The sequence below is a fragment of the Aphelocoma coerulescens genome, chromosome 13 (assembly GCF_041296385.1).
Source record: "Aphelocoma coerulescens isolate FSJ_1873_10779 chromosome 13, UR_Acoe_1.0, whole genome shotgun sequence".
NCBI lineage: Eukaryota > Metazoa > Chordata > Aves > Passeriformes > Corvidae > Aphelocoma > Aphelocoma coerulescens.
The window spans coordinates 5,737,501-5,840,000 of record NC_091027.1 but is presented as its reverse complement, the minus strand read 5'-3'; the positions used below and the strand labels follow the sequence as shown (position 1 = coordinate 5,840,000).

The window sequence follows — 102,500 nt, the reverse complement described above, 5'->3', positions numbered from 1 at the left end:
CACTGCATGTAGCTAGAAACCATCCACCGATTTCTGGTCCTGTCTCCCAGCTTGTCTGAGTCCCCTCTACATGCCACAGCAGAAGAGAGACAGACACTGGAATAGGCACTTCCTAGAAGGATCTTATTTTGCAAACAAGCACAGGATGAAGTGCCCTTTTTGCAGGCTATGAAAAGGGTTTGCCAGGGATGCCTTGGGCTGTTGAAATGTAATGACAAGGTTGACTCTAAATGTTGTGGCAGACGGATGTGATTCCTGGGGCTTTTGCAAGACACTGGGAGAAAGGAAGGTTTTTCCTAGACCAGGATGGCAAGGTGCAAGCTGCTTTCAGGGACACCCAGGCCACTTCATGCAATTAAAAGACTTTTATCAAAGACACACATTTCCCAGTCCTCTTCTCCAGAGCAGGGATTTTGTTTTTGTTAAAAAAATAAAAAAGAAAAGGAACAAATGCTGAAGTGCCTTGCCCTGGTTTTGCAGGGAATTGGCAGGTTCTCAAATCAAAGGTGTCTTATGCTGAGCAGCCTCCTCCCCAGCTATCCATGTGCTCCTGCACATCCCCTGGCAGCACTCTGAGACAATGGGCAGTGCTAGTCCTTCACTGCTGAGCTTCAGGCCGTACCCCACTAAATTCTGCCCAGCTTTTAGGGTAAAAGCTCAACCCCTGGAGCTGCCACGTGCTCTAAGGACAGTTCATCTTCTGGAGACTGCAACTACTTGAGGTGCCATCGCCCTGTGCTGCCAGTGGGCTCTGCTCATGCAGGGTGACAGAAGGGACCAGCCCTGCTGGGCAACTGGGAAAATTTGGCCCTAATTCCTGTCAGCCAACAAGGATTAAATAATGATAAAGAGGATGATGGACACGGTGCCATGTTTGAGAGTAACAGACGGGAAGGTGCCGGGTTGCTGCAGCAACAAGGCTGGGAAGATGGGTTTTTCTCTTGGGAAGATGGGTTTTTCTTTCTCTTTTCACCTGCCAATCTTCCCCCCACGTCAGGGCTCTGCTGCTGAGGGAGATGAGCAGTGACATTTACACTCCCACTAACAAGCTGGTTCAGTGATGGGCAGCTCTGCAGGAGAGTGTCTGGTGTCACAGAGCCTGAGCAGAGAGGAGGGGAATGTCCTTTCAAGCAGATAGAATAATTTAGGACTTTTTGTTATTATGAGCATTACTAGGGCAGGATCACGCATGGAAACAGCAGGCAGAGCCTCAGTGGGGCACTCAGGGCCTGGTCCTGCAGCTGATGGGAGAAAAGAGATGTCACTTCTGCCCAGAGAACATCTCTGCACATCCTGTGGGGAGAGGGAAGGAAGAAAAACAATATTAAAGGGAGGATGAGCAAGAAGTCAAGCATCACCACAGGAGCAGTTTCACTTCTCAGCCTGCTCATGGTAGCAGGCTGTGCCATCAGCCGTGCTCCTGCAGTTCAGCATTCCTCAGTGCCCCAGGAAGCTGCCTTTGGCTCCTTGGGAGAAACCTTACTAGGGAAGCAGAAGTGAAACTCAGGCTGCTTTCTCCCTCCCTGCAGCTTTGCTCAGCACTGTGCCTCCCAATGCTCTCCTTTGCCTTCTGGATAAGACAACTTTCAGTTCACCCAAACTGTCACAGTAATAACAGGAATAGCAGCAATAAGAGTAATAACATTAACAATAATAATGCTACTTCAAAGTAAATGGAAAAAACATAACAGCCCCGAAATGAATTGTAGTGGTGAGGCAGAAAACTGCTTTGGGTCATCTCCTCTCTCTTACTGGTTGTTTTGCTGCTGGTATGAGGAGGAAAGTGGGAATTAAGCACCAGCAGCCTTTCCTGGTTGCCAGACTGCTCTGCCACTGCAGTCAGCTGATGAGGTGCCTCATTGGACCATGAACCTCAAACTGAGGGTGGAAATAAATATCATGGCAAATAAACCCTGAAATTTGTGTATTCCCATGCCCAACAGAGCCAAGGAAGCCAGATTTCCTAAGGATCTATAGATGCAAGTCAAAGACCTATGTACGGATTGCACTGATCCATTTAGTTGAGGGAGAGCATCAATAGGTTTTCTCTTGTCTGCAGTGTCATCCTTTTGCACAAAGCTTTGGGGTTTCTGAAATTGTGGAGATTTCCACCCTTCTGTTAAATCAAGGTGAAAGTGCAGGCTGACAATTATTAGTAATACACAGACAAACAGGCTGCTCCATCTGCATCCCTGTCCCATTCTTCCCTCTGAGCAGAGAGTGTGTGCTAATCAGCCACATTGCTTTAAGGAGCCAGGCTAAAAGATCAGGATGCTGAGGAGGGCAGCCCCTTTTTAGTGTCTTTATTCCTCCCTGAAGCTGGGGCAGCTCCTTCAGACTGAATTTAAAAAAGCAAAGTACCTGATATGTTGCAACACAATTTCCTCAGAGTAATTGCTCTGCTTTTCTATATCTCCACTAAAAATCTCCCAGCATTTCCCAATTGGTGCTTAAAAGTGCACCCAACAATCTGCAGAGAAGAGATGGCTGAACAAATACACAGTCAAGCCTGGGGGAAAAACTGCGTGAAGGCAGATTCGAAAAGACCAGATAAATAATCTTTCAAATATTGAAACTGCAGAAATTAAGAGGATATTTGCAGAAATCTCTCATTCCATAGAGCACACAGGAAGCATCAAGATTACAGCCTGACCAGTGCATGAAGGTGATACAAGGGAGAATCCCAACCTTCCCACCAGCACACGGTGACAGCGGCGAGTCCCTTGCCAAAGTGATCAATCTGCAAAGCACAGAAAAGGAGGTCACTTGTGGAGTTTTTTCCAGCAATGGAAACTCAGCAGAGATGGCCCCATAACAACCTCTGCCTCCTTCAGCAGAGGGTTCAGGATGGAAAGTTGCTCCCTATGGCACTGGAGCCCATGGCGGGAGCTCCAGCTGGGAAGAAGCTTGGCAGCTTACACTGGCAGTGGGTCAGGTGAAGGAGAAATAGAAGAAAAAATATCTTTTTAGCATTCTTGACTGGAACCCACTTTTCTGCTAATCAAAAAAAAAAAAAAAAAAAAAAAAAAAAAAAGATTACATTCTCTTCTGTTACAGGAGGTTTTCTTAATTGTGAAAATTGAGATGTTTTCACACCTGAGGGTTGACTTTTTTTGCCATCAAACCCTAATACAGAAAAAGACAGGATCCTTTGCAAAATGTACTTGCCTGAAAGACTGTACCAGTGTCAGGCAGACCGCCCTGTACTGAAACCTTCCGTGCTCATGTTGGCATTCCAGTTTGGAGCCTTTCGACATCACTCCAATATCCTTTTCTGTGTCCTGAATCCCCGCCCTTCCCAAAAACTGTGGGTTGCTTCTTGTAAAACCTGCCAAGCTGAGCAAGTGAATCAACTGTCCTACAGGGGCAAGGAACAGGCTGTGCCACCCACCAGTCCACGTGTCCATGGAGTAGCAGAGAAGAACAGCAAGAACTGTGCAGAGGCTTCATTACCAGCTGCAAATGCTTCTACAGGCATCGATGTTATCCTTTAACTGTGTGGCTACATCTCCAACGAGCCACATGTGATTTTCCTCCCACGTCCACAGAGCAGGGCTGTCAATGCTGCTCAGACTCTGGTCGCCCCAACAGATTTGCACTGAGCTGTTGGGCTGGCCCCAGGGAATCTCTACTGGTAAATAGGTACCGAGTCGATATTGCAGAGCAGCAGCAAGCATGGAGCAGGGGACTCTCTGGTTCACTCTAGAGAAAGCCTGTCCTAGAAACAGGAGCCTTGCACATGGAGCTGAGCCAAGTTTGGGATCCTGTTGCTGCCCAGATTATCCTCACACCCCAGCTCATCCTGGTCACCATGGAGGAGAAGGTTTTGAAAGCTGCATGGGGTGACATCAGGGTTAGGTGTGGGAACCTGGTTTCTTCTGCAGTAAAATGAGTCTTTCTGAGCCTTGTCTCTTCCCCAGAGAGCCGTGACGATTCATTAGGCAATTGTAAAATCAGAATGTAGCTGCTGACTGAAAGTTGCAGCTCATTAATAGCCCTATTTATTGCCAACCAAATAATTAGCTTAGACATGCATCAGCAGGTCTTGATTGCATATGAAATAACTGCCTTATTACATAGAAATCAAATGAGTTTCTGAGGACAGCTCAGGTGTCACCTCAACCCCAGAATCGAAAAGGAAAAGGAAAAAAAAAAGAAAAAATCCCATCCACTTCGATGTGTTGCTCAGCAACAGAATTTGCGGGGGAAACAATCTAGGAATGAAGGAACGAGCATTTCCAAGAGAACAGGTTATTTCAGGCGAGACATCAGGGACAAGCAAATGTCACAGAGGAGGAAAACTTCCAATTTTTTTCCTCCTTTAATCAATAATTCAAACTAGGCATTTTGGGTAAAACAGGCATTTAAGTTAGCTGATTGAAAAACAGAGATCCCAAACCTTTACCAAGAGTCACATTGCTGAGAAAATGTTTATTTGTTTGTGTGAGGGAAACGTTAGATTTACTAGACACTGAATTAAAAATTTAAAAATGCTCTTAGGAATGTCACTTGTTCATTTAAAGAGGAAGATGATGTAATGCCAGTACTGCTATATTGTGGATGTCATTCCCAGAGCAATTCCATATTAATTTTGTTCTTCTCCTTCCCATGTGCCTTCCTTTCCCTCCCTTCTCCTTTTTCTTCCAGGACAAGACGAGCGCGCTGAGTCTCAACAATGTGGCGGGGGTTTTCTATATCCTCATCGGTGGGCTCGGACTTGCCATGCTGGTTGCCTTAATCGAGTTTTGTTACAAGTCCAGAAGTGAATCAAAGCGGATGAAGGTGGCAACCCATTCCACGGCCTTTCACACCTTCTCTCTGATCCTCCCCCGGCTCCAAAGCTGCCTTCAGAGACCTTCTGCAGCCCAGGCCATGGGTGGAAAGCCAGGACATAGGGATAATGAAGTGACTGTGTCACTCAACCTGCTAGAAAGGAACAGGAGCATCTGAGGAAGCTGAAAGAGGGTCAAGTGGGCTGTCATGGGGAGCTGATGCAAGATCAGACATGTGGCAGAATGCTGATTCAAAATCTAGATATAGAGCAAAGCCATAGCACAAGTGGCAACAGAAACACATTGAAATTCCTTAAAATTAATGAAGGCAGACTATGGCAGTGTGTGTGCAGCATGGATGAAGTGTGCTGGGGCTGGTGTGATACAGCCGTTGCTGCAATATGGAAAAATCCCCAAACCCAGGCTCTTAACAGAAGATAAAACTGGGGGAGCGCAGTAATGATTCACATCCTGTTGTTCCCTTTGCTGGCACCCTGCTGGCACCATTTCCAGGCTGACAACACCAATATATGCTCAAAGCATTGTTGCCCTGGAATGGGTGATGTGGGCCTCCAAATTCCAGAATTATGGGTCCTCTTTGAGAGAAATTGGCCTCCAATATCTCCTGTAAAGGTTTTTATAGCTCCACCCTGTCATGGTCTTGCAGAAGCATATTTCCTACAGCCCAGGAGATCTGTTTCAGGCCTAAATTCTGGTGTGCCTGAATTTCAGAGGGTTGTGTCAAGAGTGGATTAGATTTGAGAGCCTTGGGGATAGACATTTATGCAGCATCTGTGGAGCAAGTATAGCTTGTCAATCCCTTATGCAGATATTGTGGTGTACAAGGAGGCAGTGGGACATGTAACACATCCCTTGTCTTCCTCATCTTGACCTCTCCCATGAGCATGGAATTTGTGATGAGCCTATGAAGCATGCAGTGAGTTTCAAAAAATCCAGATAGGTTTTTATTTCACTGAAACTCACCCAGAATCAAAAGGAAAATAAGCAACTGCTTCTTTGGGTTTTATGTCATCATTTCACAGCATGCTCGATGTTTTGTCAGCAATAATAACATTTCTAGTGCACTGAAAATATGCTACAGCTCTTTTCCCATTGAAGTTCAGGAAATTCCACAGGCAATGAGAGGTACCTTGAGCACAGGGGTAAAATAATAGGAGCAAATAGTGTCCATGGAATTACAAAGATTAGATTATAATTTCTGCTCACTGAAAAGCTAGGTATGGCACAAATGCACTGCAAAAAAGTGTGAGAATGCAATAGCTCCATAGTTCTAGTCTTAAGGAGACTCTGCCCTGGTGCTGGTTCCTTTGTGTTCTTTGAAATGACCATCTAACTCACATTAGTAGCAGCTTGTGGTGTTCTTGCCAGGTTAAAACCAATCTCATGGGAACAAATCAACGCTCCCAATGTTAACACCAGCTCTAAGTTTGTCCCTGACTGTCCCATCAGTGGCTGCCACGCAAAGCCAGTCAGCAGAGTCCAGGCTCTCTCTGGGATGTAGCTCAGGTGTTCCTCTGATCCCAGTCTCTGCTGAGCCAGTTCTTACAGATTCCCTGGGTGAGCTGCACATCCCAGCAGCCCAGGAGGCTGTTCCAGGCCTGGCAAGGTGCTAAGTTGACTGGCTTTGAGTAGCTGTTCCAGATTTATCTGTTATGGATCATTCTTCACCTGACTATCCCAGTCCAGAAAAAATGATGGTGCCCTTGGAGATAGCTTGAATGCAAAGAAACCAAATTAGCTTTATCTTTTAGTTGAATTGTTCTAAGCAGGTAGTTTCCCTAGACCTCTGAAAGCGAACATTCCGGATGTATCTGGAACAGGAAGATGAAATTTTGTTTCCTGAATTAGGCTTGCACTTCCTGGTTACCTCAGTCATCACTGTAGACAAAAACATAGGCACATGCTCAAGTTCTCACATGAGGAAAGTTAAACATATGTTTGCAGTGAGTCAGAGTCCACCGTGCATAACAGCCCTGGAGTAGCAATAGCATCTCTATGGGGGAAGTGTGTAAAATACCTCTGCTCAGATCCAGGATGACTGTTCTTATGTTGTAGAGTTCGAATAGATTTTTGGCATATGGCACTGATGCTTTATACCCCAAAATACTGCTGAAACATTTAATTTTGCATGTAGAAGAGGTGTGAATGAACAGAGCGGATGCAGTGGGGACATGCAGAAAGTGAGAGCCTGAATGGAGACAAGGAAGGGGAGAACAGTGACAGAAAGACAATACTGGTTAATATTGTAATTTCTCCAACATTGCAAAGGACAGGGGGAGACCCCCCCCGTCTTTCCTAAAAAGGGTTTTTGTTTAATCCCACAGCAATCAATCAATGAAGCCATACGGACATCAACCCTTCCCAGGCCGGCTGCAGCAGGAGGCAGTGGAGAAAATGGACGTGTGGTCAGCCACGATTTCCCCAAATCCATGCAGACGATCCCATGCATGAGCCACAGCACTGGCATGTCCCTGGGAGCTACGGGATTATAATCGGCCTTTTGACCCATTGCCTGGGTGAGAGCAGGGGCAGCCCAACTCCACCCCTCCAGAGCCAAAAAACATACCCAACACCAACAAGACAAACGATGATGACAGAAGGGACAATTGGATGGATCTTCTCAAGGAAATCAAATCAATTTCCCTTTTTATTTGCAAACAGATCCACTGGCAGGAGAACAGAAACAGGTCTGTACTGCAATAAGGAGAGTGTAATGGGATTTTACAGACTCGTGAACCATCCCTGATCAAAGAACCACTGGAACACTAATGAGGACTATGCCATTTTGTTTTAACTTGGTTGTTAATAAGTCTTAGTGTGTGCAATATATATATTTTTTCTTACTAATTCCTGTGGTGTCAGGGTAACATCAGCCCTTTCCCCCTTCCCTGCTCAGTCCTTCAATCTGGTTTAGTTTGGGATGCAAACCACAGTGTCTGAGCTACTAACAGCAAAAAAAGAAAAACTGATACGTGGCAAGTTGAACTCAGTGCAGGCTGTCAGCATTGACCTCTTATGTCCATCGTGATCCTGCCTTTGTTGTTCTGTGGTGAACTCGGGCTGTGGAGTTATCGCAGCGAGGCAGATGGAGCTGCCCCCGGCTCTCCCTGCAGCAGGAAGGACTCGATGCAGGAGGAAACCTGAACAAAAACATGAGGTTGTTTTACAGGGGGCAAAGTCATGGGTGAGTTTGGAAACCCCAGGTAGCGTGAGGACAAAGCAGTAATTCTTCCAGAGAGGATGAGTGGGCATTCAAGAGGAGAATCACGTGCCTGGAGTGGAGAGTGGCAGACTGGAGCAGAGGGTTGGTCTAAGATCACGGTCGGCTGCTGAAGAGGGAAAGTAAATGTGGTATTCCCCTCACGTGTGACTCTCCTGCCCAGGTTATCGGGGGCTAATAAGCAATTGTGAACCATTTCTTCATTGCTTAGCTTCTGTGTGTGCTCCCTTTCTGGTGGTCACATAAGGAACCACCTCAAGCCAGGAATAGACCGTCTCCAGACATCCAGCTGTAGACAGCTGCCAATTAACCAGCGCAACGTGCCACAAGTCATGGGGCTGCAACGGGAACACCCCTGCCCTTCTGCTCTGAAATCCCTTTACGGCCATTCTTTTCTAACTAAGAGGGACATTTTGTAGATAGTTGGCCAGAATGGATTCCTGGAAGGAACTGCTGAAGCAAACCAAGGAAGAGATCCTACAAGAGCTTAATTCAAGCCACCATGACATTCAGCAGCATCAGTGCTGGTCACACTCAGTCTCCCCATCAAGCTGTGGCCTGTCTGGGTACAAAGCCAGCCGTAGCAGATTCCCACTTGTATCCTTAGAGAGTGGGAAGCATCCACAAGCCAGGAAAGCAGGTTGCTGACCCCAGACTTGGTCAGCAAGAAACCCACAGTGCCAGACAGCCAGCTGGGGGTCCAAGCACAGGCCTGGAGATCAAGGGGGCAGGAATGGTTTTCCAGAACTGCACAAAAGGTTCATTCTGTGAATCTCTGGCATGGACAGACAAATGCTTCCCACCCTGGTGGGCCTGAGACACCTCAGGAGTGTGACATCCTCAAATGAAGGATTCCCAAGGGAACATCTGGTGAGGGAGAAGATCTGTGGGGCAGGGGCTACAGTGAGCCCACAGCCTGGTCCCATCTCACTGATGGCAAATAAAGTTCAAAGTTCTCACGGAGTCCAACAAACATCTGTCCGGGGACTGAGCTGCTACTGGAGCCTTTCTGAGCTGCTTTTTCTCATTTTCTTTTCTCTTTTCTGTTTTTTTGCAACGTAGCAAGAGAGGAGCCGTGAAAGAAGGGAGGCAGGTGAAGAGAAAATGATGCAGGCAAATGACTGGCCCAGGCCTATGAGGAGAATCTGGAAGTAAGACTGGAAGCTGTGTGAATACCAGTTTCCATTAGTGTGTGACTGTGCAGAGCAATACATCTACCACCTTTAACACCAGCCTGGTCTGAAGCATCTGCTCCACTTACCCACTTGTCATGCAACAATTTGGAGACCAGCAAGTCAGAGTCAAGGTCCTAAGCCTTGGAACAGCATGTCTTGTGCCAATGTTTTCCTTTCCACAACTGGGAGCCATTGTGATCTTCACCTCTCATCACTGAACATGAACTCTGTTATCAACCACTCCAAACACCACTTCAGGGTGGTGTTTCTGTTGTTCATCATTATTTTTAACCTGATTTTCTTACTTTAACTTCAGTTCTGTGTAACTCTAGCACAGTGGAGGAATTCTTATCATCACAAGCTCCTGTTTCCATGCCCAGAGCCCTCAGATGAGTCTCCTGACCCAGCCTTGTCATGTCCCAGGCCAGTGTGGTGGGAACAGGCTGCTGATACCCACCAGTGCCCCATCCTTCTCCAGGAACAGGACCCCGTGGCAGCAGGTCACAGCAGCTGGACAGTCTCGTGAGCAGAAGAGCAGTGCTAGAACTGGCCACCTGTGACATGAAGATATGAGATGCAGCTGTCAAAGACTTTTGATCAGTGGAGGGGTTACAAAAAAAAAAAAAAAAAAAAAAAAAGATGAATAGGACAAAAGCGTGGAAAATGTAAACTTGTAATATGTATTTTTACTACACTTTTCTTAAAAATAGAGTAATGGTAAAACTCTTAAAGACATTGACATTTTTTCTCTACAGGATTCCATATTTAACAGTTTTGGCTTTCATTAAATTTTGCTCTTTGGTACCTGGATCTTTTATTTAACAGCTGTATTTGTTTTAACTCTCTTTTGGTTTTTCTTTCTTTCTTTTATTTTTTTTTTCTTTTGGCAGTACTGCAAAGGATTTTGCTTTATCAAATGCAATGGTGTTTTTCTTTTCACATTCTCTTTTTTTCAAGCAACATTTTTATTGGTAATTATTATTTACACACAAAAAAAGGAAACTATCAGCTGGAATTTTAGAACCAAGGATCCATGATCCATTTCTCATACCTGTCCATGCCGTTTTGTGCCAGTGCTGGATGTGTGGAAATGAAAATTATGTTACCCCTCAGGCAATATTACCCAACCTGAATCAAAAGAGATTTCTTTGATTATTGCTGTGTCTGACTTGTGAACAGCAGCTGAATAAACTGCTTCAGGTTGAAATTGGGAATCTATCTAATATTTACCCAAGAGTCAGGAAACTAAATATTCATTGGGTTCAAAATTAATGATTTTGCTTTGTTTGGAGTCTTGTGGGGTTATTTTTTGAGGCAGGCTATTAGACAATTTTAGCTTGTTTTTGCAGAGAGAGAAGACATGGCCAGCTCAGAGAAAACTCAGAACCAGCACTGGTCCAAAAATCCCTACCAGGATCAGCTTTCCTAGGAGCTCCCATGCTGTTTCAGAGGCTTGGACATTTAGGATGCTTCTCACTCAGTTTTCACACAATTGACATTAACTTCCTCATCTAAAAGCCTGCTGAAGGGGGAAGGAGAGGAGGAATTAAAGGGTGTAGGACACTTATCCAAATACTGACAGCTACTGAGGTAAACTGCACCCATTAATGTCATGCTCTTGTGGAGCACTTGGTGTCACAGAGGTGAAAGGACGTCCCTTCCCATATCCTCATTCCCAGTTATCATTTGGGAAAGCTGAGACACAGAAGTGCCTTTTGACCAGGCATCCCACAGGGCCAAGGTTAGAGAACCAAGATCTCCAGCATCCACAAGCGGTGTTTTACCCACTGGTAAGTTTTAAATATAGAATCAGCAAGGGACAGAATTAATACGTTTTGAAAGGGGCAGTGAACCCTGAAGCTTCGAAGAACAAGAGATTCCCAAGCACTGGGGCCTGAAGGAGAGGTTTCCCAAGGGCAGGCTATGCTGGATCAGCCCAGTTTGGTCTTCCACAATTCCCTGGGTATCCAGTACTGTGCTATGGGCTTGGATTCTGTCACAAAATGCCCTTCTTGCTCCGTGATTCACTCTTGGTTCTAAGGGAGATTGCAAAAATGCACAAGAAACATTCCTTTATATCTTAGCATAAACAGGACAAAATTTCCTCCTAGTGGCAAAAGCAAATATTCCTTGTAATAATCTCCAGCAAGAATCCTTCAGCAGTTGGTGGAGCGAAAAAACCTCCCTGAGCCCTGAAGTGCAGCAGGAGAGCAACAGATGCATTGCCCAGTCCATTCCTTTGCTATGGGGTCAGGACCCAGAGCTGGGATGATCCAAAAAGATTTGGCTGGGCTTGTTTGTCCTACCTGCCACCAAGAGCAAGGACAACTTAAATCATCTAAGTTCAGGGAAGGGACAGGGGGTGCCTCAAAATGTTCTGTAAACCAGTGGGTGCCATTGGCCTGTTCAGCTCCAGCAAGTCAGTGCCGTGTGTCCGTCAAAAGTTTTGGGAGACATGGGGAAGTTTTCACTGTGAACACAGGCTCCTGCTCAGTTTCTCACAACGTGGTCGGTCACCTAGGGCTCACACGTGGCTCTGGGTCCCAGGGGAACATTTCTGTGCACGTTTCTAATGTGCCCACCACAGAGGCACATGTCAGAGCTTAGGCATCACCTTGAGGATGGGAACACATGGGTTCCTACCAGCAAAGGTACCAGCTTAACCCCAAATACCTTTTGGAGATCTGTGTGGTCTGTTCCCTGATGGCTTTTGTGGCTGCTGGCCCCTCCTGAACACAGATACCCCAGTTACCTTCATGTTACCCATGAGTATAAATCAGATTGTCATCCACCAGTGCTGGTTTTGTGTCTCGGTACCCCACTGCTGACTGAAGCCCCTGTGCTCTCATCTCTGATACCCAGTTAATTAATTAAATAACAGAAACATCAGGATATCATGGTGCCATGCACACCTGTCCAGCAGCCTGCAGGAGGGCAGGGCTTTTGGGGCAAAATCCACATGGAAGCCCCAACTCCATGTTGCTCCAGCTTCATTACAAAGATGACACCCCTCCAACCTTCCTTCTTACAAAGAGCTGCTCTGGTTTTTGCAGATACTTGGTCATGATGGTTTGACTGTACAAGAGGGATGAATTTAGGGTGCAAGAACCTGGATTTGGTTCTCCTAGGCATAGATCACTCCATCAGAATCCTGACTATTCCCACCCTGGGATTCTACACTCAGCATCACTTTCCATTTCCCTTCTGTCCATCTCTCCTCCATCTGTACATCAATACCACCCTCAGCACTGCCAGTTTCTCCTCTCCAGGACCTGGGATAGGCTCTGGGGTTCTCTTAGGGGTGGATAAGTCTCTATCACCATATACCTTTAGAAAGCAAATCAACTTTGGGATGGGGCAGAGGTGTGAATCCAGCTCCGCCCTGGGCAGAAGTGATCCCATAACCCCTCACACTGTCCTTGGGCAGCAAGGAGCCCTTCTGCAAATGGGCTGTTCTGTGGAGCCACAACCCTGCAAAGTGCTGGGTTACCTGGCTGTTCCCAGAGCTCTTGGACTAATCTCCCTTTTCCTGGTGTGCACTTCTCCCAGGGAGGCATTTCTGTCTGGCTGCCAGGAGAAAATCTGGCTTGGGGATGGAGAGGGGCAGGGTGCTGGGAATCACCTCCATCGAGTGAACTCACCTGCTGAACCTGTGCAAAGGAGAGCTGTCTCTAGAGCAGTGCAACTGCAACCCTCACCCCCAGAAGGGTAATCACACCCCTTTCTCGTGCACTAGCATGCATACACAAATATTGAGATGTCTTTGAGAGCCCAAATTAGCTGTCAAGGTACCTTCCTATTCCTAAGGATCAATAGGGTATAAAGTAACAGCCACAAAGTGTGTTCATTACTCTGCAGGGCTGGTTTAACACGCTCTCTGGATCCCTTCGGCAGTAATTCCTTCCCCGTTTGAGCTGGCATCAAAATTAATGGCATGTCGTGTTCTATAAGTCCTGACTTTTCAGATGAAAGGTACATGGTGTTGTTCACATCAGTGCTACAGTGTAATAAATCAACGCTTTCCCATTGGAAGGATTTCAGACGATTCCACAGCTTGCTCTCAGGAACTCAAAAGGCAACGTCTTCCAGGCCACTGGACCATAATAAGAGGAGTTTACATACACACAGGAAAAAGAGGGGAAACCCCAACATTTCATTGCAGTATTGTTGCCTGCTTTACATAGGACGCTGGGGCCAGGGCAGCAATGCCAAAGTTTCCTCAGGCCCCGTCTCAACAGGTGGTGCACAGCCAAGGGAGCACATTCCCTGTGCCAAGGAGGCCAGCAGAGGCTGGGAGGGTCTCACTGGATCAAATAAGAGCAGAGACAAAATCAGAGTTTGCCTTCTTACTGCCTGACCCTAGAAAAAACCTCTCCAAATGTCCAGAAAAGCAGCAGGAAAAGGGAAGAGGAGCGAAGCCAGGACAGAGCACCCAGCAAGCCCCCAAAAGGTGCCCACACAGCTGCTGTCCCAGCTTTTGTGGAAGCTGCTGCCCACAGAAAAGTTCACTTACCTAACCTCATCTTTACCAAGTAAAACTTAAATTCCTCTGCTCCCAGGAGCACGTGTAAGACGGGAAGAGGCTGAACTTGAAAGGGGAGCCGTTTTGTTGCTTCAAATTAGCTCAAACTGCGTGACGAGCTTTCCTCACTTCAAAACCAATGTTGTTAACCTTGAAATCTGCATTATTAATATTTCAACATGAGTCCCATCAGGAGCTGCCGCAAGAGCTCTCCTGGACTCGTGACAGCTCGTCCTGTTTGATTCTAATCATATATGAATGCATGAGTTAAGAAGATATCATTAAAAGTACATTAAGTTTAATTATGCTAGCAGCCACAGACAGTGGGAGCATCGGCTTAATGCAGAATGCATAATTAGATCAGACCTAATCCATTAGATCCATATTTGTTAAAGAAAATGCTCCTCATCTATAAGTGTCACTGCAAAGTGATCCACAGGCTTTGGAGGAACAGCACCATTTTCTGGGGGCTACTGCCCTCCCACCCCTCTGCCCTCCTCCCTGCCCATCACCCCTGTGCACGCAGCTGAGCCCTCACTCAGCTCCTTGCACGTCCAGTTTAACAAAAGCACACAAAAAACCAAAGCAAGGAGATCCTCTGCCTGGGCAGCCAAGCCCTGGAGAGGTGCTGCGGTGATTTAAGGGGGTGTGGACCCAGATCTCCTTTGCAAGGACCTGGCCACATCAGAGGGACTGTAGATGCAGGGATGCACCTAATCCCAGGTGGGTGTGTGGCCTCAAAACCTAGTTTCACCAGTGCAGCCAAGCTCAGGGATGGAAAAACATGATGCCTTTACACAGACTCCAGGGATATTGGCTGCAGAGTGGCTTAGGACAGCCATCCAAACAGAACAAAAAAAGACAAAAATAAACCAAAATAAGGAAAGCAAAAATGTTTCATCTCCTTCTTGGGATGATCCAGCTCTCTCCACTAACACCAGGAGGGTGCTGGCACGGGTCTGCAGCTGTGACAGCAGGAAAGGTGACACATCCCTTTTCCCAGCAGCACAGCCCTTCAAACCACCCACTGCATTGCTCTGCAAAGCCACAGCATTCACAGGAAACAACCATCACCAGTGGGAGCCATAGGTTGTCACCCCACAGCAGGGATAACTGGCACCAGCAACCCCACACACCCCCAAGCAGCCTCACCACAGCAGGGACACCAAATCTGCCAATGCCTGAGCCCGCAGGTAATCAGGCTGCTGTGGTCTGGTGATTCTCAGCTGGAGTATGGTGGATCCTGCAGCCATGTGCTTGTCCCATGGAGTGATTTCAGCAGCATCTCCAGCCCAGACCCCATGGCAGTGGCCAGTGTCTGGGCAGGGCATTGCCCAGCTCCTGGGGGCAGTCCCAGAGGTGATGCACCTCATTGAGCTGCTGTGAAATCACAGGGTGCCCACTGCCACCCTGCTCACTGCAGAGGGGTGAATTTACCACGAGTCTTCACCTGCCGCAGGTTGCTCGCACTCATTGTCCACAGACTGACTCAGCTCAGCTCTGGATGTGGGGAGGTTCTGTGAAAGCTGAGGTCCCAGTCCCACTGGTGGGGGATCTCAGCTCGTGTCCCCTCCAGCCTGGAGACAGAGCAAAGGGGAAGAGGTCAAGGCCACCATGTGACATGGGAGTGAGCGCAGGAGCAGTTGTGGTTCAGGAGGGAAGCCCAGAGCTCTGTGCTCGCTGGCACTCATCACAGGCAGGGGACACTCAACAGCTCAAGTGAGCCCTCTAACACCTGCCTAAGTGCTGAATATTATTGCTATTAAAATATAATGGCCTCTCACTGCCTCTCCTCTGTGTAGCTGGATAGCAGCTGTGGTTGGGAAGCCACAGCACAGAGCACAACCCCACAGGCAGGGCAGAGGGATGGGATTTAAAGCTTTCTGAAGGCACCTTTCACAGCCAAGGGCCAGCTCCAAACGGACCACAATTACTGGTTAGACAACAACTGAGATTTCCATAAAGAGTTCTGAATAAATCAACCACTGACTTAGGTTTGGAAAGGGCTTTTTGATTTGTTTATTTTCTTTTATTTTGGGAGAGACAAAGTCCCTTCCAGCCCACTGTATCCATATTTCATTTCCATCCTTGCCACTTTCATCCCATCTCCAGCCTGTGTATGCAGACAAGGGTGACACGAGGAGGTTGGTCTGTGCCATGGGGTCCAGCAGTGGATGGGATGGGGTCAGCAGTCCAGGCATCCCCTTTTGCCCCCCTTTTGCAATGCTGTGGCCACACCAGTGCTGTCCTGCCCACAGGGTCTCCTTCTCAAAGGGGGTTTGAGGAACCCCATGGCTCTTTCCTTGCCACAGAGGTGGTTTCCATGCTGTCTGTTTTTTAGGGCTTTTAATTGACAGCGCTCATCAGCATCTCTAATGCCAGTCTAATAAACATGAGGAAAGACTGGCTAAAGGCTGCTGGGATTTTCTTTCCCATCTGTGTGCTGAAGTCCTGGCTCAGCCGAATAGGAAGAGATGGTGAAGAGTTGGGAAAACTTTTTTTCCTCTAAGGAAGCAGTTGAATTGTAGTGAGTTGTGTATACTCCTAGCTCCTGATGGACTTTTTGAGTGGAGGATATTTGGGGAAATATTGGAAGCAATCTAACCTCACAAGGTCTTTTAGAGGAAGCATTGATCTCCCTAAATGGGCAGCAATTGATATGTTCAAAGAGAGCATTGTGTGCATTCCTGTTTGCACTGTGTGCACCTGCGTGCTATTTGAAAGTAAAGAAGAAACCCCTCAAAAAAAATCAAATATGAGCACAAAGATCAGCTCTTTGCAGAAAGAAATTCGAGGACCTTTGTGTCCTCATCAATGCCCTTTGGTGTGATAATCCACATGGCAAGATGAAAGGATAACCCCTGGTGCTGTTAATTGTTCTTTCCAAAGGAAAGCAATTAAACTACTGCATTCACTGAGCAATCAAAGGGAAATCTAAGTTAACCCCTCTGTGGCCACTTTGCCCCAGCCCAAGTTCTGACATCCCTGATGGGAGATGGGTTATAGTTGCCACCGGGGCAGTCACAAGCCACACACTTTCAGAGACTTGTAAGCAAATTTTAGGCTCTAACAACCCGCTCTGAGATCCCACCAGACATCTGGCAGAATTCAGCAAGATGTCACATATCTCCATCTCTGCTGCAATATCTTTTGACTGGATCCTGACACAGCCACATGACCACAGTGTGATCAGCTTTTAGGTTTCATTTGAAGAAGTGTTTTCACTCTGGTGTAAGAGAAATCTCCCCACCCCTCACAGACCATATGCCACATTTTTAGTACATTTGCTGATTAACCAGAAAGCAGTAAGAGTTTGAACACTGCTCCAGTGACTCTGGGATCCTCTTACAGAACAATTGGCACAGAAAGGGTTGCATCCCCTGTTCCTTTCTGAAAAAAAACCACGAACAAACAAAAAGATCCTCATGGGATCAGTGGTGCTCCATGAGAAGTCCAGGTGGAAGGACAGGTCACTTCCCAGCATCCTGGCTCCCAGGGGGCTCCCCTCTTCTACAATCAGCAGGTCACCCCACACCCCCTCTGTGTTTCTTGAAAGGGCCAGAAAGATAATTCAGAAAGACATTTTCAAGCTTAAGAAATGCAAAGCCCAGGTGTATGGCTTTGCAGCAAATGCTCTGAGTCCAACCTGCTAGGTCCTGTAATTAGCTGGGGCTTCAGGACATCAGCACTGCCTCTCTCCACAGGGCACAGGGATGGCTTTCCAAGACAGGCACCTCATCCCTGTTGTTCCCAGAGTTGCCTGTTGCCACACAGAGGGCCACACGTGGGCACGGTGGGGTGTAAAGGTCTGTGTCTGGAGCTTGGTGGAGAGAGGATTAACACCCCAACTATGAGCTGCAGAGCTGGGCTGGACTGGGAGGAACTGGGAGATTGCCAGGAGCTAGAAAGGCGTGCTGGGAGAGTAGGGAGGGCTTTGCTGGGAGAGCTGGGGCAGGAGGCACGGCTGGGATTTCGGAATCTGTCACTGCCTGCATCCCATCACTGCCTGCATCCTCTCCTGGAACTCTGGGGAAGATGGGAAAAAAGGCACTCGATTGCTTTTAATACCACGGGTAGGAGGGGAAACACTCAGTGCCTTCCTCCTTCTGGCTCCTGAGCTGTGCTCCAAGCAGGCGTGTAGGCAGGAAAGCTTCCTTATCCCAGCCTGTGGGACTGGTGCTTAATCCCTTCAACAGCACAGAGTTCTTCAGCTGCTGGCAGAGACAGCAGGCTGCTGTGCAGGAATAATGGGAGGGAGATTAAAAGGGGTCAAAAGAGAGCCTAAAAACTGCTGAATTATGTGTCTGGGGCTTCATAAGAGACCGGTGCAAAAGGGAGGGGGATGACATTAACGTTAACAGGAATTAGGACACTGCAAAGGGAGACTTTCTATCACTGAGCAGAGACAAAACTCCAAAATGCATGTCCTGAAATGAGCAAAACAAATTACTTTGCAGGCCAGGAAATACTTTTTGGTTACTGTAGTGCATCAGGTAGTGCTCTGTGCCAGCAAGAGAAGATACAGCTTAATTCCAGGCCAGGAAGAAACAACCAAACTCCTGCAAGCAGTCTGCAAACCAGAGAAAAACCCAAAAGAGAGATCTTGACAGACTGCTGTGATGTGTTTTGTTGGTCTGTTTTCCTTCTGAAGCTGCTTGTGTTTCTAAGGGAGGGAGGTGTGGTAGGTTTCATGTAAATGAGCTTCACAAAAACATTTGATTTTGTGGGGCAGCTCATTAGCTAAAATGACTATAAAAGAAAAGTTGTCAAAGTGAGACATCTAAAGAGAAGATAATGAGTTGTACTGCAAAGCACAACCAGTGGAAGGAACACACACACAGAGCTTCTGTGAAAGATTTATCTTGCAACCACCATTAAATCACATGAAGAATTGAAAGACTTTAAATGTGGGAAATAGACAGGATGAAAGGCTGTGGTTTGACATCATGATTGAGGGACTGGCTGCAGAACTCCCTACTGCTGGAAAGAGCAGATGAAGATCTGGGTATGCTTGCAGATCACAGTGAAGATGTTTGCCCCTAATGGGACAATACTCCAGTCATTAAAAAAGGAAAGTTTTAAAAAACCCCAAGCATGTTCAAGGGTCACAGCAAGAATTCCATGAGGGAAAAACCTCTGGTGATACCAAAAATGCTATGCACAATCCTGGCCAGCCATCATGGGGAAAGTTGACCTGGAACTGGAATAACTGGGAATGCAATATTGCTGGCAATACTTCCCAGCCTCACTTATGTTCGTGCCTACCAGCAGTGCAGTGGCCACTGTGACCTAAACAGCCTTTATCTATGAAATGCCTTCTCTGAGCTGTCCCAGGAGTTCATAATCTTATTTGAAAAGTTACTGAGCCAAGCACAAGAGGGTTTTTCCCTCCCTGGAATAGCTGGGCCAAAGTTGCATCCCCAAGAAGTTTTTCAGCCTGCCTGGGAAATACGCCTTGAAATTGAGGCAAGGAGGGAAGCAAGATGGAGAAGGGGCCAAGGAGACTTTGAGCTGGTAGACAGGAGAAAGTAAGAGAGGGGAGGGTGATAAAACAGACGCTGGTGCATAACGAGTACCTCCAAGGAGCTGTGCTGGAGCACGTCCCCGCACAGCCGGAGCACGAGGCGCCGGGAGCAGCGGGAAGCGCCGGGGCGCTCCGGAGGTGTTACTTTTCGGATTTAATGAGCTTCAGCTGCTCCCTGCAAACGTGCCTGGCTCTCTCTGGATCTGCCAGCTATGGAACTGGGACATCACCCCCGTCCCCGTTGTCAGTAGCTCCCGAAGGTGAGAGAAAATTCATACGAGCACCAGGTTTGCTGGCTCCGAGAGGCGCTGGGACGAGAACAGAAATCCTCGGAAATCCTATCGGGCTGACACGTGGGGCTCCTCCCACGCTTGGCAGGGAGGGAAAGCTAAAAAGCATAATTTGTCCAGGAATAAGAAAGCAGCATCTTTGTGCCAGTTGGCTTGGAGGCAGTGAGGGGCAGCAAGGAAAACATGGTATGGGTTTGTTACCTCTCCAGTAGAGACTGGCACGTAATTCCTGCTTTTGACCACTTCTGGGTGGGTTGTGTGTTGGATTGGGTTGTTTTCTACAGTGCCCTGGTATGTAAATTGTGGAGCAGTAGGTTTTTAGTGAGGTGTTTCTGAAGAGCTGAGGGATGTCAGTGAGGCCAGGGATGACCCCGTAGGGTGAGGGGGTGTCTTCCTGCTGCTCAGATCCAGGGTGCTGCACATCCCCGGTGCACCTCTCATGACAGTCATGGAGCTCTGAGCAGTCCTTTGGAGGAGAGAGGGTGCCCAAAGTGCAAGTTACCCTGGAAGTACTTGGAGACCTGGGTGCTCCTCCATGGCTCAGATCAGTGCTTGTTCAGTTCCTGAGATTTTCCCATTTTCACCCATTTTAAGAGAGAAAACATTCCAAGGTTTTTCCCTATACTCTAGTCCCTAGGCACTCTAAGACTGATGAGAGGTGTCCCCTCAAGTGATGGGAGGGATCAAGCCCAGCTCCTGAGGGACCTGGTGGTACAGAAGCCTCAGTGGCTCCCTCAGCAGGACCAAAAGCACATATGGGCTCTAAAAGTCATGGAAGATCTTTCTTATGATGGAATATTCCTTTCATTGGCTGACTGCTTTGCCCTCCTTCCCTCTGCTGTTTGTCATGTATAAACATAACTTAAGGAACAATGAATTCCCCAGGTCTCAGCTCCCACCGTGTGTCCATAACCGATTATCCTCATAAATGCTGCCAAGGGCAGGGAATCCATTCAGCCAGTGGATATTACACAGACTCCATTTTCACATGCAGCACAAGCCCTCCCTAAGGAGGAGAGGAGTAAGGAGGAAGATCTCATCATGTGTGACTGATGTTTAGAAAACAACTTTGGGTCCCACCAGTGCCAAAGTCCCAGGACACATCCTCTTGCTCTAATTTACAGTTACAGCCATGGAGAGCTTTCTCTTGCAAGATGAAAGTGGGCTAAAAGCAGCTGAGGGAGGAACTTCAGGAGAGACGAGGGCAGTGTGAGCTCCTCCTGCTCACACAGCTCAGCCCAGCCCAGCTGCCTGCGTGGCAGGGGCCAGACGACAGGATAATTGTTCTCCCTGCAATACACTGACTATGTACATTTAGATTTCAATTAATTTGCTGGCTCCAAACGAACTGCCTCCTATTGCTTTCAGCAATCAAGTCTTGTTAAGTGAAAATAGCGTTTATCTTATCTCTAGGAGAAGGCTGGACAAAAGTAGGGCAGCAGAATCCCGCGTGAAGGTAGCAGAAAGTGAAAGGAGGAGCAGGGAAATGAAGTGAGGGAGGAGAGCAGCCAGGGTGGCCAAGGCAAAAAGTTCTGCTTTTCAGCTTTTTTTGCTTTTTTTTCTCGAAGGCTTCAATGTTTTTAGAGTGTCCCAGTTTGGAAGGGATTTTCTTTTTACCCAGATTCATGTGGTCCCACTTGCAGCTGGTTGTGGCTGTCAGTGGGGTTATGTGTGCTCCTGGGGCACTGGCTCATGTTGCAAGGGCTCTTGAACACAGGGTCTGGGCTCCTGACCACAGGGTTTGGGCTCATGAACAGAGAGTTTAGCCTCCCTGCTGCCTCTGACACTTCGGTGCTGCCTGGGGCTGCTGGAGCACAGGATAACTATCTCCCATCTAGGTAACACTGAGCACAAGGAATTGCATTTAATGCACCCCAAACTGTTCATCACCCCATCTTTGTTTCCACAGGGGCAGCCACATTCCTGGAGAAACAGTGACTGAAGTGTCAAAAGTGTCTTGACAATCAAACAATACCCAAAGCCCACCTCCTGCTTCCTTTCCCAAGGAAAGCCCTTTCAAAAGAAGACTGCCAGCCTGGCTGTACTGTTTGAAGAATGATCCCAGTTTCTTACCTTTAAATTAAGTTGCAAAGTAAGTCCTTAAGACATGAGATCTAGCACAGGTTTGGGTTTTATTTTTTTCCTCGTCTGATTACTAAAACCCTCTCGAGTTTCCCACCATTTGAACCTGTTATCTCATACACACAGTCGTCATCTCATTAAAAGGAAATCAGAGAAACTGACTTTAATAAATTTTAACACCCTGTGTGAAAAATCTGGCAATTAAAGCTTCCTGCCCCTGGACCTTTGAAAGTGACACGTGGCAAATCCCCTTCAGTCTTTAATAAGAGCAGCTCATCAAAGGATGGTGGCACGCGGGGGTAGGGGAGGAGGCAGGGAAAGGGAAGAAACAGGAGCATCAAAACTGAAAGGGAGGGAAAGACAAAAGCTGACACTCCTGCCAGAAACTGAGGAGAGAACCAGCATCATTAGCTGAGACTGATAAGCCCAGCTCGTTCTGGAGCAAAGAAAGCAGGATGGAAGTGGGTCCAACCAGGCAGCGCCAGGAATGCATCATTTCACAACGACCCCCCAGGTACAGCTCTGCCTGGATTTTTGTGGTGGATGCTGATGTCACAAGGCAAAATGTTCTGGAGAACAACAAGCAGGACCATGAACCAGGTTGGCTGCTCTTCTCTAGGCCTTCTGGGAAAACATCCTCAGGATAAATTCACCCTCCTTGCTACCTATTGATAACAACCGGTCTGGGGATAATCGCTTCGAATACTGTTTTTCTGGAGAAAGGATTTGGAGCTTTTTATTTTATGGATGGGGAGAAACAGGTGGGGTTTATCACTGTTGAAGCTTCACCAGTGAGAAGGAGATGTACTAACCAGGTGGTCAACTTCCCTGTAATCAGACGAGAACCTCTCAAGATTTCTTGGTCCTTCTAGCTCCTTCTGAAACTTTGAACAGGTTTTCTGGGCTCTCTATCACCTGATATTTGTACAAATGGTAATTAGGATTTTCATTCCCATTCCCTTATAAGTCATCTCAAAAGCACATAAAGTAGCAGAAGTGTCTTGGAAGGAAGGCACAAAGTGAATATTGTGGTGGTTTCTATGACCTAGACTCTGACATCTCTTAATCTGGAGCTAAAAGCTCTCTTTTTGCTTTTTTTCCAGTTCTTTTTTATCTGGACCTTTCAGGATGGCAAGAGATGGTGAATGAAGAAGGGTTTACGATAGAAATCACTGACTTTGTGCACAAGCAGGTGAAACTCAAGCAGTGAGGAATTGATGATGGACTGGAACTCATTAGCATGAAAATCCTCAGATGCCTCATAAAGCTTCTCCTCTGAGTCTGCTGAAGTGATAACTTCACTGGAAGAGATTTTTCTGAATAGGAATGGTCAACCAGGGACTATTGGTTTGATTGGATTGCACTGAAGCTTCACATCACACCTGAAACACAATCTGTGGAGCCAACAAAAGTTTGTTAGGAGACCAAGAGAGGAGACTGTGGTGCTTTTGCCTAGCACAAGAGGCAGGTGAAGGTGAGCCACAAGCTGAAAATGGACAGTGTAGCAGCTGGAAGGATGTGAGGCACTTTCTCTGGACAGGCTGAGGAACCCAAAGTGATGCAGAGCAACCGAAAAAATGAGAGCTTGAGGTAGGTCTTGGATAGGTAACTGGGATAGCATTGCCTCTTTCCCTCCAGAGGGGAGAAAAGCTGGTCAGCACCCATGGATAAAGCTTGGTAGCCATGTGAAGAGGAGTTACTGCCTTTCTTTGCCTCCATGAGCACAGAGATGCTACATTTATATTTTTATATACATTTATACTTTTATATTGAGGGCTGTTGATCCATTCTTCTTGGAGTGCCCACACTTCACCTCCTCCTGTAACTATATAGTTCCTGTGACCATTTCTTCCATCCCTGTCTCTCCTGCTACACATTTTCCTGTTGGCAGACCTGGCGTGCTTTTTGTCAAAGGGAAGTGTCTCTTGGCCAGTTCCTGGTGCAATGGACACACAGCCAGCTGGCAGCTCATCCCATCTCCCTGTGGTGTTTCCTTCCCGACCTTTAGTTCTCTCCTTGACATCTAGCATCCACTCATGTTCAGGATTCTGGTTTATCCCTAAGATTCGAGCACTATTTGTGCCTCTTGGTCTTTAGGGAAAATACATCTCTTTTATTCAGTTGGCCTTTGCTGACACTGAGGTCAGAGCACAGACCACTTTTGGTGACGCTGACCCTGCCCCACGTGCTTGCAGAAGCAAAGTGCTATGCATGTGTGTTTGTGAAGGAGGTGTGAGGCCACATTTCTTTAGCAGGGTCTTTGAGAACTTGCAAAAGTAGAGGAGAACACGTCTGCTCCACCCCAGACTCACCCAAAACTTGCACAAACACCAGCTCTGCACTGGGGCAAAGCCCTGGCAGGGCAGCACAATGCACTCTCCCCTCTCACCTAACCCCAGCTCCAAGTGCCACACTTGTGACCCCCATTCCCAGCACTCCCCAACAAATGCTGTCCAGCAGCAGCTGCTCACACAAGGAGGACTAAGCCAGGAGGCTCTCTGCCTGCTGGGTGGCCCATGCCCCTCCTATGCCGTTTTACAGAAGGCTTTGCTATTCCAGAAATTGTCAGTCCACATTAGCAGGCGTGAGGGGACGCTCAGCACCGGTCACACCACGTCCTGCACCGTGAATGCCTTTGGCTTCAGAGCCAGACGAGCGGTCCAAGCACCTCAAGTCTCCTGTCCTCCAGATTTTTCTTGGCACAGGCCTTTCCTTTTCAGGGAAATATAGTCCATGGGCTTTTTATCACACTGACAGGCCTTGCTCCAGCCCCCAGGACTCTGGTTCTTTTGTGATTACAGCAGTGTTTAATTTCCAATTTAGTTTTTAGGCAAAAAGCAATCTCAGCACCCCTGCCTGCTGCCACTTGCCTGCAGTATCCCGCATCAGCTGCTGGAGGGAAAACGCAGCTGGGACCCCTGGGGAAGGCACACGGGCCAGGAACTGTGGGAAGTCGAGGTGTTTGATGTTTGCTTTATTTATTTATGTAGCAGCCACCGTCTCCTCGAGCATCCCTTTCTGCCAAGGAGTGATAAGCTGCTCCCGGCTCCTGCTTGCCCACCCCTGCTGGCTCCATTTTCTGCTGGGCTCCATCTCATTAGCATGCACCAAAAAGCCCCCGCTCACATCCCTCCAGGGCTGCCCTCCCTGCCCTTCCTCTGAAACACTGCCGGCGTGCCATGGAAACGGCCGGGCTGCCGGGCTCAGCAGAGTGTGCAAGGGAGAGGGGCCAGGGACAGCTCCAGAGATGCCCTGGGTAGCCACAAGACAGAGCTGCATCACCAGAATTAAATTCCCCACTGCCCTTCTCACAGCTGGGCTGAGTATGGTGTGGTGTACAAAGCAATTTAAATATGTGTAATTAAATGAACTTGCTTGCATGGTGCTGGTTTGCAGCTGAAGGTCAGTGATTCACGTCGGATGCAGCACCAGGGTGACTGAGGGCTGAGTCCAACAGGCCCCATGCTTGGATCTCCTCCTGCATCATGGGTGGGAGCACACCCCTTGACAGGCTCTGCAGTGGGCTTGAACTTCTCCTTGTGGGTGCAGCTCATCCCCAGCTGTGCCCAGCTCCTGCCATGCCACACTGTCCTGCCCACTGCAGCTCACGGTGCCCTCGGTTCCCTCATGGCTCCAATCCACACTAAAGCCTCATCGCTGTGCTAGGGTCTGGGTGTCACCAGCAGTGTGCAGTGTGCTCTGCCAGGTGCTGCTCCTGCATCCCACATCTCTGCGTACTACACACTGCAATGCCCCTGCTGTTCCTCTCCTTCTCCCAGCACGCTGCAGCTGAACAGCCAGGAGAGAGAGGCACACTGCTGGGCAGGATAATTTCTAAAAGGGGTCTGGTAGAGCTTCCCATCACAGCAGCAGGCTCAGTGTGCCGTGAGCTGAAGAGCAGGGAAAGCTGTTTATCCAGAAGTACCTAGCAGAGAGGAGGATGCCATCGCCCAGGCAACAGCTTTGTTTGCCTCCAAATACAAACCAGGCAAGAGCCTTTCCCATGGGCCAGGCCAGCACTGAGGGGACATTTGTTCTCATGCATGGGCTGGTCTCTTGTGGGGATGCTGGAGCTCCAGAAACACCTCTCTGGCCACTGAATTAACAGCAGCCCTCTCGTGTAACCAAGGGCTGCTGGCTGCACACACAAGCCCTGCACTGGCAGCACCTGGGCTTCCACCCCAGCTTGGCCACCCAGATGCTGCTCGACCGTGGGCGAACAGCCCTGCTTTCACAGTGCCTGGGAGCAGTGTTGGACAGGGCTGGAGAGGGCACAGCTCCTCCACAGGGAGCTATAATTAATATCTGGAAGCTGCCAGCTGCTCTGGCAATCCCAAGCTATCCACGTTGTGCCTGTGCCATTCACACTCCTGCTTTGTGAAGCGTATTTATTATCATCTTTATTAATTACATACGGCCGTGCACTTAAAATAGGGAGGAGGGGGAAGGAATGGCCAGTACTTTCCCACCATGGAAAAGCAAAATGCTACATTTTGTACTTGTTGAAAGTAAAAAATCTTTCATTTCATGGAGTGTGAGATGCATTACTAATTGCACAATTATTTTGTTCCGTGGCACTCGCAAAACAGAACTTGGAGTGCTTTCAGCAAATTCTGGTGTTGAGGAAATAATGACTTGGGTTTTTCAAAAAAGTACTAAATTACATGCTCTTCCTTTATGACCATGATTTCTTGGGTTTCTAGGATATCTCTGCCCTGACCCTTCTAAAGACATAAGAGGCAAAGCTTTACTGCATTAGCAGTGTGCCAGAATCAGTGTGGATGCTGAGGAAAGGAAGGGGCTGTGCAGGGACTGCTCGCTGCCCACCTCCCACCACCCCAGGCAGCAGCTGAGCCCCTCTCTGACAGGATCAGGCTGCAGGGGGTCACTTGCTTCACCATGAAGGATGGTCCCCTGAAGGCCAGATGACACCTGACATGCAAAATTCATCCTGTGCCCTACAGAGGTGCCAGCAAACATCAGGAATGCAAACAGCTGGATTGCTCCCGGGAGGCAGAGGGGGGTGATGCAGGTGCTCCAGCTGGCCAGTACAAAGCTTGAACAGTGGAACAGAGGACAATGTGTGTTTGCACTCAGTGAGAGGGACAGGGATGGAGCTGGAATAGGGCAGATGAGTTCCTTTCACAACATGTGCACAGACCGCAATGTGCAAATGCTCCCAGGGAGGTGGATTATGCGGATCCTTAAATTTAGAGGCCCTAAAAGTTCTCCTGAGGTGAGAGGTGTGGTAGCCCCACCTCTGCAGGCTGGACTGCAGTGTGTCCTTCCTTCCATGGCTGCTCTGTGTGAGCCCAGCCTGCGTGGTCTCCCACCATATCTCATCAAGACAAACTCAATTTAATAAACTGTAAAATTAATGACATTGAAAATAGTTCTATGGACTTCTTTCTTGTGTGTTCGTCCCTTGCCACTCTCCCACCACACACATAAAAATCCAGCTGTTGGCCAGCCTCAGGTCTCTCTTCCAGCTCTGCACTGGGCTGAGGATGTGCCTGGCAGCTTGCGAGAGCAGCATGGATGAGCGAGAGCAATCTCACTCAGCTCAGCAGGTAAGCACAGATGTTTGGAAAACTAACCTCTTCAAGATGAGAAGAAAAATAAGTCTATTTCAGTGAGATTGATCTGCTGGCACCAACAGAGCAGTCAGCTGGACTTCTAGGAGAGCAGCAACAAACAGCAAATTAGAAGGTGCCAGCCCGCTGAGAGTTCAAGAGAATTAGAAAGAAGAAGGTGTGTCTCAGCAGTGGCTGGCTGGGCTAAAACAACTCCTTGTGGCCCTGCAAGCCAGCCTCTGACTCTGCTGTGGTGGCCAGTGGCCATGTGCTACGGTGAGGGAGCCAATGGCCAGGTGGAAGCTGGCCCTGGAGCACCCCACGGGGACACTGCACCAACAGCAGCCACCAGGTACCTTCAGGCCAAACTGTTCCTCCTGCCAGCCAAAACTTTGACTTCCTGTCAATTAGCTGTATTCTTGAGCAATTTCTGCTTCTCTCAGAAGGCTTTGAAATACAGCTACAGCTACAAACCCCAAAATGCCAGCACCTGGTGTTCAGCAGGAGCACTGGGCAGGCTCTGCAGGGCACTTTGGCCAGTGGGAGCACAAGCAGTGGATCACCCTCCTGCTACAGCCTGCAGCCCCTAGACTTGGATTTTCCTAAATGTCCCCCAATTCCACCTGAATGTGCTGTTTCTAAGTCTCTCTCTTCTCCTGACAGTGAGATACTCCTCGCTGGGCAGCTAAAGAGGAGCAAGCTGTGTTCAGAGTCAATCATTCCCACAGGAGGTCGGGGGGGTCAAACAACTCAAGTTGCCTTCCCAGGCTGTGAGGCTCTGATGACAGATGCTTCCACCAAGGCACAATAGTTCAGTAAGTGTTGTTTAGCTGCACTAAGAAGGATCTGAGTCACAGAAACTTGGTCTTTATTCCTAAATGCTGACCAGACATATACTTTAAATTCTGATCCCATGGGAATGACGGCACCAATGTTTTCCTGCACCAAACCTGATGCGGCTCCAAATGAGATGGATAATTAAACATCTCTACTAAAGGTCTCAGAATAAAAAATCCAAGATTATAGCAGCACAGAAGCACATCACCCGAGGAGTAAAGATTGACAGTCACATTCTGCTCAGGTAAAGGCAATTACAGCTGTGGTTTTTGTCTTTCTCTGAAGTCACAGAATGTTTAAGAAATGTTTGTCCTTGGTTCTAAGGAGACAAAACTTCACCTGACATTTTTGAATTTAGTTTAATGTAGTTTGCTTTCATTCCTTCCTCCATTCCTGTTGAATAAAGGCAAATACTTTCCATTTTCTCATGCCACTTCTATCACAGAAATTAATGCTCTTTTTTGAGCTGAAATGTCTGGAAGGAGTTAAGCCAGCCCCAAAAATTACTGCAATGCTGGATGTGCAAGACAGGCGAAGTGAGGAGTCTGCTAACAAAGTGAGGGAGGGAGAATGCTTGCAAGTGCTTTATAATTGCTAAGATTTTTTTTTAATCCTGTTTACATTTAACTTTGCACATTAAGTTCATAAGCGTGGTGTGCAACCAGGTGCAGTAGCAATATACAAAATCTTATTAAGAGAAGCAAATGAAGAAGATGGGAGGATCTGGGATGGGAAAGGAGGGGCATTGAGATGGAATTAACACCTGCTGGTTTTCATCCTTTCTACCAATATATTGCTTGTCAAGAAACTTGAAGGGGACCAACTTCTGTCAGTTAACAATGCACTTGACAGAAATAATTGGAATGGAAAATGCAATGGCTCACAGCAATCTCCAGAATCTCCTGGCTCTTTGGCTTTCCATCCAGTGGGCACTGCCTTGCTGCAGTTTGGCATCATTCGAGGTCCCTCCTGCTGTTCTCCTCCTCTTGTTTTGCTAATTGCAGTGGTTTTTCACAAACCTTAAATACAAAAGGGTCTTGAGCAGTTCTTGCTGTATTGAACCATTGTGTCAGCAGCTTTTCAGCCCTGCCACCAATGCTCAAGATAAAAGACTTAGATTTTAACCAGGTTGCTATTAGAATGGAAAAAAGGATCAATTGATTACTGGTATCCCTTTGGGAAGTCTCTCACACTGGTGCTTCAACATTATCAACCCCTTCATATTACTGGATGTAGAAATGAAAGTTAAGTGTCATCATCCTTAAACAGAGACAGAAGCCCTGGACCCAGTGAGAAGTGACTTGGTAAGATTTCTCAGAAAGAAAAATAAGTGCAAAATCAGAAAATTAATCTTCACCTTGGAATTTTTAAAATTCTTATTGCTGCTAGAGGAATAGAAGGACCTGTACAGAAAAAAACAACAGAGGTGTGGGTATATTTCAGGATTTATATTTCTGTGACTTTTCTGTGGTTAATAGGTACCTGCTGCCGTGGGCTGGGCTGCATCCTGAACCCTCCCTTGAAGAGTGGGGCATGAGAGCCCTCCTTGCATCCCAGCACCTTTGGAAAGGGAGGTAAGGTGCCAAATCAAGAGCTGCACCCAGGGCTGAATCTGGGCTAAAATCTCCTGTCAGGCACCCAGTGAAACCCCCAGCCTCAGGCAGCAGCTATTGGGCAGATGAGTTATACTCAGACAATTGAAAATCCCACTGATAAGCTCTGCTGAGCATCCCTGGGACAGCCTGGATGCATCATCCTGCTCCCAGCAAAACACTGGAGTCCCTCAGACTGGGAAAAGGCACTGGAAAAAGCAGCTGGACCCCATTCCCCTGCAAACCCACACCTGCAAGCCAGACCTGAGACAGCCTGGGCTCCCCACGAGCACTTGCAAAATCGAAACTCAGTTCAGCACAAGCCCAGCAGCCCAGCCAGCCTGAGGCTGCTCAGCAGCGGGATCTTTTCCTTAACACAGGAAAACATCTTCTGCAGGAAACGGAGGAATGAGAGCTTTTCTCTGAGATATGTCATCTCCCTCTGCCACCTTTAGCTCAGTGTTAGCGTGGAGCTGCCAGGGGGACTCTGACCTTTGTGGGAAATGTAAAAATCATTGAGGCTTTCATATTGTTTAATATTCCTCATTGATTAGTTTCCATCTCCCTGAAGGTAAGTGGATTTGACTTAGAGCCAGAGCTCAGCAGTACCCGGTGCTGTGGGTGGTATTGAGCTTTCAAGAGAGAGAGAAAGCTGACAAAATAAAATGCAGGGAATGACTTTCAAAAATAAGGACAAGAAAATTAATAACTTTCAGAGTGGATGTCTTTTTTCCTGTCCTGGACTAAAATCTCACTACCATTTGCATAAAGCTTTAACTCCCAGAGACAGTCAAACATTGACAGCTTATTTCAGCTCCAAACCATGGAACTCATTTGTTGCAGTGACAGAAACGTTATGTGGGCCTGGTTTTAATTTTATTGTGCCAAAAATTGGCTGTATTTGCTGTGCCCATCCCAGAGTAGGCTCGTGGGTGCACCAGCCCTGTGTCTTCGCCAGTGAGTTGGGATGCTGGTGGCACAGTGCTCCCACCTCACCCCCTCTTGTCAACAGGACTTCCAAGCCCAGCTTTGAGCAGGCAGGAGGAGGAAGAGCTGCCTGCTCAGTCAGCACAGGCAGAGCAGCTGCCAGGGAAAAGGCAGCAGAAACAGGGCACAGAGCTCAGGGCGGGGCAGTTTGCACTGACTGGGGGCCAGTGCAGCAGGCATGGATGGAAATCCCCCCCATGAGGATTTCCTGCTTCTCCAGACCCAGAACATCCAATCTCACATAAATCCACCCCTGTGCCAGACAAGCTGAATGAAGCAGAGCTGCTGAGTAAGGAAGGGACCCGTTGAAAAGCCTGTTTAATTGCCTTGAAACTTATTTTGAGGAACCATAGGCAGTAATCTCCCTTCTAATAAAACAGCCAAGAATAGCCATGTCTGCACAGCTCTTGCTACTTGATTAATCTCATCTCGGCTCTGTCTTCTTTCTCCCAAGGCTTTTTCCACAAAGCCCTGACTCGCCCCATTCCACTGAGTCATCCACAGCTCTGATCCCTCTGCTCCCAGGCTGTCTCTTCAGGCTCATTATATTTTTAAAGCCTGGGCTGGTTCTCTTCCTCCCTCTGTGTCTGGCCAAGTAAATGTTGGGATCTGCTTTATGAAGCCAGGAGTCCCATCGCCTGCCAGGAGTCCCAGCAACATCCGCCAGCGGGGAGCAGTGCTCTGCACATCCCATGCCATGCTGGCCATGCCACAGCTTCTGGCATCAGCAGAGGAGCAGCCAGAGGGAGGAACACACCACTCCCTTCTGCCCAGTCATTCCCTCCCTGGTCCCAAGCTTTTGGGATCTCTGGCATTTTCAAATGCTTGTTACAACTCTCCCCAGTTTGCTTTAAGGGGTTTGTGCTGTCCTATGTCAGCTTAGGTGAGGTCACTATAATAATAGCAGTAGATAATGAAGAAATAATGAGCATTAAGAACTACCTTCAAATTAATCACAGCTTTATTTGTCTATTTCTAGGTACAGCAGCACACCTCCAGGCTCCCTTATCTTTTTGGGTGCACCTGGAACTGTGAAAGCTCTAAACTTGCAAATCCAAAGCTCAGACAGGGTAGTTTTGCTTCAAATACTCCAGTAAGGTAATAATAAAAAAAAAAAAAAAAAAAAGGAGTAAAAAAAAAAAAAAAAGAAGAAAAATCATGCTCTATATTTGGTCTTTGGATTTGTTGGATGTGCAGGAGAGGAAGGTTTGGGGGAGCTTATGGATTTGTACAGGAGCTGAAAAGCTTCTGCCTTCTTAGCAGCCTTCATTGCACCATGCACAGAAGGGAGAGCTGCTCCTGTTCTTGCCAGTGCAAGCCCCAGCCCTGCCCTCCATCCCTGCTGAATGGTTCTGCTGAAATGTGGACACTGGGCATGGATTCCCCCAGTTCTACTCAATGCCTGTAAAAATGCCTTTTAAGCACCTCTTTTCCCATCTCAGAATAAAACTTGGCTTCCTTCTACTGCAGTTATTTGTGGGAGATTTATAAAGTGTCCAGGAAGGAGAATCATTTTCTTCCTTCACTCCTGGACCCTTCAAAATTCTAAACAAATAGATTTAATCACCTTCCTAGAAAAACAGTAGTGATGTCAGTGTGTCTGAGTCACAAGGGGATGTTGTAACCCCTCAGTCTGAGCTGGGATCCAGGAACCAAGAATTGGATTTTCACAGCATTTGGGATATGTCATGCCTGAATCCTCAAATTTTAACTTTTAAACTTTTTTTTAACTTTTGCCCAGGATCTTGCAAGCTGTCCGGGCTTGTAAAAAGGATTTGTGCCACACAGTCCATCTTTTAGCTATCTGCAGTAAATCTGGGCACTGTGTACAAGAAAAAGAAGAACCTCAGTGGCAATTCACTGATCCATGAATAAAATTTGATGAGGAGGTGCCTCCATTCAGTCCTGACCACTTTTGCCATTTACACCACACTCCCCAAAGTACCTGGTGGCTGGCTGTGAGCAGTGAGTAAATCTGTGCAGAGGACAGAACTCAGATGAACCTGCATTTAATGTGAGTGAGAAGCCCTGATGTGAGGGGTTAAACCCTCTATTTTTACAATATCTTCCAGAATTCAAGAGGAGGTAAATGTACCAGTGAAGTCAGATCCATTTCCCATCTTTTTGGGAACAAAAGACAAGGCATCCATGTGCTTTCTGCAGGCTTAAAAAAACAGGAGCCAGAGAGAGCTTCCAGTCTGGTCAAATTTATTGTCTTTCCAGCCTTGACTTTCACAGCACTCCCCCAGTTTTAGCTTCTCATTTTTCAGTGTTTGGGGCTGGCTGGCAGGTTTTCAGTTTCCATCAGTGGAGTGAGGAGGATGGTTACCCCCAAATGCCCAGGAGTGCTCAGAAGAGCCAGGGGAAGTCTGGAGGAGGGAGCGAGACAGCGACGTCTTTGCAGCAGAGACAATGAAGAGGGACAGCTGTGCCACAGCACAGTCCTACCTGCTGCTTTTCAGTAATCACCCAACTGGGCTGGTTTTTCCCCCCTCTCTCCTTTCTCACTATTAAGATTTATGGGCAGGAATGTGCCCAGCTGTGTCTGACCACCATAAACCTCTCGTGGCTGGTAAAAACCGACGAGCTGCTCTCCCCGCTTGTTAGCAGTCAGGAAGATGGAAGGAAGTGGGAGGAATCCAGAGGGTGAGGCTTTCTAATGCCTCACTCTTCACTGCCGAACCCAGAGCTATTTATGGTGCAATTATCACCACAGACAGGCTCCTTTATCATCCAGCCAATATTCTGGGTAGAAATCCTATTGCAGCCCAGCCACTCCATACATCATCTAGGCTCAGGCAATGGCCAGGTGAAGAGGTTTGCTTGCAGGAAACATATCTGCCAGACACTGCTGGGCCCTGGCACGCCTGCTCACCCTCTATTTATGGCCAGGGAGGAGGCTGTGTCCTCCTGCCTTCCCAGCAGGGCCCAGTGCAGTGGGAGCAGGTGAGAACAGTGTAGGGCTGTTCTGCACAGCGATGCCAATGGGGACTTCCCACGGGAATCTGCTCCTGTTGGGGCATGATGGATGGGTTTCACTAGAAACACAAACAGCAACAAGGCTTCTGGACTGAGCATGGCTCAGGGCAGCAGCGGAGGGAGAGGGGTGGAAGGGAAGTGACAGGAAGTGAGTTTTGAATCCCGTGTGGTTTCATAAATGAGCCACAAGGCAGGGAGGGGAGTGAAGCACCTTACACCCTGGCCATGTCTCTGAAGAGCAGTTCCCTGGGTCTCTGTGTGCCCCCACAGCTCTGGGACACCCTCCTCACCTCCTGCCTGGCCCCATTGCCTGAGTCTATGCTGTAAGAATCGTCCCCCAGGAGTCACTTTGGGTGTGCAGCACAGCTCCACCAACCGAAACTTGGATTTTCTTTTTTCTTCTTCCTCCTCCCAAAATTCCTTTTACTCTAGAGAGGAAACTGAACGATTCTCCTTAGTCTGTGCTGTAATCCCTCACAAAGTTTGGCTGCACTTCTCCATGGGGCTAGAGGGTCTTGGGGCAAACTCCCATGCAGCCTGCTCCTGTGGCTGGTTTGGGACAACACCAGAGAAGATTGAGTCAGGAGGAGATCAGTGAAGCAAGGTTTCCTCTTTAATAACCATCTTGAAAAAGACTGTGATGTAGATTCTCTGATGTCTAATGAGAGTTGAGCATACCCTTCCCCTCCCCACTGGAAGATGCATTTCTTTCATCCATTTCATTTCCCATATTCACAGACCTTGCCAGGACCTCGATATACCTGGAAGCCTCTTTCCCTGTGTCAAACATGGGTGGTACTGGACAGCTGCTGGTGGGAGCGAGCGAGAACGCACACAGGGCTGCTGAGTCACGGAGCCTGATTTTCCTGGAGAATCAGACTGAACTCCCACCCACATCACTGTTCCCCCTGCCAGGGCAGAGCTGGGACGTGCCCTGGCCTCTGCTCCACCCTCTCCCCTTTATCTTTCATTTCACAGAGCAGGGATCTATTTATTAAGGAATGAGCCTCAATAGTTGCAATGAGTTAAATTCCTGAGGCACAGGAGCTGAAATAACCATCACTCACCCTGCCTGTTCACCTTCTAATTGTCACTCACTTCTGCCTTTTCACATTGAAAAGGGAAGAATAGATCTAGGCAATGCAATTTAATACACCAAACATACCAGCTTAATTGCAATCCCCATAAGCCAGACACACAAAACTCTAAACAAATTCGATTAATTTATTTCAATTTGCACAAGTCTTCCTCTCAGACTGTAATTAATGGAGGGAAACAATTAAGGTAAACACAGCCCAGCTGAGAGAGCTGTCCTTGCTAAAAGTCACATTTATTTTAATAATGCTGTATTTATGTAAGTTCCACGCTTTTAACAAGTTTCCCATTTCCTCGATATTTAATCAGTCCTTTAAATATTTTGCCTAGGCTCAAAGGGTTTTGTGAAATCGGGAATCAGGAGGGAGAGACCAAATCACCGATGAGCACTTGGGATGGATGTGGCTGTGGGCAGAGACTCAGGGGTTAATCCCTCCTCCAGCTGCTTCCCGGGGGCTGAAATGCGATCCTGAATCAGGTGGTGTGGGAGTGCTGGGAGGCAGCCCCTTGTTACTGTCCCAAACCCAGGGCTTCCCAATTGCAGGCTGGTAGCATTGCTGGTGTGAGTGGGCTAAACGGGTTTGGAAAAGCCTTTGGAAAAAGGCTGTCACTGTAAATCTATTTATTAATGGTGTAAATTACCCCCGGTCATGCTAAGGCAGCTCCACCTGATGCATCATCCTGGATCTCCTGCTCCTGCTTGGATCAGGGCTTGGCTTTGCACAGTTCCCATGTGCAGCACAGCCAGGGAATGCCAGTGCAGCACCTCCAAAATGCCACCACACGGAGGCAAAGGCATTTGTCCAGCTGCCACTTGATCTCTGCCCAGGTCACCTTCAGCATGTGCCCGTGATCACCACGCTCTGCCCTGTACAGGACAGGGCTGGATTTCACCCCCTCATGCAGCCTGGCCAGAAGGAAGGACAGCACAAACACCAGCACCGTGTGATTTTTGGGGTTGTCCCGTGCAGGGCCAGGAGCTGGACTCGATCTTCCTCGTGGATCCCTTCCAACTCAGGATATTCCATGTTTCTATGATTCTACTATTTCTCCAGGTGAATAGGCAGGTCCCACTTCCAACTGCTCCAGCAGTGACTTTGCATCACATTTTTTTCATCACCTGTCATTTTCCAGCTTTGAATACATCCCGTGGGTGAGTTTCTTGAAAGAGACGGCACATCTGTCTCCATTGCTTTCCTTTGCTTTTTTCTTTTTTTCTTCTGAGAAAGCAGGAACAATACGACCCATCTTTCATTGCACCAACTGGTATTGCTAAAGGGTGGAAAAAATTAGGTGCTGGTTTTTTCCTTTTTCTTCCCACCTTCATTAACTTTAACATGTTCTGTTCTCCTCTTCCAGCACGAACGTAGCATTGCTAGAGAAGAAAATCTTAGCTCAAACAATCTTGTGTTGATTTTCCGCTCTCTCAAGTACCGGCTGGTCTAATTAGTTTGGAAATGCACCATTTGTTAAAGAAAGATGAGGCACAGTCTGACACCTGCTGTATTAATTACTTACCTCTATCTAATTGCTTGCTCACACTGTTAGGTGAGGGAAGTTGTCACCCGTGTCTCGATTTGAAGGGGTTGAACAGGAAGGGAGGAAATGGTGCTGTTGAGGAGGAGGTCACATTTTGGGGTGATGGAAGTTAGCACTGGTTTACACCTCCCCACTGTCACGATCCGCTAATGCAAGCGGGGGTCGTGATGGTTCGTTTATCGATCTCAGAGTGTAAAAGGACACAAGAGATTTCAGTTTTAATCAAAACAGTGCACCTTTATTAAGTGCCCACAACACAGTAATGCAATAGAAGAGAGAAAGAGAGAGAGAGAGAAAGAAACACAAAGTAGAGAGGAAGAAAAAGAGGGGGGGCAATAGCTACCAACGGATGAGACGAAGTCCTCGTGGTCTTCTGCCAATAGATTCGTCTTCTTTCCGTGGGGAGATCTCAGACTTGGTTATTTCAGAAAGTCCCTTTATAGTCCTTTTCAGAAGTGAGGGGCAACTGGCCAAGAGGTTGGGAAATCTACAGCCGTTGTTATGGGGTCCATTGCTTTGGGAAACAGGTACAGGACAGACGCACAAGACCAGTGTGCAGGACAGGTCATTCCTTTCCCCTTCAGTGCAGTCCTTCCCGCCTGGGCAGCAAGAACGGTGCAGTCCATTGTTACCTGCACTAATTTCCTCAGGAATGTGTTCCAGTTCCCAGCGGGCACACCCGCAGGCAACACTTGGCAGACATCCCACCTCAGCTAGGCCAGGACTGCTGTGCTCAGTCTCTGTCCTCGGCGATGATCGTGAGGCAGATGAGGGATTTTCGGACTGTCTCTTACACCCACGGATGTCAAAACAGGTGCAGGATACATCCCAACATCCACAGAGGAAGGCTGGATGGGGTGGGAAGAAGGCCTCTTTGGAGAGTGACTACCAGGGACCTTGTTGGGTGACCGTGGGCAGCACATTTCCTCTTCCCACCCCAGTTCCTGCCTGTAAAATCCAGAGTGGTGGTACAGAAAGGCCAGAAATCATTACTAGGTGTTGTTGGGATGCACAGGGGAGGAATTCAAATCCTCAGGTAGCAAGTAAATCACAGTGGCACAGGAGCCAGGACCTCCTGTGCTGCAGGCCCAGGTGCCTGGTTCCTCTTGGGCCCTGACTGCCTCTGAGGAGCCCACACAGAGACAGACCCATCTAGCCCTGGCTCTGGCTGCTGGTGTGGGGCTGAGGCTGCCACACGCAGCCCCCTCACCCACACAGACGTTTGTGGCAAGGCTGGGAGGGGGAGCAGCATGGAAGTTGCCAGGTCTTTGCCAGCCAGTCCCAACTAGATCCCAGCTGCTCCGTGAAACAACTGGTCATGCCAGTGGGGCTGAGAGATGCCTGGGCTGCCTTCAGAAGGGGCTGTGGGATGCTGTTCTGCCCCAGCTGTGTGCTGGGACATCGGGTTGCTTCACTTCCCACCTCCAAGCTGCGGCCGTGCCCAGCAGGACATCTGGAAGAGGATGGGGAGCAGGACACCCCCAGCTGCCCCAGTGCCCTGCTCCAGTCCCAGGAGAGCCAACTGGCTGGAGTGGGGAGAGGAGCCTGCAGCACAGACCTTGCGTGCTGGGGGAGCTGCAGGTGGACTCACAGTGACCTGCCCAGGTCCCCAGCTCTCCTTCTGTGCTGAGGGAGTGCTCGGGGCAGCCCGTTTGGGGCCAGGGCTGGGAGTAGGGCTGATTTTGGGGCTGATGGTGAGAAAAGCCAAAGGCTCTGGCAACAACCGATGCTGCACATCCCCTGTGCTGTGCCTTCCTCCTCGCCCGCACTCAGCCTCTTCCTGACATCTAGTGGGAGCAGGGCAACACGGCAAAGGGATCTGCTGTCAGCCCCAGACTCCCGGGCACACACCAGCCACAGGTCGGGCACAAGGCCTGGGCTGCCAGAGCCACCAGAAGGGCTGGCACCGGCCACAGCTCACAGCTGGGCTTCATCAGGGCACAGCTGCTTCTGTAGAGCATTGCTAGGGAGGAATTCAAGGTATAATTCCTCACGGAAGCAGTTATTAATGGGATACCAGGGGCACTGCTTTGAGGCATGGGATCTGTTTAGGGTTATCCACCATCTCAGACCACTTGAGCCCTCTGCCTTTCTGTGACTGCTATTCCATGTTCCCAGGAAAGATGCACAGCACAGCTGGGCACTTCCCTTCTTGCCCTTGGTTCTGGATGGCACCTCTGGGAAGCCCAGGGAAGAGGAGACTTGGGAGCAAGAGACAGGCGAGAGCTGTCCCAGCAGGGCATCACCTTACATGTAGGACCACCTTTTCATTTTAGAGCCTGTGCACATCTCCCTGGATCATCTCTCATCCCTGATACCAGCTGCCAAAATCTAACCTACTCCCAGCTCACAGCCCTCTGCCCATGGTTGCAAAGGCAGGACAGGGACAGATGCTCACCACAGCATTTGGGGACATTGCCTCCAGGGTCATTCCACACTGCTCAGCATCTCTGCTCCCATCCTTCCCCAAAGCCTTTAGCTGCAAAGACAGGCAGATTATTCTTCCTGTCTTATTTCACGTTTTCTGCTAGCAAAACCACTTTATTTCTTCCCCTTCTTGCCATCTGCCCTTGCTGGACCGTGATCACTGTCCCTACCTTGCTGTCTGAAGGGTGTCACCTCTCCACCTGTCCCCAGATCTCCCTGGGGATGCCCAAGCACTTTTATTAACAAGCAGCTGAAAGTTAAACACCAGCAACAAAACAACAACAACAAAGGTCTTTATTTCAATGACCAGAAAGAAAATTTAATTCCAAGAGCAAAGATAGTAATAAAAACCACAAAGGTGCTCCAAGCAAACTGGAGCGAGTTGCACGGATCCCTTCCCAAAGCAGCCAGGCAGATGCAGCTCTGGTCCCTGGCTCCTCCCCAGTGTGACACGGTGCAGAGCCACACTTCTCCCTGCGTGCCCCCATGCCAGCCCCTTGCTGGAGAGATCCACAGGGACCTCTCAGCCCTGGGGAAATGGCAACTCAGGGGGCACATGAGTGGCTTGGGGTGGCGATGTCACTGCGTGAGCCCACACTGATCCTGGGGAAAAGAAAGGCACTTGCCAAACTTCAGTGTCATCCTGCCACCTGCCCTGGGACCACAGAGCATCCCTTCATCACCTACCCCAGCCCATGCCAATCTGACATCCCAGGGATATGGCTCCTTGGGAATCGTGGTGCTCCTGGGCCAGCAGCACAGCTCAAAGGTAGAGGAGCAAATCCAGCTCCGAGCTGTCCTCAGCTGCCCTGTGCTCACAGAGATTCCTGGGGAGAAAGCCCTCAGTTCCTGACTGTCGCTCCAGGGAGGCACTTTGATGAAGAGGAGGGACAGGGACTTCTCACTCCGGGAGGCAGAAGGACAGGGAAAGGTGGTGGCCCTGAGCAGGGACCTCTCTGGAGCTACGCCCAGTCTCCCACCCCAGGCTCAGCCCAGCAACACATGCAGTAAGGATCACTGCACTGATCTGCTCCCCCACAGCTCTCTGAGGGGGTGTGGGGCCTTTGAGAAATGCAGGGATAAAATTCCAGAAGCAATGTTAATCCAATGACTGAGTGGCTGTCACTCCTAGAATTGAATCCAAAGCCACTGAAATTATGGATGAAAACAAAAATCCCAAATCTTCAGGACTTCCATGGCGGCCTGCTCTGTCCAAAGAGAGTCTTTGCCCTGTGTCTAGAGACAAGCAGCAGCCAAGCACTCGCTCCCTGACATGTGGCTCATGGCCTCAGTCACTGATCCTACCCCCTCCCTGCCTCTCTGGAGATGTGGATCCCTTTGACTTCACTGCGCTCTTTTGAGGGACACTGAACTATTCTGGGTCCCAAGTGCAAGGGTCCAGCTTTGGCTCAGATCCTGATTTTCTCCTGAGGAGGCAGAAAGTTCACGAGAAACATCGAACAGGGAAAAATTGCATTAGTCAAGGAGCAGAAAGTCTCACAACAAAACTTTCTGAGTTAACTCCCTTGTGCTATCAGCTCCTCCCAGCCCCCAGGTTCGACCCTGTAATCTGAACCCAGCCAGGGTTGGGAACAGTAGCCTTTGGGTAGGGGGAAAAGCACCAAAGATGACATATTGCCCCCTCCCATGGTACTTCACAGCATTGGAGCCAGCAGTCAGGAGAGTGCCTGGCAGTGCCCTGGCAAGCAAACACAGCACAGCACCGAGTAGAGCAGTGGGAAGGGGATGTCTTGACCTGAGAGCATTCAAAGAGAACCATCTCCTCACCATGTGGCCATGGAGGTGGTTAGAAGCAGGACCATGAGTTTCAGACTGTTTAATTTAACCTTTCTTCTTGTTCAAATACAAACTAAGTCAAAGCTGTAAGCAGTGGCACAGTCAGCTCCCCAGGACGGGGGAAGCACTTCTCTGCTTCCCCAATGCCACCTCTCCCCAGCCTCTAAATCTGCTGCAGGGGGCAGGACCATGTATAAAACCCCTAAGCTGTCCTTCAAAGTGAAAGAACCAAAAGTGAGGCAATCCCTGCACTCAGTCCTCTGCCCTAAGGAGAATCCTCCTCCGTGCAGAAGCCACTCAGCAAGTGATTTGGGCTTTGGAGACACCACCCAGCTCTCCATCCCAGTATCCCCTTTGGTGGCACAGCACGGCAGCAGTGGCACCAAGCAGCTCACAGAGGTGGCCCGGATGGCACAGTGTCGCTGTTGCTGCAGCCGGGCAGAGGGTGCCCAGCTCACGGCTGAGGTCACTATTTTGGCGGGGAGGGGGGGGCTCAAACCACACTCAAACCGTGGAGCAACACAGAGAGAAAGCCAAGGGTGGAGGTGAGTCCCGAGGGAGGGCAGGGCGGGTCAGACGCGGCCGCGGGGGCTGCGCTCGGGCAGGAGGTGCCGGGGCGGGGGCTGCTGCAGCAGGGCCGTGAGGATGTGCTGCAGCTGCGACAGGCGGGCGCGCAGCGACGTGCAGGACAGCAGGGTCAGCTGGTAGGACGGGTCAAGGGGCAGGATGGACAGGAGCCACCAGCACCACGTCGGGCCGTCTGCTGAAGCCTGGAGAGGAGAGAGGGAGAGATCCCCACATCAGGAGCTGCGAGGTGAACGCAAGGGTGGCCTTCAGGCAGCATCTGATGGGAAACAGTTGCTCTTGTCAGGACAGCAACGCCAGCTTTGGGCAAGGTACTCCCCTGAACAGCCTTTTGTCTGTCCAAGCTCGAAACTGCTGGGCAAACTAATTTAATTTCCAGACAAGCATTCCCCAGGGAGCCTCCAGATGCAGATGTAGCTGGTAAAAAGTCTATACTAAAGAGACAATGAAGTATCTTGTGCATTTCCTTGTTTAAGCTGGTGCTTTTTGTAAACATGGCCCAAATCCTGCATGGTCAATGTTTTTGGGACACTGGCCATCATTTGAAGAGGTGAGGTGCAGGCCATGCAGGCACAGCTGTTGGGCACTGCTTTTGTAAAGTGGCTTTTTTATAACCTGAGCCAAACTATGAGGGAAAAGCTCAATTCAGCTGAAGGAAGGGTGAGTAGTTTTGTAATTCCAGAGCACGTCATTAATGTGACTACTGGCCAGGACAGCCTTAGCCTGGGACAAGCCAGCAAGAGTATATTTGTAATGATCCAGAGAGGAAACACTTTCCTAAAGGAGTGAAAATTAAATTTTGGGATTTTTTTTCCTACAGAATCTGAATTTGTCAGAGCAGTATAACAAGCAAATTGGATCCTGTCCTCTTAGCTCCTCACCTCTGACCAGCTGTGGCTGTCTCAGAGGATCACAGTGAGAAAGGAGACTGCAGACTCAACAAGCTGCAGGGTTTTTTGCCAATTTGTTTTGTTGCTTTTTCCCAAAGTGTTTTCAAACCCACACAGTTCCTCAGTTCTCATTTAGGAAAAGACTCTGGGAAAGATTTTAGAACTCAGTGCTCCATTTCCAAGAACAGTTTAAAACCATAAAGAAACATCAAGCAGTTTTACAAGACAAGCCCTACCAACTCTATGAATGAGAGATGCTGCAACAGGAGTGAAAAACTGGATTTGTTTTGTTACTGCTGGGGGGAAGCCGAGTAGGGAAGCAGGGTGGTTAGTGCAGAACAGCACCACTTCAGAGGCTCTCTTGGTACTCGGTTTAATGCATCCCTTCCCTCAGGGCATTACCTGGATGTCCTCTTCCTTCTCAGGCAGTGGACCATGCTGCATCAGGATGTGCCTGGAGGTGAGGTCTCCGTGCTCACAGAACCGCTGGGCCAGGCGATAGGTGCTCTCGTGCAGGCACTGCAGCTCCTGCAGCTCCTCCCCGGACACCTGAACGGACACAAGAGGGACACAGGTGTCCATGGGGAGGTTCTGTCCCACTGCAGCCCAGGATTTGGCCCAGCCCTCACCTTCCTGTCCTCCAGGTACTCGATGTCAGCGGTGTGGTAGCCATCCCTGTGCCCGCGGCTCAGCACCCGGAACCGCTGCCGGCCGATGGTGTCCACCAAGGACCTCCCGTCCGCCAGCAGCTCCACCTGACGGATCTCCAGCATGCAGCCGTAGTCAGCAAAGCTGCAGGGACACAGGGACAGAAAACAGGGGCTGAGCTGGGGTAATGGGTGGCAAGAGGGCTGCTTCTCCTGAAGGTACCATCTCCAAAGCAGGAAAAGGCCCAGGAACAAGCTGTCTGGGCAGGGGCAAATTCAGATATTCAGTCAAGCCTCCTCCCAATGCTCACTAAGAGGAGCTGGAGGTCACAGCCAGAGAACCATGGAGCTCAGAGACATCCTGAGTCAGAAGCTGTTCCAAGAATGTTGTGTTTAACAGCCACCACTGGCTCTGTGCAGCTCCAGTGCTGGTCTCATTACTTGATCCCATTTCACTCTGCAGTGTGGGGAACACACCACCTCCCTGCTGACTCTTTCTGAGAGATGCCACTGATAGGGAATCTTTCTACTCAGTATTTTAGACATTTGGGGCTGAGGCAGAGAGGGCCAAATCAGCTGGGGCAGGGGGAGGCTTGCCCAGGAGCTCACCTTTTCCCATTCTCATATATGCACATGCCGAACCTCCTGGAGCCGCTCTCCTGGCACCGCCGGATCATCAGGCGGTACCGAGGCTCGAAGACGTGCAGAGGGCAGGGGATGCCAGGGAAGGACATCGTGCACACGAAGATGGGGATGTTCTTGGTCAGGCTGAGGGACAGAAGGAGAAACCACTGTGATGCCTCCCTAAGCAAATCTCATCCCAATAGCTCTGCATCAGCTGCTCCCCCAAACCAGGTGTGTCCTTTCCCACAAGAAGTGAGCAGAGCAACACTAAAGCTTCCACTTGGCTCACCAAGAGACCAAAGACACATTCTGCCCACAAACCAGCTCCTTGCAAAGATGGTCCCTCGCCCCCAGGTGCCCCACCAGCCATGTCCACACCCACCAGCACTGCTGCAATGTCGTCCTGGAGGTGGGACAGGCATCACTTGAGCAGAACCAAGCCAGAGCAATGCTATGGGGTGTGGACAGCCCCCTCAGAGCGCATTCCAAGTCCCCATGTGCACACACACACACACAGGAGCACTCCCTGCTTACTTGGAGAGCTCTGCCATCTCTGCCCGGTGCAGCTCCCGGCGCTCAGCCAGCTGTGTGGGGAAGGTGGCCAGCATGATGTCCTGCAGCAGCACCGTGGGGCTGTACCTCCCAGCCTTCAGGTACTAAAAGGAATTAGACCCAAAAATAGGTTGGAGAAGAGCAGGGAGGAAGCCCTGGGGCTCTGCCGGACTCTGAATCACGCTCAATTTATTGGAACTGAAGGTAATTTTAGACCAGAGAAAGTCAAGGATAAAACCCATTGGGGGATGTTGAGCCATTGAGCAGGATGGGATGTCAGCTCCACCGAGACCTCCAGACACAGCTCAGAGCCAGGGCCCATCCAATGCAGCGTCCTGTCTCTGACAGTGATGCAGTCCTTGTATGACAACCTAATTTCCCTGATGGTCTCATCCGAATCCCTTTTCATTAAAGATTAAAGCAAATCTCCAGGCTAGCAGGTTTCCCATCCATTTCCATTTTTTAAAGTAATTAGGATTTGCTTTTCTCTGTCTCTTTTCTCCTGTTTACAATCTCACTAAATCACTGTGGCATCTTGTGGAAATGAATCTCTTGGTCTTAATTATCAACTGTCTGGTCATTCCCATGTGAGTGGAGATGACACCACCGTGCCAGGGAGCTGCTAATTTAAGAGCACTGCACCTTCCCACCTCAGCCCTGGGCACACAGCCAGCAGCTGGAGCTGGTTCCCAGCTCTCCCTCGGGCTCCATCCCTTGGGACTCATGCCCTCACCTCTCTCAGGCTCTGTTTGCAGAGGGGGCAGTTGGGCCGGTGGTCCAGGCAGCGTTCGAGGCACTCCTTGCAGAAGGTGTGACCACAGGGCGTTGTCACTGGCTCAAAGAACATCCTGCAAAGGATGATCACAGTCAATGGATTGCAGAGAACAACAAAGGGAAAGGAGCACAGATAACTCCAGCAGAGACAGACTTTAATTAGTCTTTTAATTAGAAAGTCTGGGCTCAGACTGCTGGGCTTGCACAATGATGTTCCTGGCCTGAGCTCTGCTCCCCATCTCTGCTGGGTCTCGATGGAATCCCAGTGGACCCCATCAGTACATGGCACCCCTTGGTCCTGCCAGGGCTGTGGTTCCCCAGACACCCACAGCAGTGTGTAATCCAACAGGCAGTGACAGGAAAGTGCCTCCTTCTCCCCTGCTCCAGGAACAGAGCCAGCAACAAGCACTCGAGTTGCCCACAAGTAGCTCCAGGATCAGAAATTAAATTAAGGTCTTGGGGAAGCCCTGACTCCTCCTGAACACTGTTTTCTGCTTTCAGAAGAGACCCAAATTCACATAATTCAGATCAGATTCAGCCTAAATTTCCCTCCCCCATGCCATGCCCAGACCTGGAAAAAGCTGCCGTGCAGGAGACCTTGACCGACTTGCGCGTCTGGCGGTGCAACACCCACCCAGCTCTCTGCCAGCAGCCGCTTGCACAACTCCCCCACGTCCTGGGACACACCAGGAATAACAGCCTGCTTTCAGCATGCCCTGTGGCACTACACCACCAGCCCCTCCCCAGCCCTGAGCCAGCAGACAAACACAGGCTCTACCCTGTTCCCTTTTCCACCTGCACCAGGCAAAGAGCTCAGAAATGTTCCTCTCTAGGTCTGCAATATCCCCATCATGGATGGAATTTCCCTGGGCAAAGCCTGCAGGTACAAAGGGCAACCACTGCTTTTGGTCTTTGACCCCACTGAACATCCCCACCTCCACATCTATGTCCCAAGGGATACAGCCACAGTGATGCTGTGCCCTGAGACAGGGTGATCTGAGCTTCTGCCACCTGGCAGGGTGTCCCATGCCCCTGCCTTCCCCTCTCATCTCTACTGAAACCTACATATCAGCAGTACTCAGGACTGAGCTTCTACAAAGATGTGAAGAAAGATGCACACCAGTAAAGAAAACCCATCAGGTGCTAATTCCTCATCCTTAAGGCTCTCCTGCTGGAGAACTCACCGTATGCAGAGGGAGCACTCCAAGTCAGAGATGCTCAGTGACTCCCCGAGGCATGGCTGGGTACACTTTGCTGCTGCTGTTTCCTCCTTGTTATCTAGTGGCAGAAGAGAAGAGAAGACAACCCCCCATTTCAATATAGAAAATTAATCTTTGCTTTCTGACCTTGTTCTGAGGCATAACTGCCCTACAAAGTGCTTTGAAAGTGTCAAAGAAAAACAAAACCACTAGGAAATGCAACATAAACCCCTCTGTTAACCCACCCATGTTCATCCATAGCTGGAGTGTCAGTGGGTCTCATGGTACGTGGTGGAGAAAGGTGGTATCTCCTTTTTCAGGCAGGGAAACTGAGGCACTGGGCAGTGAGATGGACCAAGAAGCTCCAGGATGGAAGTCTCTGGAGACCTGCCATGAGCCATCACTGCTTTATGCAAACCCAGGTATGTGGCAGCCACCTGGCTGGACACTGATGGCAAGTTAATGCTAATGGAGGTGCTGCTTCCCCAGCTCATGGCATGTCCTGACCCCCACATGGAAATTTATTCTAAACCAAAACCCATCTAAACCCATGGGAACCAAAGAAAGGCTGTCCTGACTCCACAGAGGGAACAAGTGATGACTGGCTTTAGCAAGAACTTGTCACCAAGCTGGAGCCAAAAGTTCATCAGCTCAACACAGGAAGATCAGGTGGATCCTCCTCACGTCCATGACAAGCAGACAATGTCCTGGCCAGAGCTGCCCCATCATGTGCCCATGGGATATTTGTTTGTTGAGCAGGATACAGTGCAAACACCAAGTTTTCAGTGCCAAAATGGATTTAAAAGAAGTATTTTACATGAGACAACACTGTGGTACCTTTGATGACACTCACCCAACAACCACTGGCCCTGACTCTCTGCTGAAGTCTCCGGTTCTTGCTGTCGCCCCGGCTGGGAAGGGGTGGCTGTGCCCTGGCTGTGCCCAGACCCAGCATCCCCTCGGCCATCTGCCAGCTCTCTCTCCTGATCCTAGGCACAGCAAGATGAAATTGAGCCCAAACCCTCCTCTCCCTCTGAATGCACAGCCCCATCTGTCCCACCAAGCCTGATGGCACCGGGAGGTTTTCCGGTGTGCTGCTGTACATTAACACCTTGCATCTGCAGGACAGCAGGAGCATGGCCTGAACATTGCTGCCCATCACATGGTTAAAACATGGGTTCACTCTGGCCAGACCTACCAACTGCTATTTGGATGTATCTGAGCCCATTTTCTGAATTCCCTCTTCTCTCCAAACCCCCTAAGTTTGTTTACAGACAGCAAAGAGAAAAATACAAGCTGCCCTTAACAGCTGCTAATGGTCTGAACTATTCTCAAGTGTGTTTTTTTAGATGAAAAAAATTGAAACTCACTTTTTTTCTTTTTTTTCTTCCTGAATGTAGTGAGATGAACAGAGAGAGGAAGTCTCCTCTATTTCCTGAGTCCCCATGGCATCAGCCCCGATGGTACCTGCTCTCCCACCCTCCACAACCTGCAGATTCTCATCCCAGCACACCACCAGGTAAACATGGCTACATGTCCTGCACAATCTCCCCGTATCACACCTCCTTTCCTGTCACTGGACAAGTGGGATGTCCCAGAAGGGCATTAAGTCTCCTTGCAAACTCAGATATTGCAGGCTCTTACCTGAGCTTGTGTGGAAGATGGGAGTGCTGTGCTCCCTCCACTGACCAGGGAACCAGCTGAGCTCAGGTGAGCATCACCCAGGTGTGCAGCAGCTGTGTGTGGCTGAGGAGCATCGGCTTCCCCAAGGATCTGCATGGACAAAGCAAGGGTTGGGGGATGCTAGGAGGAAAAAGCAGGGAGGTGGGAGGGCTGCCAGGCTCCCTCTTTTTCCCCAAAGCACCCTTCTGCTCACTGCAGGAGGTGTCTGTGCTGACTGAGCACTCTCTTGAGTTCTTCAGAGGAGAAGGACATCTCCCTGTGTGATGTGAGAGCCCAGGAACCCACCATGGCAGAGCCCACACACCTTCTCCATCTCTCTCTGAGCCAGCTGGAAATGGGGACTGAGTGTCAGGCAGTGCTCCCAGGCCAGCAGGGCTTCAGCTCTCTGTCCCATCTCCAGAAGCACCTTCCCTTTCCCGAAGAAGGCCTGCAGAGCAGAAAAACCTGTGGTGATTATGAGACAGTGACCAGCTGAGCGTGTGCCCCTTCAGCTCCTATGCAAGCCCTGGGGGAATGTCCCTCCTGCCTGCTCCCATCCCAAACCAAAGCACTCGGATATGTCACTGATCCCCTGCTCAGACTTGGCTAAAAAAACCCAGGACTCTCCAAAGTGCAGCAGTTGCAAAAGCCAAGCCTAGGGAGAGCTGGAGAAGGAGGGAAAGAAGGACACGGTGCCAGATCTCTCCTGTGAGAGCAACACAGCACCTGCCACCTGGGTTAGCAACCTAAAATGGGTCTGTCAAGTGCATTTCTGAGCAGGATAAATCCACTGGCTTGGAGAATTCAGGAGGGGGGGAACTGCTCCTGTACAATAATATTTGGCTCCAGTGGATGTGGCCTTCACTCACCTGGTGGTCTCCAGGCTCAGCCCTGCACACAGCATCCAGGTCCTCCAGTGCCTGAGGATACTGCCCCAGCGCCACGAACGCCTCTGCCCGGCACAGCCGCAAGGAGCTGCAGTCCAGGGCTGGAAAGAGAAATGTGGTCACTCGTGTGATGAGCCCATGGTGAGGCAGTGGGGCTGGGTGAGGCTGGGGAGAGGCCACCACAGTGGGACAGTCAGTCCCTGTGCCACTGCCTCACGCTGAGCACAGCCTGGTCCTGCAGTGCTCTTCATTAGGAGTCACAGGTCCTGTAAGTTTCTGCAAGGAAATTATTTCCCCTAAATACCCAGTTTTAAACTCTTTGAGGCTCTTCCCTTTGTTTTTTCCTCCATCTTCCCCAAACACTCTCAGCCTAGAGGCCCCACCATTGCCTCGGGGCTCAGCCATGCTGGGATCTGGGCTTTCATCCATCTTTTTGGGATGCAGCATAAAAACTCTACCATACACGTAGTCCCTACAGGGCTGTGGCCACAGGAGGCTCTGCGATGTGACTCATCTAGCAGAGTCACAATAACACGTTACCAAACAAGACTGCAGTGCTGGATACCTTAATTCCAAGACCTACCTGGCTGTCACTGCTCTCCTGGGGCAGATGAGAAGCCAGAGGGGTGTAAGAATCTGTCTGCACCACAGGACCTTTGGCTTGGCGTTGACCCCTTGACTTGGGGTTTCCAAGTATGAGAAAGGCTGAGATTTCCCAAAACAGAGGAAGAGAACTGAGCATCCAGTTCCTTGTCAGCAAGATGTCACTGATGGGATGTCAGGGGGCTGGGAGCACAGGTCCCACAGCCACTGCTAGTCATAACACCAAGCATTACATGCTCCTGCCCTTTTCTAAATAACTGGCAGCGATATCCTCTTCTTTCCTTCCTCAGAAAACCACATAAAGACCTTCCTTCCTATCAGCACTGCCAGTGGCAGAATTGGGTTGGGGGATGTCAGGGAGAGCGAGGAAGCAGCACCCCAAGAGCCCACACTCATGGAGTAACCAGGTGTGGCAATGTTTGTGGGTTTGGAAAGCAGAGATGCCCAGACCCACCCCGTTACATCACAGCTCATGGAGGTGACCTACATCCAGTGCAGTGCTGGTTTTCCAGCTCAGGTAACAGGTCTGTGCCTCCAGCCCTGCATCCCCCCAGCTCTGAGCATCGGCTCAAAGCTGCTGAGGGATGGGGTTGGAGACTTGTTGCTCTCTGGTCCATTTGGGGAGGCCTCCAGTGTCATGCAGGTCCCCCCACTGGCTCCCAGTTCCCTGGGGGATGATGGTAGGTCCAGCACAGGTAACTTGTGGTGGCCCTGCAGGATGCTGGCACTGAAGCCAGCCCTGTATCATAAATAAGGCACCATTCTCAGGCACTGCTGCTGCATTTGCTGTGGCAAATGTGGTGTGGGCAACATTGCCTTGCTGAAGGGCCAGGAGCTCTCTCAGGGGCAAGCTGGGTCACGGGCCTGGCTGGCAGCTGATCAACAATCATCAGGAAACATCACTGTTAGTGATGTCTCCTGCACTTCCAAGCCCAGCAGCATTTCCTCCTGGCCCAGTTCAAACACGGTGCTGACGCAGCTCTGCCAGCAAGCTGCAGGTCGGGACTGGCAGCCCCATGACAGCCCGGTGCAGGAAGCATCTGCCCCTTTCCCTGCCTGCCCCTGCTGTCACCCTGCCCAGGCACACACCACTGCTTATCACAGAGGAGGAAACTCTGCCATGGCTATTGCCTCCTTGTCCCCACGCCCAGCATGGAGCATAGGGAGACTTTGCTCCCTGCCTGGTGTCACCCTAACCCAGAGAGCAGCAGAGCCAGGCACAGCCACTCCTGCACCACTTCTCCACTGGCCATGCTGAGCTGTGCAGCAGAGCAACACCTGGTCCCTGGCAACTTGTTTTCCTTTATAATATTAGCCAAGACCCTAGGGCTCGAGTCAGGAAACATAGGAACTTGCTGCTCAGTACCCCATCCCACAAGCACCCATCCAGAGGTGAAATATCCCAGCCCCTGAGGCCAGGTAAGGATGAACAAATACGTACAAAGTCCAGATGCTTATTTTCCGTGTGGGCAAACCCATTCAAACATTTGCCAAGCCCAGCAATAGAGCAACTGATTTGGCAAAAAAAAGCCCATTCCAGATGTGTAAAACAGGGCAATGAATCCTGCATTTCTCTGCTGCTACAGCTATTTTTGATCTATGATATCATTAAACTCTAGGGCCATCAGCCAGCTGGCAGCCTCACAGACTTGCCAGCCTCCATGCTCCAGGCATGTCAGAGGGCCTCCTGTGCTACACGTTACACTGCATTTTTCTGGTGTTCACTCAGAAAACATGAAGATAAAAAGTTGACAGTTTACTTCCACCCAAGCAAAGCGAGCTGGGCTACAGGCTGAGCTGAGCAGGGCACTGCAAACCGGCCCTATCACACCACACTGAACCACAAATAAAATATTCCCGAGGGTCTAACATTTATCACTGGTTCTGTTTCAAAGTGAAAGGCAGCCCGTAAAAAGTTGTGCAGCCGAAAGCTGGCTGCAGGCTGCAGGAGCTGAAAAATGCATCCTGAAAGCACCACCCACGTGGCTGAGCCTGGCAGCCCCTGGCAGCAAGCACGGGTTCACTGGAGCTGAGGCTGTGACTGCAATTTCCTTGTCGCCCTCAGCCAGACTTTCCTGTCTTTCGGGGAACAGAATGTGCAGGGAAGAGGGAGGACAGAGTTTGCAATGTTTCCTCTTTATGCGCACAAGGGATTTTTAAAGAAATGTGTGATTGTACACCCCGATCAGGCAAAAGCCTGGAAAATAAGTACTAGAGAAGTGTACATGTGCCTTTGCTCTGAAGGAGGGTGTGCAGCGAGAGACGGATGCCTCTGGAGGTTGCATAAAAGGACCTGTTTTCTGCTGCCAACACCAGGATCGACCGGTCTGCTCAGCCCTTCGTTTCCAGGCTTACCCTGAACCTCTGGCACCTGTCTTGCAGCAGGCGATGAATAAGAGCCTGCGCTGCGGGAGGGGAGCTCAGTGCTGTCATAGAAACGACGTGGAGAAAGGAAATTCTGCCTCCGTCGCCCCAACCCCCTGCTCCAGACGTATTGTATAACCCCTTTTATTTAAGTATTAACTTTCCAAGAAATCCACTTACAGCCACACATTGAAGCAGATCAAACCCCACCCCTCGGGCCCGATCCTGGCCCTGCAGCCAAATGTCTCGCCAGAGCCGGCTGCAGAAGGGGCCGGGCCGGGGGCTGACCTGCACGATGGGGCTGGCACAGCAGCTCCGCCAAGGCTGTATCCTCGCCAGGCTTTGGGGGGAGAGGACGTGTCCATCCCGGACTGGACAAGTCCCAACCACTTAACATAATGGCCACCCCCTGGGCAGAGCTCTTCCTCTGACCCTGAAATATTGCCGGGCTGCAAGATGTGAGCATCTGCTGCACTTCCCTCTCCAGAGGCACGTGGCCGATGGGACACAGGCAGCGGGCCTGGCAGGGGATGAGCAGCGCGGTTTGCCTGACAGCCCACCGCCCCCAGCACCTCGGGACATCCACGGATATGGAACAAACGCCCAGCAGCTGCGTTCCCCCTTCCCATCCCCGTCCACACCAGCCCTCCCTTACAACACTTCCAGCTTCCCACGTCTTCCAGCTCTGGACCGTGCAGGCTTGGAGTGCCCTGAGCTGCTGGGACACGGTGACCTACATTGGTACCCACACCGGTACCCACCTGCTGCAACAGCCCAGCCCGTGCCTCCCCGTCTCTGCTGCTGGGCTGGCCCCTCGCACCCCGCACCCCACCGTCCGCACTCCCAGCCCCTGAGCCCGGTGGTCCTTACCCAGCTCGACCCCTCTCTGCGCCATCCTCAGCGCCTCCCGCGCGTCCCCGCGGGCGAGGCGGTCGCGGACGCGCTCCGCCAGCCCGGCCAGCCGCCGCTGCCGCTGCACGCATCGCTCCAGGATCCCGCACAGCACCACGCTGCACCTGGCCGCCCCGACGCCCAGCAGCTCCAGCCGCTCCTGGCACAGCGGGCAGCGGGACGGCCCGGCCCCGCCGAGGCACGGCTTGCAGAAGGAGTGGCCGCAGGACGCGGTCACCGGCTCCCAGAGGAGCAGGCGGCAGCAGGGGCAGCGCAGCAGGTCCAGCCCGAGGGGCTGCCTGGAAGGGCTCTCCCCGGGCGGCGGGGAGCTCGGGCTGGAGGGGCCGCTCATGGCAGCGGTCGGGGGAGCTGTCCCTAAAGCCGGCGGTGCCCGCCCGCCCCGGCCGCCGCTCAGAGCGCGCTCCGCAGCGCTCCCGGCCCCGCCGGCCCGGCGGAAGCTGCGGCTCCTGGCCCGGCCCGCCCCGTCCCGCCGGAGGGACCCCGGGCGGGCGCCGGTGGCGGGGCTCCCCGGGCCGCCATTGGCCGCCGCCGCCCGCGCCGCCCCGCCCCGGCCGCGTTTCGTAACGGAGCCCGCGGTACCGGGGGCGCCGCGCAGGGCGAGGGGCGGCCCTGGCCCCGGCTGGGGGTTGGTGTGCAGGGGGGTGCCGACCCCCCGAGCCGGGCCACGGGGGGGTGGGGGGTGCTTCGGAGCCGGGAGGCAGGGATGCTGGCGGGCTCCGAGCAGCCGGGGTGCGGGGTACGAGTCGGACGTGCGGGCTGAAGCCGTGCGCCGGGCGGAGGAGAGCTCTGCACCAGCTGGGCACGGGGTCCCAGGCGGTCTGGGGCACGCTGAACCTGGTGCAAGGGAGATGCATTCCCTCACCACAGAGTCATACAACAAAAGGTCAGTAGCTCTCGCGTAGCAGGTGCCGAGAAAAACAGCTGAAAGCTGGCAACTCTGGAGCTTAGTAGATCAGACTTTATATAAGGATGATGCACATTCCCCAAGGGCTCATTTGTGTGTCCCCAAAAACAATCCAAACCCACGCACACAGTGGAAGAGCTGCGCAGGGAGGGAGATCACCAGCAGGATGTCAGTGCAGGTGAAACCTGTGCCCTGCTGAGGGAGTGGCTGGCAGAGGTTTGGGCTGTGGAGCAGGTTTTGTTTCCTAATGTACTGCAATTACATGAAACAGCTCATGAGTAGTTTTAAAAGCTCAGCACCTAAGCATTTTATGTGGGCTTGATAGGCTTCATTGCTTTCTCCGTTATCTTTTTAAGTGATCCCTCCAGACTGGAGAAAGCTCGGGTGACATTTGGTAACACTGCCCTGAAAAGCTGAGCATGGCATTAGGGACAGCGGTCACCCTGGGAGCACTGGAGTCTGTCTGGGACTCTGCCCAGCAGCGGACATGTTCCATGTCCCCATCTGCAGGGTCAGTCTTTGGTTCTCTCTCCCCCGCTCCCAAGGACCTTGCACATCACTTCCCTCAGCAGTTCGCCCATGGGCATTTCTCAGGTGGATAAAGCTCATTCAAACCAGATGCTCTCCTTTCATGGTTTAGTTCTCATGGCTCATTTTTCCAGCAAAACCTGGCTATTCACTGAAAAAAAAAGATTGCCATCAAGGAGGCCTCACCAGTTTTGCGTCCAGATTACCCCTCAAGAAGGGCACGTTCCTGGCTCCTGAGCCATGAAATGAGGGTGATTTTAGCCACCACAGCCAACAATGCAGCAAAGTGCACAATAACCTGTTTGTGTGGCTCAGCCTGGGAGCAGCAGCCCTTTGCCAGGGGCAGCTGCTGTCAGGTGAGGAGTGCAGCATGTTTCACCACCCCAGCCAGTTCCTCTGGGAGACACCGGGCTGTTTGCCTGGGACCTGCCTCATTCTTTCCCTCACCTCCTGATTCACTCCACAACCATGTGTGGGCTCTACAGCGCCTCACAAGCAGAGCAGACATGCCGCTGCCTTTGCATAATACAGTTTAAAATCAATCAACCATGACACGTGAGGCCATCGCAAACCAGGCTTCATTAGCACCAGTGTGCAAGAACATTTTGTTTTCTTCAATCCGTCCAGAGCTGAGCTGGTTCAGAACTCCAAATGCTTTCTCTTGTCACTGCCGTGTTTGTGCTGACTCAGTACATAACTGTAAAAGAAAAAAAAAAAAAGCTTTAAATGCTTAATGCTAACCATTCTGCTGGCCAGATGAGAACTTCACGTGTTGCATAACACAGGACAGATCACACTGTGTGTAGGAACTACTTGCAAAGCACAATAGCGCTTTTTTTTTTCAGTTTAGAGGTGGGAAATAGCCCAGGGTCAGTGCTGGGTGAGGAGCTCCAGGTGTTGCTGCAGCTCCTCCTCTGGCTCCCAGCCACACGTCCGCTTGTGCTTCGGCTCCAGCACAGCCTCATTAATGTGGTCCAGACTGTTGACAGCCCAGCATGGGGATCAGGGATTTCTCACCAGCTGTGTTTGCTCATTTTTAGTGCATAAATATTCCTTGCAAACATTGACACTTGTTTTTGACACGTTAGGGTTTAAGGAGTAGCTCTGAGGTGACAGCACCTTCCCAGTGTTGCCTTTTCTTGTTCAGAGAGGAGGCCTGCATGCTCCTTAGGGTGTCTTCAAAGGCACCACAAGCACTTGTAAACAGGAACATGCACCCTGAATGTCACGACCCCTTTTCCACACTGCTATCCCTGCTCTACCCACCAGCTTCCTCCAGCACCATCAGACCTGAAAGTCCTGTTGCACAGAGGTGAAACGAGTTCTCCCATGTCTAAATCCACAGAAGGAGGCAGGCAAAGTGTCAGCATCCCAGCCGAGGAGGGGGAGTGTTGCTATCAGCAAGGGCCACTCGGGGCTCACAGTGCCATGTCCGAGGGCCAGGCAGCCTGCTGGGTGGTCAGGCGAAGAACCAAAGCCAACTCCAGCCTCAGCACCTGTGCAGACACACTTGTACCCCCTGGATCCTGGCTGTCTGCAAGCCTTGAGAGTTGGCCTGAGGAATTATTTTTACACCTCAGTACGTGCATATAACATGCAGCGAGTTATTTGCATCATCCCTCCTTCCCCCCCACCCAAGCCGGTCAACAAACACATCAGCTTCCTGGAATTTTTGCTTTCTTTACATCATAGTATGTCTAGATCCAGGATGTTATTCAACCACCACGTTTCCCCAACTGCCACACGTGGTTCAAAGCCAGTCCTGGGAAGTGGAGCAAAAGGAAGTGGAAGCAGGTGGTGTGGGAGACTCTTTGTCCTCAGCTCATCTTTTGTAACCAGCACCTTTGCTCTCAGGTCTCTGTGTGCAGTTAGGGGAGCTGCTCCAGGCCTGGTTTTCTCTTGGCAGAGGCAGGCAGATTGCCACACTGCTCCATGAGGTTTGGGATTCAAGTTCTGCACTATGCTGACCGGGCATTGGGCAGGAAGAAATCATATAAATCACATGGTATTGTTCCCAAGTCCTGAAACTGCTGCTTGAGAGCTCAGAGAGGTCCTGACTCTCAGTACGGAGGATCAGATGTAAACAGGATCGGGGAATTAAGAAAAATTTAATATTTTTTCCTTCTGACTCATACAGGCTTTGCCTGAGGCAGCCTCATTCCTAGAGAAATGAGTTGACTTTCACATGGATTGGTGGGACAGAGAGCTGCAAAGTCATTATCTCGTTGTTCATGTAACTAGGCTTATGCCTGAACTTCTGGAAACTGGAGAGTCACACTGAGAGAGCCCAGATCCGTATTTGGCTCATTTTAGTCTCTTGAGCCAAACATCTTGGCAAAGAGGTTGGCAGAACATTATCGCTCAGTCCTGGAAGCAAGTCCCATATGAAATGGATGGGGATGTCTTTTTCCACAGCATGGGCAGTCATGTACAAACAGCATCCCACTGAGAAAAGAGCACAAAGATCAGGACTGTCCCCATTATCCCAGGGGAAGCCCGAGGATGGGTGGCAAGACCATGGGCTGTAAGCTTGCCTTGATGCTTTGCAATTGTTTCATTGGTACTTCAATTGAAGCTGAAGATCCTCCATCTACAGGACATCCCAAGGAGGAGCCCAAAGTCAGCACGGCTTGTTCAGCACCACCTAAACCCATGGTTAACATAACAAAGGGATTAAAGGAGGAAAAGTCATAACAAGCCAGCTCCCTGAGGACACCTTTACATTGCAGCAAGGTCCACCACTTCCAAGGAGATTGGTGTCCAGAGGGAGCTGCATCCCAGTGGGCCAGACATGGAGGTCACATCACCCACTTAATCTTCTGGATGGGGAGAGCAGATTTGCAATCAGCCTTTACTACAGGGTCAGACAGAAGTTGCCAACTTCACAAACTGCTGTGTGTCCATGTGCCTCACCTGTGGCCAGGAGTGACGCCGTGCTGGCCCATCACTGCAGCTGGGGACTCTCCAGCTGCCCTGCGCCATTCACTCACCAGCTCCTGTGGCCTTGGCTCCTTGCCCCAGCAAGAAGCGAGTACGTGCTGCCTCCCTCATTTCTTCCTTTTTCCACTCTTCCTGTGTAGCCCCCACCCACCTGACAGAGATGCCAGCAGGGCTGGCGGGCACCCAGCGCTGCCTTTTCGCTTTGCCAGAGGAGGCTGCAAGTGGCAGCAGGTGGGCTCTGCAGATGGCAGAGCCTCTCTGCAGGGATGCCTCTGTGCTGTCAGGCCAGATCCAGGGTCTGACTCCCTCATTCTCTGCCCTGGTCTTTATTCCTTCAGCTCCAGCATCTCTACCCCCACTGGTGATAACTCAGTATCCTTGGTGAGGACAGAAGAGCTCTTGCAAAGCCAGTGGCTCAAATTCCACCTAAGAGCTGTGTCTGACCGTGTGGAGAATGAAGCACCTTGAAGTCTCAGGGAGAAATGCAGAGGGCTCCTGCAGTTCCCCTTCCCCTCAGCCAGACAGAATGAAGCCCTAAATATGCCCTGGGCTGGATTTCAGGCAGGATGAGCAGGCCTGTGTCTCTACCACAGTTATAAATAGCTGCCTGTGGGCTCCTGGCCTGCTCACAGCAGTGGTGGCCTGGGCAGAGCTTTCTGCTCGAGGAGCAGACAAATATTTCTGTCTGTGCCTTTTTGTTCCACAGGCTGGCTTGCCTCCACCTCTGCTGCACTTTGAACAGCAGGTGAATCATGTTTGGGTAAGCCACTCATCGCCCCGCCGCCAGCTCCTCCTTTCATAACGCACAGATGTCACGGCTTTTAAAGAGGTCAGGTTGTTAGTGCTCAGAACATTTGTCACCCAGAAACCTGTCCTGGTGGATCTGCCAGAGCAAACTGCAGGTTTTCCTTCGCAAGAAGCCTGGCACCATTTCACTGTGGGGTTTAGAAAGGTATTGCAGCGAGGTTTGGGGGGTAAGGAGCCTGCTCTGCTCCTCTGAAAGAGCAAATGCAGAATCCTAGAGAGGTTTGCAGGAGAGAGAAAGGTGCTGGGAAAGATGGGTATCCTTAGCATCATTTTTATGAAAAGGAATCCCAAGCAATTCAGTGAATAAAGCTCTGCTATAACTTTTAGCTGCTAATTAACATAGCAAAGAGTCTTAATTTACAGATATTCAGAATGAAGGCACAAGTTGTAGAAGGATGCAGCACAGACAGAGGAGTAAGTGTGAGTGCTGTGCAGGGAGCAGGAGCAGGGATTTCACCTTCCAAAACACCCATCACTTGCATGACTCCAGTTCCACTTGGGTTTTGCTTTTCTTCTTATTCAGCTCAAAAATAGAAGAGTGGTTTCACAGGAAACCTCTGCCCAGCACTCTGCAGAGATTAGCAGATCATAAGCAGGGCTGCAGGAATCAGCTTTTCTGGGAAAGTCAGGATTTCTAACTGTTTCCACTTTTTAGTGGAATGAAAAAGCAGCTTGAAATTTTCCATGAAGAAGGTCACTTGGGAACAGAGGAAAAATTTCTTTTTGATGTCTACCTTAGAAAGCCTTGTTTCCCTAATAGGATGCTTTATATAAAAAAGCCCCTAGATGCAAGATGAAAAGCCTCGTCACAAAATAAAGGTCCAGCCTTTCTGTTCTGAAATGGTTGGCATTTATAGAAAAATGCCTTAATTTGGGGGCATCTCTGCGTGAAATGGTATAGGAAACAGTTCTTTCTCCACACCTAAACTCTCTTGGCATCTCTGCTGCTGTGAGGCCCCAGCCAGCCATGTGCCATGCAGGGGTCCTGCGGGTACCCCCAAATGCTGTGAGCAGGGGCAGCACAACCCCTCCTGCTCCCAAGGACCAGCCAAAATTATTACATAAATTTGTGTAAACACGACTTGCTAAAGTAACTCCATGGCTGCCAGTTCCTCTTGCTGGTCTTCTTTTCCTACTCCACCCTTCCAGAGCCTGGTGTGATGGGCATTTGGCACAGCTCTGTCCATGCTCCTCTCCAAGCCAGCTGAAGACACAGCAGCTCTAAGGAGCCCCTGGTTGAACCGTGCAGATGCTTCAAGCAAAGGAGGTGGTTAAAACACCCCGGTGAAGTCAGAGCTCAGGCCCAGCAGCGCCTGGGAAGCTGCCGCCTGTCACGTCTGTGGGCAAACACCCATCTCAGCACATCGAGGTCATGCTGGGGGACATGCTCCTCAGGAGAGCTACTGAGCTGCTGTGACTGAAGGTCCTCAGCATCCCCAAAAGCCAGATGCTCCACCTGCCTTTTTGCCTCCTCCACTAAGTGTTTTTAGAGCCCTAATCCCCGTGGCTGGCACGAATGTTCATGCTCTACGCCCATTCACGTCGCCTGGCTTCAAGCCAGGGCTGAGATGCAATGAGGAATTAGGAGCACTAGAGAACTTGAAATGGTTTTCACCTCCACAACTTTTTGGGGAAGCTTGGCCAGTTCCAATGAAGGCAGAACAAGGGCACAGAGAGAGCTGTGTGCAGGGTAAGGTGCCGAAGGCAGGACAGAGAACCTCGGCTGCTGGAGGAGACGCCTGGATGTTCACACAGGCAGTCAGTCCCTGGGTGTGTTTGGCTCTTTGCTCTTGTGCCACAGGGATCTGGCTGCACATGCTATATTTGCACAGAGCTTAGTGCAGTGGCCTGAAGCAGGGACTGTAAAACACAAGCAGCAAACGGGAAGACTTTGCCTGGCTCGGTGCTTGCCATCACCCAGCACTGCAGGGAGTGCCCAACGCCCTGAGCACATGATGATGCTGAGATTTGGGGTACTGTGAGGACATGGCTGTGGGGTCCAGCTGCAGACAGACATTTGCAAGCTCCACCCACTTTGGGAGGTGGGGCACAAAGTGCAGAGGACAATTTCAGGGCTTTTAGATGAAATACCTGTCAGCTGGAAAGCAGAATCTCACTCCAGTGAGATGCAACACCTCTTGGCTCCAACTGAGCATCTACAGGCAGGCTTGACCTCAGAGTCTGGCACAGCATGCTTGAAAAGTTTCCAACCTTATCTTAAAAAGCAAAGGCAAGGCCTCCCCTTTTCATGTCCAAACACAGAATTTATTCCAAGATGTTCCCATCCTGTAGTAGCATGGCCTGAGGGGACTGTGAAATTCTGCAACTCAGTCTACTATTTGGAAGTAGCTTGTGTCTTGTGCAAGAGTCCTGTGTACTTGCACAGGGGAAAAAGTAAAATATGTGAAATAACCCCACACAGGATTATTTTACATTAATGCACCCAAGGGTTCATGAAGCAATAAGGCAGTTAAAATCAATCCTTCCCTGCTGAAGCCAAAGCGGCTCATTGAAACCCAGTTCAGCTTTGGGGGTTGTTTGTTTTTCCCATCTTCATGTTTTCCCTTTAATCTTTGTGCTGGATAATTAAGACAACATTCCTCAGCATCTTTCCTGCTGTTTGTTGTGTTTATACAAGAGCCGGCTGCATTTGTTCCACGGAAAGAACATCCAAAGCCACATTCTGTGGTTTCAAGTAAAATCCTCCGTGGTGCTGACTTTTAATCTCGAGTTTGCCTGAAATCTGCATTACTCAAGAAAATACTCATAAAAATAGACTTCTTAAGGAAAACAAAGCAAGGCAGCAACGCAGCAGGGAGAGCTTAGGCTCAAGTTTGCATTGAAGTTTTTATTGATGATGAGACTTCTGGGCTTGGCCTAATACTGCCGGCAGCAGCAGTGGGTCAGGGTTCTGGTCGTTTGTCCCCCTCTGAGGCCCCTTTTGCTGCTGGCTGGACCCTGCCAGCAGCCTCGGCCCCCACAACGCTCCCTGCCCCGGTGCGCTCGCTGCCCCCGGTTCTCTCCCTGCCCCCGGTGCTCTCCGTGCTCCCGGTGCGCTCGCTGCTCCCGGTGCTCTCCCTGCCCCCGGTGCTCTCCGTGCTCCCGGTGCGCTCGCTGCTCCCGGTGCTCTCCCTGCCCCCGGTGCTCGCCGTGCTCCTGGTGCGCTCGCTGCCCCCGGTTCTCTCCCTGCCCCCGGTGCTCTCCGTGCTCCCGGTGCGCTCGCTGCTCCCGGTGCTCTCCCTGCCCCCGGTGCTCTCCGTGCTCCCGGTGCGCTCGCTGCTCCCGGTGCTCTCCCTGCCCCCGGTGCTCTCCCTGCCCCCGGTGCGCTCGCTGCTCCCGGTGCTCTCCCTGCCCCCGGTGCTCGCCGTGCTCCTGGTGCGCTCGCTGCCCCCGGTTCTCTCCCTGCCCCCGGTGCTCTCCGTGCCCCCGGTGCTCTCCCTGCTCCCAGTGCTCTCCCTGCCCCCGGAGCGCTGCGGGAACCTTACAAAACAGCCGAGCGGTTATGAAACCCGTGGCCCCGCTGCCAGACGCCCTATCCCCGGTAGATGGCGGTGCCAGCTCATTTTTCCTAATTTTTCCCCCTTATTTTTTCCCTGGCGCCGCGCCCGATGCCAGCCCTCGGCGGCTGCGGCGGGGCTGGGGATGCACAGGCGCGGTCCCGCGCTGGGGTCAGTGCTCCAAAAAGAGAGAGGTTTGTCGGGGTTTTTCCCCGCTATAACTGCTTTCCGTCTGTTTCTGGTGAATTTGAAGTCAGTTTTAACATCTCAGCGCAGCACCAGGCATCTGTTCCCAGCAGACTCAGGCTGCTCCATCCCACAACAGGCGGCGTGGAGGGCACAGGGAGGATGTTGGTGCTGCCAAATCTGGGGAGACTATGCAGAGCCAGGCAGACAGAACCCCTGGATTTGTCTCCAGAGTCTATCAAGGTCTTGGACAAAACCTGCTCACCCAGGCCCCAGCTCCCCAACTCTTGCCTTTCCTTGACTGCTTCCTTCTGCAGAAGGACAGATGGGACTGGGTAGGCAGTGTGACTGGATGAACAAATAGCATTTCTCTTTGGAGGCCACAACATCTTTATTTGGCTAAGAGTGGCCCAGTTGCCCTCCAGCACAAGCTGCTGTTTACATCTCCACCTCCTCGGTGTGCCCAGGGCATGTGCTGCCACTCCAGCATGGAAAGACTAATCCTTGTCTTCCTTCTCATCATCCTTGGCAATGCCTTGGTCCTGGGGCAGGAACAAAAAGAAAGGGGACAGCATGTGAGGGGAGTGCTGAGTGTCCCATCCCAGATATTTGATAGCATCCACACTGGGGTTTGTAGGTGCAAACCCCACAGGGCTGGTGTGCAAGGGGGAGCCAGGCTCCAGCGCAGAGCTGGGGGTGAGGTTACCTCCTCCAAGTCACTGTCAGAGCTGCTGCTCCTTTCCTCTTCCCCATCTCCCTGCTGGGGTGAAGAGAGAGGGATAAGCATCACTGGGAACCCTGGCACTCTTTGCTGTTTGGGCTAGAGCTTCAAGTCAGAGTGACTCCTCGTCCTGTGGGTTTCTAGAGCCATGCTTGGCACCACTGGTGCTGCTGTGGAACCTCGTGTGCCCATGGCCCCACAGAGCCCTCCAGGAGCCAAGAGCAAGGATTTCACCGTGTGTGCAGTGCAGGCAGCATCACTGTCCACACCAGCATCCCATTTGGAGTGAAAAAGGAGGAAGAGCTAACTAGGAGTGTTGGGAGCAAAGAGACAGCTGTCTCTAAGTGGAAAAGCCATGGACACAGTGTGATTTCTAGGCTGTGGATGGCATAGCTCCTTCTACCAGGGGCAAGGGGTTGCCATGGGTCAGACGTGGCTTCCCTTTACAGCCAGGATGCAAATGGCCCTGCAGAAAACTCCATAATTCCCCTACCTTTTCTTCTTCCTTCTTCCTCCTCTTCTGCTTCTCCTTCTCTTTTTCTCCCTCAGTCTTTTCCTTCTCCTTTTCTTCCTTCTCCTCTTTCTTGTCCTTCTCCTCTCTCTCCTTATCTTCCCGTCCAAACCCTACAGAGGAAGGTTCATTGCCAGCGTGCAGCATCCAGCACACACAAACCCAGCAGGTGCCCCTGGGCCCATACCAAACACTCACATTTCAGGATTGTCGACATTTCTCCAAAGCCAAAGAGCTCTGAGGCACAAGACAGTCACACCTACGGCACAGAGAGGACCTGAAGGAGCAACAGGATAGTGGAGGAAGGTGAGATTTTCAGGGGTGAAAACACCTTCCTGGAACATTCAGTTTTCACAGAGGCCCTGTGCACTTCCAACCCCCCAAAACAGCAGGGAGGGAGATCAAACAATCTGTGGACTGCACAAAAACCAAAAGGACCAGGCCTTGTGCCCACCCAGGCAGCCCCCACTGCCCTCTGCCCAGGAAGCAGCAAGTGGAGAGTAATGGAAGCAGAGAAATTTCAGGGAGATGTCTAAACCTCCCACCATGATCAGGTGCAAATTACAGAAATATTTCAAATTAAATGAGGAAGAAACAATAAAGAGCAGGTGTGGGGGCTCCTAGGAATCCCCAGCAGAAAGGAAACCTTCCCTGAGGGAAAGGGTGATGGCAGCGAGGGAGATGGAGACAGCAGCAAGAAAAGGAAAAGCCACGAGCAAGGGTAAGAAAACTCCCAAGCATTGATTAGGTGCCTGAAAGGTGACAGATGAAAAGAAGGGAAAGAAAACAGCTTGGTTTAAAAATAGGAGGCCCAAACAAAGCCTATGAAATAGCTTGGGCAGGTCAAACCCTCCCTCTGATACACAAACAGGGCAGCAGGGGCGAGGGATCAGGTCCCTTCTACTCGCTGGGAAGAGCAGGATCCTTCCCTGCTGCAGCAGGTAATTAGGAAATAGTTTTTCTTCTAGCCAGTGATAGAGGGAGGCAGAATATTAATGCTTCCTTTTAATGGTTTTTAGCCACAAAATGACATCATCTGGTCGGTATTATTGGCCCTTTTGAAGGAGCTGAGCCAATAACATTGATTTGTATTTTCTAGCAGGGTTTTAAACCCCTAGGATGCTGCAGGGGAGCAGGAAGCAGTGGGGTTTGGGGGTGACGTCAGGGGAGAGGGAGTTTGGATGGGAAGGAAAGAAGTGTGGGAAGTGACTGATAAAAGATGTAATCAGTGCAAAGTTAAAATCTAATTAATAATGAACAGCAATCTAATTCATCTCTGTAATTAAGAAGTGTAACTACTAATTGAAAATAATCACATTTTAATCTAAAATCATTAAAAATAATCAAACATTAACAAAAAAAAAGGCAGCCCCTGGGAAGGGATAGGAGAAGGTGTAGGTGATGCTCTGACCCCAAAGCTGCCCCACAGCTCCCATGGTGTGCCCAGCCCTGAATCCAGGAGGATGCCCCTGCCTTGAGTCTTCACTGCCAGAGAGGAGCAGATGGGGAAGGTACAAGGTACACAGAGGTGGACATCAAGCTTTGCACTAGGAGATGGACAACCAAACCAAAGTCCAGCAGCCAGGGCTGGGAAGGGGTAGTGCTGCCCCAATACATGCCAAAAAATGCCTCTGTGGGGGGTTAAAACCCTTTAATTCCCCCCTGCACCACTACCCCTCTTCCTGGGGACCAACCCAGCTGATTTTCAAGAGTTGAGGTGGGCTCTGACAAGCTCCTGTCTGGGCAGTGCCACCCAGCACCATGTGCAGCCCCTGCCCTGGATGCTGGCTCCTGATGGCTGCCAACACTCAGCTTTTTCCCATCCCAGACCAGCAAATCCAGTTTTGCCTGGTCCTCTGGAGCCTCAGCCACCTCGTGTTTTGGGCAGGCAGGTTAGCCTGCCCCAGATGAGCTGGTTTCCTAAATCCCAGGCAGACAAACCAGCAAAACCCAGAGACCAGCTGATGGTCCCCACGGACCAGTTGCAATTGTCCATAGCCAAGCTGAGCACGAGGTGCAGCTGGATCAGACCTCTGGCTAACAGAGCAAACCGGTGTGTTCATACCCTTCCAGATGAAGCCTGGATGGCCTTACCCCACCAGGCACAACAGGCTCACAGTGAGCCCACTCCCATCTCAGCCAGGGGACTGTGTCCTTCCCGAAAGGCTCAGGCCCCATTGCCATCCCCAGGACCACATGGAGCACGAGCTGTCCCAGGGATGCTCCTGCTGCACCCTCATTCACCCTTCCCTCCTGCTCTTCTTCTCCAGCCTGTAAAATACACAAGTGAGTCTGTAAATTCCCTGGATGGCACAAGGGAGAAGGGGAAGGGCCTTACCTGGAGCTGAAAAAGAAGTGATCTCCTCGATGCCTGGCTGGCAGCAACCAGGGCTCCGGGTATTTGAGTGTTGCGGTCTCCTCCCCAGTCCCACTTTTGGAGCAGAAAAACTGGCTCTGCCATCCGTCAGGGACAGCATGTGACACCGGAAACGTGACCAGTCCCATTGGTACCCACAAGAGGCATTGCCTCCAGCACGGGCAGGAACAGAAAGACCTTTAGCAAGCAAGTCAGGGCAGCTCTTGAGGCTGTAGACATCCATAGGGACCAGCCCTGGAATCAGGGAGAGAGCACTGGGGACTCAGTCTGCGAATGTGCTATGGTCAGGACTTCCGCTGGAAGTACAGAAAAGGGGCTTTGGGGGATGCTTACTGTGGGTGGGAAGTGCCAGGCAGCTCCAGGAGGTCCAGGCAAGGCTGGACCAGGTAGAGCCCAGTACTCCCAGCTCCCTCCGATGCTTGTCCTTACTGCTGGCTTTCACTCCAACCTATCATTATGTAAATACCTGTCAGCAGAGAGCAGTTACCAGCACGTCTAAACACTTGCATAATGTGCCTTCCCTCTAATGCAATGCCCTCATTTCTAACAGCACCAGTATGGATAATAACAGTAACAGTAGTGTCAGAAAGGGCCTGTGTACTCAGCTAATTTGTTTTCCCCACCTAATAAAAGGAATTAGCTCTCCCGTAAGATTTGCCCCATTTAACGCCTTCAACTCTACAACAAAGTTGCTCCCACAATCGTTTTACTTTCATTTACAGCAATTGCAGTGTGCATGGAGCCCCCTCACAGAGTGAACCTAACCCTGGGTAACTCATGCAGGGAGCAAACAGCTCTGCAGAAGTCGCTTGTCCCAAAAACCTGGCTGTCTGCCCCAGACCTCCTCCACCACAGCCTGCACTGGCCCCAAACCCAGAGCAGTCCCATTGCCAGGTTTAGTTCAGAAATGAGGGATGGGTTTAATGTCCAGGGCGGATAAACCCTGGAGCAGCTCAGCCAAGTTGGTGGCAGAGTCCCTGTTGCTGCCCAGTTTACAATCAGTAGCTCTGGTGCTCTTACAGCATGCTTCAGCTCACACACAAATCACTCGGGGAACTCCTGTTGCCAGTACTTAGTCTTGGGATAAAAGATGGCAGCAATCCCATCTGTGCCAGGATGACACAGACACCAGGCCAATGCACCCAGGCAATTTGGTTGAGATGTGCACATGGAGCACCCCAAAATCCATGGAGGATCTGTTCAGTGTTGGGACCAGCACTGGCATCCAACCCACTCCTCTGAGCAGCTCCTGCCACCTTAGAAGGATCCTCCCTCACAAATACCAAACTCGAGCTTATTTTTAACTGGTGACCTCATTGCTCACTCCCTGCCAGCCCCAGCTGGGCTCTCAGTCTTTTGATGCCTCCAGCACCCTCCAGTGAGAGCAGCCCAGGAGACAGCCCTGCCATTGCTCTCTGGACACGGGGACACAAAGCATCAGCCAGGAAACTGGCACCATCCTGACCACCAGGCCAGGCTGCAGCCACCAACATCTTCCAGCACACGGGTGGCTGCTACCCCCAGCAGGACAGCAGAGTGGCAGCCAGGGACACCTCCAGGTCCCAGCCCACAGACTGCACAGGCTCTGCTCTCACCCTGCAGCAGGCACAAAGCTGCCCTTGAAGGAGGGAAAGCACCTGCAGCCAGCACCCAAAACACCAGTGCGTGGTAACCTCGAGCTGCTGCCACAGGAGACTCCCAGCAAACATGGATTAGCACAGTACAGGCCTCTTATGTCCTTTGTTTCTGTGTCAAGGAGCCATTGACTACAGAACACCCATCTCTGCTTGAGTCACATCATCACAGACCACTCTTTATTCTGGATTCAACGTACACACCTGAGAAGGAAATGCCAGAGCCCTCCTCCTCCTGCCACGAGCTCTCCCCTTCCTGCCTCTGAGTCAGGCCCTTTAATTTGTGCTGTGGGTGACCTGGGACAGGTGTCCCTTTAGGCAGGGCCACCAGTGGCAGCAAAGCTGCTGCTTCTTCCAAATGAAGACAACTGCTCATCCTGCCAGAGGTTCTGCTGCTACTGAACATGCATGTTTTAATAATGGAAAATGAGTCCCTGGCAAGGTGGTTCCAAGCCCATTGGAAGACCAAGCCTTTTTCATGTTTTAAACCTTTCCACAGCAGCTGCCAGGAAGCAGCTTCTACAGCTGCAACTAACAGAAGCACTCCCAAGGAGAGGAAACAATTGTGGAAGGCTTTTTTCCCCCCTCCAAGTCACTGCCAGCATCTTAGCTGCCTCTTATCTATTCTCAGCCACCTCTCACCTCCCCAAACACTACCAGAAGGGCTCAAATTACTGTCAGCTCTCATTAGGTTCACACGGAAGGCAAGGCCAAGCAGTAAGACCTCCAGACAGTTGTATGCTGAATTCTGATGAATCCTTTGGGTAGAAAGATTTCAGCAACTGTGGAACTGTTTTTGTTGTCTATCTATTGCAGTCCCTGCACTGGCACACAAATGAAGCTGGTACACATTTGATTATTGGCTGCTATAACAAAATCCAGGTGGGCACATGACTGAAAGAATTACTGTCTGCATGTTAAAAACAAAAAATCACCTCATTTCCTTTAATTATTAAACTACACTAAAGCATTGCAGGTTGGTGGAATTTATCTGCAGAAAAGCAGCTGCTGCTTCATAAAACCCCGTTACCTTTATTTCTTCTCTTCTGATATTTCTGTACATTTTGGCTTTTTGGCAGGAGCAAAGCTGCCTTTTTGCACTGACACAGGAACTGGGAGCTCATCTGTGGGAGCTCTCACTCCCCAGCCTGTGTTCAGAGCACTCTCTCCTGCCATGAGAAAAATCCCAGCTGTCCTGGCCCCAGAGCTGCACCCAGCTCTGCTCCAAAAGATGCAGTCAGGGCTGAGAAAAAAAACTACTGTTTCTTTTATTTCATTCATGCCCACTGCTACCTGATAGCTTTTAAGTGAAACAGTTGTCAAAACAAATCCTTTATTTAATAATGCTACCAACCAAAAGAAGAAAAAAATAGATTTTATTGTAGTGCAGATTTTTTTACCCCAGACACACTCCTTTCAAGTCCAGTTTTAAGATTCAAGGAAAAGCTCTCCCTTTAGAGATCTAACCAGTCTAACCATAACTAAGGCAGGGCTTTTTCCATATATACAAAATCAGAGCATTAGCCAAAAGGTATTATAATACAAAAAATACTTCTCTACTGCACAACTAGAGCAGAGGAATGTTCTAAACCTTCAGCATAGCAGAGATGTGCAAGACCTGCTAAAACCCAGAGGATTTTCAAAAGGGGATTTAAGCACCATTGTTACCAATGAGCAAGTGCAGAGGCAGGTGTGACACTCAGTCACCTCTGGTTAGCTATTATGGACTTCTCGAAATTCCATTCTAGCTGTGCATTTCTGCTCTTGTGATTCCAACAGAGGCTGCTGCCTCCCCATGGGCAAGCTCAAAAGACAAAGGAACAAAGCAGGGAACTTGCACAGCACAAAGAAACAGATACCATATGTGGAGCAGCTTCTGAGGCAAATTAGGACTCTACTAACAGGGCCCAATTGCTTCCTCTCTCCCTACTTTAATATATACCTTCCAAGAAGGAGCATTGCATTATAGTGTTTTTCCACAGAAAGAGAAGACAAGCAGTAAGTGAGTCTGTGAACAGCCTGTGGCTGACATGTCAAGCTGCACTGAAAAAGGGGAATCGTCCTGCTGAATTCTCTCATTAAATTGCCCAAACACCAATCAATCCCTTTTAGTCAGTTCCCATTTACTGCTATAAAGCCAAGTACCTGCATTCTCAGGGCCAGATCAGCATTTTCCCAGCTCATGCTGAAGCAAGCACAGCATGAGAGAATGAGAAACAGCCCCCTGGTGAGAGTCCCTGTCCCACATGCCTGACACAATACAGACATCTTCAGGAAGCTGAGCTTCTCTTCAGCAACAACAGCTTGATCAGGAATCCTCTCTGCTCTATTCTGCCCCGTCTAGGAACTGCAAGGTTCATAATCATAAAAATCTGCCTTTTCTTGCACCTCCTATCCAATATTCACTTTGACACAAATGCAGAGCTATCAGGAACCCAATTATATCTGACTTAAAAATCACACCATGATTTTAGCTAACTCTAACCAGCCAGCTGCTACTCTTCTCTTCAGCGCTGGAGAAGCTCTCTGGACTGTGAACACAAAGAGCTTGTTAACACATACAGCAGAGAGATTTCAGTGAAAAGATACAGACAGTCCATGAAACAGAGAAGCAATCTGCACTTTTAGTCTGTCACATTGTCCACCAGCCTGGACTATGCTAATCACATCTCTCAGTGTGCTGTAAGAGCTGTCATTGCCAGTCTGCACTTAATCATCATTCTTGCAGCAGCAGTGAACAGAGTTCATCTTTTTCCCTTCAATAAGAGCCATTACATCATTCTCCAGCATGGAAACTATGAACTGGGAAGGTCAAAAAGTTCTTAATTAGAAGGATTTTTATTACTGTGGTAGTTCCGTTCTAGCCTCAATAAGAGAGATCTGCAGTACAGGCAGCAAGAGCTGGAAGGCATCTTGGATATAGGAAGCACTGTTTGAAGCCTGTGAAAACAAAAACCAAAATACACATGTGAATAACTACGCTACCAATCAGCTTTACTCACCACATACTCATTTCAAACAGCATTGATTATTGCACAGAAAAAACAGAAGCCTAGTGCTTGCTGGATTTTAAAGGCTTCATTCTAGAAATCAATTTTATATCAAGTTTTTGAGGGGCTTTATGCCACTAGGTAAAAAAAGCAACTGGCTTAAAGACTGCCAAACAAGATCAGTTCCAATCCAAATGTAGGATACTGTTCTCAGTAAGAGAAGAAAAGTGTTTGTTTCTAAGTGAAGCATAGCACGCTGTGGCAGGAAGGAAGAACACACCAACACGAAACACCCCTTTTTACCTCAGAGCTCTGCAAGCACTGAGAACCCACTTAACATTAAGGAAGTGTTGGGACTCTTGCATGCTAATTTCTGAACCTGTCTAAGGTTTGACTTTGGACATTTCAATTCTAAAAATGCAGACTGCTGAATTTAGTATGTGTCTCCTGACCCATCATAACTGTGAGCTGACACTCACTCCTCACTAAGTAACTCATCTCTTGTGCAAATCTACAGACATTTATCAAAACTTTCAAGTTATTAGACAGGTAAGCACAATTTTAGACTATGGGTTAGAGAACTTGGCATGCATAAGGATCCTGAAGTGGGAAGAACCAGCATATCTATTTTTAAAGTATTAGCTTAAAGTTTTAATGTTAGCATAACTGACCTCCAAAAACACTCCAGTGATTAAGGGATTAAGCACATCTGCTTTCTCTTTGACCTGCAGAGATCAGACATACATTATCCTGACTGAAAATTTGATCACATTTCTTCAAGCAAGATAAAGCTAAATCCCCAGTAAGTTTAAAACCACCACTGCTCCTGTAACTAGAGGAAAGCTAAGCCACAAGCTTAGCAGCCTTGTGGCATGCAAATAAGAACAAAGTAACCTGCATGTGGCCAGCACAGGTTGGGTATGAATACACATCACATCTTCAAATGAGCTGGGGACAAGTGGAGAATCCAGAGATGATGATACAATCTTCAGTAACACCCGAGTGCTTTGGAAAACCCACAACAGGCTCACAAACCTTTTTTGCCTCTGTCTCCTTAACACTGTGAGCATCAATTCCCACCCCCCACTCAGTGCCAGGCTGAATGCAGCAGGAGCCTCTCAAAAACTCAGCTGCCACAGTTTGAGGAACCCTGGCCTAGAAGATCAGTTCACAGGGAAAAAAACCTTCATATGTAAACATGCAAAAACAAAAAAGCACTTCATGGCAAAGATCCCAAGGCTGTTATCAAATAACCACATCTCATTCCTAAGAGCTGTGGTGTAACTCTTACCCCTGCAGTTGTTAAGCACGTTGTGAACTCTTTAGAGAAAGCTGACAGCTCTTTACACAGCACGATCGTCAGTCTGTGGAGGAAGACAGGGAAAACAAGGAAGTAAACACAGTCCTCAAGATGAAGTTTCTTTCTGCATTCCTCTAAAACATAAATGCCTTGGTTCCATGCTTATTAAGTTAAATTAAACCAAAATCTATATAGAACATATAAATGGTGCTTGAAGATTCAGAAGTTTCCCCAATAAAATAGAGAGTGGAAAGATGGGGAAATAAATAATTAAAGCAGAAGATCTTGAAGAGCACTCAGAGGACAGACACATCCATTCCAGAAGGAACAGTACTAACTTGCCTTTTTTTACTGGCAAGTATCATTTTCTGAATTAGAAAGTACTGTACATTTCAGACACATGCCAAGTGTCTCCTGTGCAGTAATTTTGCTGTCTCATGTACCAAGCATACTAAATGATTAACAGAGAGGTGATCAGGAATCACTTCTATACAACTGCTTTGTCATGTTTTAAATCTCTGCCTACTGACTAGCACAAACTTAGGGCAAATATTCTTGTAGGTCACACAAAGCTCTCAAGAAGGGTTTCCTTTTTCTTACCAAGAAATGTCTTTAAGCTGGAAAGAGACAGCTGAGTTCTAAAAGACAATGATGCCACCCATTGCAAATCCACAAATTTGCCCAATTCCCAAATTTAAACACCTATGCATTATTCAAGAGCCCTGCACTGCGTGGATTTCCAAAGAATTAATAGACAGTTTAATCAGTAATTATATGCTATCCATTTACTGAGAGATGCACTCACTGTGAAAGGGACTTGGCTCTGTCTGTGGCTGTCACCTCCTGTTTCTGACCATAGAGAAACAAAGCTGCAGTTTTGTGAAACATTTCAATGGAGCAGGCTGTCAGTTCTGCCAGGCTTCTTATGGCAAATGCATGAATAACCTGCAAGAGTGACAAAAATTCCCCATACCATACAGAAACTAGCAGCTTTTATTATTTAAAACAAGTCAGTTACACACCATACTATCACTACTCTGCCTTTTCTTGACCTCAGAACCCACACACCCTGTGTGTAGAAACCCATACACCCTGCGAGTCACAACTGCAACTCAGCAGCCAGATAAACATTCTGCAGGCAGCTATTCTTTTCCTTGATTACTCAGTTACCTCTACTGATTTCTTAGTATCCTGGTCACCATCTCTGGATTCTACTTCTTGGTTTTCTTCACTTTCTTTTTCTTCTTTAGAAAGACTGCTGTTGAATTGTGCTATCCACTCATGAGCAGATGTCCTCACCTGTAGCAAGATGTGCCATAATATTCAATGACTGGAATGAAGCCCCCCTGCACACAAGACAATGGAGTATGGGCCCTCTCCAGAGGAAAGAAGCAGCTACAACTCCTTCCTAGCTTCTGAGAAGAACCAGGACAAATAATCCCAGTGCCTTCAGGATTTTGCAAAAGTTTGGCTGCACTGATGTAGTTGAGGACAGTTGTTTCTCTAGCACCAGGGGCTGGAGTTTACCAACAACTAGAAACATGTCTGCAGAATGCTGCTGCCACTTGGTGGATCTGAACGGTAGTGAAATGATGGCAAGAAAAGTGATTCTTCTTCATACCAGCTCCTGAACACAGTAAAATCAGGTGCTTTGTACCAAGAGGAGGCCTTCAGTTCATGACTGTAGGTTTTTTCACTGTGGTGGCTGAAGGTTCACATGATTCTGCCCCATAAGGTTAAAAGTAAAGGCCCATCTCCTTTGCCTACCATTGCCAAAAGATCTAAAATATAGCTTGTTTTCATGCACTTGATATTTTCACAAGCAAAGCAGGTGAAGAGAAGCTCTTCCAGTGAGGAAACTCTCCAGCTTTTAGAACATGGAAAATAACTCACCGTGATCACTTTTTCTGGCTTGGAGGAGATGTGCAATTCTGAAAACAGCTCTGTTACTTCTTTTGTGAACTCCTCGTCTCCTAAAGGACAGGAAAGGTTAAAAAATCCACACAAAGGACAGATTCAGGAATAAGCAGCACTTCAATGCACACCTAGTTCTGCACAAGTCTGTCAACTGTTTCCTTTATTTCTCTTTGAATCATCACCTCAGGCAAGGACATATCAAACTCAGTCTTTTCAAATACAATTTCTAAGGTAAGTTCTGCAAAGGTGGAGACATCAGTGCCTGAAGGGTAGTTCTTGCTTTCTCAATTCTGGTTTTGTAGCTAAGTAACTCCTTTTTTTTTTAACAGGCAGCCTTTTATAACACACTAACTTGCACATCACCTTGGAGAGTGTGAAATATCACTTAGAGCCTATGGTTCTCCTATTATATATGGCACAGCAGATGTGAGATCCATTATGTGCAAATATAAAAGATACATTAAATGTTGAATGATAGCAAGTGCAGGTGTGTAAGCCCTCCCTGATGAGCATTTAGGTAAAAGCAATGCAAGAAATTTACATTTAAATCCATGTAATTCTCAAGAATCAGGGCTCTTGTGTGCAAAGGTACCTCTGAATCTTTTGCTCTGTGTGGCTAAATCTCATTTAATAAACAAATAAAAAGCCTTTTTGCTTTCCTGCATGCTGGACTACTCTGTTCACAGTTTTTCCTTCCTGGTCAAGGAAACCCACTCTCTCTCTGAATTTGCATCTTGGCTCAGGGTCAGTTGTATGAACTGCCCATGAGTCAAACAACTCTAATCCTGCTCTGGCAAGAAATCATTCCTGCTATGGAATTACTGCACAGCAGCTTTACAGAGATGAAGGGTGTTGCTACCTGTCATGCCCCTGGACACAGATGGCTTTAGGATTAAACATCCATCTAAAGAATAACTTCAATTTGGCATCGTGGCCATTGCTACTGATCAGGGCTGGCTGGTTCTGCACTGAGGACCAGCTTCTCTTCTCAGAACCTGGGGCTCTCTTACCCTTCTTTTCTTCCTCTTCTTCTTCAAAGAATTCAGGTAAAGAAAATGCTTCTTTGAGTTGCTCCATTTCCTCCTGCAGTGTGTCCAACTTCTCTCCGGAGAGGGCATTCAGAACTGCTTTCACCTGGTTAGGGGCAGCACAGCCAACGAGAGAATCAATAAATCCATCCAATAGGATGGAAAAGGCAGGCCAAGGCAGCAAACGAGTGGGTGTGAGGAGAGTAACTTGTGAAAAGTTGTGAGACCTGCAGGAACTGAGGCTGGCTGGTGTAAAGGGAATGGCTTTAGGAGCTGAGGACAGGACAAACTGCTCCCAAGGTAAACACCAGATCCTAATGCAAGGATCAAAGTGTAGTCCAGTAATCATTTTACAGCAAGTTCTGAGCACTTGCTTTTACATGTCTATACATATATTTCTAATCCTTTTTCCCCTGTTCAGCTGAACTCAGAATAGAAAGCAAAACGCTCAAGGCCATTACCTTTGATTCACTCTCTCTGGAAAGCATCTCCAAGGCCTCCAGATGTGAAAGACCCTGAAACTCATCAAACAGTAACCCATAATGGGCTTTCTTCTCAGTAGCCATGGTAACCTCAGTAGCTGTCTGCTGCTCTTCTTTCTCCTTTGCCTCTCGTAAGACCTGAAAAAGAAAAGCACAGGCCTCGTGACAGTGTCAGGAGATAGAGAATACAGGAGGAGAAGGCTTTTGGCTCAATAGCAAAAATGGTTGCTTAATGGCAGGACCCCTTCCACAAAGGAAGGGAGAAGACATGAGAGAAACCAATGAGGTGCTGATAGGGAACTGCTGTACCTGAGATAACGTGGAGGTTCTGTTTATCAGGCCCTTTGTTTTTTTGAATCCAGGGTCTCCCTCAGCTATTACATCCATTGTCTTTTTCCCGATGAATTCCAAGGCATCCAGACCTCCACTAATAACACTTTTACCCTAAGAATCAGATTTGGATAAAGACAGCACATAAAACTCAGAGATTACACAATGGAAGAAATTGAATTGGGAGGGTTTTATCAGCAATCTTATGCTGGGCACTCACAGAAAAGCCAAATTGCTCCTTGCCACCCTGAAATTCAACCCTAGTCATCACAAAAAGAGCACCAGGACATGGAAAGAGCCACAACACATTATCACCCAACAGCTTATTACAGCACCCAGACAGCTGCAGCAATCTGATGGGAAATACATTTTTAGTTGGTGAAGAAGCTGGTTCTCAGCACATTGCAGTATTTAGGTCTCATCCTTCCAATGAGAAAACACCACACCTGTGGATTTTGATTGCTAACTTTTGTTCAAGCCTTAAAAGCAGAAACAGAAGGCAGCTTTCCATCTGCAGCTCTTTCAGATTCCCAGGCAAATTGACAAGACAGCAGATCACAAAAGCAGTTTCCAAGGGTAATGGCTTCCTTTGAAGTGCATTTCTCATGGTCACAGGAGCAAGCTGATTTCCAAGCAAATTGGGCTAGTTTCACAGAGGTGTTTGAAGAGGAGAATGGATTTCATCTCTAGACAGTTCTGTGGAAATCAGTGGAAATACTCTAGGAATGAGTCTGACCCTGCATTTACCTGAATGCTCCAAAGGCAAGGCACAGAGATGACAGAGTACAGAGGTGACAGGCACAGAAATGCATACTCTGCACAATCCACCATTAGGATTGTTTTGCTATGTACAAACACCCAATACAGAACTATCACAATTCAAGACATTTTTCACATTAGGTGCCAGTTAGAAGCAAGGCCCAGGATAAGGTTTGTCTGAGTTGGAGGAGTTTCTCACCACATACCCACAAATGTCAAAATTAAGTTTCCTCTTACAATGTTTCAGATGAAAGGCCAAAACCCCAAAGCTCCCTTAAACCCATTTTCTCCCACACTCCCAACTCACTCACTGTGCTTTGGACAGCAGTAGAGATGGTTGATAAAACTTCAAGAGCCCCAGCAATAGGGAAGGAGCTGCCATCATCCGCTGCATTGGCATTGCTGCCAGCGGGATTCTCACTTCCTGCATTAGAAGGCACAAAATTAACTTCCTGACTTCCAAAAACAAAAACAGACCCTGTCAGCCACAGAGTGGAGAAAACCAACAGACACCAAATATCCGCCAGGAGCAAGCCTACAATTCAGATGATTTTCCTTTCTACTTTTCAGAGCTAACAGAACGAAGCAAGAGAGAAAGATTTTAATGTTTTTATTATCAATCTCAAGGTGCAAGGTGCAGAGTAAGGTGATGTCATTTTGGGGCTGATTATCTTATGAAAAACATTTCAGGGTTGTTCTTATGCAGTACAAAACTGACCTCTTGTAGCATCTTTAGACTCTGATGAGATTTCACTAGGACTGGGGATCCCAAGGGTTGTTTCTGCTTTTTCTATGACATTTGAAATTCCTTGACCTAGAGAAGACAGAAATCAGAACAGAAACAGGATTAGAGCTGCATATTCTTTTTTATTATTCTGGACTCTTCTGCTCAAAACAGTTTAACCAGCACTGAAACCTCCTTCTATCCAGCTTGCCTACCAATGTAATGAACCAAGGTTTCATCTCAGCTTTTAAATGAAGTTGTAAATATTGGCTGAATACCAATTTAAAATACCAGGTGAAAATTACGCAAACGCCTTAAAAACTTGAAAGTTCTGTCTGTGCATTATCTCCCATCTCACTGTCCCTTTTGGTACAAGCTTTTCCCATTACTTGAACAATTCTCTCGACATTTTTCCAATAATGGCTGCTATAACTGAAATCCCCTTCTCTAGAAACAAGTTCTAAAGCACCAGCTTGAGACACAAAACATGATTAAAATATTTATCAAATACCAGAAAGAGCCTTACCTACGGTAGCTACGGTAGCAGACGCAGTTGACAGAAGAGATTTCCCCCAGCTTCCCCAGTAGCCCCACCCTGTCTGAACTGCAGGAGGATCTGAGACCTTTAATGAAGAAAAACAGAAGACTGATGCAGGCATTATGGTGAGGAAAGGAACAGAAGCAGTCTGTGACATGTGGCTTTTGTGCGGCTTTTTCATTTCAGAGAACAGCAATGTGAATTTTCAGAAAGGAGTGGGGCTTATGCTCAGAGTTCTCCTGTGTTCAAAGCCATGAAATGTGAAGTCACATCATTCTGTGAAAGCACAGGAACATACCTTGATGGTTTCAGCTGCAGGCTTTTCTGTGGCAGCAGGCTGGCTTGGGGGCTTGGGTTCAGGTCTTTTCCGAGTCACAGGCACAGTCTCTTGTTCCCTCCCTTCCCTGCTCTCAGAGCAGCCAAGTTCCTCTGTCTTCTGTTCATTTTCATCTTTGTAAGAGGTTTGTTCTTTCAGATTTTCACCACTGTCTTCCTCAGACATGACTACAAACATCCATAGAAAGCAAAGCAAATAAAATAATCACTCCTTTGCACTTCGACATTAGTTCAAGAGCATCACATTGGTGTTTTAAGTAATTAAACACAATGTTGCCACGCATACGCACATGTGCGTAGACTAAATTATGTCTGAGTAGAAGAAATGTCAGACTTGGGAGACTGAAGTCCCACAGGGGCACGTGGCTTTATCTAACAGACACACCCTCTCCGCAGGGAGAAAAACAGTTTGCTAACTCTGGAAAACAAATGACGGTACAACAGGGCCTCAGATAATCAAATCATTACATGTTCTACCAAAATAAAAGTGAACACAAGTCGCTTGGGACGGCTGCTTTGAGGAGTGTAGGATACAAATGACAGCTGTCAGAGAGCTGAGCAGGCAGGGAGGCAGCGACTGGGTCACTTCTGTACTCGGGGATGAGCACTGCAGGGCACGAACAGCCCCCCGAAGCTGCGATGCGCCCCAGCTGCCACAGCAGCCGCCCCAGCACCGCGGATCGGGGATGGGGAGCCCGTGAGCGGGGCTGTCACGCTGCTCCCGGGGCCCACGTGTCACCCGTGCGGGCTCCTCTGGCAGCAGCTGCGGGTGAAGTGACTTGCAGGTGCCAAGCCGAGCAGCCCAGGGCTCCCGGGATCACACTGGGGCGACGCCGTGTCCCCGGCCAGGCGGTCACGGATGCAATCGGGGCAGTTGCCCCCGCCACGGGGCAGCGATGGCCTCCAGCGAAGGAAAGGGACGGCTCAGGGTGCGGCTGGGGACCCCCACCCCATCTGCCCAGGACTACCGGGATCCCGCAGCGACCACGGCCCCCAGCTCACCCCTGCACCCTCCCCGCCCCGCAGCCCTGGAGGCCTCCCTGTGCCTCCGCTTCTCCGGGAGACCCCCGAAGTCCCATAACCCCCACATCGGGCTGCCCCATATGGCACCCCCACGTTCCCTAAACCTTCCCGTGGGGCTCCTGATGCACAAGCAGCTCGCCCGGTGTCCACCCTCCCTCCTTCCACCACGGTCCCGCCTGCCCCACAAGGAACCCCAAAGCGCCTCTCCCCGCGGGGCTCCCTGTGCCCCGCACAGCCCCCTGACCCTGTGCCGCCCCTCACCGTCGGCGGTCGGCGCGGCCCCCGCGGCTCCGGGCGGACCGTGACCAGCGAGGCCGGCGCAGAGCGGCCCCGGCGCTGCCCCGGAAGCGGCCTCAGCCCGGGGAAGCGCGTCCGGGCGGCGGGGCCGGCGCGGCGGCGGAGCTGCGGGACCGACCGGGCCGGGCCTGGCCGGGTACCCTCGTCCCGGTGAGAGCGGCGGTACCGCCAGGTTCACCTGGCGAGGTCAGGGTCGGGGGGCAGCGGCGGAGGGGGAGGCCGCGGGCCCGTGTCCCGCCTGGCTGCTCCGGCCTGGAAATGGAGCTGGGGCAACAAGGGGTGGGTTTGGAGGGCAGCGAAGGTGGTGGAGGACCTCGAGGGGAAGCCACACGAGGAGCTGAGGTCACTTGGTCTGGTCAGCCGGGAGAAGCGGAGACTGAGGGCAGAGCTCATCGGGGTCTGCAGCTGCTCCCGAGGGGCAGCAGAAGGACAGCTCCGAGCTCTGCTCTGTGTGACAGTGACAGGACCCAGGGAACGGCCGGAGCTGTGTCAGGAGAGGTTTAGGTTGGATTTCAGGGAAAGGTTCTTCCCGCAGAGGGTGCTGGGCACTGCCCAGGCTCCCCAGGGAATGGGCACGGCCCCGAGGCTGCCAGAGCTCCAGGAGCGTTTGGACAGCGCTCTCCAGCACGGGGTGGGATTGTCGGGGTGTCCTGAGTAGGGCCAGGAGTTGGACTGGATGATCCTTTTGGTTTTCTTCCAGCTCAGAATATTCTGTGAGTTTGTGTTTCTGGCATGACGTCATGCCCCAGTGACACCAGCCCGGTGCCCTCGGCTGCCCTGCAGTCGTGTCGTGTGTCCCACTGCCACCACCACCAGCCCAGCGGGACCGGGGCTCTTCCACGAGTGAACTTGGAGCACACTGGGGCTGTGGGAACAGGGTAAATGCTAAGTGGAACTTTGTGCCTGGTGGTTTTTAGCTGACAGGGCAAAAAAACCTGTTCTGGTGCGCGGCCGATGCTGTGTCGTGGCGAGTTACCTCGTGACAGGTGTCAGGCAGCCAAGGGATAAGCACAGCAAAACACCGTGTCCTGTCAGGCAGCCAAGGGATGCGTGCAGGAAAACACCAAATCCCGTCAGGCAGCCACGGGCCTGTGCACAGGAGAACATCAAATCCCACCAGGGAGCCTCACCCAGCGAGGCTGGCCCTGGTGTCCTGTGGATTTGCTCCTTAGGTTGGTTTTTGCACCGTGGGTGCTGCCATTCCCCTGCAGAGCTTTGGCTGGTGCCAGCAGAAGTGAGCCCTCCCTGCGGCCTCTCCCATGCTGAGTGCACCCAGAATGGCTCTTGTCAAGACCGTGTTATGTTCATAAATCCCTCAAGAGTTCCTGTCTGTAGGGCTCTGCCAAATGCATCCCCCTGGTTTGACAGAGGGTCAGAGGGGGCTTGCAAATTGTATTTCTGCAAGACATCAGCAGCCTGTGCTCTGTCTGGTGTGTCTTGGTTTATTGCCTCATGTTACTCCAGGTATGATGTGATGTTATAAGTAGTGAATGTAAAACCATATAACTTGCAACCTCTTGGGCCCCAATTTTGCAGTGCCATATAAATGTGTGTAATTTTAAGTACTATCAGTGCTTCCAGTGACCTCAGTGGGACTACTTAGAGTGCTCTAAGTTAGACACAAATACTCTTCTTCAGGGTAGGAGCCAAGGATGACTCATACAAGCGCATGCATCACAGATTTTTATCTTTCCACTGCTATTTGTTGTTACAACTTATGGTTTAATAAAGGTTAAATGTGTTGAGCTCAGCTTCAGGTTCAGTTGTAAAATAGCCAGTTCCTATTCTGACACATTTCATCTTGCTTGAGCTTAACACTTTGTTGAAGAATTGTGATGTTGGCACTGATCACGCTTTATCCTTTTTGGGTCCTTTATCAGCTCCAGCAGCTGTTTTGCATAAGTGCAATGGATGAAGAATATGGATTTTGCAAATCATTTTATTGTTCCCAGCACTCGGCAGCGAGAGATCACTGTCTGCTTAGCAATAATGGCTTTTCCAAAAGACAAACAATTTCTAATAAATCAGACCTTGAAGAATTTAATAGTAAAATTAAATGACCCATCACCAATGGTTTATGCATTATGCAGGCTCAGTGCAAGTATAGTGGAGAGCATATGCAATTACTGAAGATAATTATTCTTATGAGGGAAAATGTTGCTGAGTATTTCTTGTGTTAAATAAATGAGTGAGATTCATAATGTCATTTAGGAGAAACGTCACAGACGCTTGGAAACCTTAACAATTCAAATTTAATAATTTCAAATGACAATAGCACAGGCAGAGTACAAGAGGCACTGGGATTATTCTCTAATAAATCTAACATATCAGTTGGGAGGTTATTGTTTTAGAAGACTGTAAGTTATTATGTGCCTGGGATTCGAGGGTGAAGATGAGGGTTTGTGTTTGCTGCAGAAGTATTGTCTGTTTTAACTGTATCAGGTGCTGTGAAGTCAAGTCTGATGCATGCAAAACCTTTTAAATGCATTTTTAGCTAAAGTCAGCTGGGTCATGGGGTGATGTCAGCTGAAGGTCTGGTACCACAGCACCTCACTTGCTACTGCAAGGTGTGACAGACCTTTAAAGCAACCCAAATGTCAGTGGTCCACAAACTACTACCAGTCCACAGCCTGCCTGTGAGGAGCCAAGGTTACCCAAACAAGCAGGTCAGTGTCAGCAGTCTTTTGCAGGCTCTGAAACACTGAAAATACCAGAGGTCTAAAAATGGAAGGTTAAAACCACTCCCTCAAACAAAAGAATAGTTGTTATCAACAGCAGCCTTAGTACTGGGTTCTTTTCAGACCTGTGCTGTTGCAGTGGATGGGATGCTCTTCTCCAGAGGCAGCAGGACTCAGTAACACTTTCCCTGAAGTGTAGCTGGTGAAAAACAGGAATGAAAGAGGCCTTGGTAGTGGTTTTAACTGTTTAGCTGTGGGAAAGTAGCTTCTCCTGCACAATGGTATAATTGAGTTCTCTGCAGTAGTCTCATCTTAAATGAAAGGACAAGAGGCATGATAGAAAACAGAGTGGGGCCAATGATTAAAAAAGAAAAAAAAAAAGAAGGCAGATGAAGGGATTGCTGTTTACAGAGAAACAAGTAGGGAGCCTGTTTTCCAGTTTCTCTTGCAGGATTCAGTGGGTGAGTTGGTTAGTCAAGCTTGAAGGAGAGTTGGACACAGCTGTCTTCTTTGCCTTCTTTGTTAAACTGGTTTTGGCAATAGCCACAACAGAAATGGAAATGGGTCAAATAACACATTTCTCATCAGATGTCAAGTCTGGAATCTGGTTTGACCTTCGGCAAATTAACTTTCACTGAAAAAAATTCCCAGTCTGGATAGCATCTTATCAGCAGAATTCCCCTTTTTGAGTATGCTTGGTTTGTCTTTGATGAAAGACAATTACTAGAAATCACCTGGTTTTATGTGTATTACATTATTTTTCAGAAGTGCTTTAGATAGTGTTAACTACTAATTCTAGAAGGATGAAAAGTGTCTGTCTGAAAAGTAAATGGGTCCCTTTGTGTGGTGATATTTATGAAATTCCATTCCACTAACATCTGTTATTTGTAGAAGGAAAGATGATAAATTTGAAGTCACACAGTCAATGGTATGAAGTGAGGTATTCTTTAGGATAACATTTGAGCTTGTGGCTTCTGTACTTTGTAAATGTTTTTTTAAGGCTCTGGAACAGTCTGGATGGAATCATAACTTCAGGGAGCACATATTGGATTAGAAATTTTCTTGAATCCGGCTTCCAGGAGAATTGATAACAGATTGTCTCTTATCAGTGTCATCTCATTTTGTTACAAGTTGGTTTTATTCTGGCTTGGAAAAAAGGAAAATCCGTGTGTGCAGAAGACAGAAAATTAAAGGCTGTATCCTAATGTCTTAAAATATCTTTTCTGCACATCAATTTGAGGAGTATCTAGACAAAACAATTTTTCACATTGCTGTGAAGTTTGGGTAGAGAAGACAATGAAGAATATATGACTGCTGAGATGAAGCAGCATAAACAAAAAGATTTTCAACAGGACCTCATTGTAAAACAAACAAGAATAACAGGAAGCAGGCTTAGAAAATGCAGCAGCAACAAGAGAGATTGCAAAAAAGGAAGTATATGTAGGCATCAGTGTCCTGATGTTCAGAAAGGAACTTCCTCTTCTGGCTGTAGATAACAACCAGGAGACTTTTCCAAGTAATTAAATCATGTTATGTAGTATTTAGACCCCTAATACCAGTTGTACCCCTAAAATCAAGTAAGTAGATGTAAGTGCTAATAATCAGATGTGTGTGTGTGCTTTGGTTTTTTTCTGGATGGTAAATGAAAGACTGGCTTTAGAAAACCAGGGCTTAAAAGCACTTTTATATTGGTGGAGAGGGAGGCAGAAATGACATCCTCTTTCCCTCTTTTCTTCCTCTATTAAGAAAGCACTTTTTCTTTGGTAACAAATGCAGAATCCACTTTTAAAGATAATTGTGCATTTCGAGTAGTCTGAACAATTTGTTCTTTTTGCAAAACCTTTTTCCCCTTAATGATTATTATTCCGGAGATTATTTATCTGGTTGGGAAGATGAACATCTAGTGGACTGGAGGCTGTGCTAATGCCTTCTTACCCTCATTTTATTACTGTGTTCTGAGCAAAGCTCTGATTTGGAACCTCTCAGCTGACAGTTTGTATTACGCTAATCGAAATCTGTTTACTGGAAATTAAATTTGAATACGTGGTAACCTTGCTGTCATTAATAAACTTACTGCTTTATCTTTTTTTTTCAGTTGTACTTCCAGTTTCCACTTCAAATATTCATGGTCTTGAAAGTGCATTTGGATCCCAGACATTTTCCAGCACAGAGCAAACCAAGAGCCCCCTCTCCTATCTCAGAGCAAAACAGACAGCTTGATGTCATACGACCTCGTTTCTCCAAATTAAATGAAAGAATTTTCACTAGCTTTCCATGAAGCTCAGCTATTGCCTGTTAATTTTGACTGTTAGTGCTGATCTTTCAGCTGGATTCACAGTGGAAAATGTAGCTTTTAACAGGACAGTTGCTTTTGGGTCTTTCAATGCATCACTTCATGCAGTGTTTCAAGCTTTAATAAGTTCTCCAGCACACCATGATATCATAGCCAAAGAGGGGACTAGTATTTTAATTGAATGTAAACTGAACATCAGCCAGTATGAACATATCCTTTGGTATAACTCCAGAGGACACCTGCTTGAACAGAAAGATGAAGGTGAGTTTTCCTGCTGTTTTCTATCCATCATTATTCCCCTTTTATACAGTATTGGAAAACCCCTGGGACTTTATTATAATTTTCTCTTCCTATCCTCCCATTTTTACAATTAGGAGATAAGGAGAGAGCAAAACAAAGCCCTTTGCCCTCTGACATGTTGCATGGGAATTACACCTGAGTACTTCTGTTCCAGCCCATCCATCCTGCTTTGGTGCCCCACAGAATCACCTTGTTCAAGAGTATCCAGTATTCCATACAGAAGAAATATCATCCCAGTATTCCATACAGAAGAAATGAGTCTTCATCTTACCTAATACTAACTGATGATTTTATTTATTATTGCTCTGGTTTAAATTATATTTTTCCAAAATGCATGAATTAAACACAATTCTCCGCAGCTTGTGACTTTATGAGCTGGCAGTTGGTGGTTTAATTTTGTTACAGGATATTTTAAACCATACATAGTACATGTGTTTTTTGGTTTATGCACCAGTAAGACTGTGGAAAGTAACACAATATGTAATGGCCAGCGATGGAATTCCTGCTATTTAACCCTTTTGAACTGAAGGGGAATATATTTTCCCAGCCATTGGCTCTTACAGTTCTGTCCCTGCAGTTTTCAATTTTAAAAAAGTGTTTCAGAGATGCATGTGTTTTTCTCTCTGTTAGTATTAATGAAGGTCATCAAACTAATTGATAGGATCTTGTTGGAGGCCATTTTTCTGCCTTAAGTATTCAGTAACCTTTTTGTAGTTATAATGCCATCTGGAGATTAGTTCAAAGTAGAGTAATTAGAAGAATAAGTTATGAAAACAGTTCAAAGTAGAGTAATTAGAAGAAATGAGTTATGAAAACAGTTTCCCCCCTATGCTAAAAATGCACAGCAAATGCTGTATAAAGCTTCTTGTATTGATTTCTTTTTACTTGGGTTTTGCTTGTCAGCACTGCATGCTCAGCAGAAAACTGTCTTGAGAAAATTCTGTGTTCTTTTGCCAACAGAGCCATTTACAGACTGATCTTTTTCATGGGTCACTTGACTTTTGACTCTGAACATATGGAAAATTAGACTTTATAGAGGACAGTCTTTTAACATCGGGTGAGAAGCCCTAGTTAAGAATTAGGATCCCTGTCAGGAAGAACCAGCAGGCCAGAAGCACACTGGAAAGTGCAGATGAGAGAAGGAAGTAAAACCAGTGTAGCAAGCATGCAGAATAATTTACCTTTAAGCAGTAGGATTGGTAAGTGGGTTATGGCTTTCTGTGTCATTTCAGTCCTTGGTGTACTGTTATGATGCTAGAAGTGGACTGCTTACTGCCAAACTTTGACTCCTGTTGTTGTTTACCCTGGGATTTTTGTTTCATGAGCTCTGTTTCTTTCTTTCCCCTCTGCAGGTGACCGGTGGAGAATTGCTGATAATTCCCTCAACATCACAAAGGTCAGCTTTGCTGACCGGGGCCGGTACACGTGTGCAGGCATTAATCATAACGAGACCTTGTACTACACAGTCACCCTGAGGGTTATCTTCACCTCAGGGGACATGAGTATCTACTACATGATTGTGTGCCTCGTTGCCTTTGCCATCACCCTCATTTTGAACATCACCCGCCTGTGCATGATGAGCAGCCACCTCCGCAAAACGGAGAAGGCCATCAATGAGTTCTTCCGCACAGAAGGGGCTGAGAAGCTGCAGAAGGCTTTTGAGATAGCCAAGCGTATCCCTATCATCACATCTGCCAAAACGCTCGAGCTGGCCAAAGTCACTCAGTTTAAGACCATGGAGTTTGCTCGGTACATCGAAGAGCTCGCCAGGAGCATTCCCCTCCCGCCTCTGATCCTTAACTGCAGGGCGTTCATGGAGGAGATCTTCGAGGCCGTGCGAGTGGATGACCCCGATGAGGTGGGAAAGGAGGACAAGCAGCCCCCGGGCTGCGGGGCCCAGGCCGCGCTGTTCCCCAGGAACCCGGAGATGAAGCGCAGCGATTCCCCGGCCGGGGACTCGGACGATGGCTCCATGAGCGAGCAGGGCCAGGAGATCGCCGTGCAGGTGTCCATCCACCCCCAGTCCCAGGGGCAGAGCATCGACACCGTGTCTCACGACAGCTGCCACTCTGTGCCTGCCGAGGAAGGCACCTGCTGAGCCCAGTGATCCACAGGGGGGTGAAGGAAGCTCGGGTGATCCAAAGATAGTGTGAGAAAAGGGTCTGCAAACGAGCTGCCTTGGTCCCATGTGCACAAGAGTTTTCCAAATTGCGAGGTGCCAGAACTAGATCTGAAGTGTGTATTTTCTGTCAGTGTTGATTTAACGATTCGAGTCTGCCAGAAAAGGCCATTTGGAATATTGTGCAGGGGCTTTTCTTTCTAAAGCAGGCTTGCTATATTTAAAATAGTTGCACAACAGGAGTTCTTTGTCCTTGGCTCCTTGGTAGCTTTTGATACTTCAGATCTGTGTGAGAAGTGACCAAGCCGAGCAGTACAACTTGCAATAAGAACTTTTCCTTTGTGAGCTCCTTCTTTCCTCCCGAAGTTGAGCTGAAATTCCTTTGAGTCAGTGTTGTCCTGATGAATTGAGTTCTGTGCTCTTTTTGAGTTGCCTCGTGGTGCGTGTAGCCCATCAGAACCATGGTGAGCTTGAACAAATCTGTTTTGTGTCACGTGCTTCTGTGTTGCTATCAAAATGTACTGTACTTAGGAAAAGAATAGTGCCAGGATCTGCTGCTGGATTAAATGAGTTGTTGTAGTTTCAAAGCAGCTTAGAGAACAACCAGGAGGTCTCAGTTTTCTGTGCATCTGCAGGAAACTTGTGTGTATTCTAAAAGCTTGTTGTTTAAACTTGGTGCTGATTGCCAAAGCGCCTTACCCTGGTCCTGTCCCACAGAATGGAGCAGGGACAGCACTGCTGGCACTGCCTGGCTTTTGACTTTGCTGATTTCACTCACTATAGAAAATCCAAAGTTTTATATGTATTTGACATTGTTGTGAGAAAAGGATGACAGTAATCACATAGTGGCATAACTAATAAATGAATTTATCATCTACAGACAGGTGCCAGGCACATCTTTCTGAACAGCATTATAATAAAGCAGGTGAAAAGTAGTGGCACTGAGTCGCTCTGCTCTGGCTGGTCCTGTCACAAGGCAGTGGCAGAGAGAGTGGGGGGCTGGCTGAGCTATTTGCCAGCACTGTTTGCAGGAGTGGAGTGGTTCTCTGCTAGAGCCCAGCCTCATGTGCTGCAGAGGTGGCAGAAGGGAGAGCTGCAGGTGCTGACATACATACACACAAAAGTACTTCAAGGATCTGCCACCTGGCTTCCTCAGCTGTAGAGATCCAGCCTCCAGGAAGTGCAGACAAGAATCTACTTTCTTCTTTCACTCTTTGGTGCTGATTTTTTTTTCTCCTTAACATTTGTAAGTTGTATCACTTAAATAGTATTTTATATCCTGTTGAGATTTAGTAGATGTAAAGCTTGTAAGCACTCCACAAATTAATTTCTTACAACTACTGGAAGCATATTGCCATATAATTTTAACAACTTGGCAACAGGAGCACCATTTAATTTCACACAACTCTTTTTTCTTCCCTTATTATTACAGAAATGTCAGTTGAACAAGTGATTCTGGAGGGCTGCTCAGGATTCTTAAGAGGATTTGACATTACATTTACATGAGTAGAGGAGGAAAACAAGCAGGCACAGTGGTAATAGCAGGGTGGGGCTGTCTGTGGTAATGCATGCTCAGAATGAAGGGGCTGAACGAATTACAGTTACTATGTCAGAGAGAGGAAAATGACAGCATCTATTACCATTTTAAACTACCTTCTGGGGAAATTCCTGCAGTCAGCCACCAGTTAAATCACCCTGGTTGCCTTTGGCCTGTCGGGTAAGAGTAGTGTTTGTCAGAAAGAAAATTGCTGGCCTTTATTGTAGTAACATTCCCACCAGCTTGGTGCCATTTCCAAGACTGTAGCAAAGTTTATCTGCTTCAGGGGAATAAAGCCTTCTGTATACACTTCAAGTAGCTGCCTCAACAGTGACTTCTTTTTTTGCTTCCATAGTTTGATGGCACTTTATGTCCAGGTGAAAAGTTTGTATAGTTTTGTGTGACCTGTCTGGTTTCTTTTAAGTTTTTTGAGGTTATCAGTGTTAAAAGATACTCTGTGGATAAATGCCTATTTCTGTTGGAAGAGAGAAACTGCTGGCTTCACTTCTGAGCTACAATGGATTCATTGTTGTACATGTATGAGGGGAGATTTGGGAGTTTACACCCTTTAGGATGCACTGGTTGAAAGAGGTGAAGGCTACAAGAGAGAATGATCTGTTTCAATCTCCTTTGTGCCACAGGCCATCAGAATGTACCTGCACCTGCCTTATTTCCCTATAAACAGCTCTCTTTGCCTCTGTGAAACTGTTGCATGATGTGCAGCAGTAGCACCTTGGATGTGTTACCCCTAAAAACACACGCAGTGAGAGGTGCCACTACAAAATCTAAACCCTATTTAACTGCTTGCTAAGAAGCAGTTATGATTGACAGGTGTCGCATCAGAAGTGGCAGCTGACAGGCAGCAGGATGACACTGGAGGTGTGTCAGATGGGTGTCAGGAGAGCAGTTTCTAGAAAGATTTGATCTCTTCTTTGATTTTTCTGCTTTATTTACGTAGCTCTGAGTTCTTCAGCACAGTTACCTGGTGTCTTCATACATCCTATTGCTTTCTGAGAGGAAAGAATGACCATGCATAAAGGTCCTCAGAAGTGCAGTTGCAATGTCAATCGCTGGATAGCAAAGCTGAGAGTTTTCCTGAATTACTACAGTATTTTGTTCCTTAAATTAATTTCCTTCCTGGGAAGGAGGTGCTTTTGTAAGGATTTTGGTGTATCAGGAGTACCCTCTGAATGTAGGAGCTGATCCTACTCCCACTGAATTCAATTAGAGAGGATTTGGAGCTCTGGTGCATTTCACAGGATTTTTATGCATCTGAAAGCAAGGACGATGTTGAAGTTAAATGGTAAAAGTGATTTCCAGAGAATGGAATTTGACACCAGTTTCCAAACAGCTTGTGAACTATTCTAGTTATCCTGAGAGTAGATGTGTGCACTTAAATTTCTTTGATGAATCTAATTGAACATTAACATTGAAAGTGTTTCTCTCTTAACTTTTTTTAGGATGAGGAGAATCTGCAGTGGTTTCCTTGCTTTAAACTAAAGTCTTTGACAATCACAAGGCTATTCTATCTCTTCTTTGTGACTTATTTTAAAAAACCTAAAATCTACTTGTTATCCAAGAGTACCTAAAACTAACTTTGTAGTGATTATTTCCATTACCTGGATTGTAATGTAACTGTTTAATGTAACCACGTAGGATTTCATACTTTCATAAAATGAATTAGTAGATTTGCAAAATAAATTCAAAAGAAAAACCTTGTTCTGGTGGAGTTTTCTGTTTTACAAGTGAGGAGTGCCTGTCTCTCCAAGGTTATGTAGCAGCTGTATTGAGCTCAGCAGAATGTTGTTAATCAACCTGACAGAGGTTACTGGAATGTTCAGTCATCTGAAGGACCATTCCTGCTTGACATCACTGTCATTTTTTTTTTTGTCCTAAACTCCTCAAGAGCACCTAATAATTGTTCCCAGCTGCATATACAGTTACAGACCTGAAATGGTTTCAGGAAGGTCCTTGTTTACTTCTTTGTTTCACATTTTGTGTGTGACCTTCAGCCACAAATCTGTTTTATTTGTTCTCACCTTTTTCACATGATTGTACTATTCCATATTGTAAGCACCTCTCTTTTTGTAATCCCTCACCCCAAACACCCAAAATCCACCTTGCTGAGAAACCCTCTGAAGTGCCTTCCAGGGGGCGTGCAAGTGTGAATGAGAGCAGAATTCACCCACTGTGCTTTTAAAGAAGAGTCTCTGGTTGCCAGTATCTGCACAAGGCAGATAATGGCATTACAGCTGAATGTTTGGGAATTGTCCCATGAGAATCAGCTGCCTAAAGGAAGAATTACTGGACCCATACTCCTCAGGCTAGGTCAATACTCAGTCAGCATCTGCTTTCTATCTCCTTGTTATGAGAGATGCATTAATGATAACGGTTCAGTTTTTTAAAGCTCCTGTAACCTGACCCTTCATGATCCTACCCACAGTGAACAAATTCATCTGCATCCATTTAGAGCACTTTTCCATCTGGTAACAACAGATCATTGAAAAGGGAGCTGCTTTAAGGATGATTGTACTTTAATTCTTGGTGCATGCCTTAAAAAATACATTTTTTTCTTAATGTTACAGCACTTCTGTGAATGAAGTCTCCAGCTGGAGACACAATGGAGACACCACGGTGTCATTCAACTCAGGCAAGTTACAGCTTTATCGACTTCCCTTCAGCCAGGTCATTTCACACCAGCTGAGTCTCCTCTTTTTTTATTGGATAGCAGCTCATTCAGATGTCTCCAAATACTGCCAGCTTTTTTGCATGTGGAAGTGAGAATTGCACCATCATTCAAAAAAAAATCGTTCTGCTAGATGCTGAAATACCAAAAAAGCCCTAAAAGCTGGAAAGTTGTTCTTTATCCCTGGTAAAACAGTACCTATTCTTTGGTCACGCCTGGCTGCCAATGAGCGCAATAATACTGAGCAATTAAGCCTTTCATTTTCGTTAGGCTAATTAATTGTTTGCACAGTGCCCTGAATATGGAATCATTTTCCTTTTGGAAAGAATAAAAGGATTAGAATGGCTCTATCCCAAGTTGCTCTGAACGTATTTTATTTATTTAGTGGGAGAAAAATCCTCTCTTGCCCCAAACGCAAACCACACACTCGAGCGTTACGGCTGCACGGGGACGTTTCCATCGGCGGGGATGTGAATGCATCCACATATGTCCATCCATCTGCAGCCACACTCCATATGGGATCTGGGGCTTCTGGTGCCTGGCAATGAGTGGGCAGAGGCTGGAGCCACGTCGTGTGTGCTGCTGGGTTTGGATGTCAGCGCTGTCAGGGGCTGCAGCGGGATGAGCATCCCTCGGTTTCAGCTGCCCCTGGCACCGCGGTCATTGTGAGCTGTGACAGTGCTGGGAGGGCAGAGCTCTGCGACTGGACACTCTCTCAAGAGGCTTGCACTGAGTGAATCCAAGGCAAATGGAACCTGGGCTAGGATTTCATGAAGAAGGGACCCAGTGGGCACAGTATTGCAGAGGCTATTGCCAGCTCTTCTTTATGTTTGTCCCATGCGATAGCTCTTAGTGCAACCAAATTATTAAATATATATTTCACATTAAATGATTCTACAAACTTGCAAAAGGCCATTTCAGTGGAAAGCAAGGGGACATACTCAGCTCTAAGTGCAAGGCAGAGGCTGCCATCACACAAACTTCCACTACAGGGGTTGGAGATAACTGGCTGGAGCTCCTCCTGCCTTCCCTGCTCGCTGCTCTCCTGTAAGACCTGTTGGGGTCCATCTGCAAGAGTTGAAAGTGAAAATTCTGTCCCGTGCTACTTCCTCTATAGTTCAGGACACTGAGAACAGCCCTGGGTTTAAAGGGAGCATGAGAGGCCACCTAGGACGTGCTCTCAGCCACAGATGTCCATCCTGGCTTAAAAACAGCCGCTGGCAGAGATGTTGCATCTCCCAGGCAATCTGTTCTCCTGCTGAACTACCCAGACTACTGGAAAGATTTCCCTAATATCTGCCCCAAAGCATCTCTTAATGCATCACCCATCTCATCCTTTCCATGCCAACTGCTGCTACACCTGCAGTCCAAATCAGGGCCACCCCAAATGTGCAGGAAAGGAATTGGAGGGCAACACAACACAGGGGCCATACTTGGATTTATGTGCCTGCCTTGCCTGCATAGATCATTCTGCATTCAGCCTAAGCCTGCAGAATTTAACTGAAAGTCAAACTCCTTTTGTTTATTTAATGCCTGGATGTCTGTGAGTGTTGCTTCTTGGGCTTTGGACCTTCTTGCTGTCTGTGCTGGGTCATGGAGATGTCCCTGATAGCAGTGCTGTTCATATCAAAGGAGTAGCTCCAAAATTCTGGGTGCAGCAGTCTTGTGATAGCTTTGTACTTATATGTGATAAGGGACAGAAAGCAGCCACTGCAAAGCACATGAGCCTGTCCCACCATTATCTCAAGAGATTTTCAGTATTTCACTTGCTTTCTCTCCTTGGTGTCTTCAATTCAGTGCATGAAAATATTCAGAGTATCTTGCCTGGTCGATGGGAGAATCCCAAGTTTTCATTTTTCTTTCTTTCTTTTTTTTTTTTTTTCTCTGTGAGTTTTCTCAAGCTTAACTCTCCTAAATAATGACTAGGGAGGAGGACAGTGGACCAGAACAGACATGAAGGAGTTTGGACAACTGTCCTAAATTAGAGGACAGGTTTGCTTTGGAAATCCTATATGCATCACACTCTGTTACAGAAAGTTGGCTTTAACAGCAAATCTCTTGCAGCAGGGTGTCACTTCACTTCCACAGATTACTTGAAATGCTTTATTAATTCGATGACCTTGTGGGCTCTCAGAAAAAAAACATTTCTCAGTGTTTTGGGGAAAGGGAGCTTCTCTGAGCTAAAGGGACTGTTTTGTTGCACAGATTTATTGCTTGGCTGACTTAATTCACCATTCAAAGACGATGATTTTTAGCTGCTGGGCAGTGGGCCTTGCAATGTTGAAACTAATTAACTGCTAGGACTCTTCTGAGCAAGGCTGTTTTCTTACTGGGTTTTGGCGCTTTTTTAACCCACAGAAATGAGGCAAACAGGATCCTTGGAACACAGGTTGCATGGATACAGTGTCAGCACAGACACAGCCCCGTGCTGGATGACTCCGTGTCACAAAGGAAGAAAGGCTGCCAGCTGTCCCCGCCGCCGGCGTGACACCACACAAAGGTAAGAGGAGAAAAGAGACAGCATCTGAAGACAGGAGACAGGAGGGGTGCCAGGGCCATGACAAAGGGAGAACTCGGAGAATAGCAGGAGAGGTCTCCACTCTGCAGCTCTGGATCCACAGCCACCAAAGACCTGAGCTGCAGACCTGGCTGGCAGGCCAAGGTCAATGGCTCTGCAGCTGCACACCTCTCTCACCTCTCTGAGTCCACACCTCTCTCCCCTTAATTCATTTCCACTCCTGGTGTTGCAGGCTGTATTTCTGAAAGAACCTTGAACCTCATAGCTCAGATAGATCTAAAGAGCTGCAGTGCCTGCTGGCAGGACCTTAGCAAAGCCTTGAGAGGGAAGACGAGGAAGGGAAAAAGGGGTCACTCTTTGTCAGGATGCACCTGTCTGCAGGAAGTTACCGGTTGTTATCCCATCAGGGACTTCCGCTCATCAAAATATTTTCTGGGAAAAGTTTATAACCCCTGCAATATTTCCTGGTGATGACTAAAGATGGCATAAACAGGTCTAGAAGCTCAAGCAGAGACAAATTTGGTGTCTGTGTGTTCCTTCCTACTGTGTTTTTGCAAAGCACTTCTGCCCTGCTCCTTGCTCTGAGTCCGTAGAGCAAGTGAAATATAAATTGCTGCTGCTGACTGAAAGCAGGGAATCCCTCACTGGCTCCAGGGAGCTCCCCATCTGTCTTTGTTCCCAACAGTTTGGTTACCTTTATCACCATTGTTAAATGCAGAGCTGCAAATACCATCAGTGGTCATACAGAATGGCAACTCTCTTGACATGCCTCAACCACAGTGACCTTCCTTGACTGGCAGCAGGGAGCACAGGCCAGCCTCTCTCCCTCCTGTGAGTTTGGGCTGGGAGCGTCAGCCCCAGCAGTCAATTCACCTCTATCTCATTGTCTTCTTCCCTGCATTTCAGTTCAGATGTTTCCAGGAATTTCAGCCTTCTTCTGAAGCCTCACAGACTAGTTGCTCATTCTTGAAGCACAGGAGTATAGAGCAGCACCCCTGGGTGTGTGATCAAGGAAGTCTTATGTCACTTGACTTGCTCTGAACAAAGAGGGAAGTGCAGAGGATCAGCAGCATGTGGGAGAGGGGACCTCTGCTTCCCATAGATGCTGGTGGATCTCACCTGGCCAGGAGCTCCAGAAGGACCATGAGGTTTTCTGTCTGCTCATTCTCTAGGGGAAATAAGAGAACAGTTAGTGAAGGTTTTTCACAGAGAGGTTTTTGAATAAGAGAAAACAGAATCTGGTGGCTGTGAGAGTCCAAAATAGCACCTTGGGATATGTTGTACTCATGAGCTGCCCCATCTCTTAGCTCTCAGCCAGAGCATGTTCCAGCATCTCCTGACTTGGAAAGGTGCCCTTAGAAGCAGTACAGAACATAGTCAGGGTGTGAGTGGGACAGTGCTGAGGGCTGAGCATGACCCCTCAGGCATGGGGACAATGGGACAGACCAGTTCTCTTCAGTCCCTGACACTTCCTGGTGCGCCACTGAAGCCACCCCTGGGAAGGAGCACACATGGTCCACATTTTTATCATTTTCCATCCATCCCCTCCTATCTCTTTCTGCCTGTGAGCACCTGTGTTTTTCTTCCCATCAAACTGTCCTTAGCAAAATGCCAGGTGTACCTTTGTTGCCACTCTCATCCCGGCAGCGAAGGCTTTCTTTTGTTTAGCTGAAAGGGAGCCTGGGTCAAGGTTTTTACGTGCCAAGCAGAATCCAAAGACAAGAACACAGAGGTGAGCTCAGAGCCAGGATCTGGGCTGACAGTGGCAGCAGCAGGAGGGGCAGCACCATGCCGGGGACCAGGGAAAAGTGGATAACAAAGGGAGATGCCGGTGGGGGAAGGGATGGGAAGCCGGGCGGGGTCTCTCTCCGTGCAGTTGTTGGGTGATGGGGACACACCACGGCCAGGCAGCAGTCCCCAGGGCAGGGCCGGGCAGGAGCTTCTCGCCTGGAGCCCCGCGAAGCCCCGCTAGAGGCAGCTCTTGGTTTGCTCTGAGCGTGGAGGAGCAGCCGGGCACTGCGGGCAGGAGCGATGGAGCTGCTGCTGCCTGCCCCGACACACGGCCCTTCCTCCCCCGGGCAGCTGCAGCCCCTCGCCACAACCCACCCGGGGTCCCACAGCGCACTCAGCAGCCACTTTTCTCCAAATACAGTGTGTTAAAGCCTGGGTGAGCAAAGAAACCCCGGTGGGAGCCAGCCTGAACCCAAAGGAGGAGGGGTTGCAGGGACATGGGGGGCTCCGGGGCTGAAGTCGGCACCTGGGAGCAGCGATATCCGAAGGAGAAGGTTGGAATTTGAGCTGTGTGCCCCCGTCCTACCCGCACCGAGAGCAAGTCCCACTGCTGGCATCCTGCAGCAGGAGGTAAAAGCCAACAAGGAATGGATTTGGTTTGTCCTTTTTTCTCTGTAGATTTAACAGATCCAGCTCTGACTGAAGTATTTAGTGATCACAGCGACTTAATGGCATGGGGAAAACATTTCCTGGCAATTACTCCTGCGCCGGTGTTGGCTCGCTGGGTGTTTCCCTTCGCACGGCGGATGGCAGGAGCAGCCTGCCACGGCACGCAGCCGTCCCCGGGGACGGGCAACCACAGCCCGGGTGGCACAAGCCCTGCCAGACAGATGCTACCTGCAGTGGTGCCGCTGCCTGCTGCGTGCCCTGAGAGGCCCTGGAGAGGCCGGGTCCCCTCGCCCACCCTCCGCTTGGCGCGGGCTGCCAGGCAAGTCCTCGGTAGCCAGGAGGTCCTTGGCGGCCACCCACCCCTCTCTGTCGCACCGGGTTCAGCCTGGGTGAACTCCAGCGTTGCTCTTTTCATTTCAGATCTGCAGGAGAAGCGGCTTATGGTCACCTTAAAGGAATAAACGATGCATAAAAATATTTGATCACTTAAGCCAAATGATTTGGCAAGCGCAGGCTCCCGCCGTACCCATCCTCCTCACAATTGTCTCATTATCCAGCCCTAAATCAAGCTGTCACAGCTTTTTTTTGGCTTGGAGGGGAGAGGGAGGGAGCTGCTTTCCACCTCCAAAAGAGAAACCCTGAGCAGGGAGAGGGTCACTGAGCATCCTGCCGCCCCTTTCCCCCTCCGCCCGCTCCCGATCCGCCCGCGCCGCTGCTCCTCATTAATCGGATTGCGGAGCCGGCAGAGGGATGCGATCCCAGCGGCCGGAGCGAGGGCTGGTGCGGAGGCTGCAGGTCCACCCCGGCTCCGCCCGGGACCGGAGGTGCCTCGAAGTGCCCTTCCCAAAGCCTCTGCCTTGGTCGCTTGCTGTTGCCGGGGGAGCATCCCGAGAAGGGGACGCAGCTCATCAGTGGGGCAGGAAACTCCCCAGGGAGGGGGCCTCCATCCTTCTCAGGTGCCAAAATAAAGGGGGCTTGGATCCTGCTTGCTCCTGCTCGTGCCACGTGCAACAAGCATCTGGAGAGCCTTCTCTTGCCTCAGCTGGGACAAGGGGCACTTGGAGCCCCTCATTTAGGGGCACACCTGCACTGTGGTAATCACATCAGCCCCTTTTCACAAGAAAACCATAGGGAATTGCACCAAGAGGCTCTTGATACAAGCAGGTCCCAGAGGGACAGCAAACATGGAGTCTTTCACTATCTGCTAGTCAAGAGAGAACTGAAACCTGTCTCTTTGGGAGCCTCAGTGTTTCATAGGCCCTAAAGAAATCACCTGAGGACCTGTCTCCTGCATTCTCAGGACAGTGGAGCATCCCTCAGCCTACACACAGGGAAGCCTGTCTCAGGAAGAGTCCTCCTCCTCTGCCCTCCCTAGGTGACACCCTGGATACTGTGCCAGACCTGTGTCATTCCCCAAGTCTGCTGAATTAATTAATGTAAACTAATAATTATTATTTTATTAATAAATTAATTAAAGACCCATTGATTCACTCTGCTGGGACAGTGAAACAGCTGCAAACTCATCTGTTCAGACGAGCACAGCCAGCCAGATGGAGCATTCCCTTTCTGCCTGCCCTGCACAGAGACAGCCCAAACCAGGCCTTTCCACCCAAGAAAACTTTCAACCCAAGGAGAATAAAGAGGGGACCACGTGGAGTAAACACAGACCCTCTCATGCAAAACTGCTCTGGATGGAGTTAACAAAAAATGGGCCATTTTCTCCTGCCAACAGCAGCCCAGCAGGCAGGGCAGGGCAGGGCAGAGATGCTGGTTCTGGTGGGCAGGCTGGGACCTTGCTGGTGCCTGGGACCTGCTGTGCTGCTGCAGCCACCACCAGATCGGCTCTGAGCAGCTCTCGTGGGTGCCATGTTCAATCCACACTGTTTCATTTTGTTGCCTTTTTAATGCTGTCAAAACATGAGATACTCCTGCTGCTTTCACAGCCTTGCTAATTGGCTGCAAAGAGCAGATTTCTGTTCAAATTACAGCTACTTTTGAACTTTGAACTTGTCTTTAAAATCCAATTCCTACAAGGTTTTTGTCCCCACCCCTTGCGGAGCTGTGAAGCAGCATGAGCAACAACTCACTCCCACAGTGCTTTTTGGAGGACCAAGGGCAGTTCACACACCCTACAGGGATCCTACGAGGGATTTTCTGCTCTCAGGCTCTTCACCGTGGGCTCCCCTCGGTCTCTGGGATCTCTGGAAATGGAGAACTGGGGAGCACATGTCAATCTGTCACCTGGAAAATGCAAGCAAGACCCTCTCTGGGCAGCACCTCTTGGGCTGAACCTCCAGCAGATGCTGTTCTGTCTCCAGGGTTTCCCTTCTCCATGCTCCAGTGACTGTTCCTCTTGGATCACAGAGGTGCAGGTAACGCTGTGTACTGGGTGCTGAGTGAAGCATCTGCACGAGTCACAGTGACCCCTGTGCCCTCTGCCTGTCCTCCACCCACCCCCTGCCCAGTCACCTCTGCAGCTCAGGTGCTCTCAGCCTGTTTCCAGCTCTGCCAAAGCCAGGGATAATTTGAGCTGCACAGCAGGGCTGGAGCCTTCCCTATGGCACAGTCCTGGCAGACTCTGGTTTTCCTTAGAGGCCCAAACAGGAGGTCTGGAAAAGCCCAAATGAATCCAGCAGCAGCAGGAGAAGGGCTGGTGATCTATCTCCAGGCTGAAAATGCAAACCCCTCCAGGGAGACTGGGAAAATCACATTACAACCCTGGCCTCTGTCCAGCCCCTCAGCAGAAGTGATGAGAGGAGGAATGGGGGAGCTGGACAAAGCCCCCTGACCCCTCTCTGGTCATCCCTGAGCCCGCACTAATGAAAAGCCAGGCAATGCCCACATGTGCAGTGCCAGGAGGACGAGCCCAGGATGGTGCCTGCACTAACACACACTCACAGCTCCAGTGTTCGCCAAGACCCTGTTGCTCAAGAAAATGAGCCTGAGTTTGCAAGGAGCTGTTTGCCAGAGCAGAAAATGTTGATCTCCAGCACATCCTTCACTCAACAGATGTTCCAGGTTCTGCTAAGCTGTAAAAAGGCTGACAAGAGTCCCTGATGGGCGCAGATGGTTTCAGCTCCATTAGCCATCAGTAACAACCCAAGGTGCTCTGACCATTGTGAACCACAAAACCAACCTGCTGCTGGGCAGGGGCAAGAGCCAGCACTGGAGGCTGCTGGGCATGGGGGAGGAGAAGCTGGAGCTGCATGAAAAATCATGGCAAAAGCACCCACAGTGGGAGCAGTTGGAGCAACGATTCGGGGTTCCTACATTACTCGGTAATTTCGGATCACAGATGGAAATATCCAAGAGAAGCATCTCGTAAATCACACGGTCTGTGGTTTTTCCCTTTTTGCCTGCTGTGTTATGATGGAAAATTGCAGCCAGTGTTTCCAAAAGCCATGAAATACCACGCAGGCCCTGGCAGGTTCACATCCAGCTGAAGCAAACTCCACTCCAGCGTGAGGCTTGCCTCCAAAAGGGTCACCAAACCCAACAGCTGCGTTTTGCTGACTGGAATTTGCACCTTTCCACAGCTCACGGGGCTGCTGTCACCTCTTTCCCATCGGCATTGATTTCGAGTTGGTTGTGTGCCAGCCTTGAACCCCTTGAACACAACTGAAACCAGAGGATTTCTGATAGAAGACAAGGAAAAAGGCATGAACAGGTGGCTTTGAGAGAAAGAAAGGGATTTTTTTATATGTTTCTGCAATAAAAAGGGAGAAGATGAAGACTTTGCTAAAAATTACCACACAACACTGAGCAAGAGAGGATACTTGGGCCCAGAAGTTCTTCTCTGCTGCTGCCTCCCTCCTTGGCCAGGAGAAAGCACAGGGAGTGCCACAGCAGACAGCACTTGGTGCCATGGCTCTGCCTTCAGAACCACGCTCTCCATCTGCTCAGTCCCAGCAGCACAGGGGCAAATTGTCACCAGCACAGTGGTAAAATTGTCACCGTCCTGCCTCTGATGCTTCCCTGCTGCCTCTCACCCCTCTCCAAGCCCAGGAGCTGTCCCATTTACCCACAGGGCTCAGGATGAGCATTGTCCCATGGACTGGGAGCAGCAGCATCTTCATGTCACAGCCCAGGACACACTGGGGTTGAGGATTCGTCCCCTTGATTACCCTGGAGCTATGCTAATGGGTTTCTATTTTAATTACATGGAAGTCTTACCGTGCTGCAGGGGCTGGTTAATGCTGCACGGCACAGAGGAAGGCCTGTGCATCACTGACAGCCTTTGTTTTTTTTTTTTTTTTTTGCATAATAAAGGTAAAGTGGCACTGGGGACATGTGTCTTTTATGGACCGAGGTCAGCTGCCTGCAGGTCCTGAGAGCCATGAGAGGGAGGGGAGAGAGAGAGAAGGAAGGCAAAGTAAACAGATAAATCCCTGGAACATATGGCCTGTGCTTGGTATCTTTACGCATGAGGCACCCCACTTAATAAAAGTTTAGGATGGAAAAGCCAAATAAAATTGATAATCTGCCCAGGGAGGGTGATTCAGATGAAGTAAGCACATTACAAGGGGGTGACTGATTTACAATTTTCTTCTATTTGTGGTTTTATGACTATTACAGTTATTCTTGTGAATATAATTCATTACTGTGCTATTATTCCCAGAAGTGAAAATCAAAGGTTTATCAGCCGACACCGGCAAGCATGAAATACTGCCCCAACACACAGCTCCGTGCTGGAATCACAGCTCAAAACCAGATGGGAAGGCAGAAGCTGAGCACTCACCTCTCCCCATCCCCAGGTCCCCTGCTGGGACACAGGCAGGGGCAGGCAGCCCAGAGCCAGCAGCATCTCCCAGCTGGGCAAGGAGCAGGCAGTGAAGCAGACCTGTGTCAGCAAGATCCCATCCTCCAAGAGATGATGGACACAGGAGTGGCTCAGTTATTTGGAAAAAGGTAACACCGGTGAGTGCACTGCTGGGTAGCCCTGGGCAAGCACAGGCTGGGGGGATCTACAGGAGCTGGTACCAAAGGGATCAGGCACAGGCTGCCTCTCCTGGGGGCATGGCAGGCTCCGGGTGTGGCTTTGGGCACAGATCCCACTGTGCTCCAGGTGCTGGCAGGGCAGGGTGGTGAGCTTGAAACCAAGACAACATGGCCTGGAGCCAGAAAGAGTGGCTTCAGGGCAGGATTTTATTTACACTAACAGCTCTAGCTGGGAGAAACGGACTGAACCAGGGGTTTATCCAACATAAGAGCAGTGAAGAGAGTACTGAAATGTACTTGAGGTTGCTGCTCACTGGATACCTGATTCTGTAGCTCACATGTAACATAAAAGCCATCATTCCTATGGTGTGGTTTCTCCAGCAGCAGCTGAAGCCCAGCCCCAGCCAGCTGCTGGTGCAGCTTGATGGCACAGCCCTCCCTGGCTGCATCCTGTGGGCTTTCAGGCTTTGTCACTCCTGTGTGCCAGCCTCAGCTGTGAAAACCAAGAGAAATCTCTTCCAGCCTCCTTTTTCTCCTCATTTCAACAAGTTTTTTCTGAAGAGCCACCCTTTGCTTTCTCCATGACAGATCCTCATCCCAAAGGCTTCTTTGCAGCACTCCAGATGTGCCTGACATTCTGCTCCAGCACCAAGAGATACCAGCTCTTGCTTAAAAAACCTCCAGAAGCTCATGGCAAAAAGAGCGCAGCACAGAGACCCTGCAATAATCCCTGGTGAAAGAGGGGAGAGGGGAAAGAAAGGAGAGAGGAGAGAGGAGAGAGGAGAGAGGAGAGAGGAGAGAGGAGAGAGGAGAGAGGAGAGAGGAGAGAGGAGAGAGGAGAGAGGAGAGAGGAGAGAGGAGAGAGGAGAGAGGAGAGAGGAGAGAGGAGAGAGGAGAGAGGAGAGAGGAGAGAGGAGAGAGGAGAGAGGAGAGGAGAGGAGAGGAGAGAGGAGAGAGGAGAGAGGAGGTGAAGCCCCAAATCAGTATGTCTGGGCCAGATCAAGAGCCTCTTCAGCCCAATATCCCAGTGCTGGTTCTGGAAGAGTGGATGTAATGGAGAGAAGAGACAGTCTGGAGGGACATTTCCCTGGCATCCTCCCATCTGGGTCCCAGAGCTTGTCTCAATGCTTAATAGCTCTTGATGGGGTTTTTTTTTTTCTTCCTCGAATTTGTCTAATCACTTTCTGAAGCCATGTAAAGTTTTGGCATTGCCAGTATCATCTTGTAATTAGTCTCCAGCTGAAGGACACGCTGTGGGTGGAGGTTCTTGTGCTTTCACAGCCTCGGTCTGTGACACTGGGGTCTGAGTCACGTCTGAGGGTGGGGAAATGCAAACACAGGGGCCAGGAGTTTACTCCTCATCACTACAGAGTGCCACAGTGGGAACAGACTCTCCAAAGTCTGAATTGCTTAAGAGGAAATAAAACCATCACCAGCTGCATTGTCAGAGTTTGTCCTCAGCTCTCTGCTCTCTCCCTAAAAGATGTGGCATTCCCTAGAAGTGGCACATCCCAGATGAAAACGAGCCATCAGGATGAGCCACAATTGCTGTTTAATTGCTTTAGATCAGGAAAAAACCCCAAACCCAGACTTTAACAAATGTGCCCGTTGCACTGGGGTGAGCTGAGCCTCTGCCTGCCTTCAAAGTGAAGCACATGTCAAGTGCTCTGCTGAGAAGGGCAGTTTGGTGAGGCCAAGAGCCCTGACAGAGAAATGCAACCAGCTCAGCAAAGCCTAATGCAGCCCCTCCTATGGCCCCTCAGACTGGCAGTGCCAGCTCAGGCCATTCTTCCCCATCCCATTGCCCCAGCCAAGCACCAGGCTGGGGCTGTCCTTGGCATCCCCAGTGCTGCTGGCACAGTGGCTTCCAGCAGCAGCTCCAAGCGGACATGCGCAAAATAAATCCCATTAAGCTGCAAACTGCATCAAGTAAAGGCAAATCAGCTGCAGCAATAACCGTGAACTTCCCCTGCTGGAGGCTGGGGACAGGGTGCAGTGGGGCCCCCAAAGTGCCCAGCGAGGACACAGCTCCAGACTGAGCTAATGGCACATGTGTGGCCAAGGGACTATAGCATCGTGGTTAATTGTGATGAGCAATAAAATTCCAGCTGGGGATGGAGGTCCCAGCGCCTGCCAATTAGTCCTGGCATCCTGAAGACAGGCTGTAATGGGATTATTGAACCAGTCCTATTATGCACTAAAGCGTTCGGGGAAGCTCGCCACTGTGCCTGGAGAGCTGCTGGGAGCGACGTGCACAGAGCTCCTGCTGGGAAGGGATGGAACCAGGCACCCACCCACCCTCCCCACAGAAAACAAGCACTTCTCTTACTCCCTGGCTGAAATATTCAGCATGCCAAAGGGGTTTGAGTCAGTGAATCTGGGCAGTGACCAACATTTCGCTGTTTAAAATAAAAATGGATTTGTTTTCTCTCTTGAACAACAAACCCAAAGAAGCTGCATCAGACCCCAGCTGAGAACACTTAAAAGGCAGAGCCAGAGCAAAAAGCTGTTTGCTTGGCCATCTTGCTGTAATGGCAGGTATTTGTGATTTGGAGCTTTTTCCTTGGCAGCCCTGATGAGATTTCATGTTTATAACATCACAGTTCAGGGTGTGAGGATGGGCTCAGCCCGCCAGAGGAGCCACTTGCTGTCTCCAGCTCACAGAAGACGTTTGGAGCTGGTGGGTTCACCATGGCAGATGATGCAGGAAGCTTCCTGCAGACTCCTCATCTCAGCAGCTGCCGAAAATACGTGACCCTGTGGCTGTGCTTGCTGCAAATGTTGCTGAAGAGATCTCTCTTTGATGGGGAGGAGACCAGATCTGTTGTTTAGATGACAGCAACCCTGGCAAACCCAGGGCACGGAGAGGCGCAGATGTGTCTGCTGTGAGTGCTGCCTCCCCCAGTGCCTCCCAGGGGGGAGCCCAAAGGCAGGGACCACATCTGGTGTGTGCCAGCACCACAGCCCACACAGTGCCACCCTCCACCCTTCCTGGAGCTCTGAGGCCACTAATCACCCCAGAGAGCCCCTGGCCTGATCTGGAGCTGAGGTCTTCTGGATTGTCACACAGT

General features: G+C 49.2%; 4 protein-coding genes and 1 long non-coding RNA gene across 10 annotated transcripts in view; 2 read left to right on the top strand and 3 right to left on the bottom strand.

The window, feature by feature from the left end:
• The window catches only part of GRIA1 (glutamate ionotropic receptor AMPA type subunit 1), a 181,365-nt gene extending 174,080 nt beyond the window's left edge, over positions 1-7,285 (top strand). For all 5 annotated transcript variants that reach the window (XM_069029136.1, XM_069029140.1, XM_069029139.1 and 2 more), the window contains 2 exons: positions 4,648-4,782; positions 7,097-7,285. In XM_069029136.1, the coding sequence (XP_068885237.1) occupies positions 4,648-4,782; positions 7,097-7,285 (324 nt within the window). The remainder of the gene's footprint in view (positions 1-4,647; positions 4,783-7,096) is intronic.
• Positions 7,286-38,913: 31,628 nt separating this feature from the next.
• On the bottom strand, positions 38,914-52,611 carry LOC138118079 (LON peptidase N-terminal domain and RING finger protein 1-like). The gene is made up of 12 exons (XM_069028867.1): positions 52,090-52,611; positions 48,235-48,353; positions 47,691-47,813; positions 47,348-47,476; positions 46,557-46,692; positions 45,689-45,782; positions 44,464-44,578; positions 43,713-43,834; positions 43,164-43,322; positions 42,537-42,699; positions 42,310-42,456; positions 38,914-41,202 (listed from the first exon to the last, which is right to left on the bottom strand). Exons 1-12 carry the CDS (start codon positions 52,460-52,462, stop codon positions 41,005-41,007), a joined length of 1,878 nt encoding a protein of 625 aa, XP_068884968.1. The 5' UTR covers positions 52,463-52,611; the 3' UTR covers positions 38,914-41,004.
• An 8,805-nt stretch (positions 52,612-61,416) lies between these two features.
• LOC138117910 (uncharacterized) lies at positions 61,417-62,321 on the bottom strand. Its single transcript, XR_011154913.1, has 3 exons — positions 62,208-62,321; positions 61,700-61,753; positions 61,417-61,535 (listed from the first exon to the last, which is right to left on the bottom strand). It is a non-coding gene; the product is annotated as an uncharacterized lncRNA (long non-coding RNA).
• A 5,272-nt stretch (positions 62,322-67,593) lies between these two features.
• On the bottom strand, positions 67,594-78,003 carry FAM114A2 (family with sequence similarity 114 member A2). The gene is made up of 14 exons (XM_069028562.1): positions 77,925-78,003; positions 76,603-76,808; positions 76,293-76,389; positions 75,761-75,856; positions 75,354-75,466; positions 74,263-74,397; positions 73,933-74,091; positions 73,454-73,577; positions 72,420-72,499; positions 71,697-71,825; positions 71,332-71,471; positions 70,518-70,590; positions 69,898-69,951; positions 67,594-69,176 (listed from the first exon to the last, which is right to left on the bottom strand). The coding sequence occupies exons 2-14, from the start codon at positions 76,804-76,806 to the stop codon at positions 69,078-69,080; spliced, it is 1,503 nt and encodes a 500-aa protein (XP_068884663.1). The 5' UTR covers positions 76,807-76,808; positions 77,925-78,003; the 3' UTR covers positions 67,594-69,077.
• Positions 78,004-78,010: 7 nt separating this feature from the next.
• On the top strand, positions 78,011-88,606 carry MFAP3 (microfibril associated protein 3). 2 transcript variants are annotated; one of them, XM_069028563.1, is made up of 3 exons: positions 78,011-78,110; positions 82,734-83,192; positions 84,584-88,606. In XM_069028563.1, exons 2-3 carry the CDS (start codon positions 82,913-82,915, stop codon positions 85,327-85,329), a joined length of 1,026 nt encoding a protein of 341 aa, XP_068884664.1. In that variant the 5' UTR covers positions 78,011-78,110; positions 82,734-82,912; the 3' UTR covers positions 85,330-88,606. The 2 variants fall into 2 exon arrangements, with proteins under 2 accessions (XP_068884664.1, XP_068884665.1); XM_069028564.1 differs by having other exon boundaries at positions 78,054-78,146.
• The last annotated feature ends 13,894 nt before the right edge of the window (positions 88,607-102,500 follow it).

Excerpts from the sequence above, each read along its gene's own strand:
- FAM114A2 (XM_069028562.1), bottom strand. The coding sequence starts at position 76,806 with ATGTCTGAGGAAGACAGTGGTGAAAATCTGAAAGAACAAACCTCTTAC. Across the intron at positions 74,398-75,353 it reads CTACTGCTGTCCAAAGCACA|GGTAAAAGTGTTATTAGTGG; the intron begins GTGAGTGAGTTG and ends TCTGATTCTTAG. Across the intron at positions 69,177-69,897 it reads TCACTGGAGTGTTTTTGGAG|GCTTCAAACAGTGCTTCCTA; the intron begins GTCAGTTATGCT and ends TTGTTTTCACAG.
- MFAP3 (XM_069028563.1), top strand. The coding sequence starts at position 82,913 with ATGAAGCTCAGCTATTGCCTGTTAATTTTGACTGTTAGTGCTGATCTT. Across the intron at positions 83,193-84,583 it reads GCTTGAACAGAAAGATGAAG|GTGACCGGTGGAGAATTGCT; the intron begins GTGAGTTTTCCT and ends TCCCCTCTGCAG.
- LOC138118079 (XM_069028867.1), bottom strand. The coding sequence starts at position 52,462 with ATGAGCGGCCCCTCCAGCCCGAGCTCCCCGCCGCCCGGGGAGAGCCCT. Across the intron at positions 47,814-48,234 it reads CTGAGCCTGGAGACCACCAG|GCCTTCTTCGGGAAAGGGAA; the intron begins GTGAGTGAAGGC and ends TCTGCTCTGCAG. Across the intron at positions 43,323-43,712 it reads GAGATGGCAGAGCTCTCCAA|CCTGACCAAGAACATCCCCA; the intron begins GTAAGCAGGGAG and ends TCTGTCCCTCAG.